General features: G+C 39.5%; 2 protein-coding genes across 2 annotated transcripts; one reads left to right on the top strand and one right to left on the bottom strand.

The window, feature by feature from the left end:
* Positions 1-5,805: 5,805 nt before the first annotated feature.
* LOC126183849 (coatomer subunit zeta-1) lies at positions 5,806-33,979 on the top strand. Its single transcript, XM_049926136.1, has 5 exons — positions 5,806-6,069; positions 11,439-11,684; positions 14,027-14,160; positions 33,261-33,351; positions 33,637-33,979. Exons 1-5 carry the CDS (start codon positions 6,052-6,054, stop codon positions 33,682-33,684), a joined length of 537 nt encoding a protein of 178 aa, XP_049782093.1. The 5' UTR covers positions 5,806-6,051; the 3' UTR covers positions 33,685-33,979.
* A 48,335-nt stretch (positions 33,980-82,314) lies between these two features.
* LOC126184531 (ras-related protein Rab-31) lies at positions 82,315-141,776 on the bottom strand. Its single transcript, XM_049926936.1, has 5 exons — positions 141,607-141,776; positions 121,417-121,544; positions 121,115-121,247; positions 85,952-86,107; positions 82,315-82,891 (listed from the first exon to the last, which is right to left on the bottom strand). Exons 1-5 carry the CDS (start codon positions 141,647-141,649, stop codon positions 82,656-82,658), a joined length of 696 nt encoding a protein of 231 aa, XP_049782893.1. The 5' UTR covers positions 141,650-141,776; the 3' UTR covers positions 82,315-82,655.
* Between the last annotated feature and the right edge of the window lie 2,403 nt (positions 141,777-144,179).

Here is a 144,179-nt window from a genome sequence, read left to right as displayed (position 1 = left end):
TCTTAGGGTTCGCCAAATAACTCTCTAAAAGCCCGTCCACACACAACGATCTGTCTGCGCAAATGTCTGCGCACATCACATCTGCGCAGACAGATCGTTGTGTGTGGACAGAAGATTTGCACAAACCTGAGGTGTGTGCAAACCTGGAAGTTGGAGTTGGAGGTTTGAGCGAAACCTCTCAAATCTGTGGGTTCAAACCGCATCTGCACAGACAAGGTGGAGCGTGTGGACAGGAGATCGCCGCAAATCTGGCCCGAAACAGCTGTTTGCTCAGTCTAGTGTTTGTATTTGTGTTTGTTACACAACTGTACAGACTGATGTAAACACAGTAGGCCTAGCGGAAGAAACGTGTGAAGTGAACAAATTCAAAATTGATAAATGCATTATCGGAAGAACGAAGACGAAAAAGTGTTATAAACGTACAAAAGTAACAGTTTACTCTGATAGCCATGGACGCAATCTTGCAGAAATATTGCGTGCTGAACACAATGTGATAGCGTGTGGATATGTTAAACCAGGGGCTCCTATACAGGAAGTAGCTAAAAACATTGAGCAAGACAGATTACAAAACAAAAATCGGCGCATTGTACTGATTGCGGGCGCAAACGATGTGTATAGGAATGAACTGGCAACTGCAGTCCGCAACCTAAAGAAAATTCTTCATGCTACCGAAAAGGACACAGTGATAGTAACAGGAATACCTCATAGGCATGATCTCATACCTAATTCTTGCGTAAATTTAGAAATTAAAAAAGCAAACAGGCAATTCCAGAAAATCTGTAAAGCCTACTCAAATGCCTATTTTCTCAGTGTGAATTTTCTTCAGAGGTGCAGCTACACAAATCATGGAATGCACCTAAACAGAAGAGGCAAAAGACTGCTCAGTGAAAAAATCAGTGAAACTTTAGACAAACTCAACATGCAAGACGACTTTTTAACTGAAACTGTTATGCCACTGGACTTTCATGCAGAAAGCAATGATGACCAAAACACACATTCAAAGGAGGTGACAGCAGAATTAGCCGCCATCCCAGGCTATCCCAATAGCAAAATCGATGAAAACTCAACACTAGTAGAAGTAAGAGTAACATCAACAAAAATAGATGCAGAAACACCAGCACAACTGCCACCAGTGTCACTAAAAGCAGCAGTACCAGAAACAGCAGACACAGCACCGTCAGCAGCAGCACAATCAACAGAAGCAGTACAGACAACAGGAGCAGCAGCAGTTCCAACATCAGCAGTGGCAGAAAAGTACACAACCTCACATGGAGCAACAATCAGACGGAAGAGAGCGCCTCCCTCCCATCTGCAAGATTTTTTAGTCACAAGCATGATGAAAAAGAAACCTCCAAGATAAGTAACATTAAATCTCTAACAGTGCTTCACCAAAACATTCAGAGTGTAAAAAGCAAAGTGCAACAGCTAGAAGTTGAGTTACAATCCCTAGACAGTCCAGTTATCTGCATCACAGAGCACTGGTGCAAAGTCAATGAAATTCAATACATAAATTTGCCCTCATATGTACTAGCTTGTTCTTATTGCAGAAACTCAATGAAAGGTGGAGGATCATGTATTTTTGTTAAGAGTGGTATTTCATTTAAAGTTAGGAATGATATTATCCTACTAAGTGTAGACAAGCATTTTGAAGTGTCAGCAGTAGAGATACCAGCTGTAGATATGCCCAAAAAACTATTTGTACTATGTGTATACCGTTCTCCCAGTGGTGATTTAGAAACATTCTTTTCAAAACTTATGCAAAGCCTAGAACAAGTGTCATCCCTGAAATGTAACATACTCTTGTGTGGTGACTTAAACATTAACACAGCTAAGGCAGATGAAACCAGTAACACTTTTCTGAATATTCTGAATAGTTTTGGCATGTCCTCTTTAGTTAATTGTGCAACAAGAATAACCAAACACTCAACATCTACCATTGACCATGTAGCTACAGATATAGGTGGGGAAAACTGTGTCATAACTGTCAAAAATCTTGGACTGTCAGATCATTTATGCCAAATCATAAAAGTAAAAGCTTCTGTAGAAAAACCAGTAAACCTCCACATGTTTAAAAGAGTCTACTCAGACGCAGCAATACAAAAATTTTGCTTACAATTAAGACATGAAAGATGGGAAGAAGTATATTCAGAAAATAATGTGAATCAGAAATTCTCCAAATTCATGTCGGAGTTTAAGATAATATTCGAAGAAGCCTTCCCCAAAGCACTAAGTTCTACTGGAACATCCACCAAAAATAAGTGGATTACCACAGGAATTAGAAAATCTGCCCAAACTTTTAAATACCTAAACTCTATAAAAAACAACAACAGTGATCCAGATTTTCTTCATTACTACAGAAACTACAAAAAAATCTATAGGAAGGTGCTCAATGTTGCAAAAAAAGGCCAATGATAGACTAATAAATCTAGCTAAAAATAAAAGTAAAGCTACATGGACTATAGTGAAACAAGAGACAGGAACTGCAACACAAAGGCAAATAAACACCCAAATCAGGAACAAAGAAAACCTAACAAGTACCCCAAAAGAACTAGCAAACTTTGTTAATTCTTACTTTAGTAGTATAGCTACAAAGTTACAGGAAAATTTTTCAAAATCTCATAATCCACGAACACGGGAATATACATCAAATTCAATGGTATTGCTACCCACTACTGAGGAAGAAGTATGTAATGTGGTAAGGAAATTAAAGAGCAAAAATTCAGCAGGTTTAGATGAAATTCCAATGTCTGTGCTGAAAAAATGCATAAATAGTATCAAAGCCCCCCTAACCAATATCATAAATGAATCTTTCAAAGCCGGTTGTTTCCCTGATTATCTGAAACATGCAAAAATTTTACCTCTACACAAAAAAGATGATGTAGAAAACATTGAGAACTACAGGCCAATTGCCCTACTGTCATCATTTTCCAAAATAATAGAGTCCATAATGAAGAACAGACTTATGAGCTATCTAAACAAATACAACCTTCTTTCAAATGACCAATTTGGTTTCAGACCCGGCAGAGATACAGAAATGGCAATAGCACATTTCACTAAAGTGGTTTTAGAAGCACTGGATGAAGGCAACTATGTATCTGGCATATTCCTTGACCTGTCAAAGGCCTTTGATACAGTTGACCACCAGAATCTATTACTTAAGTTAGAAGCACTAGGAGTAAGAGGGGTAATCAACAAATGGTTCCATTCATACCTAAAAAATAGAGTACAGTGGGTAGAGATCTCGCATGTCTCCAGTAGATCAAAGTTCATAGAAAAACACCTGTCAGATCCACAACATATTAATATTGAAGGCCCCTCAGGGAAGTGTGCTGGGTCCGGTGTTGTTCTTGATTTATATAAATGACTTTCCACAATATATCCGACATGGAGAGAAGATATTGTTTGCCGATGACAGCAATATTATAATCACCAGTGAGACATCAGCACAAATGTTGGAAAATTGTAATGAATCACTGAAAGATGTCTACAAATGGTCTACAGAGAATAAAGTGACCTTAAATATTAAGAAAACAAATAGCATACGCTTTAGAATAAACAGAAAAAACAGTCCCCTAAAGTTAAAGCTACATAACACCTCTGTAGACGAAGTGCCCACCACAAAATTCCTAGGGTTGCATATTGACAGCCAGCTTAGGTGGAGTGAACATGTTAAAAAACTCACAAAGAAGATATCTACAACGTGTTACGCACTTAGAGTTCTCTCCTCAGTATGCAGCGATGAATGTCTAAGAACTGTATATTTTAGCTATGTACATTCAGTCATAAGCTATGGGATAATTTTCTGGGGAAATAATGTACTCAACTTACAAACAGTTTTTAAAGTGCAGAAGAGAGCAGTGAGAATTATAACTAAAAGCAGTAAGTGGGCTCACTGCAGAGAACTATTCAAAATACTTGGTATTCTAACTGTTCCCTGTTTATTTATGTTCCACACTATAGTATATATAAAGAAAAATATAGTGAATTATAGTACAAACAGCATTTTACACAGCTATAGCACAAGAACAAGCCACTGCCTTCATCTAGATAGGAGAAATAAGCATAAGACCCAAAAAAGTTTCTTGTATCAGGGTGTAAAATTGTATAACAAGCTGCCACAGGAAATCAAAGAAATTAACAGCATGTACTGTTTCAGAAAAACTCTTAAACTGTGTTTTCAGGAACACTGTTTTTACACAGTAAGTGAATATTTAAATGTTTGAATGTAATTTAAGTGACATAATGACATTGTATTGTATATTCTGTAAATGTATAACAAGCTGCACAGGACATCAAAGAAATTAACAACATGCACTGTTACAGAAAAACCCTTAAACTATATTTTCAGGAACACTGTTTCTAAACAATAAGTGAATATTTAATTGTTTGAATGTAATTTAAGTGATAAATGTCATTGTATTTGTATACTCTGTAAATGCATATAAAAGTGTCAATGTATCTGCAAAAATCACTGTATCCAAACTGACAACATCCATACATTGCAAAATGTCTACGGATGGCTAATCAAATAAATAAAATAAATAAATAAATATTTGTGTGCACAGGGCATTAAAATGGCTGATACTCGTCAGTGTTCTCGAGAGTTTGTCAGTGAATTCATTGAAATATATAGAAACCACCCACGTTTGTGGAAGATTAAAAGTAAAGAATATAGTGACAGAGACAAAAAGAAAAATTGCGAGCAGTTGACGCCTCGGCAAACAGAATTTAAAAAAAAAATTCTTTGCGAACTGTTTACCGAAAAGAGTTATCCAAAGTTCAGAAATCTAGAAGATCTGAAGTAGGAGTAGATCAAGTACACCAGCCAACGTTATGGTATTTTGATCTGCTTGGCTTTCTTAAGGTTCGCCCTTCAAATCTCGCAGTAAATTTACGTGAGAAAACTGCTTTCGCTTTAACAGCCACTGTCTACACCATTTTGACCGCTTTCTCTGTTTCCAGCGGTTGGTCTGAATGTTTTTTGCAACACAAGTTGCGAACACAGACCACAACAGAACTTCCTCCATTTCTATATTTCAAAATAACTGAATTATATTTTTGACGTTTACGGGGAGCGCAGTCCCTTGCCACTGATATTTCTTTTCTACACCGACAGATGGCGGGCGAGTAGTAGATTGGGGTTTGTGTCGTGTGAACACACCACATTTGCAGCGATTTTTTGCATGTACAGACATCTGCGCCGATGTCTGCGCAGACAGATCGTTGCGTGTGGACCGGGCTTAAGATAATTAATATGGCCCACATGCCATCGCTTATGGAGCTACTGTCTTCATCATCTCAGCCGTCCTTTACACCTCTGACATTTCGTTTACATTTTTCCCTTGCAAGGCAAGTTGCTAACACCCTACACAAGAAACGAACTGCTGTCCCAAAATGAGTATAAAAATCCGCTCGCCGCTGATAGGAGCAATTAATACTTTATAAATTTTCAGAAACAAGTAAATAATTAGATAAAGTTGGTTGTAGTAACAGTTTTCTGCAACAGTCTTATGTTCGTTTATAATAAATAAGTATTTAGATATTCTTAGACTGTGCGCTAAAATGTCTCTGAAAATTGAAACATATTTTTTTACAAAAGACTGACTCGCAATAACGAAGAACCTAAATTATTTCACAAATTCAGATTTGGATAAGAGAAGAGAAATTAATCACAGTAATCAGTAAATAATTACACTATTGTTGAAATTTTGTTTCACACTTGGTCAGACGTCGGTTTGACACTTTATCTTAAAAGACAATCGACAGGATCGATATAACTATCTATACAAATGTACCTCTTTGGATTTGTCAAAGCGCTTGACGTTGACAATGTAAATCGTTGCTTTTTTTGTGGACAAATGTGCTGTAGTTTGAAGAAACCTAATATAAGCTACAAGTAAACATACTTTTATGTTGGGAAGTTGCTAGCAGTTCAGCGTTGTCTGGTTTTTACGTTAAGTGTAGTTCGTTATTCATTATATAACACTGTTAGCGTCTTGTTGCTTTCTGTAGCGAACACGACTGACGTGGAACTTTGGGTAATAGAACACCATGGATTGTTCGTACATGGTATGTTTACCTATTTTTTTAAAGTATTTATCAGAATTTTGCAGATGCCGCATGTATGTGAGATGATATTGTTTTTTTTCATCTATGACGTTACTTATTTACATACGCACGACCCGTAGGATTTACTGTAAATGTCGTGCCCTGTTAATTTGTTTGATGCAAAAGAATCCTTTTCATTTGGCGTTTAATTTGTTGTTTCCAAGTACGAACAAAGCATTGTAATTCATTATATATAACTAACAGCGGATCTTCCGTATTTGTGAGGTTATATACCGTAGCAGCTGTTTTTCGTGATATTTTTGGAGCATGGTATGTAATTGCTGTTCTTCACTTGAGCTGAAATTACAGGAAGCTTATCATTATATAAAGAAATAAATAAAATACATGTATTTTTTCGTAGACCAATTAAATGTACAGCCAGTTGCAGAAAATTGTACTGAAATTGTGATTTTCATAGGTTTGCTGTGTTTACTGTACCCTCGCTATACTTACAAAAATTTGTGTTGATGACAAAATCTAAACAGAGAGACTGGCAAACCAGCAGTGATACCATAGTTATAACATTCACAACTGGTTCTGAAAGACATTGAACACTTTGGTGTCACTCTTTACAATGCACTGCCAACTTGCATGAGGGAGTTGGGAGAAGGGAACAGATTTTAGAGCAGAGCTAAGAACATTTCTAGTTGAGCAGTGTTTCTACACTGTAAATGAATATTTTTGTAAGTACTAGACCCTCGTTTACTGTTAAGTACTTTTTAAGCTTTTACCAGACGTTGTGTGTGTCTTTGCACAATAATGTTTCTGGTGTTATTTTTTTCTGTTGCAAACGAAGTACATTAAAACTCCTCAGGGTAGGGACTCAGTTGCAAGAGCTGGACATAATGTGGGAGGTGTCCATGTGTGTATACTTTTCAGAAGTGTAATATTACAGTGTCATATTCTAGTTATATCATTGATTGTACTTCTAGTGCATGCTATTTGCTCCTTGTAGGCACTTTCCTTTCATAACCATGTACTGAGTAAGGTGCTAAGTCATATTAATGCACTGGACTCTCATTCAGGATTGAGGGGATTCTTACATCATCTGGCTTCCTGGGCTAAATTATGTTTCATATTGGACCCCCCACCCCTGCCTCCCTGCTTCTGAAATCATGGTTGTGGTGACAGACTGATCCGTAGTGCAGCATGAGATCTTGGTTAGGTTGGAAGGTGACAGTTCGGCTGTGAGTGGCAAATCCATTGAATTTGAGAGTAGCAAATATGATTGTGGTGACAAATTGACTGGAAAAATGAAAGGGGGATGTGTAACTTTTAATGCATCCTGGATTGGGTTTTTGTCCGAATTTGCTGAAGTTAACACTAACATTACCTAGGTAATTTTTGTTACATGTAGTACCAACAGGTTTATTTTATTCTGATCTCACTGAAAAGACATAGAACTGCTTATACATTATTTTTTGTATACCAGGTAAATATTAAATTATTATAAGGACAAATTCACTTTGTACAATTTTCTCCCTGCACTGTTAATAATTAATTTCAGTCTACTAAATGGAGCAAACAGAATTTGCTGTCTCATTCTGAGACATATTTTTCACGCAACACTGTCCTCTTGCGGTGTTTTACACAGATGTGTTTGCGGCACTGAAAGCAGGTAACAGTTGATTTTTCCAACTTGTTGTACTTGAACTTTTTAGGTGCAGCTTCTTGGTAGAATATCTGGCACCATCCACATGTTCCTAGCTCTGCTGTTTATGGCACAGGTTCCATAGTGCAGCAAGGTGCCGTTGTGTGGTGCTTTCCATTGCCGTTGTTACTGGCTTCTGAGGGTCAATGGAAGCATCAAGAGTCCACCCATGTGCTTTTACCCTGTGTTCGTAGATGATGTATTTGATGGTGCTTTCTGGTGGTGGATGTGGACATGCTGAGTTCAATGTGTAGTATTGGGTTCATTTGAGTTTGGGTTGTCATGCTAACATGGTTTTGAGTTTAGGTAGTTGGTGCGATAATGTGGATGTCTTTCCAGTGCGTTATTAAGGATGTTTCTGTGTTTGGCTTTTTTGTTATGTCTAATTAGTTTGATGTGTGGAAAGAAGTATAAATTTTTTATTCCTTTTTAAAGGTATTGATATGACAGGGAAGTTCATGACTGTGTCATTGTGTTCTGAGATGGGCGATGATACGGTGTCTTGTCATAAAGTTTCTGCAGATGTTCAGTCTTATTGCTGAATATGTTAGATGTCAAGTTTGTGGCAACAACATAGTTTGAGGAGAGTGCCTGCAGCTCAGATCAGCGACATGTGTATGTTGTGTTTTCAGAGTGTGTTAGTGTGTGTGTGGAGGGGGGGGGGGGCTAATTGTTATTGCCGGAGGCATTTGTTGGTAAGTAATTTTTATTTTCGTTTTATTGCATAGTAATTGTAATATTTTGTGTGTTGTATATTTATGGTAGGCCGGTTGTGTTTTAATTTATGTAGTGAATATGGGGTATTTGAGTTGTTGGGGTTTTGGTTCCACTTTCCAGAGTGGTAGGTGTTGATTTTTTGGTGTCAGTAGCTACGGTTGAGTTATCTAGGGCAAGGGCAATGTCCGAGTTCACTTTTTGGGGTAGTAGGTGTTGGTTTTCTGATATGGATAGCTGCGGTTGAGCTATAGAGGCCGAGGGAAATGTCAGATTCCTTTGGTTTTGTTGTAGTGGAATGCTGTAAATTAATTTTTTTATATATATTATTAGTTTTGGTATGGTGGGGTGTTTTTCATTCTTGTATATTTAGCTTGTCCCTACCCTAAATTCCCCTTTGCATACACTGGAAGTAGGCATTTCCACCATATTGATGTCATGGGTCAAATCAGACAGGTGGAATCAGATGCTTCTGTAATGCCGCTTCTGAAGCCTGTACAAATTTCAGGCCCGTTTGTGTACATGAGGCCTTATTATTCGTGTCCACACTTCCCTTTTTGGTGTTATAAAAGAAAAAGATTAGTCTTCTTTGAGTCTTCACTAATCACCCCAGTGATAAGTCAAAAACATCAACAGCAGTCACTTTGCTTTCTCACCTGTGGTAACACTGCGACCTGATTTATTGATGGATATTATTGATCTCTTTACAATATCCATTGGTCCATTTAGATGCTGTTCATTTCCAGACTTTCCTGTATGGACGTCCATGCTGACCACGTATCTAGTTCCGGAATCGGACAGCATTCTAATTAAAATGCCACATTTTTCAGTTTTTTTTTTAGAAGTACTTTGAATGGGCAGTGACCATGGAACAAAGACATATTCCCTGTAGCATGTTGACCCGGGATTCTCTTGTATTCTTATCATCAGGCCTCAACATTTTACTCGGTTCAAAAAATCTGGTTGGGCTAAGTGGTCCTTAGTACACTTGGTGGGCCTGAAGCATAGACCATAAATCTTGGACAGGTATCTTATCATGATTTGAACCCATGATTAGGAAGTGCCAAATATAACAAAATAACTCATTTCATCAGTGTGTTGAATATCTGGTCGAGAAGCCTCTTACAGAGACTTAGTTTTTCTTTGTTGTCTTAGCCTCATTCTGCCCCGCACTATATTTTGTACAGAACACTGATATTATCGAGATGGCTCTATAACATACTCACATCCACTTTTGGCGATGAATTTATAAAAGTTGCTATTAGCATCTGGTAGGTTGGGCTGAACATCATCTTCATTCTCAGGCAGTGTATCTCCATACTATCATCCACTTCATTTTTATCTACATCTGATTCATTCAAGACTTCAAGCACTCCTTCAATAGAACTATAGTGTAAACATTGTCTATTCATGTCACTTGTTCAACAGTACCAGAAACAGTGAAAATAAAAAAAACGGTTTCTTAAAAATATGTTTGAAGACGACAGTGCAAAAGATCATTTAATTTTAAATATTTAAATTTATCTAATACCACATACTCCACAATGACCTGAAATCTATCCCTAGTGTTACTGATGGGTGGGAGGCTTCTAAGGCGTATGAGAATAAAATCAGATAAATGGATTTTAATTAACAAATTCTATAAGCACTCAGTTGTAAATGCAGTAATGGATAACAAGCTTTGATTTCAAGTTCATTTATCAAAAGACGTTGATACAACGTGTAATTATTAAGTCAGTGGGCCTATAAAGCCCCTTCCTTGGCAGTGCCAGGATTAATGCTGGCGTGGTTCCTTTGAGAAGACCACGAATGACTTCTTGCCATCTCGTCACCTGACATTGTAGCGCATGACATAAGAAAAGTATGTAATTGGAGCAGATACCGACAGAGGATCACTCTAGCGAAGATATGGGTTGCAAATGTGCAGGTCCATTGAGAAAGCAACTTTGACAAAGGGCAGATTATTATTATGCAGAGCCTGTGAAAGGCTTGTTAACGACAAAGCTTGCCCAATGTTAACGTGCTGCTGCCGTGAGCATTTATGGAAAGAGTAAGCCAAAGAAACTAATGCTCATCACAAAACATGGGGTTCGGAGGCTTGTTTGCTCTGTAAAGTGGAAAAGATGGTGATTTGTGGCATCTCTGCTGAAAGATCACAATGCTGGTGCACACGCAAGTGTTTTGGAGCACACTGTTCATATACATCATTAAGCATGGAGCTCTGCAGCAGACCACCCCTATGTGATCACATATTGACACAACAACATCGTCATTTAAGGTTGCAGTGACCACGGGGCCACCAGGATTTAACTGTTAATCAATGGAAATGTCGGCTCTTTGGGTGAATCACATTTTGCATCACGAGGGCGATGGTTGTGCGCACAGTCACTCATCGAGATGAACAGCAGCTCGAAATGTGCAATGCGCCATGGGTGCATGCTGGTGGAAGCAGTATTATGCTGTGGGAGACATTCTCCTGCGCTTGCATGGGACCTATGGTAGTAATTGAAGTCACTGACACACAGCTGCGAACCACCTGCATCCCTTCATGCTTGATGCTTTCCCTGATAGTGATGTCATCTTTCATTGCTATAATTGTCTCTATCTTGGAGCCAGAACTGTGTTTGCTATAGTGCTTTGAGGAACATTATAGTGAACTCGCCTTGATGTCTTGGTGATCTATTTCGCTTGATGTACGCAAATCAGTGGCCCATTATTTGAGTGAATTACATAATACGTGTGTAGACATCTAATGCCACATACCTCCACAAACCTACCAGATCCCTGATATGCAGAATCAGTGATGTATTTTGTTCGAAACATGGACAAACAAGCTATTGAGCAGGTGGTTGTAATGTTTTGGCTCATCAGTGTATGTACATATTATTCCAATGTGTTATTTACCTTCTAATTATAATTTTTTTTGTTTTCATATTTTTATTAATCGACACTTCTGATTTTTTAGGAACCGAGCCTGTACACTGTGAAAGGCATTGCAATACTTGACAATGATGGAAATAGGATCCTTGCAAAATACTATGACAAAAATATATTTCCATCTGCGAAAGAGCAAAAAACTTTTGAAAAAAATCTTTTCACCAAAACGCACAGGGCTAATGCAGAAATTATAATGTTGGATGGTTTGACATGTGTGTACAGGTCAAACGTTGATCTTTTTTTCTATGTAATGGGCAGTTCCCAAGAGAATGAGGTGAGTATAACAGGTTGTTTGGTACAGTTCTTCATATATTTCTAAGACAAGTTGATATTACCATATCCTCAGTCCTCTTGCCAATTGTAAGGAAGTGATATAACCAGAGAGATCAGTATAATTTCATGCATACTAAAATTAACTTTAACTTTGTAAACTGAATTTTACAAGATAAAGAAAATGAGTAATGCTGTTTTATTACTCTGGAAACAAAGAAGTTATGTACAATGTCTTTTCTTTCGGATGTGGAACAGTCTTTTGCACTTATTAGTATGAAAGAAACAAATGCAGCATATGAATCAGTGGAAGATGCTTTCAAGTCTTACATGCCTCAGTATAAAATAGGAAACCCAGTGGATATCGTTGTAACTCCGTGAGTGGGCTGTAATTATGTAGAAGTGTGTTGCATGAGAAACGTTGAAGAATTCTTGGAATCATTTCAGGCAATTTTTCACCATCGTCACACTTGTTTTTACAAGAGCTTTCCATGAAATGTTGGCCTTCTGAGTTCCACTACTCTCTCTTCACCTCAAGTCATTAAGCCCTAACTTTGGTTCCATCCTTAAAAACACACAGATAACCCATTGTATCCAGTTGGGCACTGTTTTTTTATCTCTAATCAAGGTTAATTTCGGTCCATGTTTTGTTGCAAACTTTTCACTTCCTATTCTCATTTATTAGATTATGTTGTTTATAATCACTTCAATTAAAAGTTTGTTTTTGTGGGAACTGTGTGTCTCAGGTTTTACTCTATACCTGCCCTACAAAACTCAATAACCAATAATTAATTTTATTACTTATCTATTGTGATGTCTTTCAGCAGCTTTGATCTATCATCAGGTAACAATTAAAATAATTTCTGTTGCCTTCCCTAGAGCACTGCTACTGAACTACTGACAAAATGTCAGTTCACTTTATTGAGCAATTCCTCCAAAATGCCTCAATTTGTAAGAATTAACATGTAATGACCAGCTTAAATATTTTTTAAAATTCTTTCAACATAGTCATGGATGCAGCAGATTTTTTACACTATTTAATTTTATACAAAACTGTTTCAGAATCAAAGTAGATTGAGCGTACAGCCATTGGCAAGATTATGCACAGTTAAAAGTGGTGAATTAACATACAGAGTGTAATAAAAAAAATCATGAAGTAAGACCATACAAATGGAATGAAAACATTAAGAAATAAAAGTATATTACAACTTGAAATATAAAAGAATTGAATCATTTCTCGCTTACAGATATTGTGTTTCACATTTTGTGTGATTTTACTCAATCATTACTTTATTTTTGAATGGAGAAGAGGTTGCTGCAGACAGGTTTTTCTCGCTTGTTGTGGCCAGTGCATAGTCTGAAAAAGCACACAGTGAATTGAAACTAGAAAAGCTTCAGTCCGTGTTCACATCTTGTCTGCCAATGCCACAGGCATTGAATTTCCATGATCGGTGTATCTGTAGGACTTTCTTTGAGAAAGTTATATAGAGTCCAAGTCCATTTATGTTGGAACAATGTAAATAGGGTACGTTTGTACGTATAGTTTGCGGAGATACCGAACCTGCTGATACCACCAGTTCGTTGATGCATCATACTGTGAAATTGGCAGACAAAAACAACTTACAAAAATCAAATATGTGTAAAATACCTATCATAACAAGAATATAGTTGTTATCATAAAATCACATTCATTGGCTTCGACAACTTGCAACCAAACTCACCTTCCAGTCTGACCCATGCCTTGAGCTACACTACATATCAGTCCGTCAAAAACACATTCCAAATAATAGTACAGAAGCAAAAAAATTGTCAGTTTTGTGTGTTATTGTTTGTGAATGGCTTAAAATTATGTGGTCTGCAGATTGAGAAAGATATTTGCTTGCTGCAACACTATAGGAGTTCCTTTGTGTCTGATGTATTGGTGTGCACCATCAGCTGTTTCATTTCATAAAAACATTGCAGTTTGTGAGCCTTCTGCTGACAGATGAGCTACAGTGTTGCTGACTCTCTATGGCCAACTTGATTTTACAAATATTTTAGTTGCAACAGGGTGAGAGATACAGCAAATTGGCTTCAACAGGGCTGCAGTTTATTCCTTAATTGACCTCTCCAAAACTGAGCTAGTTGTCTGACTGTTAATGCATTCTTTATTTTGTGTAACCTAAAACCATAAGACACCGAAAAACATGAATTGAGTAAAATTCTGTTTTGGTAGCATACTTAAATGCATTTTCTGAGTTTCCTTATATATTTGATTACAATTACAAATACTTTTGTATTTCAGTGTACTAACCTTATGCTTTTTTTATCATATACACTGATTCTTGATTTCTTGAATCATTTCAGTTAATTCTTGTGAGTGTACTGAATTGCCTGTATGACGCTGTCAGTCAGATCCTTAGAAAAAATGTGGAAAAACGAGTCGTCCTGGAAAACTTGGATATAGTAATGCTGGCTCTGGATGAAATTTGTGATGGAGGGTAAATATTATTAGAAATATTTGTCTTTAACGTTGTTTCCAGTTCCAGTAATGTTCCGTTTTGACTTTTAAAGATGGTGTTTGAGGTCTAGCATAGTTTTATTTCCCCTGCATGGTGTTGGGGCGCTTTGTCTGGAAATATTGTGATGGTGTGTTCAGAATAATACGAAGTTTCGATACCTTTATGAAACAGTAGGGTATGACATCCAGTGGCGTATTGGATCTGCAGTGCTTATAGTAAAAAACATTCCGTTCTTGAAATTTGGCCCATAACAAGCAGTTGCCCCTATCACAAAACATAAACTCAACTTTGTTGTAACTGCTTAATTTTGTTGGTTCTAATATCTGCCATCTGATATTTGCTTGGGGAGCAATTGACAGGTGACGGGGATTCCTTCAAAACATGAATACACCTGGCATACTCGCAAAACGTCCCACAAACAACTATTTAAGCAACGCTGCATGCTAAAAACTTCTCAGTACATTTCCTCCATTAAAAAGTTTATCACTAGCAATCATTCAGAATTCGGAAAGAAAAGTCCAGTAGGTGAATTAACAAACACAGTGTTAGGACAAAAAATGACTCTCACTTTTACTTATGTAATCATAATTTGGTGTAGAAAGGGCGAAATTGTGCTGCCAAGAATATATTTGTCTTCCTAATTAATTTATTAAGATAAGACACCCCCCCCCCTCTCTCTCTCTCTCTCTCTCTCTCTCTCTCTCTCTCTCTCTCTCTCTCACACACACACACACACACACACACACACACACACACACACACACACACACAAAACTTCGAAATTATTTGTAGAATAGTTAAATGACGGAAGAAAGCCTTGTGCTGCTTGTGGGAGATGCAACAGAATAGTTAAAGGGGGAAAGGTAGCTGACAACTAAGCCATAGGTGGAAAACAATGTGCTAAAAGAAATATTAGCAACTGTGACAGATAGAAGCTGGAAGATGAGAATATCTATGTGGTCTGAAAACACAGAGGATGAGAAAAATGTGCTTGAAGGAGGACCTGACGAAAGTTAGTCGTTGAAATAGCTATATCAGAGAAAAGAATCGATTATTATGGGAAGCTACAACATGGTCAATTTGATGAGGTATGAACATTGACACAATCTTGAATAGGAGCAATAAAAAAAACTTGAAATGGAGACAAGACTCCAAGAATTCTACTTATGAATTGAATATGAAATAAAACTGGAAATATTGTATTTTAATGCAATTATTTTTTGTTCAAAAGTCATCTGGCATAGGGAGTGGAATTAATCCATAGTGAACCATTCTTATGCTTAATTTGAATATCACATAGGAAAAAGTCATATGAAGAAAAGTTAGAATCAATGATAGATATCTAGGTACAGAGTGATTAATCAGTACATAGAATCATAATTTGTGACCTTTTTCTGCACAAAAATATTAGTCGTCTAGGGGGGTGATTGTTACTTCATTGATGATTGAAAAGTAGATGATGTGAAGAAAAATAAACTTTTATGAATAATCTTGTCATGTGGAACATCTACAAACAAATCAAAATCTTTTTGAAGAATTTAAGCATTATAAGCAAGAACTGATCAAAATTTTGGTAACAATACTCTTTTTTTCATGTGATGATGGTACTGAGAAGACTAAGTAAAAAGTTTAAGTTGCCTGGATAGATCAGTCAGTATGAGCATTATCCATAAAATTCAGGGTCAAGTCCCCATCCAGCACACAGTTTTATAGGGAAGTTTCAGAAATGGTGTGCACTCAACTGCAGAGTGAAAGTTTCACTTAGCAAGCAACATAAAGAGCTGTACAGGAAGTGGTTGCCTTGCATAGAGTAAGCAGGGCGGATGTCAGAGTGATGACCAAAAGAATGGACAGCAGGGGAGAAATATAGGAATGTTGCACTAGGAGAAAGCTCTCACCAGGTACAGCTGAAGTAGTTGGCTGTTGTGCATTAGGTTAGAGGGGAGGAAGCTTGGGAAGGCAGGATAAAAAAAAGATAAAGCTGCCCACAACTCAGTGCTGTACTCGACATGATCCTGTTGGAGTAGATATGCCCTGGCTTTCCTCTTACCTTTAAACTGAAATAGCCAGCCCGAAGAGACCTACAGTGTAACATAGACTCTGTTTCAGAGTGCAGCTGGGCATTTTGTACATTAAATGATCATTACAAGAAGTGAAAGAATCAATCACACAGTGACAGAAAAAATCAAAAGTTGTACTAGGGATTGAATCCAGGAGGAAAAAGTATGTGGATCCAGTGGGGATCAAATGCTAGATTTTTTGAGTTGTAGTCTGGTACGTACATACTGAGCCACCAGCAAGTAACAGAATAAAGCTAGATCACCAATAGACGAGAATCCAGATGCTGGTGGTGAGTGAAAAGAATTCTGCCATTACAATCATTCTGGCCACTAGTAACAGCTGCGACATCATTTATCATATCTGCTGCAGTGTTTTATATAGGCATGACCACCAACCAGCTGTTATTCATATGAATGGCTGCCACCAAACTGTGGCCAAAGGAATGTTTTGACTTGTCAGTGACAAAACGTGCTACACAGCATACCATGCAAATCAGAAATGTCAACTTCACAACCCATGCCATATGATTTCCCTCCGGCAACTGTGACAACAGCTTCTGAAAAGTGCTCATAATAAATTTTCCATCCTTGTTTAGCCCATAGTACTGCTGCACTGTGCCTAGCATGAAAGGAGGAATGAATAGGACTATACTCCAATATATACGTAAATATGATAAAGATTGTATTATATCTCGGTGCTGATTGTGTTGTCAGTATTTAACACACACAACTGCAATGTAAATTCTGCATTCACATGTAAGTTAATTAATAAAATGGTACTGCAATTACATGCAGCAAGCAGGCAAAGAATCGTTCGGAATTGAAAAGTTTGCTAATATTGAATTTACACTCTTGCTCTTGGTAAAGTAAAACGTTTGAGTGGGCCATCCACGCTCTTACCTGACAGGCTATTTTGGTAATGTCAGTTGTAAGAAATCATAAGAATTAAACAGCTGATTTGTATAGCTAATGACATAGCAAGATAATTTCATTTAGGTAGTGGACGAAATAATATATTAATTTGTAACATAACAATGTTGATATATCAGATGCAAGAATGAGGTGAAACTTAATTTTCATAGAAAAGTCTTATGTTTGCAGGTGAAAATATGCATAACACACACTAACTAAATTAACCTCAAGTTTTAATTTTCTGTCTTTGTCACATGTTGGGGTTTTCATTACCGATGTATGTAGTTTTTTGGGCTTTTTATGCTAACGAGGGGATGCCACAATGTTGGGATCACGGATTTACTTCAAACTTTGTACACCTTCAGTAGGCCATTACTGCAACATAATTTGCAACTTGTAAGGTGCAATACTCTGGCAATTCCAAGAAAATTGCAAGAGAAGTTTTACTCACCTGTTATATAACTGATGCGAAGGGGCTTTTCGTAAGAAGTTGTGGTGGTCAACCAGTTAGCGTTCATGGTTTGCATGTGGTTTGTGGCTGACGCAACGGTTCTAATCCCACCTACCACTTACTTATTTAATTTTTGGCACATGAGAGGTAATATAATGAAAACACACATGCATTTTCATGAAGTTGTTGTGAATTTCATAATATTTGACTATTTGCTATTTGTAATTCATTTTTTGAGGACGATGGATGGGCTCAGAAAGCCCAAGTCAAACCTTGATAAATAATGATATGAATGACGTTATTCACAATCAGTAATATGATAAGTCACAGTGTGCCAGACCACAAGAGTAATGTACAATTACTTGTCGGGTGTGCTCTCAACATCACATGTTGTAGGATGGTATTTGTCATAGACACATGGAAAACATAAATTGAAACTTCATGCAAATAGAAATGGTAATTTTTTTGTTATATTACCTCTCAAATGTCATATAAATTAAATAATGTGACCAGTGATGGAAAAAAATATAGATTAAAAATGGAAGTGGTAGCAGGGATTCGAACGATTGTGTCACTCAGAAACCACTTGCAAATAGCAAATGCTAACTGCTTGACCACCATGACTCATTACGACCAGCCCCCCCTTGCACAGATACATTAGTTACATAATAGATGCATAAAACTTCTCTTGCACATTATGTTGATTTAATGACCCACTAAAGGTCTAAAAAGCTTTAAATAAACTTGTGATCACAATGTTGTGGCCTCCCCTTGTAAGATTAGTAAATTCATCTGAAACACAGTTTCTTGGTTTCAGTGATGAACTGATACAAATTACTTCATTTAATATATGGACTTGTGATACTGGAAACACTCATTCAAGTTACTCACTTTGTGTGGACAGCTCTACCGTAAATAAATAAATTTAATAATGAGTGCAGGCAGATCATGGCATTTCTAAAATCCTGTTGGACACTTTGTTGAAGTAAACAGAAAACAATCTAAAATGAATTTGTCACCCTCCAGCTTAACCTAGACTATGGGCTACACTACAGATAAGTTTTTCAACCCAAGATAGATTGAAATTTCATTTACCTGGGCTTCACTAACTCATAACCCAAACTGTTGTCTTCCATCCTAACCTAGACCTCCAGTTACACTACAATCAGACCTCAGGCTACACTACAGATCAGCCTATCGCCACATTCTTGCTGCTGCCTTTGAGTCAAAAACATTAATAATATTTGTTCATATATTGTTGTAATATACTGTGTGTATACATCAGTAAGAGCCTATATATGGCCAAAGGAAAAAGTGAAGGGCTCTCCACGCATCATCAGTAATTTGTTTATAGTAGCATAAAGATGTATCTAGTTAACATCCATTAATGGCTACCACAAAATATTCTCCCGTTGGCTGTATCCAAATTCATATGAAAACACGTCACCTACATCAACTCTAAACTGCGAATAGGTGCTACATGTGGAAAGCTCCTTGTAAAGTTTAGCCCTTCTGATTTGTGTTTCATCTATCAAAATGTGGGCTAGTGTAAAGGCTCAGTTGTGGCAAAAAAAATATAACTCTTATTTAGTTTCATAGCTGCAGGGATGATTATAGAGTGAATGAGTTATTATTGGGACAGAGCAATGTTCATTGCTATTGAGGAATGTCATTGAAGATGATTGTTGACACAATTCATTAGTTTGAAAATACGGAGTCCAAATAATTGACTTCCCTGTGATGTGCATTTGCTTATGCAGAGCCAGAAATTTTACTAATAACATGCAGTTAAGTAGTGAATGATAATGAAGGTAAGATTGATATGATGCAGTCAAATAAAACTGCTTCTGTCCTCTTGCTGTGCCAGGAAGTAGTTCAGACGAGTTACTAATAGTTTTAATGTGTCTATGAAAGATTCTTCTGTATGTGTCATAATTAAATTTTTGAAATATGTGATACAGAAGCAGTCAACACAGAATTTTTTTTCCTCATAAATGCAAATACTGGATAAATCACATTGTACCAGTATTTATACACTAGATCTTTCTAAGATTAGTAAATGGGTAATCTAATGTAGGAAACAGATATTAATTATCTGCTCTTATACCATGCCCCCTATCACAATTTATTGGCAGAGATATTAATTGTAGCCTCTGCACTTTTGTCTAATGAACTTCCGTCTCTTACATGGGCTTGTGAAGAGAATGTGAGGAAACTTGGGTCGTTATTGGGCTGCTACTCAGGTTGATCTGCAGTAATGGTTTTCATTACTATTTTTTAATTTTTTGAGAAGTTAAATAAATCTAATATTCTCTATTTAACATTTCATGCAGTTATATGATGAACAGCTGTTACATTTGTATCTGTAGATATCTGGAAAGTGTGGCATTGTGTGGATGATTGAAGATAGTGTTTAAAGACTTCAGTCCCACAACTGCTAACTATAAGTACAATTCAGACTATTAGTACAGCTTTTGCTGTAGTTCAAAATACTCGGTTTAATGTGAAATGTGTAATATAACAAAATGACTGAACGTTTCAGAGCCAGCATTGCTATAATTGACTTATACAACTCTTACGTGAATGATTGGGCTAGTTATTAATTCAGGAAAGAAATAATGTGTACTATTCTGTGACCATTTTGCTCGTAAAATAAAAATTGTGATAAAGATCACTGCTGAAAAATTCCATGTGGCACGTTTTGGCTACAGCGATTATTGCATTTGTCATTTGGTCAAGGCAGTAACCAAAATGTGACATACATAAGTATTATTAATCCTCAAATCATTTATATAAACATTAGTAAACTGATTGTGCCTGTTCCATTAAGAAAAAACTGCATGTATGTAAGAAAAGATAATGCAACATAAGTTATGTTGTTGTAAAGCGTCGTTCTGATATATACTGTGACCTTATTCGGAGTGGTTTTTATCTGTTCTACTATCTTAGTTGCATTCTTAAATTTTCAGATAACATGGGTAAAATATTAAATGTGTTGAAAAAGATGAGTGTAGTTAATTTCACTTAAAGTTGAGTTTCTGTGTATTGCTGATTAATAAAGCCATTGGCACATCTGATTCCAGAAAAATAACATTCTAATCTTGTGCATTATATTTTGATACAGTATATAATGTTTAGCAGGTGCAACAAGTTTGTAGAAACCTTACTTGCACCTGGCTCCACAGAAGTTGTTTTTATTTCTTTAATTACATTTTTGTTTTTTTCATTCTCATACTTACCTTAAATACACACACCAGTGTATAACTGTACCTTATAGGTACAGTGAACTAGCTTTTCAGTTTTCTCAAAAATATAATGTGAGTACATCTTTCACTTGGAATGGAATAATTTTAAGTTTCAGTGGAATCCCAGTTCCAGAGTACTGTACAAAACATCTGGCAGTTGTTACAAAATTAGCTCTGTTGAGATTAAACTTCAAAGTGTTGTTACTCAATAGTCTTATGTAAGGAAATAGTGTAATTTTTAGTTTCCGTGACATGGCACTCCTAATATGATACTGTCACTAGGAAACTGTATGTGAAGTAAACTGTCCAATTTCGATTGTGAATTTGCTAAGTGAAGTAACATTTAATCACTTGAGAGCTGGAAAACCCATTTCGATATCAAAGTTCTGTAAAAGTCACATTTGCAGTTGGTAAACAAAACCCCCAATTTACGAAAATCCTGTGAATATCTTCATTAAGTAAGACAAGCATGTCACATTGCCCAAAGAGAACTAAAAAGGAAACAAGCTCACTCTCAACTTTGGGAATGTTGCAGTGTGAAGAGTTCCAGGACATAAACATAAGTTCACATCATCATACAACTGTCAGATTTCAAACTTTTCTCTTTCTTTAGACCTTACACCAGTGGGAAGTAACCTACTTTATTCCAGCTGGTTGGAGTCAGAACCATAATGGTGGACACTGCAGCTCGCTCACATTTCACAAAATAAAACATATAACTATGCAGATTTCCTTAACATCACAGAACACACACGTTGAAACACGTCCTTTGACACAAAGGAAGGTAAAGTCAGCAAACAGTTGTATTGGGAAAATTAGAACATAGGTACTTGAGTTACAGCGGAAATAAATTTATTGAGGAACATTTGATGAAGTCGGTGAAAATAAAATTACCATATAAATTATTTGAACTGCTTTCAGAGTCTTTGCAGAGGGAAGGCTTTATGGTGATGCGAAACTGTAGTGTTGTCTGTGCCTGATGGATAATGCCGTTCTGAGTCAACAACAGATCAGTGGTGATTCTGAAGTTGTAGCAGGTTCATTAACATTACATCCTCTTGATTTGTGTATAATCCGTTTAATGGCAGTAGCGTTCGTCCATCAACTCTGATGAATAGGCCGGTCAGAAGAAACTAGTCTTGTAGTTAATTAATGTCGGTATTTAAGCCACAACAAATATTTTTGCTATGACAAAATTCTTATTATCAAGTTCACAGATTAGAAAGTGTGTGGAATCACATCAACTAGCAAAATATGAATATGAAGTTTGTCTGTCTTTGCCAGATGGGTGACCTCCACCAACTTGCGGTCTGGCTGTCAACATTCACGGTTTTGTTTGCATGAAAATATTGCTATAAGTGCTTTCACTGTCTTAATCCATTTAAAATGTGCCTACAACAACTTGGCAATATACCTGGGAAGCACACCACTAATTTATCACACCAAGAAAACCTGAGGGATCACATATCATCTTGCAAATAAAAATTATAAAACTCATGCTGTTCAATTCGTACCAGCGAATTCAGCTTAGTGAAGCAGTAATCCCAACTTTCTTGTGTATATGTTGTCGGTATAGCCCGTAGCATTTCAAAGAGCTCGCACCATTTGAATCATTCTAATACATTCTTCATGCAATACAGTCCATACAGTATATGAAAGTTGTGTTTTCTGCAATATATGGCATACTTTATATTCTGACATGGCACAGACCCGCTACTATCTCTGCGTTCAGGCAAACTCGCATGCACCAACAATGTTTGATTCTCTATAAATGTATCGCTCTTTCTGTCCATCTTGTATAGCAGTTCATTATACTTGTCACATTCAGTCAAGTTATCCCAAAGATTTACAAGAAAATTAAGATATTGATGCCCAAAAATAAAACATAACAGTGATTTATTATTTATTTATTTATTGTATTTCATACATGAATGGTTCTTTAATCACAAAAATAACATACGAATAATAAATACTCAGCATAACATAATAAAAGGGTGATGCACAGTTATACCTTTTACTTTAGAATAAAACACATGAACTAGCACAGATGTGTGTAGTGTTCCCGTATTACAGTGATTTGAGAAGAGAAAAAAGTAATACTACTCAGAATTTGCAATGTTTTCTCACAGTGCATATCAAACATGCGAATCTCATGAGATTTTATTGTGTCCTGAGATTCATACGTTGATGGTTTGAATTTAAAGACATGCTGTGTGATGCATTGTGCGTTGGGTAGAACAAATAAAAGAATAGCATGTGGGAGTCAAATTGCACGATTCATCATGTTACTTAAGAACTTTGAATGCTCGTTACAGCTTTTTAACGGGGGTGGGGGGTAGAATACAAAAACCAAAATTCAAATGTTGGTATGTTGACCTATCGATACTTCTGTACTACTGTATAAAGACAATTTGTAGTTTAACATTCTTACCAAAAATCTCAAATGTTCTAGACTTATTTATTTCAAACAATGGAAAATCAGGACTGATTTATTTCAAATTTTTTACACGATACTCTAATACATTTTCTGATAGACATGGGCTACATATTGCTTTAAAATATGTGGTACACAAATGTATATATACATATAAAACACACGAGGGAAGTGTTAGCAAAATGCTCAAAAAGTTCTTCATCGATTTTGTTCAAATTTTTGCACAATATTGTAATAAACACTCAAGCTGACATAGGCTACATACACTGCCAGAAAAAAATTAGTGCACCCTTTTAGAGGTTTCAGATTCACTAGAGATTTAGTGTTGCAGCAGTATGTATCGAGTACATGAAATTATTACATTTACAGATCAATAGCACCTGTGGTTCTGTGGTACCGGGTATTGACCCATGCTGAAACACCCACATTAATACAGGGTGTAGCCTCTGCAGGCGGCAATGCAGGTACTGACTTGGGCATCCAGTCGCTCATACAGATGGTGAATACTATCCTGGGATACATTGTGGCACACCTGCTTGACCTTTTAACAGAGTTCCGTAAGAGTTGTTGGTTGACGAGTCGCACAAGTCAACTCTCATCCTTTCATATCCCACACATGCTCAATTGGAGACAAGTCTGGAGATAGTGCTGGCCAGGGAAGTTGCTGCATGTCTTGCAGAGCACCTTGAGTTTCATGGGCAGTGTGTGGGCAAATGTTATCATGTAGGAGCAACACATCACCTTCTTGTTGCAAGACCAGGTTTAACAACATTCTGCACATGGCGAGTGCTGGTTAGCTTCCCCTCCAGAAACACTAAAGGTGAATGAGAGTTGTAGCTTATCGCACCCCAGACCATAAGGCCTGAGGTGGAGACATTGTGTCTTGGACAAATGCACTCTACGAGAGAGCACTTACCAGGTCTACATCGTACACACAAATGACCATCACTTTTGTGCGGGTGGAATCTGCTTTCACCACTAAGGACCACAGCGTGCCAGTCCACGTTCCAAGTCATTGTCTGAGGGCACCAGTCAAGCCAAGCACATCGATGCTGTGGCGTGAGCTGAAGATTGGCTAGAGGTGTGCGTGCCTGTAGTCCTACTGCTAATATCTGGTATGCAACAGTTTGTGTTCACGTGTACCAAACGTGGTGGCACAGTGGTTAGGACACTGGATTCGCATTCTGGAGGATGATGGTGCACATCCGAACATCCTGATTTAGGTTTTCAGTGATTTCCCTGAATTGTTTGGGCTAACACTAGAATGGTTCCTTCAAAAGAGCATGGCCGATTTCCTTCGCCATTCTTCCCTAATCCAAACTTGTGCTCAGTCTCTAATGGCCTCGTTGTCAGTGAGATGTTAAACACTAGTCTCCTCCTCCTCGTATTGACATATCTGGGCTCGCAAGCCCAGTTAGCTGTGCTGTGGTAGTTGTGCGATCTGCCATTGCTGCCCTTGCAATAAGATGACCCTGAAAGGCATCTGTGCTGCTTGGACATCCCAGAACCTTGTCTACAGGTATGAGAATGTTCATGTGATCACTGATACCAGCATCATTGCACAACTGATGCAGCATATCCAATTTGTGTGACAATTGACTGAAAGGACCATTCTGCCGCATAGAAGGCCATAATTTGACCTCTTTCAAACCGTCAGTTGGCCGTAGGTAACATGAGTGTGTCTCTGGCATGGTTGCCTGCTTGCTTCACACGTCCGCACCACACTGAGCCTTCTGGCTGTGAGCATTCCTTATTAAAGGGTAGATACAGATGGCACTCTCATAGCTATGCCACTACACTACCTGTTGGTGGATGATGTTGAAACCAAACCATTCTCAGTACATTCATGATCCCCCACATGGCATGTGCCATCGTCAGATTAAAATCAGTGTTGTCTTTCCATGTGTACCAATTACTGACTTAACCTGTAGCATTGGACACCTAATCACCCTCAAAATAATTCCCTTAGCACTCCACACGTTTCTACCAGTGGTGCCGCCATCGTTGGAAGCATGCCAAAAAAACCTGTTTCAGAATGGAGTTTTGCTCAGCTTTCATTGTTGTCATAATGTTCTCTTGTCTGACATTGTGTTCCTTCCAATGGCCTCTTGAGTTTGGGGAACAGCTAGAAGTTTCAGGGGGCTGTATCAGGAGCGTAAGGAGCCTGTTGAAGCACAGGAATCTGATTTTTTCATCAGAAAAGTCGAACAAAGTGTGAGGAATGTGCTGGAGCATTGTTGTGATGGAGGTGCCAGGTTCCTGTTGACCGCAAGTGTGTTGTCTTGCACCATACAGCATCATGTAAATGACAAAACATCCCTGTAGTATTCTTCGGTGGTTGGCTCTGTGGTGTGTAAGCATGGTGTACCAAACTGCAGGTTGGCTCTGTGGTGTGTACACATGGTATACCAAACTGCAGGAGTCAAAGAAAGCAGTCAGCATGACTTGGACGTTGCTGTGCACTTGGCAGGCCTTCTTTGGTCTTGGTGACAAGGAATGCTTCCATTGTGATGACTGGGATTTGATTTCCACGTCATACTCATACGCCCGGGACTTGTCACCAGTGAGTATGGTGTTGACGAAGTGAGAGTCACTGTTTGTCGAGTCCAGCATGTCCTGTGATACGTCAGCACAAAGTTTTTTCTGCTCAGCCATCAGCACTTTCTTCACAAATTTTCCCGACACTCTTGTGTGATACCCATAGCACCATCACCGAAAGCTGTAAGCTGCTTGCCACAACTGACACTGTTGGCATGCAGGAAAAAATTCACTCAAGCGAATGAAAGTTGAAGGTTGGTTCATGCATGTGTGCTAGATTCAGATCCATCATATGTTCGCAAAAATAATTAGATACTTTTCTAACAGACCTCATATATGTGTATTTGAAAATTTTACATGATGTGCTAGTAAACATTTGGACAGACATAGGCTGTATATTTTTTTAAATATAAATTTGATATGTAAAGAGGAAACATAGGTAAGCAAAAATCTCAAAAGTTCTTGACCAATTTAATTCAGATGTTTACATGATGCTGTAATATAAATTCAGATGGACATAAGATACATATTTCTTTAATTTATGTGATATATAAATGTAAATATGGTACACAATGGTGAAAAGTTAGCAGAAAAATCAAAAAGTTCTTAACGGATTTACTTGAAATTATTGTGTGATACTCTAATAAACATTTGGACAGTATATTCCCCCCCCCCCCCCCCCCCCCCCATATATGGGGGCAATGTTGGCAATGAGGATCACCCTGTGGCTAAACATGCCTTGGTGCACGGCCAGCACATCTTGGCACAGTGTTACACCGTCCGGGTTATCTGGATACTTCCCACTAACACCAACCTGTCTGAACTCCGGAGATGGGAACTTGCCCTTCAGCATATCCTCTCTTCTCGCTATCCGCCAGGCCTCAATCTCCGCTAATTTCTAATTTCAATCTGCCGCCGCTCATACCTCACCTGTCTTTCAACATCATCTTTGCCTCTGTACTTCCGTCCCGACTGACATCTCTGCCCAAACTCTTTGCCTTTACAAATGTCTGCTTGTGTCTGTGTATATGCGGATGGATATGTGTGTGTGTGCGAGTGTATACCTGTCCTTTTTTCCCCCTAAGGTAAGTCTTTCCGCTCCCGGGATTGGAATGACTCCTTACCCTCTCCCTTAAAACCCATATCCTTTTGTCTTCCCTCTCCTTCCCTCTTTCCTGACGAGGCAACCGTTGGTTGCGAAAGCTAGATTTTTGTGTGTATGTTTGTGTTTGTTTGTGTGTCTATCGACCTGCCAGCGCTTTTGTTTGGTAAGTCTCATCATCTTTCTTTTTAATTAATTTTTCCCACGTGGAATGGTTCCCTCTATTATATATATATATATATATATATATATATATATATATATATATATATATATATAAAAGCAAAGATGATGTGACTTACCAAATGAAAGTGCTGGCAGGTCGACAGACACACAAACATACACACAAAATTCAAGCTTTCGCAACAAACTGTTGCCTCATCAGGAAAGAGGGAAGGAGAGGGAAAGACGAAAGGATGTGGGTTTTAAGGGAGAGGGTAAGGAGTCATTCCAGTCCCGGGAGCGGAAAGACTTACCTTATATATATAACAAGGTTCAGAAACAGAAATAAGTAAATAATCCTGGATCACACCCATATATATATATATATATAATAGAGGGAAACGTTCCACGTGGGAAAAATATATTTAAAAAGAAAGATGATTGGACTTACCAAACAAAAGCGCTGGCAGGTCGATAGACACACAGACAAACACAAACATACACACAAAATCTAGCTTTCGCAACCAATGGTTGCCTCGTCAGGAAAGAGGGAAGGAGAGGGAAAGACAAAAGGATTTGGGTTTTAAGGGAGAGGGTAAGGAGTCATTCCAATCCCGGGAGCGGAAAGACTTACCTTAGGGGGAAAAAAGGAGGGAAAAAAGGACAGGTATACACTCGCACACACACACATATCCATCCTCATATACACAGACACAAGCAGACATTTTTCTGCTTGTGTCTGTGTATATGAGGATGGATATGTGTGTGTGTGCGAGTGTATACCTGTCCTTTTTTCCCTCCTTTTTTCCCCCTAAGGTAAGTCTTTCCGCTCCCGGGATTGGAATGACTCCTTACCCTCTCCCTTAAAACCCAAATCCTTTTGTCTTTCCCTCTCCTTCCCTCTTTCCTGACGAGGCAACCATTGGTTGCGAAAGCTAGATTTTGTGTGTATGTTTGTGTTTGTCTGTGTGTCTATCGACCTGCCAGCGCTTTTGTTTGGTAAGTCTCATCATCTTTCTTTTTAAATATATATATATATATATATATATATATATATATATATATATATATATATATATGGGGGGGGGGGAATGTTGTTAGTAAAAAATCTCAAATTTGTTGCCTGATTTATTTCATATTTTTAAATGATATTCTAATAAACTTTTGGATGAGCATAGGCTATATATTTTTAAAATATTTGTCATATGTAATGGAGAAAAATGTTAGCAAAAATCTTGAAAAGTTGTTGACTGTTTTACTTCAAATTTTTGTAGTTTACTCTATGTATAGTTTTTTAAACAATAATGAACAGATTTTCTGTGCATGCATATAGATTGCTGCCTAACTACAAATGGCTGCCATGAAGTGTCACGAGGACACGAAAAGAAAATAACTTTTTATTCTGCTTTACCTCGGCTTATTACATTGCATGTTGACACAAGGTTCAGAAACAGAAATAAGTAAATAATCCTGGATCACACACATAACAATGTAATTTTTTTTACCTAACTACGTATAAAATGGCAGACGTTGCAGACAGGAATCTGCAGGTGTGCTGAAGTTCTGTCCTCAGTGACCAGAGTTCTACCTGGAAGTAATATAGAGATCACTGATGGGTAATAATTGTGTGAGCTTTTTAAGCCCTTCCATCTGAAGCAGTAAATGTTGCTTTATGTTGAACTGCTAATACATCAATTGACATTTTTTTAGACTACAGTAAGCAGGTTCAGCTGGATGTAGAGTGCAGTAATTATGCAGAGCTAAAGGGGTTTGTGCTAGACAGACTAGCATGAACAGAATCAAGTCCTTGCACCAAGGACGACAGCAATACCAACACCAGCAACAACAGCAATTACTAGTACTGCTGCTGCTGCTGGTGGTGCTGCATAACTTCTGGAGCACATTTTGACATGATCCCTCTGGAATATTCTCCTTCATAAATAATAATTGTAATCACAAAGTACAAGCCATTAATTTTATTTCATCACACACTCAGTATATTTGCAGTTTAGGTCAAAGCATCAGCTGGTATTTCAGATCCCGAGTGTGAAGGGATTTAGATTTTTCACCATTTTAGTAGCAAAGATGGTGCAGTCAAATCACTCTTGCATAATTCAGCTAGTTGATACCAGTTATGTCCACTGATCTCATTTATTTGAGTTGATTTTAAAATTTCAGTCTCAAACAAATGAGTTTGAGCAAAAGTTTGTGTAATTTTTCCCTTGTATTATCAGGAAGAGTGAGATAGAATGATAGTGTAAATTTATAAATTTGTGCTGAGTGATATTGATCTTCACAATCAGTTTAGTCGAGAAAGAGGAACTAAAGCTGTCCTGGAATTAAAAATAAATTGTACTCCACTCAAGATGTAGTGCAGTTTGTGGAGAGGAGTACATATAAATGAATTTTTCACACAGTGAGAATCTGTCTAATTGTGGCAATAAAAGCTCTGAGTTTATTGATATCAGCTTTGTCTAGGTTTTAAATGTATGAAACCAAGAAAACAAATAAGCTTTCCTGTTTGTGTAGACATGCAGCTAATAATTGCTACCATGCATTCTGTAAGTAGTGTTCTGTCTGCACTTTCAGCTTAGGATGTGAATTAGCTGAAGATTCAAAAATAATGGAATGATTGCATGGTAGCATAAAATGGGGAAGTATCGTTTTAAGTGTATTGCAAATAAAGAAAATGCCACATGTGTTTTGCTTTATTGGTAAAGCATCATAAATGGTGATTTTTTAATGTGTGAAGGTAACTAATCTTCCCCCTTTCCTCCTCCCCACTCCTGTAATTTGAAACTAGGGTATTCTTTTATACCTCTGAAAACTTGAGGAATTTGTTTTTACTCTTAAAAATGGCAAAAATATTCCAAGCTTTCAACATAGTAAGAAAGGAACCATACACTACTTGTTTCAGAAATGTCAGACACTAGTCACACACAACTTGAAAATTGATATTATGTGCTGGCACATGGTCTGCTTAAAGATCACTTGCTACATGTCTCCAGTTCCCTGGTAATGGCAGTAGGCACTGTACCACAAGGGGAAACAAGTAATAAAGTAATGCATGAGGACACAGGATGTCTGTGACATACCCTTGCTGCATCAGAGTTCCCAAAATCACTACTAGCCATGACCTGAAGTCATACCCGATGGCTTCCCACTCCATTACTGAAGGAGTAACACCATTGTGCCTCTTCAAAAATTTGGAAGGATAGGACCTCTCCCCAGGTCCCAGCCATACTTGTTGATGATGGTGATCTGGGGTACTATAGAACTGCGATACATCGGTGAACACAATGTGATAGTATTCATCAACAGTCCATGCTTCCTGGTTACACCACTCTAAATGCAGCTGTTTATCTTGTGTTAATGGCAGCCTAAGCTTGAGATGGTAATTCTCTAGTCCGGCTGCCGCTAGTCTCTGACCAATAGTGTAGGATGGCACACTTTGTTCAGCTTTCCCCATAAATCTAGTGTGAAGAATATAATTCTCACTTCCTGAGTTGCGTATTGTTGATTCCCCTGGGGAAGGGCAGTATACCTTGCTAATACAGTGCTGTAAAGATCACAATGTTAAACATTAAAAACAAATAATGTCTCTTTAGTACCTGCACCCAAATATCAAACGGTGATCAGTTGGGTAGAATATGAGATCAGAAGATATCATCAGGCTCAGTAACTTATATTTGAAAGGAACTATACAGAAAACTTTCCTAAGTTAGCAGTGTTCAGTAGCTGTAATTTTAATTATTCTGTTTAGTGATGATCCTTATATATAATGAGGCCATTGCAATACTCTCTCTTCTGCCAGTTTTTCCAATCATATTTCATTCTTGCCTTGGGGAAAACCTAGTCAGAGAGAGAGTTTCCATTGATTAAGTGAGCTTCTGGGACATAATTTTGTGGAAATTTCGCCTGCCTGTGTTGAATATTAGAGAGGTCGTGAAATAAGAACAGTGAAGAGCTGTTAATGTTGTTCACCGTTTTAATTGATAAAATTCTTACACTTTGCATGTAACTAGCTTTTGTACTTAAACTGTGATTTGAAATAAGTTATCCTTGTTCAAAGGGTTTTGGACTTTCAATAATTCGATGTATAGATGATGAAAATTTTGAACTGATTTTAGACAAACAAAGAAATCTCTCCTCCTCCTCCTCCTCCTCCTCCTCAGCAGATTTATAATATGCACTGAAGTTAATATGTTGTATGAAGCAGTTCCCTGTGAATGCTGACATGGTTGTTCAAAGTGGTATGCAAATGAGATTAACTGCTGCTTCAAAATGCCTTCTCATTATCATCACAATCGCTCCATGGGCCCAAACTTCACCAACAGCCTCCTTAGAATGCAAAATTCTAAGCTTTTTTAAAAGTCTATTGAATAAATGCATAATGTCACACCTGTATTTATTGTGTTATACATTGTACAGATTCATGTCTGTTTGCTGAAGGGCACTGGTTGTATAAATTTGTGCTGTGTCATTATGACCAATCATCATCTGAAACATGCTGCAGCGGATGTCCTAAAATTAGAGGCACATAGTTTTTCACACTTATTCTATATCATATTTTTAAAGCAGGTTGAGTGTGGTGATAGTGGTTATATTTAGGACACACATTTGGGAGGAACAAGATTCAAATCCTTTGTGCTTATTCTTATTAAAGGAAGAAGTAGCAGTTGCAGTGCTTGTAGAACATTTCAGCATTCCGAGTGTAGAGTATAAAAACTTTCTTACTTAAAAATTTGTTAATCATGTGTCTCTTTAGTGAAAATACCCACAAACAGCACTGAAGAAATTTTTCCAACAGTGTATGCTTTGTTTACTTTCTAGAACTTCTTGTTGAAACTTATATCTAGTATCCATTTTGAATCTGTTTCTTGCTTCAAAGAATCATCATCAGCACTCTTACCTTTCATTTATTTTTATTATAATGCAACTGTTAACACTAGTGCCAAAAATGACTATAATCTTACTCGCAGTTCCATTATTTTACATGACAGAAGATGTACAATTTTTCTCTAGCTAAAGAGTAAAATTCACCAAAGATTGCTAAAGTCAGAAAAAATAATCAACAAACTTCAGAATTTGGCACAGTTAACATGCAAAATTGAAACTCATTCCTTTGTTGTGTGAAAAGTGTGTTTGTAGAACAGCTAGCAGTATTATGGTTTGGATTAATGTAATGTGCAGTGTTAAATTGTGTTGGAAAATAAGTAGCAAACTGCTGTTTCATCAGTTAAATGTAACAGAGGGCCAAAGTTCGGGAATTCTTTCTCAAGATAGGAGGAAATCCATGTACATATTTCTTGACATAATCCAGTTAAGGGCCTTGGAAATTGTAGAGACCTTAAAATACTACCAACAGAACCCTCTAGGAGTATTGTCTGGTGCTCTAGGTTTGTGTGTAGAAGTGGCCTCTTTGTGTGGAGAAGTATGTCACCAACAGAGAGACTGCTAGAAGATTTTACTAAGAAACTTCTCAACGTCCCAAGAGAGACAATCCAAATATGGCACTGGCACTCTTACTCTGGAAGACATACCTACCCATTGTACCTGGAGGTATGACTTCAAAACTACAGCTGCTTGATGTCATAAACATACCATTCGAAGATAGTCCCCATAAACAGGACTCCAGTTGGCTGTGAAATTATGCACTCACTCCATATGGCAAGTTTAAAGAGCCCTCAGTTAGCCTTGTGTGTGAGTGGTTTCTCTCTTCATCACATTCTACTATCAGAAGGGTCAATGAGTGTCATATCCAGTGCCATGGAAGGTAGTCAGGACAAAAAGTGACAGAAATGCTGATAACAATGAAACAAATACCACTAGCATGAAGTTAAGTGACATCAGTGAAGAATAATTGGAAGACTGGTATTTCTGTGTAACTTATTGGCATTGCTACATAAAAGAATGTGATTAAGAGTGACTAAATTGTGAACTGTATTTGAAAATGGATGATGTGACAGATTTTTTCCTGCTGAGGTGCTCTCTTCCCCCACTCGAGATTAAATATGCAGCTTATATTTGGGCCAATGCAGTAATTTAACATTTTTTTATGTTAATACAACAGTCAGATGGAAGTTTTCATGCTATTATTTTAAGAGCAGCTTCATTTAAATGTTGACATATTTAATGACTGATTTATTTATGTATATTGTTTCAATCTGTACAGGATTATTATGGAAGCAGATCCATCTGCCCTTGTTTCAAGAGTTGCTTTGAGAGTGGATGACATTCCTCTTGGTGATCAGACTGTCTCTCAGGTAAATCTGAATTTTCAATTAAGTTATAAATTACCTTTTTTCTTTATGAGGCAGTGTAAGTGTCAGACAAAGTGGTGTCACTGCCAACTTGTAGGTTCAGTACCGTCAGTCGCTTTGAATTTCTCTTGCCATTTCTGGCTGGTTATTGACACATAATTAGCTCTGATGGAGATTTATTCATTGTTCATGTATAAGAATTGCATACACGGTTGTCTATAATTTTGAGCTATAAATCTGAAGACATATTTCCACTTGTTAAACTGTGCTTTGTATCACTTCTTACAGGTCTTCCAGTCAGCGAAAGAACAGTTCAAATGGCCCATTCTAAAATGATGGAGGCTGACATAGGCTGGCAGAGCCAGTATGAAAAGTGATTAGAGGAAAATTGAAAGTGTACAGGCAGTGGGATTGTGCATTAAAGGATTGACAGTCTATGAAAAGTATATGTTTGTAGAAGTGAGATGGACTTGCTGCAGTGAACAAACATTTGGTGTTTTGTGGATGAAACGTGTAATGTTGAAAGTGTTGGTGCCTTGTAATTGGAGTGACTTGTTGCTCATGTACACTTTTTTTCTGAACAGCCATTCCCTTCCCTGAAAGATCCTTATTAAATAGACATTACCTCAAACATATTTTTTATAGATGTTATCCTCCCCTTGGCCTTCTCACTCAGTGTTTTACTCCAGTTAAGTTTGCAACATTTTATTTTGCATTCATTGTATACCATTCATGTTTTGTTTAATGCCCAGATGTTATGAAGCAATCCCATTCGATAGCTGTAACATTTTATTGTGTGTTTTATGGCATACACCATCCACACTTTCAGTACTTTGGCTACGGCTGCTTTTTTGTGTAATCATATGAGTCAGTTGCCTTATACTTGCTTTCAAGACAGAGTATGTGATGTCCATTTTGATGTGAAATAACTAGTAGTACACAACAGTATTACAGTGCAATGTGAAGCAGCATAGAAGAATTAATCAGATGAAACACATTGAAAAAAGTCAAGTTTGTGTCAACATTTGTGATAAAGAATGTTTGTTATAATAAGAACATTGTTCACCTTTAAGTTCCAGTGGTTGTAGAACAGTTTCGTCAGTGTTGTGTAGATACTAGTGAGAAATTTCCATTCTGAAAATGTGTCTGCAGGGCACCTCATGAAGAATAGCAAAATGTGGGGGAGAAAAGAGATAGACCTTCTATTTTTTATTTCTCTATAGGCAAGATGAAATTTGATTGAAGAAAGTGCGTAATTTGGAAGTATCAGAAGTAAAATTTGGTAATTTCATTTCTTCAATGAAATTATTCCCAGAATATTGTACGGTAGGTGCAAATGATAATGTGTTTGGATTTGTGGTTTATCATTCACTGGTCCTTATGGGAAAAAAGACAAAATACAGATCTAATTTACTGATATACCATTGTGGAAATGTTAGTACCGTACTTTTTCTGTCAGTCATTGTGTAGTACCATACTAAAATAATTGTTTCATTGGATATAAATTACAGTTTTAATTACAGGATGGATAATTAAAAACTATCATCCTCATGATAGACTATGTACCCGATTTTCCTGTTCCATTTGTTGGTGGTAAGAAGGGAAAGAAAAAGATTGTTTGTACCATTTTGTGTAACCCTGAATTACGTTAATTTTAACGTTTGTTATGGTTGCATAAGATTTATGTTGGAAGAGGTAATGTGTTTTTCATTCCACTTTCTGGTCACTGAGCATATGATTAAACTGTATAGGTCTATTTTGTTTGCATTTGTGTTTAGTGTTACCTACCAGTTACTGCTCTTTTAAATGATGATCGTTTGTCCCTATACACAGCTGCATCATGTGTAAAACCCTCAGATAGCTACAAACACAGTCCTATGGGGTCATTTATACATGCTCATGTCTGTACATTCAAGTATCTTGCACATCTGTGAAAAGCATGGCAACACTGTGTGAACCGTGAAGAACTTTATATCCAGGGTTACCACAAGTTCTGGAAATCAGGGCATTTCAAATGTATTAGAGAAATTCGAAAAACTCTCACTCCTCCCCTCAGCTTGCAGTCAGTGCCACCACCACTGCTTGCTGCTAGTTGAGCAGCTGCCGACGAGAGTGGCAGTAGTCTCTGTTAAACCTCACACTGCTGGTGGCTCATGACTGTTGGTACGAATAGGTAGCAACACACGAATGGATTTCTGTGACGGCCGAAAACCTCAGGCATACATGACAGATCGGGCCTACCGATCTGAGAACCATCATTTTCCACTAACTTGGAAGCTCCACGCGTCGGATCTGGTCTTTCCAATCTGCCCACTGGCTGGCCCCATTTGTGTGTGGCGTAAATTGGTGGATTTCTGTGATTTGTCCATGGACCCAGGACTGTGGTGCATGCTCGACAGGCCAGAGGCCACAGGTGACACTTTACAGGTGTTGCGACTGTATCTCGCCACAAGTACATTGTACAGTGCAGCATTTTATGAGTGTTTTATTTATTCTAGTACATGTTCGGACTTCGAAAGTAGTTTATGTGTACGAGAGAAATTATGGATGACGCTAGGAAGAAACTTGTGGTAATTGCCAGTGGTTGTACCTATATAATAATATATGTAACACAGTGGGTAATAGCCTACAGTAATGAACATAGTACAAGCAAAATTTTATTGGTGCTCACTGTAATGTTGGTTTATATAATTCATCCCTGTCCCTTTTTCATTTTTTTTAAGAGGCCTACATTGTTCTGAGCTTATTTCTGAAATTATTGAAGGTACTTTCAAACCATCTTTGAACTACAAGAAAAATTTTGCCACCAAATACTCTTTTTAAATAAAATATCATCAATGCTCTAATGAAATGCATTTACTTTCTGACTTTCTTCCTACATGTAAAAAGAGGTTGTTGCAAAATATATTGATCTTACTTATGGTATGTTGTGTCTGATTTGATCACATCAGGAAACACCATCTACCAACACTATCTTTAAATTTTGTTTGGCACTGTTGTTTCTCATACTGTAGTTGCAAAGATGGTTTTAAAATACCATTAGTTATTGTAAGGCAGCTATGGACAATATGGTCACACAAACAAAGATTTTTTCTGAAATTTCATTTCTGTCTAGAAATGTTTCAATCATTTCTTTTTATGCTCTATTTCTTACATTCTTGTTTTTGTAATGGTCATTCAACAGTTTTCACAAACAAGTTATTTTACATTACATTTGTATAAGTTTTTCGATGTGGTGATTGGTCCAGTCTCTTCATTGTACTTGGAGCAACTAAAATTTGCTGTCACTCATTCAACAATGGCGAATTTCAAGTAAAACCTACACTTCTCAAGTTGTCATGTTAAAGTATTGCTGCTTTTGGCAAAACGAAGTAGTTTGCACAATATCACCTTGCTAACATCTTAATGTAGCAGCAATTGTGACAGAATCCTGAAACAGTGGTTTATTAAATGAGAAACTGAGGACAGTTCAGGTCTAGAGCTTATGAAAAATCACTTTCTTTGTGTAAATATAAATGTTTAATTTCTTCACTTATCTTGTTGCAAAGTCACACTAATTCTCATTCCACCAGCTATCGAAGACTTTAAAAGTTACATCATTCCATTGGATAAGTCTTCAGTTCCTTGTATATTGAGGTAGATGAGAAAGTTCCACATGTTTATCATATGGCAATATACTCTCCTTTTTCTGTGCTATCATTTGCCAAAATCTCGTTTCAGTATGGGCGGAGGGCACAATTTGCACCAAAGTCATATTTCCCCCCCCTCTGTACCACTCGCAGATCATGCAAGGGAAAAATGACTGAATGCCTCAGTATGAGCTCTAATTTTCCTTATCTTTGACTGGTGCAAGGCTCTCTGAAACGCTGGGGGTATTCCCCTTCATAGCGATCACTGTTTGTCCGTCCGTCATGTTTCAACTCATCTTCGAAGATGCACAAGCTTTTGCTTGCTGTGGGAGCATTGAAACAAACAACATTCCTTCGTAAGTCCTGTGGCAGCTCTTGCAGTATTCAGATCGAAGATCATGGTGAAACCAGGCAAGGTGAAATTCAGTGCTGCATGGCTGAATGACCAGAAGTTTGAGGGCATCATAGCCCCCAGGATGTTTTTCACTCTGTGCAACATGGGGAAAATAGTACTTGTCGGCCATGTGGAAGAAGCTAAACACTTCAAGGCAGTTGTGGTGGTCAGGAAGACAGTGGACATTAATCTTTTTCAGCAGTCCTCAATAAATGAAATGCTACAATCATAAAGTGATGCATTAACTCTTAGATGCTGCTTGTGTGACACAACTCCTTGGGTCAGTGAGTGTGAGTGTGTAAAAAGTTAAAGGAAAGATAAAGCACCACTCTAGAGCTGGTATTTGAACCCAGGACCAACATTTGGGGACACGGGTTGAATAAGGCTGTCACCTCTTGTTGCCCCATATTTATGTAGTCCCTCAGTTCAAGGACCGAGCGAGATGGTACAGTGGTTAGCACACTGGAGTTGCATTAGGGAGGACGATGGTTCAGACAGACATTTGGCCATCCTGATTTGGGTTTTCCGTGATTTCCCTAAATCATTTCCTTTGAAAAGGCACAGCTGACTTCCTTCCCTAATCTGATGGGACCGATGACCTTGCTGTTTGGTCCCCTCACCTAAATCAACCAACGAACCCATCTGTCCAAGGGTTTCTTAAACCAGCTGAGAGCCTGTCTTTATTCTCCTTGCTGACCTTAATGGTATTTTATTTTCAATGATTTTGTAGTTTTTATCGTGCCACTTTGATGATACATTATATCATTAAAAGGGTATTCCAATAATGCTTTAAAATGTAAACGAGGAGAACAGGAATGTCAAGTGAGCCGAGAACCTTTGCAAACAAGGTGGCACTTGAAAGTGACAGTCAGACTGTGTTATTTTTGATCTACCTGTGTGCGGCTAGATGTAACCTACCCTTTCCTTTCATAATGCCGAGTTTTGACATTATGGAAAATCGACATTGGTTTTGGAGTGAAGAGGGAGGACCAGCAGTAAATGCCCTGCCAGTCCTATTCCCTGCCATATTTGTTTGTCTTGCTTCCTCATTAGATACAGGGGTTGCTTTCATTAATCCCATTCTTTATTTCAGGTGTGCACTGAAACCCATCTTTTGAAGACTACTGTTCTTCCCCTGATGGGGTGATGGGTGATGTCATTGTCTTATTGGAATATTTGATTGTCTTCACACTGCTGGTAATTCTGGATCATGCTCCGTGTCCTCTAGCAAGATTACATGGGGGTAATAAAGATGATCTCTTGATGCTCGATGAGATGGTGTTGTGAATAGGGGGTCTCGAAGTTGATGGACAGTTTGTCATCCTCCCAGCAAGTCTGTGTCGGCTCCACCACTGCCACTAATGGTGTGTTGGCTAACAGTCGTATTTCAAAGTACCTGATCGAGGATGAAATTACTAGGGCAAAAATATTATGTACTCTGCAGGCCGTTGAAAACTGTGTATCTTTTCCTACTGCAGGCAAGCAGACTGCTTTGTTTCAGGTCATGTTCTCTAATGATGATGTAGCTAGTAATGTGCAGCTTGTGGGGCCCTAGACAACATATGGTATCATGTATGGTTTAACTCTGCACTTAAGGAAAAATTTTCTCGCAGGTTCTGAAAGGGATGTTCAATTTGTAATCACATTCGACAAGAACCTTAACAAGGTGACTGAGTTGCAGCAAATGGGTGTTGTCATCAGATATTGATACAAAGTTAACAAAGAGGTTGAAATGCACTAGTTTGCATCTGCATTTTCGGGCCACACCACTGCTGACAACATGCTGGAGGTTTTAAGAAAGAAACTTCTGACCTGAATCTTACCAACATGCTTAAAGTATCAAAGGATGGGCCAAATGTCAACTGGGCATTCTTGAAGCACTGTTATCATGATCTGAAGAGTATTAATTGGGACTGTGCAGCAACTTTGATTGATATGGAATCTTGTGGTCTCCATACAGTTCACCAGTTTTTCAAGAATGCAGCCTTAAGGAGTAATTGGGGCATTGTATCTTTTCTGAAATTGATTTATAATTAGTTGAAGAATGTTCCTGCACATAGAGCTGATTATAGAAGATTTAATAAGCCCAAAAATCCGCCCTTACCTAAAAAGTCTTGCTTCACGCGCTGAATGGAAAAGCAGATGTGGCCAATCGGCGTGTAAAAATGATCCCCTTACTAAAGACTTACACAGACGAAGTAAGGGAGCACAAGGTTAAAATACTTACAGCTAGTGAATAGTGGTGAAGTACCTCTGAGATCCTCTGCTGCCAACTAAAGATTTTATTATTTATTTTTTTTTCTGGAGCAGGTCACACCCTTTTTGAGGGAATTTCAGTGTGTAGCCCCTAAGGCATCTATCCTGTACTGTGCTTTCTCTTCTATTCATGCTGATGTGATGTGCATATTAGTTAAGTCTGATGTTTTATCTACCACAAAATTGGTATGCGACATGAAACTTGATGAGGCAAGTCTTATTACTGGGAAAGAAAATAAACTTGGGTCATGATGTACGGTCCGAGCAGGAGAAGGTAAAAGTGTCTGCCAAAGATATTTTAGCGTTCAGGACTGAGTGCTGGGACATTGTGATCTGTGCTCAAACTTCCTTCACAAGTCACCTTTGATGTATAGCATTTGTAGATACAGAAGCTTTTGTGATCCAGTTGTGATAAATAGCAGCCCAAGAACTAGCAAGATTGTAGTCCCAAATGCCTTGCAGAATCTGTTCGGGTTTATTTTGTGTTGTCTGTTAGTTTGTTTAGAGTCTTGAATAGTGTTTTGTCACATAGTACTGTTTGGTTGTTGATAACTTTTGGCCCTTTGTGATAGCTTTTTGGATGTGGTACTTTTCTTGTATTGTTAAAAATTTTTACAGGTGGTTACTGAGTTTTAGAATTTGGAGTCGTTTCTTTGCCACTGGGATGATGGTTGTTTTTAATGAAGTGTACTGCAAATGTGCAATGTGTGCTGAACTTTTCACTGCTCTGAAATGTTTTGAGTATCTTATCTTGAAATTTCTACATATCTGTTTGATGTATACTGAATCAGTCTTTATGCAGGTCAGCTGGTATATACCCACTTTGTTAAATTTATCTGTGTTGGTGTTTGGTGGTTTAGTCTTTCCTGCAGTGTGTTGTTTTATATGCCACATTTGTAGCTTGTTTCCTCATGATGTTTCCTATTCTGTGTGTTATTTTGATGTCAAATATCAGGGTGTGCATTGCTTTATTGTTGTTGTGGGTTCATCATCATCATCATCATCATCTGTGCCTTGTTTGTTCTCTGCTGTGTGGTTGTTGCTGGTGTGCTATGATGTGATACTGTTGTGTGTGTTCAGTGTCAGTTGTGTTTTTATTGTATGGTTTAGCATGTCAACAACACTTATTTTTTTAACCTGGCACAATAAATTGTTGTTGACAAACTAAACAATAAAATACAAACACATCTGATCCAGAACACATACAACACACCAGCGACAACCACACAACAGAGAACACACAGGGCACAGAAAATTAATAAACCACAAAAAACACTAGAAACATGGCACACCCTGACATTTTACAACAAAATAACACATAGAATAGGAAGCAACATGAGCAAACTGTAGTGCACACAGAGTACCATGGCCGCTAGATGTGCAAACGGCAGGGCACAGTGGGGAGAGCGATAGTGGTGGGGGCTATAGGCAGGCACTGTAGGAGAAATGCCAAACATTGGAGGGGAAGTGCCATTCTAAACTGAAGCCTACACTTACATTTTTTAAAAATATTGATTGGGGCCCCTTCATGCCCACACTTGCATGGTGACCATTCAAAGAGATCTGTCACTTCTTTGGTTAGTATATAAAAAGAATTCCACTTAAAATGCAGCGATTTATTTTTGCCTGGTTTGTTAACCATTTGTAGCTTTCAGAGAAGTGTCACGAGTGAGGAATTTTGAGTAAAACCTACTCATTTCTCTTTTTGTCATGTTCAAATTTGCTTCTTTTGACAAAACTCAGTGGTGTTTACAGTCTCACCTCACTAACATATTGTGCAGACGCAATTGCGAGGGAATTCTGAAACAGTGGTTTATGAAGTGAGGCACTGAGGAAAAGTAAATTCAGCGTCTTACGAAAAATCGTATCCTCGGTACAAAATAAACGTGTAATTATTTCACTCATGTTGTTCCAAAAACCCTTAGTTTTTCTCATTTCACCAGCTATTGATGGCCCTTAAAATTTATATTGTTTCTTTGGGAAAGTCTGTAGTTTGTGGAATAACATGGTAGACAATGAAGTTTTGCATAATAACCATGTAGCAAAATACTCTCCTCTTTGTTTACTATCATTTGCAAAATCTCATTTCGATAGCTCAAACCACTTACGAAACATGAGGAATGTTGTGGATATTTCTCTCTGACTTTATCGCTGGCGTGGTGCGATCACAAATGAGTGCACTACATCAGATCAAATTTCTCGAGATTGGTGACAGGTAGAGACCTCCATCTAAGTCTAAAGAAAAATTCAATAAATTCCACACGTAGCAACATATTATGTAATATGCACCAAATGCAAAATCATAGCAACCCATATTTTCATTGCAAACTTTTTTGAATTTTGCACAGTGCCTTATATCCACGTCAATATCACAATAACTATGAACATGAACAAAATGATGGGTGTATCATAATGAACCTGACATATAAAGCTACAAGTAAAGCAAAAATGAAAGGTTTTACCAAATAGTTTCTGTAAAGACATTTGAGAAAGATTGCAGTGGATGCGTGTCAGTTCTGTCATTGCCGACCACCATATCCCGTGTGACCTACATAAATGTATCATATAAAACAACACTTTGCAGGAAAGACTAAAAACACCTAACACCACCATAGATAAATTCAACAAAGCAGGTATATATCAGCTAACTTACATAAAGACTGTGATTCGGTATACATCGGACAGACATGTAGAAATTTCAGGATAAGATACTCGAAACATTTCAGAGCAGTGAAAAGTTCAGCACACATTCCACATTTGCAGACCAACTCATTAAAAACAACAACCACCACCCCAGTGGCAAAGAAACAACATCCAAATTCTAAAGCTCAGGAACTATCTGTACCAATTCTTAACAGTATAAGAAAATTACCACATCCAAAAAGCTATCACAAAGGGCCAACAGTTATCAATAACCAAACAGTACTATATAACAAAACACTATTAAAGACCCTAAATGAATTATTGGACAACACAAAATAAAACTGAACATGTTCAAAGTTCACAGTCATCAAACCAAAACCAAAGAGAGAACAAAGTCTGATGTGCATCAGAGACATAAATTTGTGCAGTGAAATGTGTGTCCATGCCACAGCAACATAATAAGATATGATATTTACAGATGAGGAGGAGATGAGTGTACACACTGTCAAAATATGAAACAATCCATGAATAACAAACCACATGAAACTGTTCACAGTGCCTAAGCTTCACAAAACTTTCAACAGTGGCCACAGGTTCAGCTCAACTACACAAAAACATGTTTGGTACATAAAAACAAACTTGTCACAGCCAAGGACTTGCAAAATACTACAACGGTAAGGTAAAAATGGGCATATGCCATGAATTTAACCAACACATACATTTTAAATAAGGGATAACAAACAAAAAATTCAATGCAAATGATTTTCTAACATCACTAATGTTTGCAGATGATATGGATGATGTACTAATTTAGACCTGTGTGATTTTGGTTGGCAACCACATGACACACACAATGTAAAAGAAAAGAAAATGCACATACAATTTAAATGACAACAAAGTCTTATTTATTATATTCGTTAACCTAAAAATAACCTGTATGTATGTAAGTAATTCAGGAAAATAATAAAATAAACCACTGAGGATCCCACAACTGAGGTGAAACACATTCGGGTGATAAAGCAAAAAAAAAAAAAATTGTGTATTTGCAAAAAGGTGGACCATCCTTAATTATTGTGACTGTGATAAAGAATTCATGCGACCTGTTGGTAAGCAAGAATTTTTGGAACTCTGTGCAAACTACAAGAGATGTGTGTCGAGAATCAATCTCTTTTGGAGAGCCCTATTGGATTGTGATACTACTTGTCAATTGTATAGCTTTCTTCAAAAGATTCTCATTCTGAACCATGATCAGGCCTTTGAAGAACAAGGTCTTACCTTTAACAGAGAGAGAGTACGATAAGTCATTGGTAGCCATACGTCAAGTATATGATGGCTTGAAATTGACTGGAAGTGTCTTCAAGATTAATGTTAACAAGAGAATGATTCTGGACTATCATAATGCTCAAGATCAGTATGGTGAGGTTTTAACACAAAAGCAATGTGAAAAAGCCAAGAGAACTAAGTGGAAGAGATTCATCATCCAGCAAGTTAATGAACTGAAGGTCAAAAAGTGTTGGAAACTGAGACGGCCTCTGAACTGAGTGGAATTGACAGAGAGATCGCTTCTCTCACAAAGGAGTTTTGAATACTTTTCATTGATTGATTTTAAGTGTTTGTTTGACTTTTTATTGTTTGGCAAAAGACAGTATTATTTTACAGAGAACAGTCACTAAATATATTCCAGTGCTACTGTTCTTATTTTTGAAGCTTTTCTGTTACGTTATACAACATATTCCTTTTGTGTTTCTTGTCCAATCTGATGTTTTATCTCGCCTGGAAAGTTCTTACATATTGTATGGGAGAAGGAACAAAAAGTTGCTGTTAATTCAGAGTCCGAGTTAATTTGTTAATAAACAAATTTTTTAAATTAAAAAGGCTTTTATTTATACAGATTCCTGTTTACTTAACCTTCAGATCATAAATCCTTTAAAGGATTTGCTGTCCATTCAAAGTTAAAAACATGTTCAGAAATACAGATATACTTACATTTTTTGGTCAACATACATGTTTACTTGCCATTTAGATCTCAAAATTTGTTCAAGAAAAATGCTAAAACTGTGTCTGGAAAGCAGGGCATTTTGTTTTGGAAAACTTGTGGCAACCATGATATCATAGGAATAATCCATGTGAGCTTTGGTGGCTCTGACTCCATTATGTACTTTAGGCATACACAATTGTAGGATGGCATTGTGAACACTTTTAGCTGACATTATGTTGGGGTATCATTCTAAAGGCCCGTCCACACACAACGATCTGTCTGCGCACATCACATCTGCGCAGACAGATCGTTGCGTGTGGACAGAAGATTTGCACAAACCTGAGGTGTGTGCAAACCTGGAAGTTGGAGTTGGAGGTTTGAGCGAAACCTCTCAAATCTGTGGGTTCAAACCGCATCTGCGCAGACAAGTTGGAGTGTGTGGACAGGAGATCGCCGCAAATCTGGCCCGAAACAGCTGTTTGCTCAGTCTAAGTGTTTGTATTTGTGCGCACAGGGCATTAAAATGGCTGATACTCGTCAGTGTTCTCGAGAGTTTGTCAGTGAATTCATTGAAATATATAGAAACCACCCATGTTTGTGGAAGATTAAAAGTAAAGAATATAGTGACAGAGACAAAAAGAAAAATTGCAAGCAGTTGATGCCTCGGCAAACAGAATTAAAAAAAAAAAAAAAAAAAAAAAAAAATCTTTGCGAACTGTTTACCGAAAAGAGTTATCCAAAGTTCAGAAATCTAGAAGATCTGAAGTAGGAGTAGATCAAGTACACCAGCCAACGTTATGGTATTTTGATCTGCTTGGCTTTCTTAAGGTTCGCCCTTCAAATCTCGCAGTAAATTTACGTGAGAAAACTGCTTTTGCTTTAGCAGCCACTGTCTACACCATTTTGACCGCTTTCTCTGTTTCCTGTGGTTGGTCTGAATGTTTTTTGCAACACAAGTTGCGAACACAGACCACAACAGAACTTCCTCCATTTCTATATTTCAAAATAACTGAATTATATTTTTGACGTTTACGGGGAGCGCAGTCCCTTGCCACTGATATTTCTTTTCTACACCGACAGATGGCGGGCGAGTAGTAGATTGGGGTTTGTGTCGTGTGAACACACCACATTTGCAGCGATCTTTTGCATGTACAGATGTCTGCGCAGACAGATCGTTGCGTGTGGACCAGGCTTAATGCTAACCACAATAATCATAAGTCAGCTGTAGAAATGAGAGCTGCCTGTAATGTCATTTCACACCTATGTAAGAGCTTCTAAGAGGTGGGAAATATTTACAAGGTTGACCATGAGCTACAGCTCAATGCATGGTTACCTTGCCCAAAAAGTTCAACCAGCACGTATCTGCGTAGGCCAGAGACTTTGCAGCAGGTTCTTTGGACTCACAACTCTCTTCAGCTTTGAAGTGTATGCTAAGTGACCTACCAAACGGATTTCTATCAAAGACACCTTATGGCAGGACTTCCTGACTGCACTACAGTTGTTTTAGTTCCAGATTTTACACCCTCCAGGACCACAATATTTTACTGAGTCCTTGCTGAATCATCTCTCTTCTTCAAAATTCTAATTAGAGTTACATGGGATGAGAAAGTGGGGTGTACTTGCCACATACAGCTTTCCACAAGCTGTACATTCCAAACAGTAAATGCCTTGGGAAGCAGAACCAGCAATAGCTGATTTTGGGTTTGACAGACCTGGGTTTCCAATCAAGGTCAAACAGTGTGCACTATTCACTCCTGTGTTTTATCTACATTTACATATATGTTTTGCAAACCAGTGTGAAGCGCATGGCAGAAGTGCTTAGCATGGAACCATAGGTAGTTCCATGTCCCATGCCTCATCTGCACTATAAATCGTAATGATGTGGAATGAGTCATTTCACAATTTGTAAATATGGCTACATGCTGTACATTTATAAGGGTTTTAATTACACATGCAGATGTGAGTTAGTAATTCTTTCCCACCACCTTTTACACATTACAATAATAGTAATTCATTTATGGAATAGGGGGAATTGTCAATAAATGGTTCCAGGATTACCATGGAACATAATGGGCCCAGAGCCTGCATGTAGGAAGTTAAGATTTTTTTCAAATGAGCTGGGAAAGTAATAGTTAGAGAACTGTGAATTGCCTGACTAAGAACATTTGTGTTAATTTGGAAGATACATCATCAGACACAACCTGGACGAAGTTAGGGCATCCACACAATGTACAAGTGTGGTACAATGATCAACCTTAAGTTAACTTGGCTGTAAAATAACACAGAAGATTCCATCATAATGCTTAAAGATCTCACAATGGTGCTGTTACCAATGGGATATGCTACTCGTGTCCTAAAAGAGGTAAGGAAAAGTTATCCAGTTAATTAGTGGAATGCATAACATGAGTCTCTCCCACAAAGGCAAATACCTATGGTTGTTGAGAGCTAGGAAGATTTTTTTAAGTTAAATTCAACACAGTATTAGATAAAATTATTTAGATGTGAAACTGAATTACATAAAAAATAGAGGAAATCATTTTGTGAGTTTGTAGACTTTTGTTGGAGGGTTGTAGATTGCATCATGTTGGGAAATGATGTACCCACATGTAGGACATTGTCACTAATGGTTAAAAGTTCAGAACATCATTTAATAACATGATGTGGTTTATAGCTGAAGAACTTTATGGAAACTATTTTGCTGTATAAGTGTATTAGGAGGCTAAAATAGTAACTTGGTTGCTAGTCAGTTGGAAAAAGCTCAAGAACTAAAAGAAAATATATATATGGATAAAGAAGCTAGTGACATTGGGCGAATTTTGTCTGTTGGCATATACAAGCATGTGAGTCAATATTGGAGAATTTTTTTGTACACAGCTAAAAGCTGGATAATTTTGACTTTATTTTGCTATGGCAATCTAAACTAAAAACTAACAGAGACTCGTCCTGGTTTATTGGACAAATCAAAATACATTACAGAACACTCCGCAGAGCAGAACAAGCTAGCTTTAAGAAGAAATCTAACCAAAGTCTAGTTCATGCAGTGTCAAAGACTTCAGCCATTTACTGAGTCCACAAATAGTAAACACATGTAAACCAGTCCATAGTGAGAATCAAACAAACAGACTGACAGGCATGCACTTCCAGTGTTGGCTTCTATGGAGGATTCTGGCGGCCTCAGAGGGTGTTCCTGGTGAAAAGCACCACAGTAATTGACATTAATGTTGCACCAACTACTCAATTTTCTTAGTGACATTGGGTGGTGCCTCTACACTTGAGACAGTTTTTGTCAACAATTCCAAAGGGAGTCTGACAAAGTACTGTTGTGGTATTACAAGGGACTTAAAATTTACTATTGGGTGTACATTTTCATACCTGTTTATCGTATGATGAAGTGTGGAAGTAATCTATGCTTGTAAATCCAATTTTATCTTCATGACCTCTGCAGGGTTAAAACAAAGGGAAGTAAAGAAAATGTGCAGTTTCTGCCCTGAAAGCAAACCCCTGAAATTTTTGAAGCATGCTTTAATGAGACTTACGGCTCCGTTCCTAGTGTGTGTGTCCTGTTGCAAGTTTTCAACACTTCTGTTACTCTCTCATAATTCAGATATGCCTGTGACCATGGCTCCCTCTTTCATATCTCAATATCCTCTTTAATCCAAAATTTTATGAATCCCACACTGTTCAACAGTATTCCAGTGTGATCTTTACAAGTGTTTTGTAGACAAACTGCAGTATCCTACCAAGTTGTTGTCATTTGCTTTACCTACAACTGAGTTCGTGATTATTGCATTTTGTATCTCGCATGTTACTCCAAAGTATTGAGGTGGTATGACTAACTATAGTTTACACATTATTAGTAATTAAAATGCTAGTACATTTATACATATGCACAGTTTAACAATTATCAAAATGTAGATTTAGTTGTTAGTCTCTGTTTCTAACTGATACTTCAGAATAAATTTGTGACTGCGAATATCTAGCCTTCAGCTGTGTTAGGTATAGATATATCACCTGTTATTTCAAATTAATTTCAGATGGCTGTCAATTGTCATTAATATCTTTTTGTCCAAACATGCAAGTAAATGCAACTGATACTTACCAAGATACAACTGGACATTACTATAATTGATGTCCTATAAACTTCCTCATGAATATCATCACCTGCTGCAAAAAGTCTCATATTGTTACTTATACTTTCGACTATACCATTACTGTGCAGTTCATCTGGCCAGCTCTATCCATGTGTATCAAGATATCATGTGTAAAATGTGGTATTGATATAAGTAATTTATTTTACACTATTCTATAGTTTCAACCTTAGATAATTTTCAAGCCCACCTTTATTTGAAATTGACCAAACCTCCTGAATGAAGTATTGTTTGGAATCAATAATATTATTTATCAAGGTTGTGGCGCTCGGGAAGAAGAAATCAGTTAAGAGTGACCGTTGTGTTTTGCATGATTTATGATTTCGGTATCCATGCAGGATGTCATTTTCTTCCAGGTAGGCCATTGTTTCAGTGTAGGCCATTGTTTCAGCTGAAGATCTGTTCTAAAATTGTAACAAACTGATGTGAATGCTATCATACAGTAATTCTATGAGTAAATTCTGCCTTATATTATAAGAAATCACTCAGTCCACAAAGGGCTAGGGTGTCTTCCATTCTAGCTGAAAGATCGATACATTCCCAGCACAGTGGACAGTCTTTCTTTCTGTTCTTTCTTTCTGTTCTAAAATTGTCACAAACTCATGTGAATGCTATCATACAGTAATTCTATGAGTAAATTCTGCCTTATATTATAAGAAATATATGGTTATGCTCAAAAATAAAACTTGGCACCAGGGTTGGAGGGTATATATTACATACAACTGAAATCACTGACAATCCTGTGTGTACTGCAACCCAGTATCTGTAATTGGCTACTCACTACAGAATGAATTGTCACTAATTCTGGAATATGTTGCATGTATGTTTTGGGAACAAAATTACACTGGTATAATTGTGCTATGTAGAGTCAACCATCTCTCAGGATAGAGCCAAATCTGATGGCTCATTGTTGTAACATTTCTATAGTTCATGTTCTTACTGGTTTTGGGAATGCTCAATCAAAAATGACTGTGTATTGGTTTTCATCAGTGGCATAAGAGTAAATTGGTGGTATTATAGAATTTAAATACTGAATAGTATTTCACTGTTCCTCAGTAGCGCCATTTATCAGAACTTGTAATAAACTTATGCATCACTTGTGTTCACTGTGTTTATTAAACTGATGTAGCACCGTAGTTAATTTATCTCAAACATTTCTCTTCTCTACAAATACAGCACAGTTCTCATCTGTGTTGATATGTTCATGTGTTGTGCAAACATGAATTTGCATCTGACACGTACCACTTCCCCACTTGCTACACTTACCAGTTGCCACTTGCCAACTGCACTGAACAATCCATCTGTCTGGCATCACATAAGGCACCAAGTTTATATTATGCTTACTTCCACATAAAGACATTTCAAATGACGCTGGAATTTAGAAAACTGAGCCCCTTATGTCTCATGAAATCACAGATGATCTGCTGAAGGAGGGGATGTTTACCATTTCTCATAAATAAATTCCTCATTGGCAGGCATACTGATTGTTTACAAAGCCACAGAAGTCATTTGACTGTGGGTGAAAGCAAACAGCAATGGTTTCAAAAATTGTTACTCTGCCAGTTCTAAAATGCATGCTATATCTCGGATTTTTGTATGCAACAAGATCTGCAGCTGCTCAAATTCATCTGGAACTATGCCTAGTTTATGGGCATGCAGCAATGAGTAACGGGAAGATTAGGCAATGGTGTAGTGACTTTAAAAGTGGAAATGCAAATGTACATGATGAAGAGCAGAGTGGCAAGCCCAGCACCCAACCAATGAAATTATGCAACAAATATAGTGGCAGAGAGAAGTATTCAAATCTACAGATATGCAGCTTTATGTGTTGAATTAATTGACAGAGAAGGCAGACTTATTTGTTTTTTCATGATTGTGTTGATGTTTTATCATACATTTCAAACATACACACAGTATTTACAGTACTTACACACACAGTACTTATACTTTCGACTATAACATTACTGTGCAGTTCATCTGGCCAGATCTATCCATGCGTATCAAGATATCATGTGTAAAATGTGGTATTGATATAAGTAATTTATTTTACACTATTCTATAGTTTCAACCTTAGATAATTTTCAAGCCCACCTTTATTTGAAATTGACCAAACCTCCTGAATGAAGTATTGTTTGGGATCAATAATATTATTTATCAAGGTTGTGGCGCTCGGGAAGAAGAAATCAGTTAAGAGTGACCGTTGTGTTTTGCATGATTTATGATTTCGGTATCCATGCAGGATGTCATTTTCTTCCAGGTAGGCCATTGTTTCAGTGTAGGCCATTGTTTCAGCTGAAGATCTGTTCTAAAATTGTCACAAACACATGTACTATTCAACATGTGATTTCCTGTAAGAATCTTACATTACCTTATGACACATGTATTCAAACGCGCTCTATGGACAGCAGTAAATGGTGGAAATGTTAACATTTGTACTTTCAGAGCTCCTCATTTGTGCCTGCTGTCATACAATACACAAGCAAGTTATTTTCTGGCATTAAAAGAGTGGTCTTTGATTGTTTTCGTGAAATGTGGGTCAACAATAACATCTGATATGTACTGTGTGATGCTCACCAAAATTGAGTGTGCAGGAAATTATCACACGGAATAATCCTTTTCTATGATAATGCACATTCAAACACTGCTGCCTGTACTGAGGATAAGATTTACCATTTATATGTGAACTTTGTGGCCATCCACCCTACATTCCTCACCTCACACCCAGTGACTATTACCTAATCTTGAACTTGGAAACAATGAGTTAGTGAACTACAGTTTGATGGTGACGAGACATGGAATACCACTGTTGCTAACTGATCACTGCCTGGTCACAATACTTCTGTGCAGAGGGTTGAAGAAGTTTCTGCAACTTTACAAAATGTGCTTCGAAGTCAATGGCAATTGGAAAAGCTACATAGATTTGAACAAAACTTAAACTGCAAATAATAGCTCTTTCCAGAGCATAATTTTTCTTTATCACTGAATGGCCCTTACTTTTTGTATACACCTTATAGCTGCAGAGAAAGCATATACTATCCCCTAATATTATAAATGTTTCAGCATGATATTCATGACTGGGGTCCTGAATTTAGTGTCTGACAGTGTACAGCTCTGATGGTCAAGTTCCACTGCTCTGGGTGAGGGCAAAAGAAAAGCAAATAATACTCTGAGTCAAACACTGGCTCTAGCTTCTTGCATCAGTTAACAATAGACACTTCACACTCTGTAATTAAATAAAAAGAAGAAATAACAGAGTTACATATTTCTTTAAGTAAAATAAATGAATTACTGAGAACCTTTAAAGAGTGTGTATATTCTTTAAAGACATCTACATCATACCCCACAAACCACTTAACAGTGTGCAGCAGAGGGTACTTCTGATTCCACTAACTGACCCCCCCCCCCCCCCCCTTCTGTGTTCCAACTACGAATAGTGTGTGGGAAGAATGATTCTTGGTATGCCGCTCTATTAGCTCTAATTTCTCAAATTTTCTCATTATTATCATTTTGTGAGATATATGAGGAGGAAGTAATATGTCGTCTGACTCTTCCTGGAAAGAGCTCTCTTGAAATTTCAATAATAAACCTCTCCATGATGCACAATGCCTCTCTTGTAATGTCTGTCATTGGAGTATGCTGAGCATCTCAATAATGCTCTTGCACCAACTAAACTATCCTCTGATGAAACGTGCTGCTTTTTGTTAGATCTTCTCTATCTCTTCTATCATTATTACCTGCTAAGGATTCCATATTGATCAACAACACTTAAGAATTGGTTGAACAAGTGCCTTATAAGCCACTTCATTCATGGATGATTTACATTTCTTTAAAATTCTTCTTATGAATATCAGTCTGGCATCTGTTTTTCATACTATTTCTTTCATTTGGCCATTCTACCTAGATATTTTATGGTAGCTACTGTTTCCAGCAGTTTGTCACCATTAGTGTAGTTGAACAGTAGTGGCTTTCTTTTCCTATGTATGCTTAAAATGTTACATTTATTTACATTCAGGGTCAACCGCCAGAGCCTGTACCATTCATCAGTTCTCTGCAGGTCATTCTGCAAATTGATACTGTCTTCTGGCATTGCTACTTTCTTATAGACAAACAGTCTTAAAGAGCTTCTGATCTTTTCTACTAATCGTTAATATACACTGCAAATGGTAATGGTCCTATCACACCTGCTGGGGTACTCCAGAAATTACCTTTACATCTGTCAATTTTGTTCCCTTAAGAGTGAAGTGTTGAGTTCTGTCTTCAAGAAAGTCTTAAATCCACTCACAAATCTGGTCCAATACTCTGTAAGCTTGTATTTTTTCACCAAATGGCAGTACAATATGATGTCAAATGTCTTTCTGAAGTCAAGAAACATGGCATCAACCTGTACACCATTGTCTACAGCACTATGGATCTCATGGAGGAACAGAGTGAACCGAGTTTGGCAACATCTCTGTTTGTAGAATCCATGTTGATTCTCAAAAATATCATAATTCTTGAGCATAAAACATGTTCCAAAATTCTCCAATAGATAGACATCAATGATATAGAACTATAGTTATGTGCAGCTGTCCTACAATCCTTCTTGAAAACAGGAATCATGTGCACTTGTTTCCAGTCGCTACGTACCCCTTGTTGCTCCAGCAATCTATAGTAAACTGCTGCTTGAAGGGGAGTAAGTTCTTTCACATAATCTTTGTAGAATCCTATATGTATCTTTTATCTTTCCATTAGTAAGTGATTATACTTGCTTTTCCATTCCATGATTGCTTATCTCAATATCTGCCATTTTTATGATCATATGATGATTGAAAGGAGGCAGTGTTTTACTATTTTGAAAGATCAAATTCAGTATTTCAGACTTCTCTCTGTTACCTTCCATTTTGGTGCCAATATGGTCACTGAGTGAATGTCTAGAGGATTTTGAACCACTTATTATTTTATGTAAGACCAAAACCACTTAGGGTTTTTACTCATATGGGTTGACAAAATTTTACTTTCTAAGTCATTGAACGCTTCTGTCATTGCTCTCCTTATGTTCATTTTCACTTTGTTCAGCTTTTGATTGTCAGCTAGGTTTTGACTTCTCTTGAATCTGTGATGAAATTCTCTTTGTTTATGTAGCAGTTTCCTAACATGGCTATTAAACCACAGTGGGTCGTTCATATCCCTTAAGGCCTTGCCCAGAACATTCTTGTTTAAGGCATATTAAATGATGCTTTCAAATTTTTCCATTTGTGCTCCACGTCTGTACCCTCAGCATTGAGTATCTGATCCTGATTAGTCAGATATTCTGTAATTTGTATCCTGTGACTCTTGCTAAGCAAAACTATTTTCCTGCCTTTATTAACATTCCCTGTAAAACTTCTAGTCACATTTGCTATCATAGACAACTTTCTGATACTGTTGCAGAGTCATCTGAGCCTCTGGTTTAGACCTTCCACTCTGCTCCAAACCAGAGAACCATGATTGACCCTGGGTATGCACTACAAATAGTAAGCTTAGTTTGCACCCCACTTGTGATACTAGCTGCCTTCACCAAATCAGCCATTCACTGAACGGGACCAAAGATTGCCTCAGAACCCAGATGGCAGGCACAATTTGTGATGTCATGTGCCACTATTTGCAGCCTGTTGCACCCAGTGCAATCGATAGCTGCTGGCACAGCCTCTTCCACATGACAGACAAGACATCGCCCTCCCCCCTCCCCCTGGCAAACATACCGAGTGCACACAGCCAATTTTTCCTGCCCTGCATGCTATTTCCTTGAGGGGTTCCATGATCCGCCTAACATTGGTGCTCCCAATGACTGACTATCATACATGCTCTCTGTGCTTGTCTGGACTGGGCAGGAAAATCAGCCATTGGCCCAACAGGAGATGCATTCTGTGCCTGCTCAGAAGTATTGTCAACACTGGGTAGTACTTCATACCTGCTGTTGCTAAGATGTAAGGAACCAGCTGTGTGGCCCATTTCCACTTTCACCTTCCACCCAGTGACATGCAAATCTGCCTCTGTGTGCCACTCACTCCTGAGTGAAGATGAATTTCTCAGATGCTGCATATCCAAAGATGCAGCAACAACCTGCAGGTCTCATCACTGGCACTGTGATGGCATCACAGCTTTCAGCAGTAGCCAAAACTCTGTTGACCATGGTCAAAGCAGCCTCCAGCTGTTCACAGACAGCAACCAATCCTCCATGTGTCTGCTCACAATGAGCACAGTCTCTACCCATATCGTACTGTGTAAAAAGTCTGAATAAGATCTCAAAAACATGAACAAAACAGTGAGGAGTAACTGAGGAAGTACAAACAGATGCCCACAGAAGAGGAAATCACCCAGCTGTGGTGCTACTGAGGTTGGAATGTATGCAAAATATGAACAAGGAGAATAAATAAACACTAAAAATCTGCTGTGCAGAGTTCTCACTACAGCCTAAGATCTCAAGATCTGCTAGCTCTTAAAATAGAATTAAATTTGTCTGCTGAAAATATATGTACCAACAGTTACTTTTTATGAGAAACTCTGCTAATATAAAAGCTATTGCAGGAAATAGATACAATACATTTACAGTCACTGCACTTTGTCATAACAGCTGGCTGACATCCTTTAAAAAGAAAGTCAATCGATATCAAAGGCAATATCCTGGTCAGGTGCAAAGAAAAAGACCAATTGGAAAGAAATGCAAATCACTGGTGGGTACAATAGTGATTTTCTTGCCCCCCCTCCCCCCACTCCCTCCAGATGAAGCAAAGCTAGACCCACAACTAGATCAGGGATCCACAGACCAATGCCGCATGTGACACAGCATTGAAGTCATGGTGGCCCACCCCTCACCATTTGTTCTTGTCACTTTTTTTACTCGTCTTTCACTCCTTGCCAAAATGGAAAGAGAGGGACCTTGTAGAACTTTTGAGCTGAGCACTGGGACAGGGAATCCCAATTCAGATTAATGACTTGTCTCATGGCATGATATTTTTGAACTTGCAGCCCTTACATAGTCACAGCAAGGGGTTTGCGGCCTGCGGTACTAGCAAGTCTGTACACCTCTGCTTTAGAGGATCAAAGAGCAGATAATGCAGACTAACACACAACAATTTGCTTGCCACAAGTCATCAATGAAATCAGAAAAACGATTGAAATGTTGCATCATTCTTCTTTGTGATAATTCCAGCTGTCACACAGCACATCAAACAATTGATTATGTTACAGATAACAACTTCAAATTAATACCTCATTGCCCATATTCTTCTGATTTATTGTCTAATAGCTTCTTTGTTTTTTAATGTCAAACAACAAATTTATGGACAGCATTTTTTCATCACTTCATGAAGCTGAATAGTTCTTTCAAAAGCATGTTTTTGAGATACCAACACCAAAATGGAAAAAAAATGCTTCCAGAATGAATGGAAACATGTTCAAAAAGGCATAAATTCTGTTTCTACTGTCAACTGATCTGCTCACTGCACTTACTTCATTAGTTGCCATCTTGAACAGTTAACATAAAACAGTCTATTATTGACACTTACTACACAAGAAAACAATAAAAACTTCAACACTGACAGAGCTGTGATGCCAAAATTCCATTTCATTAGGGTAAAACAACTGATACAGTTACATAATATGCGGATATGCACTGATCAGCTAGAAAAATTATGACCACCTACCTAATAACTGGTATGTCCCATTTAGGCACAGATAAAAGTGGCGATGTGTCATGGCATGGAAGCAATGAAGCCTTGGTAGGTTGCTGGAGGGTGTTGGTACCACATCTGCACACACAACTCACCCAATTCCCATAAATTCTGTGAAAATGGGTCATGAGCTCTGATGCCTTGTGTTCAGATCTGGAACTTGCCACTGTGTTCCTTGATCCACATCATCACACTCCTGGCCTTGTGACATGGTGCTTTATCGTTTGAAAAATGCCACAGCTGTTGCAAAATATGATCGTCATGAAGGGATGTATGTGGTCTGCAACCAAGATACTCCTTGGCCATCATGGTGCCTAGCATGAGCTCCACTGTACCCATAGGTGCCCAGGTGAATATGCCCCAGAACATAGTGGAGCCACCGCCAGTTCGTCTCCATCTCTCAGTACTGGTGTCAAAGAGCTGTTCCCCTGGAAAACAATGGATTCATGCCCTCCCATTGGCATGATGAAGAAGGTATTGGGATTCATCAGAGCATGCAACACTGCCACTGCACCAACATCCAGCGCTCATGGTCATGTGCCCATATCAGCAGTAGGTGCCAATGTTGCGATGTTAACATTGTCGCAATCATGGGTCGACGTCTGTGGAAGCCCATCATTAGGAGTGTTCAGTGCACTGTGCCCAGCATTAAAATCTGATGTTAGTTCTGCCACAGCTCACTTACCAATCTGCCCAGCCTATAAGTCTGACATCTGTAATGAGTGGTGGCTGGCCAACCCCACAACATCTGGACGTGGTTTCACTTTGGTTTTTCCATGTGTTGAAGACAGTCACCACAGGACTCTCTGAAAACTTGACAAGTTGTGCAGTTTCCAGAATGCTCATGTGGAGCCTCCAGGCCATCACAGTCTGCCCTCAGTCAAACTCAGATATATTGCACACCTTCCCCATTCTACACACAGACAGCACACGCACTGATACTACATGCACCGTGCTTGTGTCTGAGTAGCTGTTATTCCTCATCAGGTGACACTGCTATCATCTGAATGGGTTTATACCACTAGTACATCAGTGGTCATAATGTTCTGGCTGTTCAGTGTGCCTACTATAACATTTCCTAAACCTACTAGGCAGGTAGCTTATTAACAGTTTCTTTTGAAGAAAGGGCAACCACTGCTGTGCTATTGCTCTTTAAAAATGATAAATATGCACCAACAATGCATAATAAATTTTAACTGTTATTGCTTACAGGAAAGCACATTTCATTAAGTCAAGCAATGTCTGTTAATTTCACTCTGAGGGCCGTTAGTCAGAAATACTAATGCAGTGCTACAGCTCATAACTTATTGTTGAGTAGATACACCAAATAGCTGCTTATAATAAGTAATCTTTATTTACGACAGACTGTTTCAACTTAATCACCATTCTCAAGTATGTCTAGATTGATGTGATGTCTGTATTGCATCATTTGTGGACTGTTTTGTAACTTTCACTGCTTTAATAAGATAATAAATGTTGTCAAACTGCTGTCACATTGTAATTAACATTTAATTTCAAAATCTTGACAACATTTACGATCTTATTAAAGCAGTGACAGTTACAAAACAGTCCACTAACAATGCAGTATGGATATCACATTAATCTAGACGTACTTGAAAATGGCGATTAAGCCGAAACAGTCTATCGTAAATAAAGATTACTTATTATAAGCAGCTATTTGGTGTATCTACTCTAACAATCATGTCATTATCAGACATATATTACACTGCTGGCCCTAAATAAGGAAAAAACTCATAACTTATGTTTCACAGTCTCCTTGATTTTTGTTGCCCACATGCTAGCTGGCAAATAAATTGCTGACATCATCCTGTGTTGTTCAGGTACAGCATTGCCATATCATAGTTTGTTGGTAAGCTGTATCAACACTGCACTGCTACCTCCATGCTGGTTGGGGGTTACTAGTGGAACCCTGCAGAAGTTATGGTTATCCACTATATTTTATCTACTTTCTTCAACATGTTATGTTCTGGCTGTTGGTGCAAGTGGCATAATCTTTTGTATATGATCTTTGCAATGACCTGCACACACAACACCTCTAATGTCATTATTATCAACACTAATTTTTATGAAATTATAAATTCACAGCACTGTCTCCTGTAAATTTCTGGACGGCATAACAGTGGAGATGTGGTGAAGTAGTACTTGTTTCTGCCACCACACTGCAAGTGTTACAGAGCCACATTTGCATTTTCACTGACAAATTTTTCAGAGGTTGTTCAGGAGTACCTCCTGAGTATTTTGGTATAAGGGACCTATGGTCTTTGGTGGCTCATTACAGAGTAAGACTGTAATTACGATTTATTCAGTTTCTTACTGCAATAACATTTTTCTTTTCTTTTCTTTTCTTGTGAAAAGACCTCCACAACAGTGAAAAAGCATGTAATATGCAAACACCAAAATGTACAATTCAAAACAGTGAAATAACCCCAGATGCCAAAGTACTGTGATACAGTAGCTGTTGTTATGGGAACAACTCAAAATATTGTCTATGTACCACTCTTCCACTGCATTCAATGATCCCATATGTGAGGAGCATATCAGCCAACTCTTCATCACTAAACCTATCCATAATGCTATGAATCACTGTTACATAAAACTAACACAACTTGAAAAACAAACCCAAGACAGAACTGAGCAGGCCTACTGAATGCAAGTTTGAGGAACAAGAATAAAGCGAGCATTACTGTTGTCAAAAATAAGTGCTATAAGTGAATGGAACAAGTTTGATTACAAAGAAGACGCAAAGCACACATCATGGACATTTGCATCGTTATGCATTATTTTCAATGCAATACAGATCTGAAGCTAATCTGGGCAAGCAGCCAAACAAAATGCAAGTACTCTATAATGAGCCACTAGAGACTGTAGGGCCCTTATACCAAAATACTCAAATGGTATCTCTGAATGACCTCTGAAAGTTTGTTGGTGGAGTTCTGGTTCGCCCTGTATATTGCCTACAGATGTTGACAGTGAGTTGAAATTGCCTACAAACATTTCAAAATTTTATTTTTGTGAGGGTCCACAGCCTTAACATGTTTTGAGAATGAAAACATGGTCCTAGTAGGCTGTATTCTTTTTATTACCCATGCAATTGGCCAATTTCAATCATGGGTCATTTCCGAGCACATATTTTAAGCTTCTAGCTTCATTTAACATTCTGATACATCACTGGTACAATCAAACGTATTGCAACTCAGACTCCATACATAGCTACTCACTATGGCATGGAATATACTCACAAATAATTGTCACTAATTGTGGCAAATATTGTAAACCTATTCTGGAGGCAAATTACACTCTTCTAACTGCATTGCTCACAGCATAAGCCATTGCACATTATACATAATGTAATTGAATGGATAAAAAAATCTACTCACCAAGTGGGGGCAGGAAAACACACATATAAAAGGTATTACATATGCAAGCTGTTGGAGTCAGTGGCTCATTCTTCTGGCAGAAGGGTTGAAGGAGAAGGAAGAGGGGTGAAGGAAAAGGACTGGCGAGGTTTAGAAAAAAGAGACAGAGTTCAGAAAAGTCACTCAGAACCCCAGGTCAGGAGAGACCTACCAGATGGGTTAAGAAGGAAAGACTGACTGTTGGAGATGGCACCAGGTGAGATTTGGAAACCTGAGAACTTAAAGGTGAAAGAAAGGGTAATATGCAAGGCAGAGCTTACTGCTAAGACATCATGCATGAGTTAATAAGAGTGAAAAGCAAATGTATTATATATAATAGAGGTGGCAGGGGGGACAGTGAAAACAGACAGATCAGAAAATGGAAGATGTAGAAAACTAAAATCGAGTGAAGAAAGGAGTAGTTACTGTGAAGGAATGCTGAGACAGAAGAAATTAATGTAAATTAAGGCTATGTGGGTGGCAAGAATCAAGGATATGTTGTCGCATCAGTTCCTACCTGTGGAGTTCTGACAAACTGGGGAAGAATCCAGGTTAGACATATGGTGAAACAGGCACAAAGGTCATGACTGTCATGTTGTTGTGCATCATCTGCAACAGGATATTGTGTGTTGCCAGTATACACCCTCTGTCTATGCCCATTCATCCTAATTGATAACTTGATAGTAATCATGCCAATGTGAAAGGCCAAACAATGTTTACATAAGAGCTAGTGTGCGATGTGTCATTTCACAGGTGACTCTCCCTTTGATAATACACAAGTATGTTTTCCAGTTGTAGGGCTGGTATAGGTGGTGGTAGGAGGGTGCATAGAGAAGACCTTGCAGTGGGGACAGTCATAGCAGTAGGAATAGGCTAGGGAAATGGGTGCAGAAGGAGCATAGGGTCTATCAAGGATATTGTAGAGATTGGGAGGGTGACAAAAAGCTATTCTAGGTGTGGTGGACAAAATCTCAGACAGAATGGACCTGATTTCAGGGAATGATTTAAGGAAGTCATGGCCTTTTCGAACTGGCTGATTAATAGATTCAAGACCAGGATAATGCAGGGTGACAAGTGGTGTACTCCTACGATGTCTTTTTTTTTTGGAGGAATCAGCAGTACTAGGATTGGATGTGATGGCTCCGGAACTCTGCTTTTGAACTAGGCTGGTGGATAATTATGTCCAGTGAAGGCTTAGGTGATAATGGTGGTCTGCATCTGAACAAATATGTTTGCCTCGAATACCAAAGCTGTATGGGAGGGAATGTTTGACATGGAAAGGATGGAAATTGTCAAAATGTAAGTACTGTTGTTCATTAGTAGGTTTAATGTGGACAGAAGTGTGTTGCTGGCCTTAGGTGAGGATGAGATCAACATCAAGGAAAGTGGCATAGGATTCAGAATAGGATCATGTGAAATTTAATTGAGAGAATGCGTCAGCCTCACCACGAGTCAAATGGCAAAAATGTCATCAATGTATCTAAACCAAACCAGGGGCTGAAGGCTTATGGATCCCAGTAAAGCCCCCTCCAGGTGACCCATGACAAGATTAGCATAGGAAGGAGCCATCCTGGTTACCCAGAGCCATACCCCTGATCTGTTTGTATGTCTGACCCTCAAAGGTGAAGTAACTGTTAAGAATAAAGTTGGTTGAGGTGAGCAGGAAGAATGCAAAGGAGAGCCACCTGTGAAACAACACGTCATGTATCAGCTGTTATGTAAACACAGGTTGGCCTGTTACATCAGCATGACTATCGCCAAATTTCCAGAATAGGTGGGAGACGAGATACTGGCAGAAGTAAAGCTGTGAGTACCGGGTGTGAGTCGTGCTTCGGTAGGTCAGATGGTAGAGCACTTGCCCACGAAAGGCAAAGGTCCTGAGTTCGAGTCTCGGTCGGGCACACAGTTTTAATCTGCCAGGAAGTTTCATATCGCCAAATTATCAGTTAGGATGAGTGGGCATAGGCAGAGGGTTTATACTGACAACACACAATATCCTGTTGCAGATCATGCACTATAACATGACAGTCATGACCTTGGTGCCTATTTCACCATTCGTGCAATCTGGATTCTTCACTCAGACACCAGTTTCTCAGAATTCCGCAGATGGAAAATGATGTTATGACATATCCTTGGTTCTCGCCACCTACCTGGTCTTAATTTATGTTAATTTCTTTGGTCTCAGCATTTCTTCATAGGAACTATTCCTTTCTTCAGACCATGTTAGTTTTCTACATCTTTCATTTTCTGACCTGTCCATTTTTCGCCATTCTCCTCCTACCTCCATCACGTACAATGCAGTTAGCTTTTCACTCTCATGAACTCATGGAGGTAAGAATAGAGGGAGACGCCGTGATGTCACAGCTGTGAAGGTATGTGAAGCCGAGGGTAGCCATCTCAAACCGACCAAAACATTCCTGCTCTAAGCTTGTGCGCATAGGCTTGTTGCTCGCTTTTGGAAGGATTTTGCACTATTACGGTGACTTGTGTGGTGGTTGGATGTACGAATCATTCTGATTGTGATGCAAAATTGAAGGGAATAACATTTCATGTGTAAGTTGTCTCGTTAAGTGTGATTTTACAACTTCATTGTGAACGAATGTGTGCTACATCGGTACTTGTACTAAAGCGTGTTTTTCTCCTGTATGATTTTAGATTTCCTAAAAATGAAAGTCGGAAAGCTCTGTGGGAGAATGCCGTGAGGAGGAAGAATTGGCGTGCGTCTAAATGGAGCACTATATGTTCTCAGCATTTCCGAGAAGAGGACATAGACCGAACTTCCCTTTCAACAGTAAGGCTCCGAGAAAATGCTGTACCATCAGTTTTCCCTACACACCCAAAACATTTGCAAAAGGTATGTTAATTCAAAGAATTAAATTCTTAGTTTTCAAGTTCATGTTTCAGTATAATACGTATGTATCGTCGATAATCGAAGTGTTGAGTAACTCACTTTGTCTTCATCATGTACCAAATTAAAAGCTAACACTACATTAACTGGCGTAAAGTATAGGCCTAAACAGGACACTGTGTAGATTTGCCATTCTATGTACCGTATTTCAGTAAATATTGGTGGTAATGAACAGTGTTTCCCAGTAGTGTAACGTAACTGAAATGTCCCAGTACGTATTACAAACAAGATGCATTTATGGGGCTTTGGAGGGTATAGATAACTTAGTTTTCAGTTTCTATTATTTAGTTTGTGATACACGTTTATTACTGAATTAACAAAATTGTATCATTTACATTGAAGGCTAGCTATTCGTAATATTACATTAAAAACTATTTTTAATCAGAAGAAATGCGGAATTTCACCTTTACGAGATTTTATTTTAAACAAAAACTTTGAAACAACCAATCTGATGACATTACATGCGTATATGGTGCAATTAGCGACTGTAATACACGCAGTGCTATAGCACACTGGCAATGTTTTGGTCAGAGTGTCATGGCAGCGAGCCACGCCCCCATGGCTTCAAAACGTAGTACGGCTGGGATACGTAGCGCCATCTCCCCTTATTCTTACCTCCATACATGAACTCATGCGCAATGTTTTAGCAGTAATCTCTGTCTTGCATATTACCTTTTTTTCCACCTTTAAGCTCTCAGGTTTTCAAATTTTTCCCAGTACAGTCTCCAGCACTCAGTCTTTCCTTCTCATCCCATCCGGTACATCTCCTCTGATCTGGGGTTCTGAGTGACTTTTCTGAACTCTGCCCTTTATTCTACACCTCACCAGTCCTTTTGTTTCACCCCTCTCCCTTCCCCTTCAACCCTTCTGTCAGAAGAAGAAGCCACTGGCTCCAAAAGCTTGCATACATAATAAGTTTTACAAGTGTGTTTTCCTGCACCTTCTTGGCGAGTAGATTTTTTATCTATGCAATTACATTATGTTTTCAAAAACTTATTACTTTCATTGAAATATTTCCCATTATACAGTCAGATATGGTGAGCTTGCTGGTTCATTGTCACATTTCCATAATTAAAGTTTTTATACTTTGTGTGAATGCTTGGATGTATATCACATCAGTGTAATGATTTTCAGTGCCAGTATAGCAGTACTTCATAGACACTGTAGAATTTAACTACTGAATTCTACCTAACTATTTCATGATGTGGCTGATTATTAGAAGTCAGAACTCATTATGAACTTACAAGTCTGTCAGGACTTATACTATTTTATATTTTTATATGTTGTAATACCAGAGGTACAAGTCTCGCATGTTTCTTTCCATTATTAATGAAACACATCTCTGCATTAGGTTTATACGTGCACATTCTGAACTTACACCCAACTTGTACCACTGTCAAACTCAACAATTACTCACCAACAGCACTACATTGCATACTACTGGGCCTACTCTCCCTCCCATAAAAAGAGTATTGTCAATAGCACACTGCCACAACTTTAAATTATGATTATACATGCTTCACAACTCATACTAATGGAGGTTTGCTTGGCTTGGTAGCCTTGTAATGTCATCTATGCAATCCTAGCTTACTGAACACAGCACCTCACCTTATTTTAAGGTCACTTGTGCTTAGTTTGTAGCTGGAAGACACTTTCTTGGGACGAGTCACATTGGTCAGTGTTTAGGTTTATGAGTATCTCACCTACGTTGCTACTCTTCTGGCAATGATCCTGTCATAGTTGTAGGTAGAAAACCTGAAATCTGGCTCTTATGAAGGGAAATGGACAGCAGCCATTCTTTCAGAAATGAAATCAGCTGAATTGGTATGATCAGCCCACAGAGGAGAACATCTAATCAAAAGCTGGGTTATAACTGCCTGCTCACACATGGTTGTCTAATGACTGACCAACACCCTTCCTATGACTTAGGGAATTTCTATACACACCACCACTTCCAGAATTAAAATACAAAAGGTGTGATATTACACCTAAAGCATTAGTAGTTGTTGTGGCAGCTTTGATTCCATGGTATTTCTTACCCTTCCTATTCATTGCTTAACACAGAACATTTTATGAATTAGTTTAATAGTAGTAATTTCTACTGGATACTACCCAATCAGATGCCTTTTGTTATAACCCTTTCATCTAGTTCCTGGTCACAAGTATTCTGTAAATATCCCTGCTGCTCTGTGTTCTTAGACTAATATCAAAAGCCAGAAAACCAGTTCACAAGTAATGGAAATTCATAGTAGGTCACCGAGTGTGGGATCTGGATGTGGAGTGCGCACACCAAACAAATGCAAACCTCCCCCCACCCCCCACAGCATCTGTATACAGAAAGTTTATGAAGTGTTAAGTGTTGCCTAAATATTGCAGCCTCTCCATTGTCCTAGGAGCCTTTTTCAGTGCTCATTGCCTTTAGTCCAGTGTCACAGGTCCTCTCCTTCAGTGAATGGTTCCTTGCATGAGAGTTTTCTAATGTTTTTCAACATTGTATCATCCAATGAGGATCATTATGCAATGTCTTTAATGTGTTTACAGTTTTGTCAATTTTTCTGTTCTATGTACAGCCTTAACACTGTCATCAACTACAGTTATTTTTAAAGAATTTGGTTGGGAAAAATGTGTATTTATCAACTGAGACAGGTGTGTTGACTTTATTTATGATTCCTCCTCTTAATTTATACAGTTTGTTGGAAAGAATATTGGTATTCAATATTCTATCAATGATGAGCTAGTAAGAGATGGAGCACAAGCTCAGATTTTGTATGAGTGGATAAGTAAATCTGCTGTATCCATCCCAGCATTCTCTTTGAGCTATTGTAAGGAAAGCGTAAGAGACCTAACTCTGGATGGCCAGACAAGGACTTTAACAGCTGTTCTCCAGAGTGGGAGTCCATTATCTTAACCATTGTGTTACTTCACATGGTAGGGTTTTGTTGAATTAACAATTTACTTAGACACAACTAGTTTGAGATATAAGCCCCTCTTCAAACAGTGACTTACATTTTCTGAACAAATTACATATTCTTTTCATGCCCAGTTCTTTTTTAAAGGAAGAAAGATTATGGTTTCACATGCCATCAACAATGAGATTATTTCAAATGGAACTTTTACTAGAACAATACAGAATGGTTTCTGCGCAGTCAGCTACTCCATTGTTTTCACACTATATATATATATGAGGGGGGGGGGGGGGGGTGTTTGAGGAAGGACCAACAGATCACGGATCATGAACAACAGTGAAGAGTTTGTCAATAGCAATGGCTACTATCTACTTGTGACAGAAAGTTGAGTCTCTGTCATGGAAGAAATAATGCAGGAAATCAGGGTGATTGAAGTGGGGACAGAAAACAAGCCATCATAGCAATAATCATTTGTCACATTCATTTTAACAGTAATAAATTTTTAGGAAATCTAAATGCTGTGGACAATGAAAACAATGATAGATATCAAATGGAACCCTTCTGCACAAATGCATTTCCACCTGAGTTTGCTGTCACAAAGTAGTAATAATCTAAAAGAATAAAAAGGGTTTCTTCTCCTGTAATGGCACCACTGTCCCCTATGTGAGGAAACAACCAAGCTTGGAACAAGTTCAGTTTAACACAAGTGACTTGGATGTGTATCTGAATTGCCCTGAATTTGCTACAATACATAGTATAGAGGCAGATAGGTACAGAAAAACACTCTGAGACAATCAGAACTACTTATTTGCTTCTGAGCACTGTTAGCAGTAGATAATATTTTCCCACATTGGTAGATGAAGTGGAGTTTCCTACTGCCTGACACCATAGTTACTTCAATAGATGCAATATCAGTTCTCAGTCATTTGGTTGTTTCATTGCATCCCATTTAGTTACATCTTTCTTCCCCATGAAGCTATATTAATTTTTAATTTGATTTTTTTATAGTTTTGTGCAATATTAGATTAGTGTGTAATGCAGATATGCAAATTTCACATTTTCAGAATTTGGTAGTGTGGTCTGAGGTTGTCAGAAGCACCACTTTCATCTAGAGGAAAGGTGGTTTGTGTTTAATATTCTATCAGCGTCACAGTCAACAGAGACTGAGTTCATTCCTATGTACGGCAAGAATGAGAGAAGACACCAGGCCATGTCTTTTTCAAAGAAACCATTTGGCATAAATTATATGAGAAAACTGTGGAAAATCATAACTGGATATCTAGCTGAATGTTTGAGGCCCACTTTTCTGCAGTGAGACCGCAAATAGCTACAAAATGCGTTGATTACAACTTGAAGCCTTCATGCTCCTCTTTAGAATGCAATTGTGTAAATGTGTTTAACCTTTTTCTGCATTTCCCACCTTGTGCTAGGTGATAAAGTTCACAGGCAATTGGATGTTTGTGCATGTGCAACCATGTTTTTAAAAATAAGAATGCAACATGCCCGAAAAATGTGTTTCCCCTATTAACAGTTCTACTGGGTAAATTGAAAGCAAGTAACCACACATTAGAAACATTTCTCAGTTGCAGCTCTCTCTTTCAGTGTCCCTAAAGACACTTAACCTCAGTGATGTAAATCAAACTGAAATGAACAATTTCTCCCAAGCTTCCCATGTATACACTTCAAAATTCCAATATGTTGCAGTCTGGTATGTAATCCTGTAGTCACTATAATTTAGTAATATTCTATGTATGTATAGTGCAACAATAATGCCTTTTGTACTGTTCACACATTGTGTCATGATGGCATATCAAATAATATAATTAAATTGCAACTTCATTCTCTATTACTCTAATGTCCCCCATGAACCACGTACCTGGCTGAGGTGGGGTGGCCCTTGCATGCTTCAACAATACTCAACAAAACCCATACTGTACATGGAACCACAAAACAGGAGTATCTGTGGAGGGGCCAAACAAACACGTGGTTACTGAAGAGGGGCAGCAGCCTCTTCAGTAGTTGTAAAGGCAACAGTGTGGATTTGGCCTTGCAGCATTAGCCAATATGGCTTTGTTGAGCTGGTTCTGTAAACAGCTGTAAGCAAGGGGAAACTACAGCCATGATTTTTCCCGAGGACATGCAGCTCTACCTGTATGGTTTAATGATGGCATCTTCTTCGATGAAGTATTCTGGAGTTAAATAGTCCCCCATTATGATAACCGAGTAGGGACTACTAAAGAGAATGTTGTCATCAAGAGAGAAAATACTGGCATTTTACAGGTTGGAGTGTAGAATATTAGCTCCCTTAATCAGGTAAGTATGCTAGAGAATTTAAAAAGGAAAACTGATAGGTAGAAGTTAGATACTGTGAGAATTAGTGAAGTGTGGTGGCAGGTAAGCTACTATGAACAATCAGGTAAGTATGCTAGAGAATTTAAAAAGGAAAACTGATAGGTAGAAGTTAGATACTGTGAGAATTAGTGAAGTGTGGTGGCAGGTAAGCTACTATGAACAGCCTAGTGAATGCATTACTACAATCATGATAGACACAAAGCCAATGCCCAGCACAGTAGTAAAGTTTATATACCAGCTAGCTCTACAGATGATGAAGAGATTGAAAGAAGGTTTGATGATGTAAAAGAAATTATTCAGATAATTAAGGGGAAAAAATTTAGTAGGAATGGGTGACTGGAATTTGATATTAGGAAAAGAAAGAGAAAGAAAATAGTAGAGCATGGACTGTGGAAAAGGAATGAAAGTGGAAGCTGCCTGGTAGAATTTTGCACAAAGCTTAATTTGATCATTGCTAATATTTGATTTAAAATCATGAAAGGAAGTGGCATACAGGAAAGAGACCCACAGGAGTTTTTCAAATAATGTACACCATGATAAGACAGAGATTTCAAAATCAGATTTTAAATTCTAAAATATTTCCAGAGGCAGACAGTTATTAAGGCAACATTGGACCTTCAGTCCTGACAACTGTTTGGAACAATTAGAGATACCTCTGCCATTTCAAAACAAATGGGTTATTTTAGGGCAATTGAAGACAGTAAATTTGAGTGACATGGATCAATATACCTAAGTAAAGATATTTCTCCAATGTGCAAAGCCCAAAAATGTTAGCCTCAAAACACAAACCATCCTTAACAACATTTTCATACCGAGTACTCAGAAAACTACTATTGTTATTTTTACAATTATTATTGGTAGCACACTCTTTAGTGGTTTCTCATTATCTTAATTGTGACAATACTTTGACAAGCTTTAGAATGTTCTGTGCTTTCAGAACTGATTGGAAGCTACTCCATTCCCTATTTGTGTTTTGATTACCCAACATTTTGTTCATCAGAGTTATATACTGAGACGATTATTTCATTTTAAAAGCATTTCTCTTACAGAATGTCATTTTTAACAATTAACCAAGCTACACAAACTATCACCTGTAACCAGTCTAATTAGAAATTTGTGAATTTATTGTATAGACTAATTCCACTAAACCCTTGATCTTTCTATCATGTAACAGTGTGGTACAGTTAGCTGAGAAAAGCTGTTTTACCTTTTTTACCTATCCTTTTGACAGTTTTTACATTCTTTTATATTACTTTATTTTAATTTTGTGTTGCTTCCCTGTGCCAAACAGGAAAGTGGTTGGACAATTTATGATGGCACAGTTTCTTCATGCTACTGAGAAGCCCAGAGCACAATCGTCTGTTGTGCCAATACTGGTGCACAACCACCATCCATGGCTGCATAGTTCATATTGTTGCCACCCCCATCTGATTCTTATCCTTCTGTTGTCATCAATGCTATTCTTCTCCCTAAGAAGGGTAGTTTATGCTAAACCCTTCTGGCTGTACCAGTTCTGCTGTCTCATCTTTACACCCAAAATTTTAGTGTATCACTCCTCACTTGCTGCAGTGTCCGGTTAGTACGCTTGTCTTGTAGTCTTGCTGTTGAACTCCTTTAATAAAAAAGCCACTAAACTTACTATTTTGAATTGTGTTTACCTTGGGATCTATTTGCACTGTCTTTTAATGTTAAAACCAAAACTGCCCCCTCATATAGGGAAATTTACTTATTCTTCATAAGTTATTTTATTATAGCTGTACTTAACCACTATTATTTTAGAGTATAAGTTCCTGGCATTCTAATGCCATTAATCACCACCTTGTACCCAGCAATTAGAATTTTTTCTATTATTCTGAATGGAGATGTGCCATGTAGCATAAGAAAAGATTTTGTACTTCTTTATTTCACACAGGTTGACATAGATAAGGTTTCCATGTGTTTTATGATACACTATCTCTTCAACTTGCTAACTGAATTCTGCATGTTACTGAAATTGTATTAGTATTTTGTACCCTGTGGAACTTCGTGAAACTGCTAGCTGTAAATAATAGATGGAGGATGTAACAAGATTTTACTGTGTTAATCTTTTTCAAATGTATTTAACCCAGTTCTAATCCAAGCCAGGTGTCAAAAGATTTGCAGAAGGCTGATTTATTGTGTCTGTCACCTAAATACATTGATTATCATAGAATTAAGTATTCTGTTGTGTTAATAATCCATTTTATATTTTGGCATAATGTGGGAATGAGATTAATATTTGCCAGACAGCACAATCAACTATACACTTCTAAGGGCATCTGCAAATATCTTTAAAGATCATGCTGATTAAGATCCATCAGCACCTACTCTTACTACATCAAGTTTAGCACTGTAACCATAAACTATTAAGAGAAATTTTTTTGATTCATCTACATTCATTGCATTATTTTACTGTAATCATTATTTTACAATCCTATGCTGATTTCAATTGCTATGAACAATCTGATTTACTTAGCATATTACATCACTGCACAAAATTTGAATATTTAATATTTTGCTATTTACATATTTGATGAAATATGATAAACATGATTACACGTAAGTCATCTCTCACACTAAATGAAAACAACTGTAAAAGATCACTCCCAGAGCATTAAGCCCCCACAACAGTCACACCCTCACTATCCTGGATGTTATGGAAGAGGGAAGGATTGTACAGGGCACCGAGCTAGTTAGGGTTATCACGTGTAATTTATTGCAAATTTATTCAGACTTTAAAATTTTCTTTCATGCATGTAGCTGCAACCACACTACAGGCTTGAAACATAGTATTAGTTCTCGCAGAGCCTATGTGACCAACAGGCCTGTCCCTTCAGGACACAAGTGGTTCTTTCTGGTAAAAGCCATTGACCGGGTATCCTTCTAGCCCTCTGCTGGATGCACTAAAGGTGCCAATGCCACTGATCAGCCAATGGGAGGCCTGAAAAAGCTGTCATGTGGTTGCTACTGGCTGCCTTCTGGGGAGCAGAATGCAGTCACTTTGCTCTCTTGTGGTCCAGCTTCCAGACAGAGCACAAGTCCTCAGTTTCTTTCCGGCTTTCTGACAGAGCAGACGGCCTCGTGCCATCTGCCTCCGTCCCTGCTGTCACTGACCAGCCACCAATTAGTTCAAATGAACCAGTTTTCTCTCTCCTATTTCCGTACTTTGCAAACATCCAGACTGGTGGACGCCTCTACAGTCCAGCCTGGATGAGCCCTCATGTGCTCTGTAAGTTTCAGAATATACCACAAGTTTATTTTAATCATCTGTTTTCACATCAAACCAAACTTCCTTCAGGCACTCACAACCCATCCATCTCCCATCCTTGATACAGGCCACCTCCATGTTGAGTGTCGTCTGTACACTCCATTTGAATGTTGCAGTGACAATGACATGACAACATGATCAGAATATCCAAGGATTTACTGGCCCCACCATACAAAGGAGCAATGACTGGATTTGGATCCAGGAAGCTATTGTCCACTCAGGAACAGGAGGTGGTGGTTTTGTGAGGAGTAGAGAATAGCGAATGTTCAGCACAGTCTACAATCACATTGTAGTCAGTCAGTGGCTGGCTATGATTAGATCATTTGTTCATTTCCTCTCTTCAGCAATTATTTAACATTTGTGGTTTCCATACATCTCATGTACAAATAATTGTGAGCACACACTTAAGGTGGGAAGTTTATTTCCATGTGTACTTTTATGTGAACTTAATAAGCATTCTCTCAGCATGAAGTGATAGTTTCAGGGCCATTATTTTTCACAATATACACATAACTGGCATAGTGGATAGCATTGGAAGTACCATGAGGCTTTTTGCCATTATACACAAAGGTGCAATGCTAGAAAACTGTAATGAAATTGAGAGAGACCAGCAGAAAATCAATATTTGGTGCACGGATTGACAGTTGAGCTTAACACAAACAAATGTAATGTATTGTACATAAATAGGCAGAAATACCAATTATTGTATGATTACACAATTGCAGGACAATCACTGGAATCCACCTTAATATCTATGGCTATGTGTACTGAGCAATTTAAATGGAACAACTACATAAAACTAATTGCAGGTAAGGCAGTTTCCATGTTGGGATCCATTCAAAGAATCCTCAGGAAGCATAATACACTCAAAACAGATGGTTTACAAAACCCTCTTCAACCAATTCTTGAATCTTGCATTTCAGTCTGTGATTCATAGCAGATAGGATTAGTGGAGGAAATAGATGCAGAGAATGAGTGTTCAATAAGTAATGCAACACAGTTTAATTTCAGTTTTAAAAAATGCAGAATTTGTTCTCCGTCTTACAACCTTCCAGATCAAAATGGTAAGGGACAACAGTAATTATGAAATTTGCTTTTATAAAAAGACCAATTATGCAAGGAGAAATAACTTTTTATTTCCTTCAAGTGGAGGACAAACAATAAGATATTAGAACATACATCCACTAACATGCAACAATATTCACCAACAGTTTTTCAGTTAAATATTATTCATTAACCTCAGTCACATAAAAAAGTATAAAATACAAATTATGTTTAGTGTATTTAACATTTGTACTGTTATAAATTCTATAATATAGTGTGAATATCTATTCAAAAACTCTTCACTAGTGGATGGCCAAAGCCTTGAGTATTATACATTTCACTTATTAAAAACACAAAAATATTACACTGGACTAAATGTTATACAGATTCTTCAACCTCGAAAACAAGGACTTTTTCAGTCTCTGAGACTGCAGCTTTCTTTACATTCTTTTTCCTAAACTACTGTATGAAAATATATAGTAGCTCTGTACCTTACAATTCACAAAATTACAAATGTGAGCCAGAGCCTTCAAATAGTTATTTTTTAATTACTATAACATTTGACAGTAATAGCTTTCTCTAACTTCAGATCTGACACCTGTAAATAGGCATTAAGTCTCATAAATCACATCAGTTACATGCTATGGTAGTTGCTAACATTAAAAAAACTACAGTGACATCCTACCTAACAGGAGTCAACTTTCAGTTTCCAGTCACAGCAAATGGAAGCTATTAAGAAACAGTATACAACTAGACCAGCAAGCATGTTGTTAAATCTTGTGCTGAAAATAGCTGATGCCTTTTCCCCCCTACCGGCTACGATTTGCTTTACATCAGTGACCTTTGTCCGATCTATGAGAGCATCCCAGTAGTAATTTCTCAGTGAAAGATCCGAAACATAAAATGTTTGGGAAATATACGGGTATGTGGTACTTGAGCAGCAGCAAAGAGACTGTACACCACACAAAAACATTTAAACCTTTTGAACAACTGAGACAAAATATGATTACAGTATCTAAAAATGAATTTAATTGAATAATAATGGCCTATGTGAAAAGTCCACACACACACACACACACACACACACACAAAACTGGTGTAACAACAAAATAAAAAGTCCACAGGAGCTAACATCATGCATTAACTCACAGTAAAACTAATAACTTGCAACATGTTGTCTATGTAACATGTAAGTATAAACCACAAGCAAACAAAATGGTTTTTTTAATATTTTTTGGCTTATTTACCAGTAACTCAATTGTAAATTTTATTTATTTACAGATAAATGTGCAATCCCAGCCACAAGATTTAACAACTACCAGCTGCCAAATATGTCTTGCCATCTTAATCATTCAACAGCCATTACAGTGTTTGCTAACAGTAGACAGTGTTAAAAATATCTGCAATTTAAATTACATACACTGAACTGTTATAAAGTGGTCCATTTGCGTATTTACTAACACGCATTTGCATTGGCCGAGAAACAATGAAACAGCTGCCCAAAGTAGTTTTGCACTATGTCATTCACATTTTGTTTGAATTCCTACAATGCATCCTGGGTTAAAATAAAAAACCTGAGCTGAAGATCAACAAATACAAGGTACAAGTTTCTTCAAACAACTGACTTTTTCGAATGACTTTACATAGAGCTAGTCTCAGACACTGTACATACTACACCTGTCACACAAAAACAAAGACATACCATTTAAAGGAAAACGAGTGCTAAGACTTCACTCATCAAGAGAGACATGCAAGATAAACTACACAATTTATTTCTATATCGATCTACAAACAATTTTCATAAAAAAGATAAATTATTCATAGAAGTTCTGACTGTTACAAAAACCAGCAACAAAGGGAATGAGATACACTAAAACAAATTATAACTTAATTTCTCAGATTTCTTTAAAAGTTTCTTGCTGTAGCATATACTTGCCCAGTATTACATTTAATTCGCCCACAACAGTTTACGTTCACCAACAATAATTCTCCTTATATATAATGCTATATTATAGTGTAACAGCCACAAAATGAGAAGAATTAAAAATTCAAAAAACGATATTAGATAAAAACACTTTTAATACTGCACTCTCTGAATTATTTAGGACAACAAATAAGTCACAAAATACCTACTACAGTATAAGGAAATCTTAGGTGGAATGTAACTGACAATGGAAAAGTACCACTTATCTGGAAGACAGTGCTCACCGGGAGATACAAATGCAAGTAATGATCACTGCCAAAGCTTCAGATTTCAATTCTTTTCAAGACCAGGAAGTTTAAACCTGTAAATGTACTCCCACTCCTGAAAATGATAAATTACATGTTCCAGTCTAAGCCAACAAGGGTGGAAGTTGGGACAAGTAAAAGGAGAAAGGGAGGTATGCTGGAGTGTGAGAAGTTACTTAGAATTACCACATAAAGAAGAGAAAGCAGGGTGAGACAGGAATAAAGAGGCAGCTGGCAATAGGAGGGGAAGAAAGTGGCACTTTTAAACACACATACAGAAAGAGAACCACACGAAAAACATGAACAAAACAGTGAATGGAAAGAGGTCTAAGGATGAGAGGAAGTGGTATCAGTCAGAATGTAAACAATAAAAGATTATGAAAAAGGACTAAAATTATGTAGAGCTTACAGCAAGATCAAAAAGTGGAATCTGTAAAGTAAAATAATGCAGTATAGGAGCAAGGATACAGGAGTGGAAAGAGCAGCCAGCAAGGAACTGGTGAAGGTTCAAACCTAGGAGAATTTTAAACTCACATGACGCAATGTAGAGACAATCATCTCCCAATAATAACCCCCCCACCCCTCCCAATTAACTTAGTAGCTCCTACAACACTATCAACAAAACACAAAAAGTTATCTACAATGAAGTACCACAATAGACTTTAACAGCTTCATCATGTCTCCTCAACAGAGATTTGACCAATTCTTTTTGTGTTAAGGACAGAGTTGTATCTAAGACAATGGGTACTAGTCACAAACCTCTTTTTTCTGTGTCATCCTGCCACACAGCCAGTTTAACAGTGTCATCAACACTTAAAATCACCACTGCTTAGTACCTTGGATCATGTAAGTACTATACCAGCAAGTAACCCTGAAGTAAAATGTTTATCCCTTCCCACACAAGTCCTGTGACTGGTACATTTAATTATTACAACATCATCAACAGGACTGTGCCAAATTCTGTAGCAATGATGCCTAATATCTGCAAAACAAACTACTTGTCACAATTAGGTCAAGTATAACAACAATTTCTTGACTCAATACAGAATCTTTCCAACAGCAGTTCCTCTACACTGCACAAATGCACAGTGTCTGTCCTGCGTGTCTCAAATCAGCAAGCCACCCACACTTAAATTCTGCTTTGTTGCCATGTAGGATAATGATGCACTAACAAGGCTTAACCACAATTGGGGATCAAAGCGGAAGGGTTACCTCACTGAAGCAACTAAAACCTGATCTGTGAATATTGGCTAGTAAAAAAAAATACTTAAAATTGTTGTCAACAAACGCCCCCCCCCCCCTTTTCTCATAACTTTTGATCCATTCACAACATAAATTTCTCAACACCTTTGTCACACAGCAACAGTACACAGTGGTTATACATGGTCCAGACACATTAATGTGACCGCCACCTATTTTTGATGTCAATATGCTGTAACCACTCACAGACAGCAGGTGGCAGCACTAGCAGTGGAGGGTACATAAAGTGCATGAGGGGGAGGGGGGAGGGGGGGGGGGAGACAGGAAACAGTGCAGCTGTTGTCGTAATGCCAAAATGGAACAATTTATCTGATGTCCAATGGGGCATGATCCTTGGCTGACAGTCCAAGGGTGGAAGCATTTCCGAAATAGCTACGTTTGTAAACTGTTCACATGCCACTGTGGTTAAAGAATACCATGTATGGCAAAATGGCTCTATCGAAAACTGGTGCCAATGCAACTGTGGTGCACCATGGGCCATAGCTGATGGGGTGAAAAGACAGCTGCAGAAATGTGTATGGGCAAATAGACAGGCAACTGTTGAACAACTGACCACCCAGGCGAAACAAGGGGCTGCCAATAGTGTCTCCTCAATGGCCATTACGCGAACACTGCTGTATATGGGCCTCCACAACAGGCACCTGGCTCATGCATCCATGCTGACTGCTCTTTGTCAGCCATTATGGCTGGAATTTGCATGCTAATACTTCAACTGGACATCCACTAAGTGGTGACAAGTGGCCTTTTCAGACTAATCAAATCAGGCTGATGGCCGATGGTATGAATGGCATGAAACGTCTGAAAGCAAAGGGTCCAGGCTGGAGAAGGGAGTGTTATGATCTGGGAAATGTTTCTGTGGCATTCCCTGAATGATCTTGTCATTCCAGAGGGCACAAGGAAGCAACACACACATGCTTCTATCTTTGGGGACCATGTCCACCCTTACATGCAGTTTGCTTTCCCTCGGCACAATGCCATCTACCAGCAGGTCAATGCAGCATGTCACACTGCTTTCAGTTTATATGCATGGTTTGAAGAGCAGCAGGATGAGTTTACCATACTCCTCTGGCCACCAAACAATCCAGAACTGAACCCAATTGTGAAACTGTGGGACATCTTAATCAGGCTGTTCGTGCCAGAGATCCTCAACTCAGAAACCTAATGCAGTTAGCCACACCATTTGAGTCAGTATCTTCCAGAATCTCCATGACTCCTCATGCACATTTCGCTGTGATCTATGCTGCAAAAGGTAGTTATTCAGGCTTTTGACAGGTGGTCACATTAATGAGACTGGACAGCGTAATTAAACTTTCACTACTTGAGCTGTTGTAGTTGGAAAACTATTTAGCATGTGATTACCAAACTTTATAGGAATGACTGCACTGCAGGAATTGTGTTGATGGCAGATTCAGTGTCACAACTTGCCATTAGGTGCTGGTACTGGTACTATGGTGAAGCAGGGTTGAAACACAAGCATCAGCTGCAGTCAGTCAATGTGGGTCTGACAAGACAAGCAGGGCTTTACTCATAAAACAGTTTTACTGAAACAGCAGCAATAGCACTGCTGCACTTTACAAGTATAAATGCATTGAAGGAATACAGAGAGGTCCTCTTTCCGCACAGGGATTGAAGATCACCACTCAGAAGTTCGAATTAACTAGCGGTTTGGGAATTGCCGCTGGGAGGGGCCAAAGGCAAATTCAACCATAAATTGTTGAAGTTAACTGTTGCCATGGCTGAGAATGCTGGACACAATCTTATCTTCAAGAAGTGCAAGAGCTGTGCCACGACAGCTGCACATTCTTAGGTCCACTGCTCAGAAGGTGCTATGAACAATTATAAAATGGTATCTCTAGTGCTGTTCCATACTTTTGTGAATATCTACTGTCATCACAAAGAGCAATGTTTGTCACCTGGAATGTACACATGGTAGGTAATGAACAGATGTTACCACTTCATGTGAAAATTGTGTGTTTCATTCAATGGTTTATTCATGAATTCTTTTCCACATGTCTTTACAAATGCTTCCACAAAATTTCATTGCCCTACCATCACTCAGTTTTCATGGAAGGCCCTCCCAAATGGCAAAAGCTGAATTATAACCATCCTATACATCTAAACTGGTAAGCAGAAAGAATGGCCAAAATAAGTTATTGTATGAATACCTTAAAAGTGTGATACCATTTTATGTAATTAGTGTGAGGCAAAAGTGAACCTTACTTACAGTATTATTATTGTGTGTGTGTGTGTGTGTGTGTGTGTGTGTGTGTGTGTGTGTGTGTACAGGAGAGGTGGGGAGGGACAGGAGATGGGGGTGGGGGGAGGGAGAGAGGGGGGGAGAGAGAGAGAGAGAGAGAGAGAGAGAGAGAGAGAGAGAGAGAGAGAGAGAGAGAGAGAGAGAGAGAGAGAGCTTACTATGTTTCTCCCATTGGGACTGACAGCGTAAGTCAGTACATCCCAGGTGTAAATATGGAAACCTTTTTGTGTTGTCTCTGAACTGAAAACATTTTACAGGGTAACAATGAAATAGTTATTTTTTCACAACCAATACTGTTAATGTCATACTTTGATCTGTTTGTGTTCCACATACAAATAACAGTGTTATACTAGGAATACATCGAATAGTGTCAGAGAATAGTGACAAAGCAAGTGAAGGCAAGAATATAAAATGTCTATCATGGCATGTAAGACTCTTGAAAAGAAATAAAACCAGTGTTGGTACACAGTCAATCAAAACATCACTTGTTGAGTTTAAAGGAAATATTTCAGCACACAGTGCTATATATATAATGCCAGGAAACAGAAATTGAGAATGGAACATAACTAAAAACAAATATGAAAGGAAAGAATACAGAATCATTTAAAATCAGCTTTTTCCAATCAAAGCAATCACCAAAGATATCTCCGGCTGACTTGCTGTTTAGACCTATTAAAGAAAATAATGGGACAGTTGACACAGTGTGGCAAACATTACGAAGGTTGAAAAGTATTAAATATATAACATCCACTAGTATTAGTGCAACTGCCTCGAACCACATGTATGACAAAGTGTCGTACCTGGCTACTTACTATAACTATTGATGTGTTCACATAATTATGATAGGATTTTTTATTGTTATAGATTACGTAATTGAAGGTTCTTGTAACATTGTTAAGTGTGGCTCAGTGGGCAAGTACCAGACTACAAATTAGAAGTTCCAGAGGTTGATCCTCAGTTGGTGTTGGGTCCCACTCCCACCCCCATATCTACCCAGAATTCGCAAATGTGAATAATTCCAAGTTTTACTGTGGTCTGGAGACAACATTAATTTGCAAATCACCCTAAAACTAACTTTTTAAGTCAGTTCAAATTTTGGAAGAAGACAAGGGCATACCACTTCCAATTGGACCAAACACTGTAAAGCAATGCAGTGTTGAGGAGGAGGAGGAGGAGGAGGAGGAGGAGGAGGAGATTAGTGTTTAATGTCCCGTCACCAGCAAGGCCATTAGAGACGGAGCACCAGGTCTGATTAGGGAAGGATGGGGAAGGAAATCGGCCGTGCCCTTTCAAAGGATCCATCCTGGCAGTTGCCTGAAATGATTTAGGGAAATCACGGAAAACCTAAATCAGGACGGCCGGACGCGGGATTGAACCATCGTCGTCCTGAATGCGAGTCCAGTGTTGCAGTGTTGAAACTAACCTTCAAGTTGTTGGAAGTTTTACTTATGACTGTATTTCAGTTTTTCATTATTTGTTATTGTGTCAGGTCTGAAGATGGGCTTCAATGAGAACCAGTAACCAGTTTCTAAATGGAAGACAGTAGTGGCAGTTAAAACGTATATAATATTTCTTTAAATTGCAGTTATCTTCTTATGATAAAATCTTTTTTCTAAAAATATAACTGTATTTTGTAAAGGTGGGTCTCCATTAACGTATTTTATTTCTATAATGAAACTCTGCCAATCTCAAATGGGACTGACACTACGAATATCTAGCAACTTTTCTACCTATATGTGTAGTTTCTATAAAAATATAAGAACAAATCCTGATCAGAAAGTGAAAGAACACTGGCACTGGAAAATTTCCCAGGGACACAACTAATTGAATGTTCTGACCAGTTACATAATGTATGATTCTGTAAAGATTTTTTGCATGTTACTTTAAAATGGAGAATACACTGATATGTTCTGTTGCCTTAGTAGTAACTAGTGGTTCACAATGTGGTCAAAACAGTGAAAGTCATGTTTCTCAAAAATATCACAGATTCTGAGCAAGGCTTTATATAACAGTCGCAAACAAATGGTCATACTTATGACTATATCTTTTAGTATTCTTTCCCTACACAATTCAACATTTTTAGCAATATTCTTACAGGAAAAACATGACTGTGATGAAAGTCACAAATAACAGTAGTGGCCAAAAAGTTAAAATATGATGATATGATCACTCACTCACCCAGAAGTGCTTCATTCTAACATTCATCACACACACACACACACACACACACACACACAAATCTGCCAGGTTACTCAGAGAGGAACAGTGGAGACTGAACTCCATGAATGCCACACGAGCTAATAAAAGCAAAGACTACAATCTACAACACACAAAATACAAATGTCCAAATATGCACTTTCAGACTCAGATGAATTTAATCATTATACTGCACCACTCTAACCCTTTTCCATGGCCAATACTTACAACTACAAAATGTGTAACCAATGTGCCAACTGAAAAAGCAGAGACAACTGAATATTTCTCTTCAAAAATGCTGCAACATGAAGTCAGTCCTTACACAATGAGCATATAGCATCATAAAGCAGCTGAAAAAGATCAGGTTAAGTTGCAATACCAGCTAACATAAAAGTGAAGAAATATGGTCAAGCTGCTGAAGTCCCTCTGGAATAGGTTAGTGTTCAATAATTGTCTCCTACCATAGCATTAGAAAAATGATGGTATGATGGTAATTTCACACTCTGTTTCTATATTACTCAGGCAATGAATCAAACAATGATTCATGAAATTGTGAAACACAACAATAGCTGTGTCTTTACAATTCTAAGCTGAATATTTAATTGGTAACTACTTTAAATACTAAAATCAAGTTTCACTTCTGCATGGAGATTTATTCTTAGCATATCAGTCTGGACTGGTTCTTATCATTGGCGTAACAAGGAAGACCAGAATACGAATAATCACTGCATATCTAACTTCAACCATCATGCATTAAGGTGTCTGATGACATTTGGTTTGTGGGGTGCTCAACAGTGCGGTTATCAGCACCCATACATATCCCTAATCTTTTCACAGTCCAGCCTCACCATTTTCCCAAATGATGATTAACACACAAACACACAGTCCCTGGGAGGAGAAAATTCCTGACCCAGCCGAGAATCAAACCTGGGACTCTGAGATCCAGAGGCAGCAATGCTAGCCACTAGACTATGAGCTGTGGACATCATACATTAAGATCAAACTGCATTATAATGACCATCACAACTTCACTTGGCAAGAAAGGGTTATTACCAAAATACGTCCCCAGTAACTATGACTGTTAACAGAGTATATAAGGATTTTTTCAGTATCTGGGTGGAATAATGATTTACACAATTTGTTGCTACCATAAAACACAGGCAAGGATAAAAAATATGTAACTAAACTGTCACATAAATCAAGGACATCTCCTAGTACAACTACACAATATTAGCTTCTTTGAGAATCACCTCTGGTGTACAGCTAAGAAATAAGGTTTACTATTTCAACAATAAAACATAATAATGTTAACATGAAATGCATGATGAAAAAGAATTAACAAAACAGTGTTTAATGATAGATATCCATATGCCAAAACTGAAATGCTAAATTTGAAGTCTTTGGTGTTACTGTAAATACCTCATAATTTAAGAAAACTTTGTAAGCAATGTTATGTTATCTGACATAATGTAAAGCATGCATTATCTCTCTTAATCTGTATATCGAAAGAGATTCAACAATCAACTGTCTTTCTTGACTATCTGGTAGACTTCACACTGTTGAATAGGAAACACTACCAAAATGGAGACATTAGCTGGAATGTTCTCCCTAAGAGACTTTAAAACAAAAACTGAAGGGAAAGGAAAGTTTGTGTGTTATCCCAGACATTTACAGTTGTCACAGGATGTGCAAACATTTCTTTCATATATTTACGTTACCTATATACCTTATTGATTCAATTACATTTGATTCCATTACCCCAATATATACGCTTACACATTTCGATATATTATTCTTAAACACTGTTCAAAGAATGATCATCAACTGACCAATGGAATTCAGCAACCAATTACCTTACATATCACAAATATAGCTGCCAAGTTTATTTAATAATATATGAGGAGAAAAAAAAAGAAAAGAAAAAAAAAGTTTGATAGTTGTTTACAAGAGGCACTGAAACATTATGTGATGATAAAAGCCCACTCTCAAATAACAGGTCTGTTTCTGCAAACAGGAAAACTGAAGAGTTCAAATAATAACATCACAGGCAGTAAGAATTCAAAGTATGTCATTTTGTCAGAAACAGCTATGATCCCTTTTTTGTAATATCTATAAAAAAATCTGGCACTAGTTTTATCATCATAAGACTTCTTGTTAATGTTTAAAGACTGATCAAAACAGCAATCGGGCAAATGTTCACTCTATGTATGTAGTAACAATCTAGTAATCTCATAAAATAGTCATAAAAAAGCATTTTAAATGCAGTATTTCTTAAATTTTATAAAAAATATTGTTTCAAACAGCATTTTCAATACTGAATCTTCAAAAGTTCATAAAATATTATGAACACTAAATTAAACATCAGAACCCAAATTTTCATCTACTTCAACAATATACTGGTACAGTATGTACCACCACCACACACTGCACAGTATCTTGTGGAATACAAGTGTAAATGTAAATTCATGTACACATGAATAATTCTCCTTCCCTATTGATCATTGTGTCACTATACGAAATACCTGTCATGGGGATAATTATATTCACAGTAATATAATTATGCCATTCAATATTTACTCCAATCATTAACCAACATACTTGTAATGTTTTTTGCTTCACAGTTTTCACTAATATTTCGTACTTGTGAAATGTTAGGGTAACCATGTGGAATCAGTCATTTTGATTACAATAAAATGCAACATGACTGAAGCCATTCAACAACAGAAAGGAGAACGTTCTACTTCAGCTTGTGCTGGTACAAAAGGCACATCTGTATGAACTACCGGTTGAGTAACAGTTGGTGGTGAAGGTGGAGAAGCAGGATCATGAAAAACATTGGTCCGTGGGCTCATTCTTTCTGAGGAGTCGTACACTCTGAGGCTGGAACATGAGGAGTCTTCACAAAGACGTATGAGACCCACTGCCGTATTCAAAAATACTTCCTCAATACCTGAAACAAACAACAAAAATCTTCCTCAAAAATGTACGTACAGTATATTAAAAGTGTACACGAGAACTGAACCCTATTCATCTCCATTAAATTTCCTTCGAAATTTAATGTGCAAGAATAGTACACCACAATGTGTAATACTTTCTGACGTTAAAATGAACAATAGTGTGGACATGTACTTAATTCTTTTTCTGTAAACATTTTATATTTAGCCCCATTTTATAAAGAGTGTAATGCATCAAACATTACACTGTGCATCAAATATATTTTAAGCTTTTTTCCAAAATTAACAATTCTGTTGGTCTTAAAATGCAAAGTAACTATAAATATTTACAAGTTGCACTGTTCTTAAAAGATGACAGTTTGAAATTTAAAAAAATACTTTCATTTAGTATATACAGCAATGAAATTTTCATTTTAAGTAATTACAGTTATACACATTTCATCTTTTGTCCCAGAGTCAAAATAATGACAATTTCTCAATTCCTCAAACATTCCTCAGCAAAGAAGTTAAACACAGAAGTCAGGAAGTAAACGTTTTCTGTTGAACCTACAAGAAATATTTTGGCACGCATGTCATTTACCAAGGCAAAAATGGGCACTTCAGGTCATTTGTGAAATCTGCAGGTGTACTACTGAGGCATGATGCAGAGTAGCATAAAAAAAGTTGAGTCTCTCTCACATCTAGTGTGAACAAGTAAATCACTTTAAAAATTAATATTTTATGTCATCAGTGTGCCTCACCACCATTAAGGGAAGGAAATGTGTTTCTGACTAACCTGGTCTTCCATTAACTTGAAGGATTGCTGCACATATTAACAAGGTTCCTGTGCCATACACTACAAAACATGATGCCTTACAGTGAAATGTGATGAGAACACTGATCACAACCACTTTTATAAGGGCACACAGAATGTAACATTTCACTTTCAAAAACAACTTAATATAAGATCCAATATTAAATAAATGAAATGAGGAGGTATTAACATTGAGATACCGAGGGTGATGGACGAAAGTGATGCGATATCCAAGAGAATGATGCACCAGAAAGACGCTCACTTATTCACCCTGTGCTACTGACAATGTTGGGCAACTATATGGAGAAAGTGTCCCCAATAATACAAGCAATTGATAACATTTAAAATTGGTGAAAGAGCTTAGAAACTGTTCTACATAATGGGAGAAGTATACAGCTATTCTAACTTTTCATTCATCACAACTAAAAAAAGATTATAGAATCATCATCATCATCATCATCATCATCATCATCATCATCATCATCATCATCATCATCATTATTTCTCAAAGGACAGCAGGTATGGAACGAACTCTTGAATGGCCAACCCAAGACAAGCTTATAGTTTAACGAAATTTGAAGTTTAGCTACTTGTATATTAGGAGAAATTCTTGTTCCCCTTTCTACATATGAAAATAACATTCATTAAGCAATTTGTGAACGCTTTTTATTCTTTGTCAAACTTTAAATAGCCAGTTAAGCAGACACAATCTCTGTTAGCTCACTATAAATGTGTCTTGATCGCAATATAAAAGAAACATTTAGATAACATCTCCAGTTGAATAATTATCTCTATATTATAGTTTGTAATGCAAGTGGTATCATAAAGCACACTGCAAGACATAACCAATAATGTTTCTTGCTAGTAGAAAGTTGTCAAGTATTTCACAATGTGATCACTGCATTACTACCATGACAGACAGCCATCATAAGACTGATCATTGTGTGTCCCTGCAGCACTTTTTCAAATACACAGTCTGATTTATTGCTGTGAGATAGCAAATAATTTAATAGAATTTCTTTGTGTACCTACACTGACAGATTTCCATCCTTTCATGGAAGTACACAAAGTCTGTTTTATGTCAAAAGTGTGTTATAGCTTACTGATTAACAAAGTTTTGGGTTGGCTCATGTGGTAGTTAATTTTCATATACAAACAAACACAAAAATGTTTAAAATCACAATGTCTGCTGGAAACAAACCAGAAATGGAAAAAAAAAAAAAAAAAAAACCACACGCACATAACAGAATAATATGAAAAACTATGTACTTTTAATCTCATTTTTTCTCATTTCTAAGAGAACCAGTCCTGAGGATACTGTACAAGTATAATGACATAAGGTTGAACATTGACTTTCACTTAACTGCAGACATGTTCAATAGTTCTGTGCTCAACTACCTTAGCCTGGGCATATGAAGTTATATTGCAAAAGCATGGAGTTATTTGTGTATCTGAAGTACTAACTGAAAGTTTTTAGAAGATGGATAGTACCTATAAACTGACAATGATGGCACAAGTGTTACAACTGTCTGATATCACACCACAACAGTGTAAGCTCAAAAACTGCATGCCTGATACCTATGCATGAGATCTAATAAGACTTTCTCAGTCTTAAAAGTGCTAACAACATTATAAATTCTATGTATGCATTGAGAGAGACTCTGCCATGGGACATTAAAAAGCTAAGAAAGCAATCCATGAACAATTAACTACGTATTGTACCATATGTCACTGTCCTCCCTCACTTCCCTTTGAAGCAATGTAGTTGATAGTTTAAACAATTTGATTAGCAATATTAATAATTATGAGTTATTTTACAAACAAACTTAACAAACTTAAAATTCTTTAATGTGTGTTCTCAGCGGCAGATGGTGGGTAGCAGTGTATATTCTTTTTATGCAAACCAAAATTTTCAGGAATGTCTTATGTGACTATGAAATATTTTATTAAAATTTTATTGTGAAATTTTGAAGGGACAAATAGAAATTTGTGGAAAATTCTCAACATGTATATTTCTCAACATGCAACTCACATTTTGAGCTAGAAAATTTAAAACTGCAGTTTTGTACTTTTCCTACATTATTGCACAAAAATTTTAAAAATTAGAAGAATCATGTATTACAATTAATAGAATATAAGAAAGCATTGCCAATTTCAAGAATTATTACTGTAAATTAAGATATTTCAATAAATTTGGGCAGCTTATTTATAATTATTTGGATTACAAGTAATTTAATGTAGTGAAAATTTTACAAAATATTACCTTCATCCTGTAAAGCAGATGACTCAAAGTACCGTGCACCTATAGACTCTGCATATGCTGAGGCCTCTTCTTTAGATACCTTCCTCCCATCTGACAGATCAATTTTGTTTCCAACAACACTCAACACCATTGGTTCATCAACATTCCTCTGCAATTCTAGACACAGAATGGGCAAATTTTGGCCAATTTTCATAAACCACAAAAAAATTACTATTAAAGTTTGTACATATTCTGTGGATATATGCTGAGATTTTGTTGCTGACATGTGGAATGATATAAGTAATTACAAATTCAGTATTTGACAGACAACAACAATAATCATAACTTTTCTTATCATCCATATTAGAATAGTACATATAAAAAGAAAACACTATTTTGGAGACTGTCATTAACCTAATAATTATCATTGTTGCACAGAAATGAACACAAGTGTTTTAGAAAATCATGATATGACAATAATTGTATGACCCTTCTTTATTAAACTACCAGTTTAGGTCAAGAACACACCATCCTCATGATTTAAGAATAATATCAATTACAGGTCATACAACCAAGCATGATCAATTTTATCTTGGTCACCATTATACCATAACTGCACCAAAATTACAGAATGCATGAAAGTACGCAATTTATACATGAGGAAATATGTTGTCAGGGCGAAGCACATGGGTTGGACATTATAGACTAGCATGGAGGACTGAAGCAAACCAGTCTTCATTCTGGAAACAACAACCACCACCACCACCACCACCACCACCACCACCACCACCACCACCTTCCAAAAGGCACCACCACCTTCCAAAAGGCATGTTCGGAATAAAGCAAATCCAATGATGAGAAAGTGAGCACATCTTGGGAGTTGAAAAGGGTAGAGGATGATGACAGAAGCAAGTGATATAAATATGCAAACTGCAGCCAATGTAAGTCAACTGAACAATGCTTTTGCACTAATTAATGTAGCATGAAATAAGGTGATCAGAAGCCAGAAACAGGAGACATCTGTGATAAAAGATAGTATTCTGAACAAACGGTAACCACAGTCTTGAAAATAGGTACACACTTCTTCACACGTCAGCAGCTGAAATGCTTCTGCCGAGATACAGGTGTAACAGAAATGTCAATCCAAAAGTGTTCCTAAGAGGTCTCTAGGCATATTTTTTTACTGAAGGAATCAATGAGGAATAGAGGATGATGGTAATTTGGAAATTTTAGACAGTGAATAATGCACACGGTTGGCAGTCTTACAAATAATACAGTGTACCAAGATTTTAAGGAGAAGTCCTCAGGAACAAACTGGAGCATTTCATGCAAACAGCTGTAACACTTAAAATATTTCATGGAAAGTATGAAGCACATTCAAGGCTGACTTTGACCACCTAATTCCTCAAACTTACTCATTCTTGCAGGTCATCTAGTCTTAAAGATGTCTGGTCAAGATTGGTGCAATGCTATAATGTTACATTTTCTGGCTTATGCACTCCAAGGCAAACATAATGGTACATGAAGATTTGTCTGCAATAATGACCACAATGGTCACTGTAAAAGGGAGATGTGCAGAGACAAAACAAGCAATTTCAGACAAAGTATAAAGTCTGACAGAGACAGTACCAGTATAGGAATGATCCGTCTCAGAATATGACAAAATTTGTTAATGATTAAATGGCCAATAGAACAGAACACAATGCCAGAATGTTTGTATTGTTTTATGTTAATAGAAAGTATCAAGAAATTGAGAAAATCACAGAGAAATAGCAATAAAATGAATTAGAAGGTGGGAATGAATTTAAATATGAAGGTTCGAATAAATGTAAATATAAAAATGTGATATGGTAATGTAAACTCCTTAGTGGAATACAAATAATGAAAGGAGTAAAGTTACTTTTATGGTGGCAGCTTGCTGCTGGAACATCACATCCCACTGCTGCTGAGAGCCCTGTTACATTTACACTTAAGCCTCGCCATTGTAACATCACTGCTCAATAATCACACAGGCATCTCGCTTCGCACTGGGAAGCTTTACCCTGCAGCAATTCATGTTATTTGTTGAGTGGATTACATGAAGTGTGTGAAGCAAAAAACCATGCTCTATGAATCATCTGATGAGAACAGTAGTGGTTCATTCATGCCAAAAATGTGGTCATTGAAATGAGAAAAAAGAATGGGCATGGATGCACTCTAAATGTAGACCATCCACAGTAGCGAGCAGTTACTTCAGTAGTTCTAACAACAATTCAAAAATTATCCAGATCACTTTTTCAGACAGTTATGAATGTCTCAACATATTTTCCAGTTTATTTGAATTATTATTGAGCCAGAATAGTTTTAGATATGAAGATTCAATCCCAGCATTATTAACACCAGTCCTGTATAAGAGAAATTCATAAACCTACCCCTCCTGAGGTAGCATTTTGTCCATTCTTATCCACATCTACTTCATATACTCCATCTGACACATGTAAATTTTTGTGCTGATATTCTAATGAAAAAAAGAAAACAACAAGTAAGGAGAAACAGAGGAACAAATTTCCAAACATTATTACAGCTAATGAAGAGGTTATGATGATCCATATGCCTTTGGTCCCAGATAGCTTTCCATCCACAAATGGCCGAAATGTGTGCCTCTTTATAATCATCACTTGTAAATCTCAAAACATTACTGTCCTCATATAGTGGTTTCATTTGTACGATGCTGGGAAAACAGTCAATCTACAAAGGAGACTGCCTATAAAACACTCATGTGACCCATCCTAAATATAGCTCAAGTGTGTGGGATCCATACCAAATAAGACTATTGGCAGAGACTGAAAGTAAACAATGAAGAGCAGTAACACTGGTCCCATGTTTGATAATGAGAAATCAACATCAAAATGCATAAAAACCTGATGCATAAAAACTATCTATCAAAAGAGCACTTACAACATTTCAAGTATCACTATTAAATGAAGAATCTAGGAGTTACTACAGCTCCTTACCTATTGATCTCACACTGTTCGTGAAGGTATGATTAATCTAATTACAGCTTGCATAATGATATTTAAGAAGTCTTTTTCCCATGCTCCATTCCTTATATATGGTCCAATGCCATGCACGTCACAGTCGTTTGTGGTGTTTAGGTGTAGACTGAGATGTAGATGTATGCTTTCCAAGAATCAGTGTGATGAGAAACAGTGAAACACAGCACTGCCAGAGTAATCGTGGAACAGCCGAGCACAGCTTAACGCTTTATGAGACGTAGTGATGGTCACAGTGTGAAACACAAACCAGTTTGACATAATCATGTGGTGATAACCATGGCAAGCAGCGATACGTGCAGTTAAGGTTCAGTATTTTTTTTTTTTTTTTTTTTTATCATCATTGCAACCCAATGCCGGCGAGCATTGATGTGGCAGCATAAACACATCCTGAAGGTAAAACTCGCAATACGGTCAAGGCGTTGAGTCATCAAGAGGGATATGAACAAAACTGATAACATTCCCAAGCTTTCCGACAAACTAAATCATCGTCTGAGCCTAGACCACAACCGTGTGTGTGTGTGTGTGTGTGTGTGTGTGTGTGTGTGTGTGTGTGTGTGTGGGGCAGCTCTACTGTTAGGGGTTGGTGCAAAAGCAGACATTTGCAAAAAGAAAAGCACCGATTTTCAAATGTAAAGATGACAAAAGGACATGGTCACAGGATTTGGTTCTTTGGCAGGTAGCTGAGAATGCACAACTTGATATAATGAAAGAATATCTTCTGAGAAAGACATTCTTGGTGAGCATGTGTGGCCTTTTTGCGTAAAATGCAGAGGGCAGAATACAACATCTATGAAAGTTGTTTTAAAATAATTCTATTGGTGAAAAGAAAAACATCAGTTGGTCAATCAAATACATGGACAAGCCCATACAAACCTTTGGGGAACACTAGAAGAGAGATCGTCCTAGGGTAGAGCTTTAGTCCAAGACTACAGAGTAGAGACAGCAGACACTTCACTGCTAAACTTCACAATAAATACTTCAATACTAGCCTTGATGGGACAGCTTGGAGGCCGCTAATGCTGGAAGTTCATTCCTGCCTGGACCACAAGCAAACATGCCACTGACCACAAACCTGTTGCCTGCTAACATGTTCTTGTCCCAAGTATGCAGCTTCTCAAGTCCTCATCACCTGCTTACCGAACACACCACCTGGTAATGACAAACACTGTTGCATTTCTGTTATACCAATGTTCTGTTTGCTTCTTAGTAACTATAAGTAAAAAATACCCTGGGAGATTTTAATTGACAATGAATATTTTGTTATTTTATTATTTCATTAGTAGTGGTGCAAAGACAATTATTTTGCAAGACTGATTTGGAAAGAGTAACTGAGCGTAACAGTCATGGTCCAAAATGTCTTTTCTTTGTGAAAATAAATGTGTGTTAGAATCTGTTTATAAATCTGTTTACATTCCTACAGCTGGCATACCAAATCTCTTTATTTATTATTATTCTGCGGTAGTGATGGTTGGTGGTTGTTTGGGGAAGGAGACCAGACAGCGTGGTCATCGGTCTCATCGAATTAGGGAAGGAGGGGGAAGGAAGTCGGCCGTGCCCTTTCAGAGGAACCATCCTGGCATTTGCCTGGAGTGATTTAGGGAAATCACGGAAAACCTAAATCAGGATGGCCGGACGCGGGATTGAACCATCGTCTTCCCAAATGCGAGTCCAGTGTCTAACCACTGCGCCACCTCGCTCAGTATTATTCTGCAAATGCAACAACAGAAAATGTAGGAAGGAATAACAAGAATATCACAAAAGGAGGGATTGCTACTCATCACACAGCATATTAGTTTAGATTAGATTCAGTTTCCGTTCCATAGACACAGAAATTAGAGAATCCTCGTGGATGTAGAACAAGTCAGAAAGTATAATACAAAAAAATATAAAACATTTAAATATAATACTCACTTCCCTAATGATTTGTCAGGAGATTGTCAAATTATGTGAATACATTACAGCAAACTGGAACAGCTAATATTTACAGAATTAATCCAATGTGAGAATGAAACCTAGTAATGTAACTTTTAATAAATTTACTATACACAAAATACCTAATCTTGTCTGTTGTAACCAAGTGCTGTCAAAACTGAAATCTAATAGACATTTTTACTTAAGCTAGTCTAACAGTCCTCATCAAGATATCCTTCTATAGAGAGGAAGGAGTTGCCTATCAAAAAGTCTTTCAAACTCTAAACTGTGCTTTATCTGATACCAATTTCTTAATGGTTGCTGGCAATTTATTGAAAATGTGTGTTCCTGAATATTGGATCCTTTTTGGAAAAGACAAGTAATTTTAGGTCATTATGTAGATTGTTCTTATTCCTAGTATTAATACTATGTTTTGAGCTATTGGTTGGAAATAGTTGGATATGTTAAATCACAGACAGGCACAACGAAATGACTACTAAAACACATTAGCTTTCTGATCACAATTTAACATGTTAAATAGTCTTTTTGTAGTGTCTGTCTGCAGCTCAAAACATCCTCTATATGGTGAGTAGCAATCTATCCTTTTCACAATAGTCTGCAAATGCCTTATTCAAGTGCATCTACATGATAATTAACAAATTAACAACCTTAACCTCAAAAAAAAAAACCACCACTATACAAATGGAGTCTAATGTGGAGCCTAAGTAATCAGTCACTACAAGTTTTTTGTACTGACACACACATAGATTATTCTACTCACAGACGCTCCCTTAAATGAAAGCACCCCTTTACTACACACGACATCAGGTTCCAGTTTCTTTTCAAATCAATACTTATCTGTTATTACTTCATAAGTTAAAACAGGGCTTACTTGTGAAGACCTCAGCCCCACATAGATCTGCATATTTCTTCAAAATGCTCAGTCCTGTGATAAGTTGTGAGCTCAGATTTATTAAAATATTCTGGGATATTACCTGTAGCCAGATGAATTTCTTCTTGAAACACAATGTTCGTCCCTGCCTGCAGATGACAACTCTAAGAAGAGTTTTAGCTTTTTTGAAGGTCTGACGCACACACTGTTTCCTTGTGCTACAGCACCAAGGCATGGCATCACATGCTTTGAAAACTTGAGTGCAGTTAGCCACTATCAGTTGTTGTCATCCAGTATTGCTGTCACCCCCACCCCATGGTGGAAGACTGGTACCCATTTCTCCAGCACTGGGATCCAGATACTGTGTAGTGTCAAACCCTCCTCATTCAGATTAAAGTTACTGAAGTGTTCGGTAATCTCTATGACCTCCCTGTGTAGCTTTTTATAGTATCTGCTTATGACTGTCAGGACCTAAATCTTATCAAATTGAACCCACTGGTCTTCTGGCTACAAAGCATGTTCTGCAACAGCTAATCTGTCAATTTCTCCCCACCTATAATTGTCCTTGTGCTCTTCCTGTTATTTTTTGACCATTTTTTTAGTAGTATCCACAAACATGTATCTACAACTACACAGTATCCCATAAATTCCTGCTTATTACAGTGGTTTGCAAGCATCCATGGCCAACATTAGGTGTTCCTGTATCTGTCAAGTGAGTCTGAAGATTACAGTGATGATATATATCATCAGCATCTTGTATGTGGTCAGTTATATCTTTAATGAACAGCAGGAAAACCAAAGGCTCTGCAGACACCTGTACATCATTATGATCTTGTTGTGACTGTTTTAATTCTCTTTTTATCCCAGCAGACAAACACCCATTCTTCAGCAACACATTGGTCAGATATTCCAACTCCACATCTAGCAGCTCTGGTTCACATATGTACCTGGATGCCACCTAATGTTTTGATAACACCTCCCATCTGCTGTGGGTGGCGACTTTAATCTCTGTGTAGGTCACACCTGTGTGCAGCAATATACCATGTGGCCAAAGCTACCATTATCTTTCTTGAAGATTAGCACATCATGGAAATGTAATTTGCTGTATGCCATCTCCTCCTCCACACTGAACTGAATCTTTGGATTAATCTCACTGAGATGTACACTCTTTGACATAAAACTCGACTGGCGGCCGGCCGCTTCAGAGGCTAAGTCCACGCCGATCGCGCCATGGGACAAATAAACTGGCCAACTCGCTAATTTTCTAAGTCTGGTTATCTGCACAATCTGGCAACACTGTAGACTGCGGCACTTCCTGGAGGAAAATTTATCCCATGATAGAGAAACCATAGCCTGATTACGCCTGTGGTCTAGCGGTAGCGTCTGTTGTTTCTATTGAATATGTCAGTGGATCGGGAGCAGCTGGCATGAAATATTTTTATAGCCTCTTTTGTCCGAATGCTGAAGACGTGAATGTAATGGTAGCGCAGATTCAATTTATTTCGCTTTCTGACACACCGATATCAAAATTTTATCCAGTAACCATTTTGCTGCAGATTTCCTGCAGACTGTCCTCCTCTGGACGTCGTATGCGGCAACGCTCTTACATTCCAGTGTTGTTATTTTCTAGATTTTCGGATAATACCTGCAAAATGTTGTTCATTTTGTTTCAAAATATGGAACTATTACGAAATTGTTAACAAATGTGATGCAGTGTATCTTTTCACAATTGAATTTAACTGTTAATATTAACTGTTCCGTTGTTTGTATTGCTTCTGTAATACATATACACACGGTGTTAAGGAAAGTGGTATTCCATACTTTGTGAGTCGGCAGTATGGACTAAAACAAGACAAAGTGCATATTGTAAGAGCTACATGCACTTCTTCAGTACAAGAGAAGTGTTTTAAGTAGAACAACAGATGTGTTTCACAGTGGTAAAGGTGAAGAAATGCTCATTCCTCTTAAGATATTCATTCCAGACTGATTGCTCTTGTTTACTGGATATGTTTATCTTGTTTCTGTCCATCCTATCAGCTCTCGAAATATGGACTACTTGTTTTTAATACCCTATATTCGAAGCATATATGTAGACAAAGGACGTCATCACTTACTCATTTCCAGACGTTACATTCCTATTTTATTCCATTTGTATCGATTATTGGGCTGTAATGTATTCAAAAATTGGAACTAATCAACTCAATCCAGGCTAGTTTTTATAATAGTAAAATTACACCTTCCATTTCGAACCATTCCTAAATAAATGAAGGAATTATTTCTCTATCGGCCGACCAGAGTGGCCGAGCGGTTCTAGGCGCTACAGTCTGGGAACCGCGCGACCGCTACGGTCGCAGGTTCGAACCCTGCCTCGGGCATGGCTGGGTGTGTTGTACTTAGGTTAGTTAGGTTTAAGTGGTTCTAAGTTCTAGGGGACTGATGACCTCAGATGTTAAGTCCCATAGTGCTCAGAGCCATTTGAACCATTTTTGATCAACGCTACAGGAGAAGTGAGATACATAAAGTTGACAGTGTGAGGACAGACATGCTGGCACAACTCTGCAACTACACAGTGTTACCATATAAAATGGTGCTGCGGAATCGAAAGTGCAGGACGGACTTTGCCACAGTAGCAGAGAGCTGTGAATTTCGGACCATGACCGTGGGTTACCCTTGGGTCAGCTGCTGGTTAGAGTGTTGCAACTGTAAATGGAAGGCTTTGTTTAATAGTCTTGTGCTGATGCTGTCTGAATAAATTATGCCATTGGATAAAAAGCGGTTTCGTTTTGAGACCTAACCCAAGAGGTGGGGAGGCACAGTGGTCTGCTTCAGGAATTCCAAGCAATATAACTCAGAAAACAACGCAGGAAGGATTCAAACTACTTCTTTCATGCAGAGACATGCATTTGGAATCTGTTCATCGTTACGGGGTCAAACAAGAGGGTAACATTACTGAAACAGTGATCAGGCTACTTAGTATGTAATAGAACATATAGATTTCAAGAAGGAAACTATGAAGACGCAGACTTCCTCGTTATCAATATGTGCGGCATATCTTTCGTGTTAACGAAAGTAAATTCCCGCTTTACCTCTTCTTACGTGTCAAATGAAATGAATGCCATGAGGAATAGAATATTTGTTGACTGCGTCTCTTCTTGCTTCCATCCTTACCAACATATTTCTTCATTCTCGTGGTAATCATGACATTGTATATGTTGCAGCAAAAGATTGCACGTGGACACATTTGACATCGAGGTGCAAAGCGTTTGATATCTTGCATTATGTTCAATTCAAATGAGCTTCCAATGTATTTTTACTTCGTTTGTATTTTTGGATGATTATAATGTTACGGAAAATAATCTCACATGCTTTATGCTGAATGAGAAACATTGAATCATCCATTTTGCTTTCCCTACGTTGAAATGATATAATGTCGGCGTCAACAGCTTTCTTCCATGCCGGAAGTTGAAATTTGTATCATTCTGGATTAATGATAATTGAATGTCTCAAATGTATACATAGCCTACAAGGCAACGTCAGAAACTGTAAGGGGAGAACGCCGCATAAAAACCAAACGTGCACGCGCGTCTCCACTCTGAAGAGCCGTATTGGACAATCACGACAAGCATTTCGCTAAAGAGCTGCCTCGCAAGAGAGCTGAGAATTGGCAGCGACGTAGCAAGTATTTGTCAACAATGTGATAATGCATTTACTTCCGGGTGTAGGTCGGCATTACCTCGCTAAATTCACTTGACATTTGTTTTCCACATCGAAGACTCATACGATATAATCCACTGTAAGATGAGACACTATGAAAGTATATTTAATTTCTGGACTCCAAGAACGGCGTTCTTCACGTAAGTAACACCTGTTTGTGTGTTTAAGGTTGCGTTTTGAGGCTCAGGCAACATCGCAGCGACCACAGTCCACCTGTTGCCGCCAGTGTGTCGTTAGCTCAGAGGTTTCCTTGTCGGTTGCCGTGCTCATACTATATGACATAGCAGTTCCAATATCGGTGGAAGCCGCCGAATACAACCTTTTATTTTCCATTTTAATTAATGGAGTTGCTAGTAAAAATTCCTTGAACGAAATCTGAAGAATGCCTTTAAACATCAATCTTCGTCCGATTATGTTAATACCATGGATGTCTGCTTTCCAAATGCCAAGGTGCTTCACTGTAAAATAGATCCTGAAAAGATTCAAACCGACTGTCAACGATATACATTTGAGCTTTGTTCGTCATATACACTCCTGGAAATGGAAAAAAGAACACATTGACACCGGTGTGTCAGACCCACCATACTTGCTCCGGACACTGCGAGAGGGCTGTACAAGCAATGATCACACGCACGGCACAGTGGACACACCAGGAACCGCGGTGTTGGCCGTCGAATGGCGCTAGCTGCGCAGCATTTGTGCACCGCCGCCGTCAGTGTCAGCCAGTTTGCCGTGGCATACGGAGCTCCATCGCAGTCTTTAACACTGGTAGCATGCCGCGACAGCATGGACGTGAACCGTATGTGCAGTTGACGGACTTTGAGCGAGGGCGTATAGTGGGCATGCGGGAGGCCGGGTGGACGTACCGCCGAATTGCTCAACACGTGGGGCGTGAGGTCTCCACAGTACATCGATGTTGTCGCCAGTGGTCGGCGGAAGGTGCACGTGCCCGTCGACCTGGGACCGGACCGCAGCGACGCACGGATGCACGCCAAAACCGTAGGATCCTACGCAGTGCCGTAGGGGACCGCACCGCCACTTCCCAGCAAATTAGGGACACTGTTGCTCCTGGGGTATCGGCGAGGACCATTCGCAACCGTCTCCATGAAGCTGGGCTACGGTCCCGCACACCGTTAGGCCGTCTTCCGCTCACGCCCCAACATCGTGCAGCCCACCTCCAGTGGTGTCGCGACAGGCGTGAATGGAGGGACGAATGGAGACATGTCGTCTTCAGCGATGAGAGTCGCTTCTGCCTTGGTGCCAATGATGGTCGTATGCGTGTTTGGTGCCGTGCAGGTGAGCGCCACAATCAGGACTGCATACGACCGAGGCACACAGGGCCAACACCCGGCATCATGGTGTCGGGAGCGATCTCCTACACTGGCCGTACACCACTGGTGATCGTCGAGGGGACACTGAATAGTGCACGGTACATCCAAACCGTCATCGAACCCATCGTTCTACCATTCCTAGACCGGCAAGTTCCCTTGCTGTTCCAACAGGACAATGCACGTCTGCATGTATCCCGTGCCACCCAACGTGCTCTAGAAGGTGTAGGTCAACTACCCTGGCCAGCAAGATCTCCGGATCTGTCCCCCATTGAGCATGTTTGGGACTGGATGAAGCGTCGTCTCACGCGGTCTGCACGTCCAGCACGAACGCTGGTCCAACTGAGGCGCCAGGTGGAAATGGCATGGCAAGCCGTTCTACAGGACTACATCCAGCATCTCTACGATCGTCTCCATGGGAGAATAGCAGCCTGCATTGCTGCGAAAGGTGGATATACACTGTACTAGTGCCGACATTGTGCATGCTCTGTTGCCTGTGTCTATGTGCCTGTGGTTCTGTCAGTGTGATCATGTGATGTATCCGACCCCAGGAATGTGTCAATAAAGTTTCCCCTTCCTGGGACAATGAATTCACGGTGTTCTTATTTCAATTTCCAGGAGTGTAGGTCTAACATGTCAGGAGGTTGTTTATGAAGTGCACATGTTGATTAATATAGTTCCTCTCTTCTAAATTTTTGCAATAGCATTTAACTGTAGACGTTTTCTGACACCGGCGTTAGCAATCCCTTTCCGCTCTCTGAAACCTCCAAAACGATAAATTTTTCTGGTTTAAATCTGATGATCTTAACTATCACTTTCGATCAAGGTTGAATACTTCATGAATCCATACATGGAACTCCAAATGTGCAGTGTTCCTGCCCTGCTACAGAGCATACATTGCAAGGTATTCACACAGTTTATCGCACAGACTTACCATAAGGAATGAAACAAGAACTGTAATACACTTTACACCAAGGACGCTCACTCTGGCTTGACGAAAACATCCGAACATTGACCAAAAGTTGCACAAATAATTGACTTTGAAAGGAAAAGAAATGAGGTATGAAGCATTTATAAATTCGTCGATTGTAGTGAAGTGGTTTAATTTCATCCCAGTCTATAAAATTAATTTCGAGCCATACTCAACTCTTGCCAATTAATGTAATATAATGCCCGCCTACTAATCACGGCGTGTCTCCGTTGCTTTTGAGCGTGAATGGAAATCGTAGAAATTTTCTGTGGAGCAACATTTAATAATAAAGCATTTTAAATCATCAAAAGTGATGAGCGGTAGCAGGCGCTTTCGATAAAGAACGGGGGAGTGCATCGCCGCTGCTGTCACCACGGCAGCTGCCGGTAGCCAGCAAATGGATCCTGGAGCGTTGCCGCATACGGCGTCCAGGAGGAGGACAGTCTGCAGGAAATCTGCAGCAAAATGGTTACTGGATAAAATTTTGATATCGGTGTGTCAGAATGCGAAATAGATTGAATCTGCGCTACCATTACATTCACGTCTTCAGCATTCAGACAGAAGAGGCTATAAAAATATTTCATGCCAGCTCCTCCCGATCCACTGACATTGTGAACAGAAACAACGGACATTACCGCTAGACCACAGGCATAATCAGTCTATGGTTTCTCTATCATGGGATAAGTTTTCCTCCAGGAAGTGCCACAGTCTACAGTGTTGCCAGATTGTGCAGATAACCAGACTTAAGAGAATTAGCGAGTTAGCCAGTTTATTTGTCCCATGGTGCGATCGGCGTGGACTTAGCCTCTGAAGCGGCCGGCCGCCGGTCGAGTTTTATGTCAAAGAGTGTACGTGAAAATGACCTAGCCATGTCTCCACAACACAAACTTATCATCCATGTAATGGAATCATGTATTCAGTTTCTTGTTGGCAGTTACTAATGCTTGTTGTTTTTGTTGTTGTTGACGATGATGGATTATTATTATTATTATTATTATTATTATTATTATTATTATTATCTTTTTGACTTTTTTTTTCTCAGACTTAAGTCTGGTTAAAGATGGAACGTGACGCGGACCTCGGTCAAGCGTGACTTCCTTGTAACTGTATGGTATATGTTATATTGCATTTAGGAACTTTCGGGTAATTGAACATGTATCAATAATTACAGATTTTTGTAGTTGTATATATATGTTTGGATGTAGCTGTATTGCATTGATGTACTGGTGAATATTGTGAGGTATGACTCCTGTAGTTGATAGTATAATTGGGATAATGTCGACTTTATCCTGATGCCACATGTCCTTGACTTCCTCAGCCAGCTGGATGTATTTTTCAATTTTTTCTCCTGTTTTCTTCTGTATATTTGTTGTGTTGGGTATGGATATTTCAATTAGTTGTGTTAATTTCTTCTTTTTATTGGTGAGTATGATGTCAGGTTTGTTATGTGTTGTTGTTTTATCTGTTATAATCGTTCTGTTCCAGTATAATTTGTATTCATCATTCTCCAGTACATTTTGTGGTGCATACTTGTATGTGGGAACGTGTTGTTTTATTAGTTTATGTTTTATGGCAAGTTGTTGATGTATTATTTTTGCTACATTGTCATGTCTTCTGGGGTATTCTGTATTTGCTAGTATTGTACATCCGCTTGTTATGTGATCTACTGTTTCTATTTGTTGTTTGCAAAGTCTGCATTTATCTGTTGTGGTATTGGGATCTTTAATAATATGCTTGCTGTAATATCTGGTGTTTATTGTTTGATCCTGTATTGCGATCATGAATCCTTCCGTCTCACTGTATATATTGCTGTTTCTTACCCATGTGTTGGATGCGTCTTGATCTATGTGTGGCTGTGTTAGATGATACGGGTGCTTGCCGTGTAGTGTTTTCTTTTTCCAATTTACTTTCTCTGTATCTGTTGATGTTATGTGATCTAAAGGGTTGTAGAAGTGGTTATGAAATTGCAATGGTGTAGCTGATGTATTTATATGAGTGATTGCTTTGTGTATTTTGCTAGTTTCTGCTCGTTCTAGAAAGAATTTTCTTAAATTGTCTACCTGTCCATAATGTAGGTTTTTTATATCTATAAATCCCCTTCCACCTTCCTTTCTGCTTAATGTGAATCTTTCTGTTGCTGAATGTATGTGATGTATTCTATATTTGTGGCATTGTGATCGTGTAAGTGTATTGAGTGCTTCTAGGTCTGTGTCACTCCATTTCACTACTCCAAATGAGTAGGTCAATACTGGTATAGCATAAGTATTTATAGCTTTTGTCTTGTTTCTTGCTGTCAATTCTGTTTTCAGTATTTTTGTTAGTCTTTGTTTATATTTTTCTTTTAGTTCTTCTTTAATATTTGTATTATCTATTCCTATTTTTTGTCTGTATCCTAGATATTTATAGGCATCTGTTTTTTCCATCGCTTCTATGCAGTCGCTGTGGTTATCCAATATGTAATCTTCTTGTTTAGTGTGTTTGCCCTTGACTATGCTATTTTTCTTACATTTGTCTGTTCCAAAAGACATATTTATATCATTGCTGAATACTTCTGTTATCTTTAGTAATTGGTTGAGTTGTTGATTTGTTGCTGCCAGTAGTTTTAGATCATCCATGTATAGCAAATGTGTGATTTTGTGTGGGTATGTTCCAGTAATATTGTATCCATAATTTGTATTATTTAGCATGTTGGATAGTGGGTTCAGAGCAAGACAGAACCAGAAAGGACTTAATGAGTCTCCTTGGTATATTCCACGCTTAATCTGTATTGGCTGTGATGTGATGTTATCTGAATTTGTTTGGATATTAAGTGTGGTTTTCCAATTTTTCATTACTGTGTTTAGAAACTGTATCAATTTAGGATCTACTTTGTATATTTCCAAAATCTGTAGTAACCATGAGTGGGGTACACTATCAAAGGCTTTTTGGTAATCAATGTATGCGTAGTGTAGGGACCTTTGTTTAGTTTTAGCTTGATATGTCACCTCTGTATCTATTATCAGTTGCTCTTTACATCCTCGTGCTCCTTTGCAGCAGCCTTTTTGTTCTTCATTTATAATTTTGTTCTGTGTTGTATGTGTCATTAATTTCTGTGTGATGACTGAAGTTAATATTTTGTATATTGTTGGTAGGCATGTTATGGGGCGATATTTAGCTGGGTTTGCTGTGTCTGCTTGATCTTTAGGTTTCAGATAGGTTATTCCATGTGCAAGTGTATCAGGGAATGTGTATGGGTCTGCAACGTAACTGTTAAATAATTTAGTTAGATGTGAATATGTTGAGGTGAACTTCTTTAGCCAGTAATTTGCTATTTTATCATTTCCAGGGGCTTTCCAATTGTGTGTAGAATTAATTGCTCGGGTGACTTCATGTTGCAAAATTATCACTTCAGGCATTTGTGGTATCATCTTGTATGTGTCTGTTTCTGCTTGTATCCACCGTGCATGCCTGTTATGTTGTACCGGGTTTGACCATATGCTGCTCCAGAAGTGTTCCATGTCCGTTATGTTTGGTGGATTGTCTATTTTAATGTGTGTGTTATCCATTGTTTGGTAAAATCTCTTTTGGTTTGTGTTGAATGTTTGGTTATTATTATTATTATTATTATTATTATTATTATTATTATTATTATTATTAAGGGTTTAAAGGGACAAAACTACTTGGTTATCAGTCACTTGATCCACAGGAAAATAACAGAGGAAGATGTTAAATGAGAAATGTCACCATACTTGAAAATATGCATGACAATAGCTTTTGCAGGAGAGTTAAAAGTGAGATAACATCTAGGCAGCTAAAACTCTAGCTGGTCACTGAAGGAGCCACCAAGAAGGGTCATTGGGGTGAGACACTAAAACGGGGGTGAGCAAATGCAGACATGCAGACAGTACAGACTATGGAGCAAACTGAAGGCTTGAAATAAAAAAGGCTGAAGTGTCAAAATGTGAAACTGTAAATTTTTGTGTGAAATAGGAGCTACATGACAAGCCCAGCAATGTATAAAAGGCCCAAATTGCCACAAATGAAAATGTAGTAACAAATATAATCAACAGATGGCATACAGTTTAACAGCTACTGCTTTTAACATATGAAAGGCTCTACATAAACTTACTCCTGTGTTAGATAAAATGGTGGAGGCAGCAGACATTTACAACAGCTGGACTGGAAAGAAATGACGAATTAAAGGAGAAGGTACTGTGGCAGCAATGAGGAAAATCTGAAAAATGGAGGGAACGAATACATAAGTTCACGTAATAAATGTATTCCTGCAAAAGCTTGTCCAGCTCGGGAGGTAAGTATCATTATTGAATGCTAACCTACACCATAACTGAACAAACTGTTTATTCGTAAGTTACCAAATGTATTGTTCCAGAAAATGTAAAAGACATGATACAGCAAATGAAGCCATTTATCATCAGTAATATGAATGCCTCTCACTTCTTAGATTTCAAGAAAGCATCAGAATGTAATACAAAAACGACAAATCTAAGTATATCCAAAGTACAGTGGCTATGGTTATACAAACCTAAACCTTATGGAGTTAAAACCAGGAGAAGCTTGAGTGAAATTGACACCTGGGAAGGTATCACTATTTTGAGAGAAGTTGTACGAGTACAGGGCATCAAGAAACTGCAACTACCTGCTCTGGATGTCACAAGCCACATCTGTGATTACTCTCAACTTGTTGAAGGTTATCATAGCCTGCAATCCCATATCCAGGGTTTTCGAAAAATGATGTCACAACTGCAACCATAAGTCTGTGCCCAGTACTCTAAGTTCAAGTTCATCTCTTGAGGTTACTTCTTATGCTAATTTGCCACAGAGTCCATTTCCTGGAATACTGACATAGCTCAGTATCTAGAAGAATGTAACTGTTTTACTGTCGATGAGGTGGTCCACCAATAGGTCTTGGATGTTAGTCACCAAATGGTTTTTTGAGTAGCACAGAAATGGGAATGGTCCAATCTGACATGTTGAAACATGCCATGAAATTTTTTATACAGGAAGAAGACATCAAAATAATGACCCTGTCAAAATTTTAGCTGCTAAGATGCCCTGCAAGGTTTTTTTTATGTTGAAAACTTCCAAATTCATAGCTGCCCAGGTGACTGATTACGCAGAGTCGTGTACAGTTCTCCATATTTTGCACAGGGAATTTCAGTTTTCATTGATAGTTTCTCTGAAACAGTAGTTACTGTTCACTCACATGTGCAATGCATTTAATATACATAATAATTACGAGTTGCTTCTGCAGTAGCAGAAGTGTTAACAATGAAGACTAAACTGAGTTAATATTCATTGTGTTTAACACTTAATGTTAAGCATTGTGGAAACCCGGATTTTCTTCGTAAAATATGACCGTGAACCATATAAATGGAAAAAAAAAGACTTGCATGAAGTAAAAAATACATGTCAAAATGAAAAACTGCAAACTGTTGGGGAAAAAATAAAAATATCCAAAAAACCTACAGTATATGTTGGCCACAAAGTCCCGTTACTCCTATTAACACTCCAACATCAACCCTTAAACTTAGATAAATAACAGGCGCAACAGTTCTCAGAGGAGTTTTCTTGAGATATGAACTATGTAGAGCTGTTCTTGTGAGACAATGCACCATTACCAATGCATATCTACAAGACTGGCCATCTGAAATAAACACCGCTGATTTAAAGTGTCCTTAGGCCTAGGTAAGCAGATTCAAGAAATCTCACATATGGTATAGGAAGTCGCAAAACAATGAAGTTTACATCAAGTAAAACTGTAGAGGACATTCCATTCATCTTTCGATAATGTGAAGATGAAGCTTGCTGTTATCCCCATATTTGTTGTGTTTTAACACCGATCAGGCAGGTTTTGTAAAAGAGCTGCGAGCAAATCTTACTTTATCATTTTGATGTGAAAAAAGACAGAGCCTATTGTGTGATCGTTGAATGCTATGACATATTCATACACGACAATGACAGTGATAACTGTGAGTGAATTACTGTAGACGTAGCTTCATATCTGTCTTCAGGGACCTCAAGACATATTAGGAGCAAAAATAAAAAAAAGACTGTTTAGTGACGAAAGTATTATAAACAGCCTATCAAAATCTTGACAAATAGGAAATAATAATTTTTAACATTTTATTCAAAACTGTTTCTAAGAAGCTGCAGAAATTTATTCATTGCTTTTGTTGGACTCTTGGCCTGGACATAACGATACCTCTGTCCTTCAGGATGCCAAAATGACTGATTATTTTTGTCGGATTCCACCCAGAACAACCAATGTGACTCTATATAAGGATTTCTTTTGACTGTGGAAAGTATTTTTAAGGAAACTGTCTGACAATATGATTTCCGAATACTCAACATTATTTGAGGTTTATCAAGATGACATTATCTTTAAATTTCTGTCATTTGCGTTGGTACATTTTACCAACTGCTTAACATATGCTTGTTATACAGCACAATAAGCAGATAAATGGCGAGGACCATTTCTTGATCCATCACAATTCTGTCTAAATAAAATTAGTAGTTACTGTGATGTACCTGAAAGTATTAATATTTCTTTTGTCAGGTGTGCCTGGTGTAAGGAAAATGTTTTCATTATTCAAATGACAATTCACTTTATTGTGATTACTATGGGGAATAAACAAGGAACTGTTTCATTGTTACTAAAATATACATCATACAAAAATGATCATAAGAACTGTGCTACAAGAATTGTTATAAAATGATTTGTGTGTAAGAAATATGTCATTTCAATAAATTAAAGTGAACTGATAGAAGTTGCCTGTAATGTAACATCAAACACTGCCTCAATTTATTTTCCTCTGCTAGTCACTTTTGTAAGAATTACATATGCAACAGTTAAGATGTCAATACGGCTCCCTCTTATTTAAAACATTAATGATATGTGCCATTTTTGAACGATTTGGGTGCTTCAAATTCACTTGTGTCAGTCCAGATACTATGTTCTCATCATGGTTGATCACACACTAGGCAGGAAGGGCTGAACAAACCACTGTCATAAGTGGTTCCTTGTGGAACAAAAATGAGTAACTTCAACAATTTTTAAAAACTTCTTGCAGTATGTTTTAGCAGCTAAAATTTTGCCAGTGCATTTCTTTCATTGTATTCCACATAGAAAATTTCAGGGCGGGTTTCGAAATATCAGGTTGGACGATTACCTCATGAGCTATGCCTTGTCAGCAGCTCATCGAATTGCTACAAACCAGGGAGTCTTGTGGTGGGAGTTTTAAAGTGCTGCAGAGCAACCAAACTCTGTAGTGTATACACTGCATGCACTTGGCAGAGAACACTTCTTACAGCCCCTTGCATGTGCAAAAGCAAATCCGACCCTGTCACTGACTTTCAATCCATTCATGTAGATACATGTTGAATTTGAGTAATCAGAACAGGCATATTTAAATGGTGAGATCAGCATTTTTCTAGGGCCATGAAAGAGGTCCATCTGACACACAGAACAGGGTACACACCACAAGGAGTGCTGAGAGGGAACACTACGAATCCAGAAAAGAGTGGGCAATTATGGGTCCTAGCATAGAGCTTCTAACCATACCCTATCTGCCAACACATTTTTGGGAAACTAGTAAGCAGTCTGAATTGTTGGTTGTGCAACAAGGTATGAACAACCATGACAGGTAGGCATTGACAGATTGTGACCACATAGTTCTCCAAACATTGCTAGCATCGAATCCTCAATGGTGGGACATTAGCTTTCCCCAATAGATTGTCAACATGGCTTGTACGGAAAGCCCCATTTGCCAACCACAAACCACTGCACTGTACAGGGTATAACATGCTCAGTACTGATGGAGCTGCCAACCCGTAAGCAATGCAGCTGTAGCCCAGGCAGGATAAAGTCCAGAGCCATGTGGAAGAACCATGTGGTCTGTGCTACATGCTATTGTATGCCTTCTGCAAGGCAAAGAACACAGCAAGCAGATGTTCGCGATGTGTGAAAGCATTGTGCTCTGGAGATTATAGATGAATCAATTGGTCTGTGGGGGAGCAGAGTGTCCTAAAGACATTATGAAATTGCAATAAGGCCCTCTGGTTTCCAGGCATGAACACAGTCACTGGTTGACCATCCTTTTGAATAATCTACACAGTCCATTCCTTAGAGAGACAGGTTGATGATTAGTCAGGATCTGAGGGTCTTTTTCCTGGTTTCAGAATAGGGATAATAATACTCTCCTGCCATTGAGGAGGGGGTGGGGGGAGGGGGGGAATCCCCTTCCTGCAAAATTAGACTGCAAAATTGAAGGATGTGTTTTATGCTGTTGTTGCTAATGTGTTTAAGAATTTGATAATGTACTTTATTGGGTCCAGAGGCTGTGTTGACACATACTGCTAAGGTGATATGGAACTTCCATCCAGTAATGAAACATTATATGCTTGAAGGCCATGTGCACAGGACAATAAGTAGTTTTGCTCTGCTAGAAACTTCCAGAAGTTAGGATGGTAGTTACTGCACGAGGACACTTTGGCAAAGTGTGCCACCAAACATTCAACAATGATTATGGGATCTGTAGAAATGTTGCCATTGAGAGAGATGCCAGGAATGACTGGGTACAATGGGTGGCCAAAAATGTGGAGGCATTTAGTCTATATCTGAGATGATGGGTGTGCTTTTGTATTAAAAACCATGCCTGCACCCAAAGTCTCTTGAATGCTATTAAATGTTCTGCAGAAGGTTGTCACTTCATTGCCCTTCGATGCTCTCCGATAGCTGCAGTTATTTCTTCATACATTATGGCACAGGTTACTGGCAGGATAGAACAGGGTACCATAGGTTCTGCAGGATGCATAATTGTGTCAATAGTATTTTGTACCACTCCTTCGATATCCATTGGTCATGGGTCTGAGTAATAGTAAAGTGGTCACTGTTGCAGACATCACCACAGGTGGACCATTGAATGAAGGGTGAAGATGCTAGGGCTGCAGACAGTAAGATCTATGGCTCGGTATGTTCCATGGACTGTACTGAAATGTACTGCAGTGCCATTGTTAAGTAGGCAGACCTCCAGTTCTGAAATTAATTGCTTTATTACTTGGCACCTGCTAGATGTGGTTTCACTGCCCCACAGAGGACTGTGAGCACTGAAGTCCTCCAGTAGGAAGAAAGATCGAGGCAGCTGTTCTACCAACTCCACCAACTCGTGATAGGGTCTAGATCTGTCTGGGGGTAAACAGATATTACAGACTGTTAACCTAACTGACAGGCAGACACAAACAGCCACAGCTTCACAGTGGTCAGCAGCACCTGCTCACTAATAGTGTGAGCGTATGAGCGTGCAGACTCCTCCAGGTGCTTTCTACGCATAAACGTGATTTTCACTGTAGGGTCTGTAGCTGAAAATCATAGGGTGTTGGATTTCTAAGACCCGTGTTTCCTAAAGTGTCACACCAACTGCACAGTAAATAGCCATTAATTGACAGAGTTCATCCAGGTTCCATTGAAGGAATATCAGACAGGGATCTGAGAAAGCAGCCAACAGTAAATTGAAGCAGGCATTACTTTGATGCTGACTCATGTTCCATCAGAATGTGGGAGTCTTCACTTTTGACTTATCCTTGCCCCTGTGAGGTTTCTATGTCTATGAGGATTTTCCTGTCTTGACTTCTGAGACAGATGAGAACAGCTGTTTTGTACACCCACACAGCCTCAGGTTCCATCAACCACTGGTTGGTGATAGACTACTGGTCTGTTTTGTGCGGAGAGGGAGGCACCTTGACAGGTGCCCTGATGATGTCAGAGGAGGATAAGGCATCTTCTGCTGCACTAATGGGGTTGTTACCACTGCTGTTGTGGGTTTAGGGGTAGTGGGAGCTAATGTCCCCTACCCTAACTGAAAAATGGGAACTGACATGTGGCTAGGGACATGAATTGTAGTTTGAGATCTTGTCAGGTGTGGATTTTGGCATAATACTTGCAAAGTTAGACATCATACTGATCAGATGGAGTCATTCAAACTTTTTCTTACCATCTTGGCAAGACAGCAATCAAGTCTCTCATATTCCTGGAATTTCTTCTTGCTCTTTAAGACTGAACATGTTGGCGAATGAGGAAGGATTTGTTCTCAAGTGCAGCCCTCATACATTACCTTCCACTTGCCCCAAAAGTAGCCTCATTGGTGCAATGGGAGGACGTGTGTCCAAACCTCTGGCACCTAAAACATCTCATAGCAGGAGGAAAATAAGGCCTGACATCAACCTATACACCATGACCTTAACTTTGTCAGGCAAAACATTTCCATCAAAGGCTAGGAAGGAAGCTCGTGTATCCACCCTACCATCCTTAGGTACTCTCTGGATGTGACTAATAAAATGACCTCCACACAATTCTGGAGTGTCAGATCCCAATGGAGGATGATAACTTGAATCCTGTGGAGTTTGTTATGAGGAAAGATAGTAACTAGTGTTTCACTGAGCTTGTCACAGACTTGAAGTGCTGCCTGTGATTGGTTAGCATTCAATGTTGCGTCAACAAAGATCCATTTTTTGGCTTTTTCTATTACAGCATCTTCTCCAATCCAATTCTCAATATTTTCAATGAGAAAACAGTACTTTGTTGTTGCAAAATACTGTTTGAGAGTTCTGGAGCATACCAAGAACTAGGCAAACTGTCCACCCCCATTACTCCTTGCCTGACTTCCATCCCATAGTGTGGCCAAAGACAGAAACACCATGAGGCTGTAAGTCCCTGGATTAAAATCTTTCTTGGATCAGTTTCATTGTCGATCATTCATCCTGATGCCACAAACTCTGATCTGATGCACTCCCCACAGGTGCCACTCAGCCACGGAACTTAAAGTTCCAGTGGCCTGATTAGACAGGCACCTAATTCTTGACACACATGGTGAGGTTATAGCTCAGCTATCAATTCCTGCACTGTCAGAGTGCTACAATTTTGAGGGTACAGGATGACTCTAGATGATAGATTGGCTACTATGCTGCATTTTGGGTGCAAAAATACAACCAATACACTCAATAGGAAGTGCAGAAGATCACAGCGCACAGTGGACAGATTATGCATTACATAAGGAGTCCTTCCTTAAATGCCCCACACTTCTGAGAAATTTTGAAAGGTGGAATTCAAACACTAAAATGGGGCCATAAGTAATCATGAACAAAAGTTGAAGGAAGGATTGTGAAATGAGCTAAAACTGATGTGTGTCATAATAAAGGCCAAGAAATCAACAAGAAAGTTTCACTACATACAAGACTCCTTTTAGTTGTCTCTTAAGACAGGCAAGAGATAACCACAGATCTATTCCGGCATCCGAACATCACAAGGGTGCCTAATGCTTGTTCTTTGACTTTTTCCATAAAGCAATTTGCTATCACCTGGCTTAAGGTGGCTCCCCTTAGCCACGCTATCCATATGTTCACTTGAAGCACATGGTCGTGAGACAATATTTAAATAGTTCTGCAATATCAGAAGGAAAAAAATCCAATTCAACTGTTCGAACACCTCATTAAGCACTGAGTTTAAGTAAAAAAATTCATCTGACCACAACATAACTGCCTGAAATATATTAATGAGTGTGAAGTTTCTGGATGTGAAAGTTTACACATTAAAAGCTGTGAGCTGTACATGCATGTATAGTAGAGTCAGCTAAAGAAGGCCCCTGAGAGTTGCAGTGGACTCGGCACAGCTGCTTCGCCTGTCTACCTCAACCAACCACCTAACACTATTCTGTATACACAAGGTTTGTTACGTACGACACCTGTGACTGAGAGGCATGATAATTAATTTAGAGAGATCCGCTTTAGTAGTTGTAATATTTATTCAAACCATGACTGGATCCAGGATTTTAAAATCCCATCTTCAGGCATATGAAATTACAGTAATTGGTAACACATAACATGCAGTCGGGCCAGCCAGTGCAAGAGCTCCAGTCATTGCATGTTGGCAGAAACTGTCCACTGTCGGGCAGCTGCATGGTAGGAATGCCAACCACTACTGTGTGGAGGGCTACACAGGAGATCTGGAAATGCATTGTGGTGCAGGCGCCAACAGTGTGTAATGGTGCAGAAGCCACTGACTGGCCTGACTGCGCATTATGTGTTACCACATACTGTAATTCCATACAACTGAAGATGGAATATTAAAATCTCAAAACTGGTCATGGTTTGAAAAAATATTACTATAACTGAAGCGGATCTCTCTAACTTAATTATTTTGTACACATCTCTGTGGAAATGCCTCAGTGTAGTTGCTGCTCTATAGGTGACTATTGTTTTCACCAAGTCATTTATGCTTCACAGCTGAAAGCATTACGAGCTGCCAAGGGTTCATCTCTCTCTGACTGTAATGTAGTCACATCTCGCATATATCTCCCCTTCGTAAGGCATGCGCACACTCTTCTTTTTCCTGGGCATTATTCCATATCTTCATTGGGTTAGCATGTTAACTGTTTGGATTTGGCAATGTTAGGGCCAGAGGGTGGCTAGGTGTCCTTGCTGTTAATCTACTGGGCACAGTCAATCGGGGACTGGAATGCCTTCTCGAATCCCAAAAGCTGCACACTAAGATGCATAGCTATTCGGGCAGATAAGCATATGCACAGTATTACGAGGGTGAGTCAAATGAAAACCTTAAATATTGTTTTAAATATTATTTATTGTGCAGAAGTGGTACAAAGCTATATCACTTTTCAACATAATCTCCACCACACTCAATGCAAGTCCTCCACCACTTACCAAGTGCATAAATTCCTTTAGAAAAAAATTCTTTTGGTAGTCCGCGCAACCACTCAAGCACCGTGTGGTGTACCTCTTCATCAGAACAGAACTACTTTCCTCCCATTGTGCCTTTGAGTGGTCCAAACATATGGAAATCACTTGGGGGCAAGGTCTGGTGAGTATGGTGGATGAGAAAGACACTCAAAATGCAGGTCTGTGATTGTTGCAAAAGGACACCTGCTGACAGCAATCCACGTCGCTTTGGTTTGATTGCAGGCCGCAGATGATTTGTTTAGGAGAACTGTGTATGATGCACTGGTGACAGTGGTCCCTCTAGGCATGTAATGCTCCAAAATGATGCCTTTCTCATCCCAAAAGAGAGTAAACATAACCTTCCCTGCTGATGGTTCTGTTCGGAACTTCTTTGGTTTTGGTGACGAGGATTTGCGCCATTCCTTGTTCACTCTCTTCGTTTCCAGTTGGTAGAAGTGAACCCAGGTTTTGACCCCAGTAATGATTCTTGCAAGAAAGCCATCACCTTCTCGTTCAAAGTGCTGAAGAAGTTCTTCACAAGCATCAACATGTCATTCTCTCATTTCAGGAGTCAGCTGCTGTGGCATCCATCTTGCAGATACTTTGTGAAACTGGAGCACATCATGCACTATGTGGTGTGTCCCATGACTAATCTGCCCCATGACTAATCTGTAAACATGCTGCAATGTTATTCAGTGTCACTTAGCAGTTTTCCTTCACTGTGGCTTCAACTGCTGCAATGTTCTGTGGAGTCACAACTCGTTGTGCCTGACCTGGACGAGGAGCATCTTCCACTGAAGTCACACCATTTGTAACTTCCTACTCCATTCGTAGACTTGCTGCTGTGACAAACATCCATCACCGTGCTGACCCTTCATTCATTGATAAATTTCAATAGGTTTCGCACCTTCACTATGCAAAAACTGAATAACAGAATGCCATTCTTCCCTGGTGCAAGTCACAAGTGGGGCGGCCATGTTTATACTGATACTGCGATGGTATGTGTGCATCTGCACTATGCTGCCACCTACAGGCCATTCTGCACGCTGTTTGTAGCATGCTTGCCAACTTACATGATAACAGCGCAAAATTTTGATTTTTTATTACAAATTTAAGGTTTTCATTTGACTCACCCTTGATGTTATCCTTCTAGTGGCTGCAGCAAAGGGAGCTCACAGTTTGATCCTGATTGACCCCTTTCTCATCCGATTATGTCAAAGTAAATACAAATCATTGACAAGTGTCGGTACCAGAAGTTCTGATTCCACCCTTCTGCTGTGACTCATGACATCACTGGAAGGTGGATTGGTTGGTTGGTTGGTTGGTTGGTTTGTTTAGAAAGGGGGGGATTCCTTGACTTGCGCCATAGGGTGGTGGGGTTTCGGGTTCCGCTAAATAGGTCATGTGTCCACTACACACAGGAGGCGGCTACACGGGTAGCAGGGACACGTGGCATGGACTGTTTTTTAGGTAAGACAGTCTTGGGAAAGATCAAAAAGAGCTCCAGACGGTATTGTAGTCGTAAATTGTCGTAGCTGTGTTGGAGAAGTACCAGAGCTTCAAACACTGATAGAAAGCACTAAAGCTGAAATCATTACAGGAACAGAAAGCTGGCTAAAGCCAGAGATAAATTCTGCTGAAATTTTTTTAGACACAAACTGTGTTCAGAAAGGATAGATTAAATAAAGTAGGTGGTGGTGTGTTTGTGTGTGTCTGTTGGTAGTAGTTTATCTTGTAATGAATTTGAAATGAATAGTTCCTGCGAATTACTATGGGTAGAGGTTATACTCAACAGCCGTACCAGAGTAATAATTGGCTCCTTCTACTGACACCGACTCAGATGATATAATAGCTGAACACTTCAAAGAAAACTTGAATCTCATTACAAATAAGTACCCCACTCATACAGTCATAATTGGTGGAGACTTCAATCTACCCTCGATTTGTTGACAACAATACATGTTCAAAGCCGGTGGTAGATGGAAAACATCTTTCGAAACTGTACCAAATGCTTCCTCTGAGAATTGCTTTGAACAATTAGTTCATGGGCCCACACAAATTGTAAATGGTTGCGAAAGCACACTTGACCTCTTAGCCACAAAGAATCCTGATCTAATAGAGAGCATCATGACGGATACAGGGATTAGTGAACACAAGGTCATTGTAATGAGGCTCAAATCCATATCAACCAAAACAACTGAAAAATAAATGCAAAATATATCTATTTAAAACAGCAGATAAAAATTCACCTGATGCCTTCCTAAGAGAGAGTCTCCATTTCTTCCAAGCTAATTATGTAAGTGTAGACCAGATATGGTTCAAGTGCAGTATCAACAGCAGTAGATAGATTCGTACCACATAAGTTAATAAGAGATGGGACTGATCCACCATGGTACACAAAACACGTCAGAACACTGTTGCAGAAGCAACGAAAAAAAGCATGTAACATTCAGAAGAACGCAAAATCCCCAAGACTGGCTAAGTTTCACGGATGCTCAAAATTTAGAGCGGACGTCAATGCGAGATGCTTTTAATAGTTTCCACAATGAAACATTGTCTCAAAATATGGTAGAAAACTCAAAGAGATTCTGGTCGTATGTAAAGTACACCAGTGGCAAAAAACAGTCAATACAGCCACTGCGCGATAGCGATGGAAATGTTACCGATGACGGTGCCACTAAAGTTAAATACAGTTTTCTGTAATTCCTTCACGAAAGAAATTTTACTTGCGGTCGTCGCACGGTGGTGCTGGCAGCAGTCCTCATACGCAGAGGTGTGTTGGTGCATGTCAGAGTACAGTGCAGCGAGTAAGTGCGCAGACATTTTCAGACGTGCTAACGGTGACTGTGTGTTGAAAATGGCTCAAAGAACACATATTGATGACATTATGAGGGGTAGAATACTAGAGCAACTGGAGGCTGGTCAAACACAGCAGTTCGTAGCATGGGGTCTCCGTGTACCACAAAGTGTGATCTCAAGATTATGGCAAAGATTCCAGCAGACAGGAAACGTGTCCAGGCGCTACAGTACGGGACGTCCACAGTGTACAACACCACGAGAAGACCGATATCTCACCACCAGTGTCTGCAGACGGCCACAGAGTACTGCAGATAGCCTTGCTCAGGACCTTACCGCAGCCACTGGAACAGTTGTTTCCAGACACACAGTCTACAGACAACAGACCAGACATTGTTCATTCGCCCTGCATTCCGCTGACCCCTGGTCACAGGAGAGCCCGTCAAGCCTGGTGTCAAGAACACGGTAGATAGTCATTGGAACAGTGGTCCCAGGTTATGTTCACGGACAAGTCCAGGTATAGTCTGAACAGATTCTTGACGAGTTTTCATGTGGCGTGAACCAGGAACCAGATGCCAAATCCTTAATGTCCTTGAAAGGGACCTGTATGGAGGTCGTGGTTTGATGGTGTGGGGTGAGATTTTGATTGGTGCACATACACCCCTGCATGTTTTTGACAGAGGAACTGTAACAGGTCAGATGTGTCGGGACGTCATTTTGCACCAATATGTCCGCCTTTCCAGGAGTGCAGTGGGTCCCACCTTCCTCCTGATGGATGATAACACATGGCCCCGGTGAGCTGCCATCATGAAAGAGTACCTTGATACAGAAGATATCAGGTCGAATGGAGTGGCCCGCCTATTCTCCAGACCTAAACACTATCGAGCACGTCTGGGATGCTCTCGGTCAACTTATCGCTGCACGTCTTCAAACCCCTAAGACACTTCAGGAGCTCCGACAGGCACTGGTGCAAGAATGGGAGGCTATACCCCAGCAGCTGCTCGACCACCTCATCTAGAGTATGCCAACAAGTTGTGCGGCCTGTGTATGTGTGCATGATGATCATATCCCATATCGATGTCGGGGTACATGTGCAGAAAACAGTGGCGTTTTGTAGCCCACATGTTTCGGGATAGTTTTCTTAACTTATCACCAATACCGTGGACTTACAGATCTGTGTCATGTGTGTTCCCTATGTGCCTATGCTATCCGCACCAGTTTTGTGTAGTGCCATGTTGCATGGCACCACATTCTGCAATTATCCTTAATTTTTGAGCATGAGTGCAGATTTCCAGAAGGCTTTTGATACTGTTCCTCACAAGCGACTATTAATCAAATTGCGTGCGTATGGAGTATCGTCTCAGTTGTGTGACTGGATTCATGATTTCCTCTCAGAGAGGTCATAATTCGTAGTGATAGACAGTAAATCATCGAATAGAACAGAAGTGATATCTGGCATTCTGCAAGGTAGAGTCATAGGCCCTCTGCTGTTCCTCATTTATATAAATGATCTAGGTGATAATCTGAGCAGCCCCCTTAGATTGTTTCCAGATGATGCAGTAATTTACTGTCTACTAAAATCATCAGACCATCAATTACAATTACAAAATGATCTAGAGAGAATTTCTGTATCGTGCAAAAAATGGCAACTGGCACTAAACAAAGAAAAGTGCAAGGTCATCCACATGGGTACTAAAAGAAATCCAACAAATTTTGGGTATACGATAAATCACATAAATCTAAGGGCTGTCAATAAGACTAAATACCTAGGAATTACAATTATGAGCAACTTAAATTGGAAAGACCACATAGATAATATTGTGGGGAAGGCGAAACAAAGACTGTGCTTTGTTGGCAAAACACTTAGAAGATGTGACAAACCCACTAAAGAGACAGCCTACATTACACTTGTCTGTCCTCTGCTGGAATATTGCTGAGTGGTATGGGATCCTTACGGGGTGGGACTGACTGAGGACGTCGAAAAAGTGCAAAGAAGGGCAGCTCGCTTCGTGTTATTGCGCAATAGGGGTGAGAGTGTCACTGACACGATACGCGAGTTGGGTGGCAGTCACTGAAACAATGGTGGTTTTCTTTGCGGCGAGATCTATTTACAAAATTTCTATCACCAACTTTCTCTTCTGAATGCGAAAATATTTTGTTGACACCCACCTACGTAGGGAGAAATGATCATCATAATAAAATAAGAGAAATCAGAGCTTGAAGGGAAAGATTTAGGTGTTCCTTTTTCCCATGCACCATTGGAGAGTGGAATGGTAGAGAAGTAGTATGAAAATGGTTCGATAAGCCATTTGCCAGGCACTTAAGTGTGAACCGCAGTGTAACCATGTAGATGTAGACCAAACTGTGAGGTCATCGGTCCCTTGTTCCCAGTAGAACAATTACCTAAGGGAAAGAAGAAAACAAAGAAGATGTACGGCACAATAACAGGAGAAAGGGAGAACCAGAAGAATGACAGAAGGACAACAAACACTACAATGGACAAAACAGGTCAAGAAAACCAGAGAGAGATGCAAGAAACAGGGAGAGGAAATTACTATGGCTGGCCGACCATAAGAATAAAAAAAAGGAGAAGCCAGCCATTATGTAACACGTTAAAACCTTAAAACCTCCACCCTAAAAGCCCTTGGGTGGAGGACACAGAGGGACAAAGGGCATGAGCTGAAACTCACATCAAATGATAAAAACCCACCCCCACAAACAAAACGCGAAATTAAAGCTGCTGTTGAGGCATTGTCACCCAACACTGAAGGTAGGGTGCTGGGAAAGTTAAAAGTCCACCGCAGAGCGGCTTAAAGTGGGCAGTCCAGCCAGAGCTGGACGACTGTCATTTGGGAGCCACAGCAACACTGAGGTGGGTCCTCACGACGGTGGAGGTAACCGTGTGTGAGCCACATATAGCCGATGCGGAGTCGACAAAGGACAACTGTTTCCCTGCGAGAACCCTGAAGGGAAGACTTCTACACATTCACAGTCTCCTTCATGACACACAGTTTGTTGTGCATACTGTTATGCCACTCCATCTCCCAAAGCAGAAAAACCATGCGGCATAAGACAGAATGTAGGTCAGTTTCAGAGATGCCCATCTCCAGGAGAGGTTTCTGCGTAGCCTGTTTGGCCAGCCTGTCAGCAAGTTTGTTGCCTGGGATTCCAACGTGTCCTGGGATCCACACAAACACCACTGAACGACTGCACCATTTCAGGGCAGAGATGGACTCCTGGATGTTTGCTACCAAAGGATGGCAAGGGTAGCACTGGTCGACAGCTTGCAAGCTGCTAAGGGAGTCAGAACAGTGTGATTGTGGTGGTGGAGGTGGCAGCAGTGGCGGGAGGCACAGAAGGTGACAAAAGGTTATTTGGTATGTGAATATGTAATACTCATTGTAAAGTCTAATGCTCTGTCTTAAAATGATTTACTACAATCAGAGTTAGCTCATGTTTTCCTTGTGCCATCCTTATTTTGTAAATTAGTTGATGCAGATGCAGATGTCAGTACATTGATAGTTGGCTTCTAGGACCTCACTGGTGGTTGCACATATTTATTTCACACCAGTTGATATGGGATATGGTGTGATACAACTGCTAGTAAGACCCGTCCCCCAAGAGCATGTGAACAAACAGATTTACTGAGGCAAATAAACATTATGTATCTCCAGATGCATTGGCCACTACCTGCCCTACACTGCTAATCATACCTAATTCCAATTTTTTGTTCTGTTTGACCAATACAGTGACGAGTATGATCTCCACACTGAACAATTTATACATCTCCTCTGTTGAAAAGTGTGGTTTTATTGCTAAAGTGTAGCGTTCATGTGCAGCTTATATTCTGTTTGGAAATATTTTTTCATGTCTGTTTTATGAAAAATTTGAGAAATTTTGTTCATATCATGCACAAATACGACAATAATGAATTTTGTAGCATGTACATTTTATATATCTTTGAGAATGTTCAGATGTGTCACACACCGTAGTTCACCGAAATAATTTGCCAAACAATGCTTCTGATGTATTTTTAGGTATATGCATGTGGTGGTGATGGTTTCTAGACCAAAACTTGTTATCTGGAAACAAATATTCATTACAACAGGCTCTGGTGATTTTGCAACATTGTTTCTTAATTGATGAGTTACATATTGTGCATTGCTTCACTTGTGTTAATGTTCACATTCACTTATTATAATTTTAAGATGTCTCACAATTTACAGCAATTGTTATGATTGAAAACAAAGAAATTTCAACACAATAATTAAAAATAAATTTAATCGAAATGAAGAAACAGCATGTGTAAGACTGGTGTTTCAGAAGCAACTGCTGAAAGAAGCTGGACAGTCTCAATGACAGATTAGATTAGATTAACTTTCATTCCAATTGATCCGTAATGAGGAGGACCTCCAGGATGTAGAGCATGTCAGAAAACAATAATACATGACAAATATTTACAACTAAAACAAATACGCTAATGTATCTTCCACTGGTCCCAAGTGGAATGATCGTCCGTCTCTCTCTCTCTCTCTCTCTCTCTCTCTCTCTCTTTCTTTTTAATGAACACTATATGAAAGGATCATTTTACAACACTCATTTACTAAGATTGCATTAACGCACTGAACTTTAATTTTTAAAAATGTTGGTTGTTAAGCTTTTCATGGCTGCTGGCAAATTATTGAAAATGTGTGTTCCTGAATAATGCACACCTTTTTGTACAAGAGTAAGTGACTTTAAATCCTTCTGAAGATTATTCTTCTTTCTAGTATTGATACCATGAACTGAGCCGATAAACTTTAGCCTGTCTTGATGAATTACCCCAAAAAATAATACCATATGACATTATACAGTGAAAGTAAGCATGGTATGCCAACTTTTTCATTTCAGTATCCCCTATGTCTGACAGAATTCACATTGCAAATAGAAATATGTTTAGATGCTTCAGCAGGTCTGTGGTGTGCTCCTCCCAGTTGAATTTATTATCAAGTTGTAATCCCAAGAATTTAACACTGTCCACTACTTCTATCTGCTTGTTGTCATACGTTAGACACATACTCGTGGGACACCCCTTACGAGTTCTGAACTGCATGTAGTGTGTTTTTTCAAAGTTTAGTGACAAAGAATTAGCTAGGAACCAGTGATTAATGTCCACAAATATTTTATTACTCAATCTTTCCAAGACTACACTTGATTTGCTATTTATTGCAGTGTTTGTATTTAAAAAAAAAACTTGGCATCTGGTAATGTTACTGATGAAAAGTCACTGATATACACAAGAAAAGGTAAGGGCCCTAAGATGGAACCTTGTAGGACCCCCACATGTAATTAGTTCCCAGTTGGATGATTTGGATGATGCCTGATAGTTTAATACAGGTCTCTTTCCTAATAACATCCTTTGTTTCCTACCAGAGATATAAGATTTGAAACATTTTGCTGCATTTCCTGTTACACCATAATATTCTAATTTACTTAAAAGGATATTGTGATTTACACAGTCAAATGCCTTTGACAGACCGCAAAATATACCAGTTGCCTGCAATTTTTTGTCTAATGAATTAAGTACATTTTCACTGTAAGTGTAGATAGCCTTCTCAATTTCACAACTCTCTAGGAATCCTAACTGTGACTTTGACAGTATGTTATTTGTGATAATATGGTTATAAAGCTGACTGTACATTACCTTTTCTAAAATTTTTGAGAATGCTGGCAAAAGTGAAATTGGATAGAAATTTGATGCTATATCTTTATCTCCCTTCTTAAACAGTGGCTTAACTTCAGTGTATTTCAACCATTCAGGAAATATTCCACTGATAAATGACTGGTTACACAGATAGCTTAATATGTCACTTAACACAGAATCACATTTGTTAATTAACTTTGCTGATATTTCATCATACCTATTAGATGTTTTTGATTTTAAAGATTTTATGATGGACATTACTTCTGCTGGGGTAGTGAGGGTCAAAGTCATATTATGAAAGTTACTTGAAATGTCTGGTCTGAGGTATCCCAAGGCAGCATATACAGAACCTGACAATCCCATCTTTTCAATAACAATTATGAAATGTTTGTTAAAATGTTCTGCAACACTATACGCACCTGTCACCAATATATCATTTATTCTTAATGCAATTTGCCCCTCTTCATGTCTGGTTCTAGCAGTCTCCTCCTTCACTATATCCCATATTGTCTTTGTTATCTGATATGACTTATCTTCTCAATCTAATATATTTGCTTTGATATCCGTATTAGAGTCTTTAATAGTTTGCAGTATTTCTTGGAATGTGCTATAGCATCAACATCAGAACTGTTTCAGATTGACAGACACAGTTTTCTTTTTGTTTTACCAAATACCTCTATTCCTTGAGTAATTCATGGCTTCTTTGTGTTCGAATAAGGTAAGCACTTTATTAGCAAAAGTGTTATATTTTCCATTTATGCCATGAGCACTGTAACCATCACTCCAGTGAATGTCTCTGAGGAGTGTCCTAAAATAATCAATTTTTGGCTTATTGATTACCCTCTTGAGTTCAGATTTAACAGATTTTATACCATTTTCAGCATTAACATTTAATAGAAGGAACTGCATGTCATGGTCTGAGAGGCCATTGACTATTGGTTTTGTAATCTAATTTTGTTCATTGGACTTTTCTATAAAGATATTATCAATGGCTGTTTGTCAGCAACTGGCTGCCCTAGTTGGGAACTTTACAGTGGGAATTAAGTTGAATGATAGTGTTACTCACTCAGATAAGTTCTTATTGGGAGAGTCTTTAAGGAAATCTACACTGAAGTCACCAGCAACCACTATTTCTTTGTTTCTGGTTGTTAAATGGGCCAGTACAGCTTCAAGGTGGTTTATGAACAGATTTAAGTTACTTGCAAGTGCTCAATATACACTTAATGTTATGAAGGATTTTTTATGAAATTCTACTTCTGTTGCACGTGCTTCCATATGCTGTTCTAGGCAAAACTTATCTTTCTATGTTCTTAAATTTATGACAGTTACTGATGAATGTGGCAACTCTTCCTTTCTCCATTTCTGCTCTACAAAAGTGAGATGCTAACCTAAATCCTGTACCACTTAAAAGTTCTATACCAGTGGTCACATGATGTACAGAGAGGCAGATGTCAGCTGGGTTTGAGGACTAATTCATCTATGCAGATAATTAATTCATTAATTTTATTTCTCAGTCCTCAAATATGTTGATGCAATAAAGATAGCTGACATTTCACATTGACAGTTAAAATTGGGTAGTGTTGAAATTTATGCTGATTGTTGAAAATTCTCAACCACCACCTGTTTATGCTGATGTAATAAGCCAGAATTATGTTTTTTGGTTTCTTTCTCAAACTGAAGGTTTGTCTCAATCCTAACCTCTCTTAAAACTTTGTTTTCTTCCTGTCCTCCCTACCCCAAAAGAGTGTCTTTTCTGAACCCTATAACCACTAGCATTTTATCACTCATGACAGTGCCTCCCCCCTTCAACTTTCCTGCTATTTTCCAAGCCAGTTTACTCTTTAATTATGAGGTCTGTATGAGTACTGACAGGTGTTTATCAAAACAGAAGCAAAACTCCTTTCATGAGCAAAATTTGGACAATGATGGTATTAAATGTACATAGCTTGGTAGGTTGAAGACATTCAAAGTCAGTTCGTATAAGGGTGTGCACTGCCATGCTGATATATTGGCACTGCGTGCAAAGTTAATTCAGTGAGATCCACATATCCTGCTGCTCAAATTTTGTGATGTGAAGTATGCATATATTATAGTTAAATGCATATTTTCTATTATATTGTTTAAATTACCTTTCACCCATGATTTGACAGACAAGAAAGAGTCATATTGTGTGATGTCAAACACAAGGAGGGCAGCATTCGCATTGCGGTAGTACATGGGTGCCATGGATCTGAATCTCTCTTGACCAGCAGTGTCCCAAACCTTGACAGAGTGGGAAACAAATTTGTAATTAAATTAAGAAAGTAAAACTTTTAGCAGCTGTGAAAGGTTTAAAATCTGCAAAAATGTTTGTGGAGTATTTGTTGTGTCTCAATACATTTGGAAAACTGAGAAAAGAAGATGTATGCATTGTTGAATTTTAAATAAATACCTGCAGCTTTACTCTTGTATCTTCAATATTTATTTTGCATGTGAAGAACGATGCTCCAATTGTTGGGCTGATATGATGGCTGAACATTTTACCAATATATCTGACAACCATACTAGTCTTACCTACACCTGGAACATAAAAATATATTATTACATTACTGTGCAATTAAGGTGCTTGGCAAAGCTGTTATTGGTACCCTTGGCAAAATATTTTTGAGGTTAATCCATTCTCCACCCATCTCTCACAGTAATAAAGCAAATTTAAAAAAAAAAAAATGATAGAAAAAATTCAGTTGTTCTATCTAAAATTGGCTTGAGTAAGGTTCTGGAACTGCTAAAATATTTTAAAATGACCATGTGGCTAATATTAATGGCAAATAAAGAATAAGCTAGGCATCCTGAGACAACATTAAAATTTCCTAGCACATTACAGGCAATGGACAGGACAAAAAATTAAAAACAAATCACGTTTATATCAATGTCGTGTAAAAAAGAGAACACGTCTAGCAGTAAATCATAAGTTTTCTCTGGCCAAGATTTAATATATAGGTTATTAAAATGTTTAATATGGAAGTCCATATGATCTATGTATCAGACACTGGTTTGTCTTCTTGCTGGATATGGAACTCTTATGCTATAGTAAAAATCTCTATTGGAAAGCATGTTAAAATAACTTCATGTCAACAGCTGGAAGAAGGAACACCAAAACTGGTTAAGTTTTCCTGAGGATCACTTGGTCAGTAAGCAATAGTGTCAGGCAGGCAGCATACTGGCTTTCACTGGAGCCTTCAACACTACTTTGCCATCTCACAACCAGACTGTCACCTTTCCACCAAACCTACACCTCAGCTACACAGAAAAGTTTGTCTCACTACAGATCATGATTCCGTATTCACATTTGTTGGCTTTGCCAACTCAAAACCAACCTGTTATCTTTCAGAAACCAACCTGTTATCTTTCAGGCTAACCCAGACATAGGCTATGCTACAAATCAAACTGTCACCAAAATCTATGGCCTAAAAAAAATAATCTAGATGCAAAATAAAAATATTTTCACTGTTCTGTTCTCTGTCTGTCTGTCTGTCTGTCTGTCTAGGTATGGCATCACATCATTGTTATGTTATGAGTCGAAAGCTTATGTCCGGTATTCGTAGGCTCAGTTCAAATGCAAATTGTGAATCTCACGGCAAATGATGGATCACTGTACTCAGTAGCAAGTGTGTGCACAGAGCTGATGCTAAATGCTCATCCAGCCAACTTAATGTTTAGACTTCGCTAGGACACTGTTGTCCTCTGCCGGCTGCGCATTGGCCACACCTGGATGATGGCGTTCTGCAGTTGACCATCTTGCTACTTTGTCTACCCATGTCATGAACGGTTTTCTGTGGAAATCACAGACTGTGGCTGTTTTTCAATTTGGAGAAGGCCGCACAGTGGTTGGCCGACCATAGAAATAAAAAAGGAAAAGCCAGCCATCAAGAAACACACTAAAAACCCCAGTCTAAAATTGTAGGCCAAAGGCCAGACTCAACACACAAAAAGGATAAACACTTAGATCAAGCAATAACCCCCCCCCCCCCCCCCCGTACAAATTAAACTCAAACTCAGAACTAAATCTGCCATCGCAACGTCCTCTGATAAAAGTGCAGGAAGCGAATCAGGCAGTGCAAATGTCTGCCTGAGCGGAGTTAAATGTGGGCAGTCCAACAAAATGTGGACCACAGTCAAAGCTGGCCGCAGCGACATAAAGGTGGGTCCTCGGGGCACAATAAATAGCTGTACATCATCCACTCGAAATCCACACTGTGCATTCATGAGTAAATGGCGAGATTTGAGCCACCACATCGGCCGGGCATGAATCATATGTTCCACCATCTTGCAAACAAAGCAGGTAAGAGAGATGGGGCAGTAGCTAGAAGGAAGGTTTTTGTCCTTACCGGACTTAGGCATGGGTATGACTGTGGCTTCATGCCAGTATCCAGGAGATGTGCGCTCAGCCCAGATGCAGTTGTATGCATTAAGCAGAAAGTGCTTGCCTGCAAGAGAGAGGTGCTGCAACATCTGAATGTGGATAGCATCTGGCCCTGGGGTGGAGGACCAGGATGAACTGAGAGCATGATCTAGCTCCCTCATAGTGAAGGCGGCATTGTAGCACTCACGATTCAGAGAAGAGAAGGGTATCACCCAAGCCTCCTCCACTCATTTCCTATGTATACAGACAGGGTGATAGTGGGAAGGAATCTAAACTTCCGCAAAATGGCGGCCCAAGGTGTTGGAGATAGCAACAGGATCCACGATGACATCGGCACCTACTGTCAGGCCGGAAATGGGGGAATGGATCTTGGTTGTTGGACTCCACCGACCAACTGCACAAGCACGCCAATGCTTGTGTGGATACTCCTGCTACTGTGACCTGTAGTAGCGACTCTGCACTGGCTGTCCCTCAGGGGACACTGAGTTGACACCTACATCTCTTCCTCCTCATGACTGTCCTCCAATGGAACATTTGCGGCCTTCGGTCCTACAAAGAGGATTTATGGCTGCTTCTAGCATCCCATCGTCCCCTTGTACTTTGCCTTCAGGAAACGAAATTGTGGCCTCAAGACTGCTTTGAGCTTCCACATTACTTACTGATTCATTTTGACCTTCCCCTGAGGTCGAGAGACCCGTATGGAGGAGCGCCATGCACCGGTAGTCTCCTTGATGGCTGCTGATATTTTAAGAATATGGTGAGAAAATTGCAACTCACTTTTGATATGATTGCCACACCTACAGGATCTGACACACTGTATGTCCTATGGTCTGTTAGCCATAGGTCATGAAGAAAAGACAGTGCTTGGTTTGTTTCAGTTCCAAATGTGTTTCATGCAACCACAGCTTGATTATGGACATACGGTTCAGCGAAGTCAGGTCGGCATCCCATCTCATGGGGGCAGCATGCTGCTTATACGGGATGACCTTCATAGTCAACCCATCTCCGCGACTACCTGTTTTGTTTGTTGGGTGAAGGAAGGGCATGCCATTCTTCACCCCAGGTGCGAAGTATCTCCTGCTGCAAAACTGCCCTGAGGTCACTCTCTGAAAGGCCAATCTCCAAGGCTGGTGCACTGACAGCCTGTTTGGCCAGCGTGTCAACACGTTCATTTCCCGGGATGCTTACATGACCCGGGGTCCACACAAAGACCACAAAGCGGCCACAACGGGCAAGAGTATGGAGGGACCCCTGGATAGCCATCACCAGACGAGAGCGAGTGAAACACTGGTCGATAGCTTGTAAGCCACTCAGGGAATCAATACAGATAACGAAGGACTCACCTGAGCAGGAGCGTATATACTCTACGGCGCGAGAGATGGCGACCAGCTCGGCAGTGAAAACACTGTAGCCAGCCGGCAATGAGTTGTTCATAATGATTCCCCAGAGTAAGAGCATAACCAACATGACCAGCAACCATCAAACCGCAAGTATAGACAATGTCAGAGCCTTGAAACGCGGCAAGGATTGATAGAAAGCAGTGGCGGAGGGCCTCAGGAGGGACCGAGTCCTTCGGGCTCTGGGCCAAATCAAGCCGAAGGCATGGGCGGGGCGCACACCACAGGGGTATACACAGAGGGGCCCAGAAAAGAAGTGGAAGATGGAAAACCTCAAGCCCAGAGAGAAGGGCTCAGACGCAAACTGCGATTGTACACCCTGACCGGGGCTGCAATTCCAGAAGATGGACAACCAACTGAGCGAACAGGAGACGATAACTGGGATGCCTGGGCAAGCTACAAACATGTGTAGCATAAGTGGCCAGTAATCGTTGGCGCCAGAAACGCAATGGAAAGACACCTGCCTCCACAAGTATGCTGTTGACAGGGCTTGTCCGGAAAACTCTAGTGGCGAAACAGATCCCGCTGTGAAGGATGGGGTCCAGCAACCACAATGCGGAAGGGGATGCCGAACCATAAGCCAGGCGCCCATAATCTACATGGGACTGAATTAACACCCGATACGACTGTAGAAGGGTAGACCGATCAGCACCCGAGCTGGTGTGACTCAAGCAACGAAGAGCATTAAGATGCCGCGAGCACGTTTGTTTAAGCTGCCGAATATGAGGCAGCCAAGTCAACCAGGTATCAAAAACCAATCCCAAAAACCAATGTGTCTCCACCACAGCAAGAGGTTCACCATCAAGATAAAGCCTCGGTTCAGGGTGAACAGTGCGTCACCGGCAGAAATGCGTAACACAGGTTTTGGCAGCCGAAAACTGGAAGCCATGCGCAACAGCCGAAGACTGCGCCTTTTGTATGCCTTCAGCATGTCAAAAAAGACGGCAACCAGATGCTGACGGTGGGCAAAGGCCATACAGATGACAGACTCCAGGCACGCCAGACTATTGGTGGCGGAGCGGCCCTTACGGAACCCACCCTAAGATGGAGCCAGAAGGCCCCAAGACTCAAGTAGCCAACTCAACCTCCAGCTCACCATGCATTTGAGCAACTTGCAAAGAACGTTGGTGAGGCTAATGGGGTGGTAGCTGTCCACATCCAGTGGGTTCTTGCCAGGTTTCAACACGAGGATTACGATGCTTTCCCACTATTGCGACGGGAACTCAACCCAGATATGGTTGAAAAGGTCTAGGAGGCGTCACTGGCAGTCCACCGAGAGGTGTTTGAGCATCTGATAGTGGATGCGATCTGGCCTGGGAGCCGTACCAGGGCAAGCGGCTACGGCACTTTGGAATTCTCACTCACTGAATGGAGCATTGTACGATTCAGGGTGGCGCATGTGAAATGAAAGGCTCCAACGTTCCAACCGCACTTTCAGGTAGCGGAAGGCCAGTGGGTAATTCGCAGAAGCGGAGCTATGAGCAAAATACTCCCCTAAGTGGTTTGCAATTGTATCGGAGTCAGTACAGACTGCTCCATTCAGTGAAAGCACAGGTACACTGACGGGGGTCCAATAGCCATAGAGTCGCCTAATCTTGGCCCAAATCTGTGATGGAGAGGTATGGAGGCCAATGGTGGAGACATACCTTTCCCAGCACTCCTGCTAGCATTGGCGAATGAGGCGGTGGGCTTGCGCACAAAGCCGTTTAAAGGCAATGAGGTGTTTCAATGAGGGATGCCGCTTGTGATACTGGAGAGCCCGCCTGCGATCTTTATTTGCCTCAGTGATCTCGGACGACCACCACGGCACAGTCCTCCGCCGAGGGGACACAGAAGAACAGGGATTGGCAGATTCTGTGGCAGTAATGATACCGGTCGTGACCGAGTGAACCACCGCATCAATGGCATCATTGGAAAGAGGCTCAATAGTGGCAATGGAGGTAAACAAGTCCCAGTCAGCCTTATTCTTAGCCCATCTGCATGGGCGCCCAGGAGAGTGACGCCGTGGAAGTTACAGAAAGATCAGAAAGTGGTCACTACCGCCCAAGTTGTCATGCACACTCCATTGGATAGATGGTAATAGGTTAGGGCTGCAGATCGAAAGGTCGATGGCTGAGTACGTGCCATGTGCCACACTGAAATGTGTGAAGGCACCATTATTTAAAAGAGAAAGGTCGAGCTGGGCCAATACTTGCTCAACGATGCTGCCTTAGCCTATTGCCAGTGATCCACCCCACAAAACAAGTGGCGGCAATTGGGCTATCAGTGCAGCCAGGACATGCTGCGGGACGTCACCGTCCAGTGGAAGATAGAGACTGCAGACAGTAACAGCCTGAGGCGTCCACACCTGAACAGCGACAGCCTCTAAAGGTGTGTGTACAGGGACAGACTCGCTGTAAAGGGAGTGAAGGACGTAGATGCAGAGGCCACCAGATACCCTCTCATAAGCTGCCCGGTTCCTATAATAACCCTGATAGCCATGGAGGGTGGGGGTTCCCATCGCCAGAAACCAAGTTTCCTAAAGAGCAATGCAGAGGAAAGGGTGATGGAAAAACCACTGCAGTTCCACTGGAGAATGACAGTGTCCATGACCGAGAAAGGCGTGAAGGGACTGAGGAGGCAGATTATGCTGCTGGGTCACCTGCTGCCACCGATTGAGTACTTGTGCAAGTGACATCCATTGTGTCAGAGTCCGGCAAGATCTAGGTACTCAGCAGACGCCAGAATCTCTACCTCACCCTCAAACGCAGAGCTTCTGGTTGCGGTAGGGTAGGTGCCACCGCAAGTTCCTTCGTCTTAGAGGTCTTCTTCTTGGACTTTTCTCGCTGCTCCTTGGGTTTCACTGGCTGGAAGGGCTTCACTGGTTCAGTTTCCGGAACGGAAGAGGATCACGAAGCCCTACAACCAGCTTCTTGTGGGCACTTATGCCACTGCCGAGCGACATCCTGGAAATCTGGGAAGGAAGGGAGGGACCCAAGGGATCCCTTGCAAGCGAGAGGATCTGAAGAATTTCGACGCTTCTCCGGCTTAGAAGCGAAGACAGACGTCACTGATGGGTGAGGGGCGGGAGGGGGGGGGGGCCCTCGTGAGCCAACTGGAATTCGCTGAACTGAGGGGGCTATCACAGTTGTCGTAGCGGCAGTTGTCATTCGCACAGGATGGAGCTGTTCATATTTCCTCTTAGCCTCAGTATAGGTCTGTCAGTCCAGGGTCTTATATTCCATGATTTTCCACTCTTTCTGTAAGATCCTGCAGTCTGGCGAGCAAGGTGAATGATGGTCTCCGCAGTTTACACAGATGGGAGGCGGGGCACATAGAGTATTGGGATGTGATCGGCATCCGCAATCTTGACATGTGAGGCTGGAAGTACAGCGGGAAGACATATTGTGAAACTTCCAGCACTTAAAGCACCACATTGGGGGAGGGATATAGCGCTTGACATCACAGCGGTAGACCATCACCTTGACCTTCTCTGGTAATGTATCACCCTCAAAGACCAAGATGAAGGCACCAGTAGCAATCTGATTATCCTTCGTACCCCGATGAACACGCTGGACGTAATGAACACCTCGATGTTTTAATTGGCGCACAGCTCGTCATCAGACTGAAAAAGGAGGTCCCTATGGAAAACAATACCCTGGACCAGATTTAAACTCTTATGGGGTGTGATGGTAACTGAAACACCTCCCAACTTGTCACAAGCAAGTAACCTTCGTGACTGGGCAGAGGACACCGTTTTTATTAATACTAACCCAGAGCGCATTTTGGACAAGCCTTCCACCACCCCAAACTTGTTCTCTAAATGCTCTACGAAGAATTCAGGCTTTGTTTACATGAAAGACTCCCCGTCAGCTCTCGTACAAACTAGGAACCGGGGCGAATAAGTGTCACTGCCATCCTAAACCTTACACTCCTCCCACAGAGTGGCCAGGGAGGGAAAAGATTTGGGATCGTATTTCTGAGCGTTGAATTGAGCCCAAGAACACTCAGAGAATGCTGGCGGATGGCCACCAGCAAGAGATGCTGTACTACGCTTCATTGCAGGTCATCTGCCCTGATGCCACCCACTCCAACCAAGGGCCCTCCCCACAGGCGCCACCCAGCCTCAGCAACGGCCACCTGGCAGGATGGCCATTGCCGGGAGTCCCGATGCCCCACGGAGATAGGCGTCTACTCCTTGGCATACATGGGGAGTTAACAGTGCAGGTATCAGCAGAGCGATCCCTGTGTTGTCAGGGGGCTACAACCAACAGGGTACATGGCGGCCTCACCACAACGAACTGGCTACTGTGCTCGATATTAGGTGCAAGGAAGTCTATGGTTGTCTCCGCAAAAAGCAACACTGCAAAGTGCATGGTGGAAATCGCACCCAGGAATGTATCCTCGACCAAGAGATAGAGAACGAGCAGGATGGCAATGCGACGACGACAAAGCTGGCTAAAGGTCTCAATGCACGATGGACACAATGCACCATGTAAGGTGCCCTTCCCCAATTGGCTCGCTCTTCAGAAGAATTTGGACATATGGAGGTCAAACCTGAGAGGGGACCATCACGTATAGGCCGAAACATTTGAGACTCCTTTTAGTTGCCTCTTACGACAGGCAAGAATACCGCGGGCCTATTCCCACTTCCAAACCTGCAGGGGGCTCCGCCAAGGGACTGGGACACGACGTGGCAATGAGGAATGGAACTTTCTGCAGCAGTAGGGATAGCGTTTGTGAGATAGTCCACCTGGTCATCACAACTGAGGAAATCTTGTTCTGCAAAGGTTGCCAGGCAGGAGTAAAGCTGCCAGTCAGCCTTAGTAAGCTACCATTTGGGCATGCATGGGGACGGGGTACGAGTTAGCAGACAGAAAGCACACGGAAAATGGTCGCTTAAGTAGGCATCAGAAAGAATGGACGACTCAAGACGATGGTCAAGCTGAGCAGTGCAAAAGGATAGGTCCAAATGGGAATAGGTGTGTGAGGAGTCAGAAAGGAAAGTGGGTGCACCAGTTTTAAGGCAGAAGAGGTTGAGTTGGTTTAGAATGTCAGCCAAGAGGGCACCTCTCTGGCAGGTCCTGGGAGAACCCCAAAGGGGATGATGCACATTAAAGTCACCGAGTAGCAAAAACAGTGGAGGTAGCTGCCCAATAAGCAGAAGTAAGTCAGCCGTGGTGACATCGAAGGACGGGGGTACATAAATGGCACAGAAGGAAAAAGTCAGGTGGGGAAGGAAGAGGCGAATGGCAACAGCTTGAAGACAGGTAGTCACGGAGATGGGTTGACTATGAAGGTCATCCCGTATGAGCAGCATGTTGCCCCCATGAGATGGGATGCCGACCTCAGGGGAAGGTCAAAATGAATCAGTAAGTAATGTGGAAGCTCAAAGCAGTCTTGAGGCCACAATTTCGTTTCCTGAAGGCAAAGTACAAGGGGACGATGGGATGCTAGAAGCAGCCATAAATCCTCTTTGTGGGACCGAAGGCCGCAAACGTTCCATTGGAGGACAGTCATGAGGAGGAAGAGATGTAGGTGTCAACTCAGTGTCCCCTGAGGGACAGCCAGTGCAGAGTCGCTACTACAGGTCACAGTAGCAGGAGTATCCACACAAGCATTGGCGTGCTTGTGCAGTCGGTCGGTGGAGTCCAACAACGAAAAACAGTTGGTGGTGCGCACCGGCGAGACAGAGGCCGGCCAGGCTAAGCGACCACGTGGCGACACCGTCGAGCAGGAACTTCAAGTTGGTGAAGGGAAAGACCGTTTGTCTTTAGCGGGCTTCTTCAAGCCCTTCTGGGTAGAGGAAGACTTGGGTGGTGTTTGGCTGGAGGGACAGAGGAAGTCTTCTCGGGAGTAATTCTTCTGGCCTTTCCTGCCTGCCAGTTGTGTAGTGGGTAGCTTCACCCCTTGAGGCGAGAGTTTGACAGTTTGTTGCACAGTGGGACGGGGGGATGGTGATGCCACCTTGACACGAGACGACTTCACAATCTCAGAGCCAAATTTGAGGTCACATGTCTGCGTACCCATGTCCCTCATGGAGCAAGAGGTAACAAGATTTGAACTATAAGTGGCAGACGGGAGAACACAGGGTTTGTGATTAGCCAGTACCTTGCAAGCTACTGGTTAAGGCACTTTTTCCTTTCCCAGAATCTCTTTAACAACTCGCTCATCTAGATACATGGGGCAATCCTGGGAGGAACAGCGTGGGTGCCATTGCAGTTGATACAATGGGGAGGCGGCAGCAGACATTGCCCTCATGTGCATACCTGCCACAGGTTACACATTTGCGTGGGTGTCAACAAGACGCTCTAGTGTGATTGAACCGATGACAAAGGTAACAGCACATCAGATTCAGAGTGTACGGCCAGACTGTGATGATTTGGTAGCCTGCTTTAATCTTGGACAGCAGCACCACCCTGTCACAGGTGAGGAAAAGAGTGCAGGTGAGCACCAAGGAGGAATCGACCTTTTACATGAGACGAACGACAGTGACACCCTGATCAGAGAGGTAGGGTTGTGTTTCAGCCTCGCTTAGACCGTCAAACAGCCTGGTGTAAATTACACCACAGGAAGAATTCAAAGTTCTATGTGCCTCGACACAAACAGGGTAGCCGTAGAGAAGTGAGGCAGCAAGTAGTAGATGTGCTTGAGCATCAGAAGTCGTCTCCGAAATCAAAGTGCCATTCTGTAAATGAGAGTAGGATTTCACAGGGCCAGAAATGGCATCAACACCTTTCTGAATAAGAAAGGACTGAGAGTACTTCACGTGCCGAAGGACTGGCCGTCTTCAGTACATGATACCACAAGGAACCGTGGTGCAGTGGGAAGCGTCTTCAAGTTGGTAGCCTCATTATGTATTCGTTTCATCGACATTGATGGAGAGGATGAGTGACTCATCACGAGGAAATCCCCCACGATTGCCAGCATCTCCAACGGCATGCTCCATCCAACTGGGGGTCCCCTATACAAGGGGGCACACCCACCTTACGCAATTGTTCACACCTCCAGATCACCTGACAAAGGGACCAATGGGCAATCTGGGAAGGTTACAGCTCAGGCAATCACCCCTCCCTGGGCCTGGTCTGTACCAGAGGGTATATGCGAACGCTACCTGTTGACCAGGGGCTGGGAATTACGTGTTACCCAGTTACCTTTTTCATGTTAGACAAGTGGTTCAGGAGAGCACAGCGAGGAAGAAGAAAAAATAGGATCCTCAAACACCGAAGCGGAGGAATGAGAGGAGAAGGGAAACAAAGAAAGGAAAAAAAGAAAGTTGAGACTGTTTGCAAGTCAGCAACAGAATGCAGAACATTCCCAATAATATCCCAGACACGTTCCCCAAGGGAGGGGAAAAAGAATAGCAAGAAGATAGACATGCAGCACGGAAGGGAAAAAGGGCTACAATGGATGGGGCCCTGTGGTAGCCAAGCACGAACTTGCCAAATAGTGGCAAATCCCTGGGAGGAGATGACTATGTTGTGCAAGAGGCACGTGGAACAGTGGGTGCAACTGCGACCACATTCAACAGGACCGCAAGGCATGCAATCTCTCACTCCACAGTGACATGGTAACTGCATGGGGTGGTTCCTTCACCCAGTGACCAGTATGTTGCGTACATTGACACATGAACATTGGCACCATTGTTTGCAAATGTGCTGAGGACAAATGGACTGGGCTCTCAAGGAGTGACGTCCCATGTCCTCGGATGAGAGCATATTCAGTCTGAGTAGTGATTCTGCATATATCTTCATATTGCAAGAAGTGTGAACACTTAATACACCCAGGAACATTGTTTTGTTGGTGCAGGTGTTATGGTGAGGGGAAGCATAATGTTGCATGGGCATACTGACAGCCAAATCTTTGAACATGTGCATCTTTTCAGGGTCACATTTAGGCCTGACTTCATTTTTGTGGCTGGTCAGCCCAATTTACTGACTTAAATCCCACTGAGCATGTTTGTATGCATTGGGAGATATGTTATAGCACGTCCATATGCACCAATGTCCATCCAGCAGTTGTCAACCTGTCAACCATGTTGATGGAGGAATGGAATGCCCTGCCACAAGAACTCCTTGCCAACTTTGTGGTCAACATGGTAGCATGAAGCAGACCATGTGCTGCTACCTGTAGTGGACTCACACCCTATTAAGAACCATGTCTTGCCTCATCACTTAAGTGTAGTTACCTTTATTTTTTAATGAAAGGGTCATTTATATTCATCTCATTGCGTATTTCTTTCAGTTTCTGTAATATACTGAAGCAGTTCTTTCTGTGTAAGTCCAAGTTTCACAGAGCTATGTTACTCTGTTACTTGGCAGAGACAACATGCAAAAGTTACTTTTGTTCACAAGTTTTGCACACCAGTGTACTTTCCCAATACATCTCGGTCCCTCAATAGGATTTCTTCTGACTGTTCAACTGTGGTACATTTTGTTGTACCCAGTCATAAGTGTAGCCAAATTTCCTTAACTTTGTTTCTGGCATTTCTGCAAATGTAGAGGCTAAAGTGGAGCAAGAACTAATCCCTGCTGATGACTGGAGAAACGTTGCCGGGTCAGACGAGTCTCATTTCAAATTGTATCGAGCAGATGGACATGTATGGGTATGGAGACAACCTCACAAATTGATGGACACTGCATGTCAGCAGGGGACTGTTCAAGTTGGTGGAGGCTCTGTAATGGGGTAGGGCGTGTGCAGTTGGAGTGATATGGGACCCCTGAAACATCTAGATATGACTGAGAGGTGATACGTAAGTTAGCATCCTGTCTGATCACCTGCATCCATTCATGTCCATTGTGTATTCCGTCCAACTTGGGCAATGCAACATCCAAAACAACCAGAATTGCTACAGAGTGGCTCCAGGACCATACTTCTGAGTTTAAAAACTTCCACTGGCTACCAAACTCCCCAGACACGAACATTATTGAGCATATCTGGGATGTCTTGCAACATGCTGTTCAGAAGACATCTCCACCCCCTTGTACTCGTATGGATTTATTGACAACCCTGCTGGATTCATGGTGTCAGTTCCTGACAGCACTAATTCACACAATAGTGAAGTCCATGCCACATTGTGTTGAGGCTCTTCTGTGTGCTCGCGGGGGCCCTACACGATATTAGGCAGCTGCACCTTTAGCTCTTCAGTGTAATTTTCTTTCATTGTAAAGCACTTTTGTAACACTGCACTAGCATCCTTTTGGATATATGATAATTTAGGGCACACAACTGCTTTGTTATTAGAGCCCTCGCTGAATGTGGCTTATGTAGTCTGTGAATTGATGAAAGAAGCCTTCCCTTACAAATAGTGTTACTGTGGTAGGGTACCACAGAAATACATTAGTAATTTTTTGAATAGTATGTTATAATTTGAATCTTGGGGGAAGAGAGGGAGGGAGGGGGATGAGAGAAAGAGTACTACATGAAATAAAGATTAACTGGATAAAAGCACTGTAGCTTTCCACAGACATGTGGCAGGCTGACTGCCAGTATGAAAAAAAAAAAAAAAAATAGTAAGGAGTGAGCCCCAATGATATGGGAATAAGGCGGAAGACAGGAAGCCTATCAACAGATCTGCGACCATGATGCACTGACACAAACATTGTTTGTCTAGATTATATCTTATTTCTTCAAATGGATTACATGCTTCAGCAGACTGCCATCATCAGGTCTGTCGTAAAAAACAAAAAAACACAGAATAAACATTATTTCGCATATCACTAAAAAGAAGATGTACTCACTAACTGATGAGAGAAACTTACAGTATAAGTTAAGAGACATACATACCAAAAACTTTCAAAAAATCGGTACATCATATTACATAAAACAGAAAATGATAAGAGTACAGGCACACATTTGCCATAACAAAGTCATAGGTGGCACTCTTAACACATAAAAGTGCACTATATTTTATTACAAGATTAACAGGCTAAAACATAAGTAAAATACAAATTACATTAAATATGTATTTTACATTTGATTTTACATACTTATTAAACAATAAGTAACACATTAATATGGATAAATTCATAGACACAAAACTTTAAACATTAGTTTACATAAGGATTACACGAATATGAGACAGCTTTACTATGAAAAGGCATAAAACATTTGTCATACAAAATGAAACAAAATAAGAGACATTAAAAGCACGGAGGGGAAAGCAAACACATTTTAACAAGGAAAGTTGTATTTAGTAGACAGTGTCAAAATAAAATTAAGGGTGAAAAAAGGAAACTAACCGTTACCTACTCTTGCGAGTAGCGCCTCAATTTGACTCAAGGGCTCAGTGCAGTACAGAAGTACAGATATTTTGTTTTGTACGAAAAACGTTTTATTTCTTTATTGTAAAGGTGTCTCATGTTATCTAATCCATACATAAATTCATTTGTTAACTTTTTACAAAGTCTAAGTACATGTATACGAATTAATCTATACGGATGTATTATTTATTGTTTACTGAAGTTTGGAAACACGAACTTAAAATATATTTTGATGAAAATTGTATTTTACTTCTGTTTGAGCGTCTTATATTCAAATTATAGTGCACTTTCCCTGTGTTACAAACACAATGTACAGTTTAATATCTCATCTGTGACATCATTACCACCAGCATGTTCTTATACAGCATGTTCTTATACCTGGTATGACAGTGTACTACTAGACGTAATACAATTTTTCAGTGTGCATATGTCATGTATGTACATTGCAAGTGTCTTTCATCAGTCAGTGAGTATAGCTTCTTTCTTATAATATGTGAAGTAATGTGGGGTCGACAGAAGCGTCCGATCCCATGCGCCGGCTTTGACCCGTGACGTACAGTTGTTGTGTGTGACATCATGACGGCGCGGAGTTTGGCTTGTGAGTGTGGCGTGTTTGTAGATGTCGTGTTGTGGTTAGTTGTGCTCTCTGGTGGTATGTTCAAGGCTTTCGTTTGTGTGGTGTAATGGGCTCAATTTGCTTTTGCTCAGTATCCAGAATTGTTCGAGTGTCGGCTGTGTTTGTAGTGGAATTCGTTTCAGTGAGTTAACGATTTTGTGTGAAGGTTAATTTAGTGTCATTCACTGTACATCGTGTGGTAATTTTAATAAAATTAATCGGTTGTTGGTTTTGTTCAGGAATGGATATGGCGGATAAAATTAACAGTACGCAGGTCAAGGGAAGTGTTTGATCCCAATGTGTGGCTGTGTGATATTGGTATCGGGAGATGTTTTTGTGCTATATAGGCCAAGGGAAGTGTTAGATCCTAATTTATGGGATCGGGAGCTGCCGTTGAGCTATATAGGTCAAGGGAAGTGTCCGATTCCAGATGATACTGTGTTTAGTGGTATTTGGGGAGTTTTGTGATTTCGGTTTTTTTCGTCGTTTTGTATGGGGGTGGGTGTCTAAAATTTGTTTATATTTAGTTTGCCCCCACCCAAAAACATCCCATTTTCTCGCACTTGTCCTGTTAGTGTCATTAGGCTTTTTGTGGAAAGTGTGTGTGTTTGTTTTTCAATGTATTTTCGTCCTCCTAATGCGTACGTACCGACTTCATATGCGCCATGTTGGAATCGTCGTTTATGGTCATTTCCGCCATATTTGTGACGTCATGGGTCAAAGCAGACGGGCGGGATCAGACGCTTCCGTATTTCCGTAATGTGTATCCCATGTTTATTCCCTTTTGTCTTACGACATACCTGATGATGGCAGTCTGCCGAAATATGTTAACCATTTGAAGAATTAAAGTGCAATCCACACATAGAATTCTTATGTATGCGAGAGTAAGTCATGTTTCCCCATCAAATTTTAAAACCTGTGGTATATTCACCCAACTGTTGCTCAAAATAGAGCGCATATCTCCAGGCAAACCATTGAATATACTCAGGTCAGTATACAAACAACTATGTTACAATACAGTGTCTTCATGATGTAGGAAATAGTCATGTGTGAAAGGGTTACGATTCCTATGAGGCTAAACTAAAGAAAATTATCTTAATTTGTCTGAATGATTGGATGGAAACATGCCACTGTTGAGTGGTCAGTTTATACATACATTCAAAGTTTATTTTACTTGATTTGAGCCACTCTTTTTCACGTAACTATGACTGTCCTCTTGCCAGTGACAAACAGCTGCAAGCAGACCTAGAACCATAAAACCCTGACCTCATTTAACAGTGATCTAACATACCTCAATAGAAACAAGCTGTTTATTTTGAATTAACTGAAGTGTTTGATACCACTTCAACTCAACTAAACTAAACTGTCAACTATTAGTGCAAGATAGACCTCACGCTGCATTACAGATCAGTATGCCACATAACCTACATTCCAAAAAGTAATATAGATGGAAAAGAATTATTGTTAGTGTACACACGATGTCATATGTCACCTGATTATGTTATGAGACGAAGCTGACATCTGTTGTCAGCAGGTTCAGCTGATCCTTTATTATTGTATACTGTTTTTTTTGACAAAATGTTCCGTCTAACCCTATATTAAACAGAGAGAGAAAAAGTGTTACACGTTTACATGCTTCCATCTACAGGGTGCCCTCCACAATGCACCTCATGCTGGCTTGTGGAGTATCTACGCAGATGTACATAATGTACATCTGTAACATGTGCAGTGAACTTACTGATACCAGACATGAACAGATATAACGATGCAGTGAATGACATTGTACATGCACAGAGCCAAAACAGAATACTTTAAATATTTATTTTGCTTCCTTAGGCACTAATTTTTGGAAATGTAGGGATTGGGACACTGATCTCTCACACAGACTGAAATATAGGTTAGAATGAAATAATGCAGTCTGGTTGTGAATTAGTGAAGCCAACAAATGTGATTTCTTGTTGCAGCACATATTTTGTGCATATTGTATTTAAGTGAGCGATTTATGACTGCTAATTTCATGATATCAAATCAAAGCATATGCATGGTGTCAGCAAGGTCAATATTTCCCTTGTAATCTAGTCAGGATAAGTTAAAAAAATTTTAAAAATATAAAATAATTGTGCAATCAGGTCCGCACATAGAGCATTAACTGTAACAGTAATTTTTCAGCTACTGAATGTGTGACACCTATACACATTATCAAGTAGAAGAGAAGGGACTGGAATTGATCAACAATTCAGAATTATGATCTAAATTCATTTCAGGATGAGGATATACAGTCCTGAGCTTAGGGGACTGAAAACCACGAATAAGTGACAACAGGTAGCATCCCACTGACTGCAATAGCAAAAAGGGTGCATATAAAAACCAATCCATTATTTATTCTCATCTCTTGTACACACTGATTACTGATAGGCACTCCAACACAAACGTGGTTTTTTATGAATCCAATGATGAATATGTAATGACAAACTGAGTGACTCCACTGAGCATTTACGGAGCAAAAATACAGTGTGGCAGCTACTGGACACACAAACTTCAGTAACTTATTGGGAGGGCTGCAGGAGGAGAGGTCTCTCTGTTGCATGATGTGTCTAATTTCAAATCTAAAACTAGAGCCTTTACACACAGTAAAATCTCTCTTCGGTTATTTATAAAGGTGGCCTGATTATATAAGGACTACATGTATTCCTCTTCCAGCTAAATCGAGTTATATCCCTAAGTAAATAAGGAACTGACCTACTCAGCAAATGAAACAATCTTAAAATTTAGTATCCCAAAAGTGACATATGATAAACACACACTTTGGAGTGGTCTTCCTGCAAAACAAAACTGTGTCCATGGGAAATGACACATTTTGAGCTAGACTAGAGCATCACGCCAATATCTGATTCCACAAGTTAGACATGGTTGGGGTATGAAGTTTAGCAGACATATTTTCTTGTTCCAGTTTTTGCTGTGTGTGTGTGTCAGGAGGGTTTGGGGGCGGCACGTCAGCACAATCAGTATTCACATCGTTAGTATCCAGTGGTGATAAAACATTTCTTCTTTGTACCCTTAAATATCCTCATGCTCACCTGAATGATACCCCTTACTCTTATAAATGTAAAATTGTTATCACCACAAAGGTTGCCTCAGAAGCAAAAGTGCTTTACTAGGTGTGGTCCACTTTGAAGTGATCTTTGCCTTATTCAATGATCTTTTGGGTATACATACAGAACAAGAATATTTCATCGCCTGAAATTTCATGTGTCAATCATACAGTAATCTTTGAGGTGAGGCACCTTGAGGACAGCTGTATGGTCAACAGCCAAAAATTGCAAGATGAAATGTTACTGTCCTGGATGCACACCCAAAAGATTATAGAATATTCTATAAAGGCAGACCTAGAGTTTACTGTGGATTTCAAACCATGATGCCACTTGGCATTTTTAACATTATAAATCATTGCCTAAGATGAAAAAGCTATACTAGACACAAAAAAATAGAAAAAATCCAAAAAAGGACTGGAGACCCAATCCTGTATGTTTGGATTTTTAATCTGACACTTACCCACCAACCCATACCCATTTGGTCCATAAATTAAAAAAATGGTCTCAAAAGCTCAGAATTATTCTCTCTGTTTTGTTTATGTTATTACTTCTACAGCATCAATGAAATTAGAGCAGATGATCAGCATCTCTTTGCGTTTCCCTATTTTCTCCAGGAATTTCTGCATTAGAGCCAATTCAATGTCATACATGTGAATGTACGCAATAAAAAAACTGAAGACACTGTATGAGAAGTTACAAAGCAGCAGAGGGATGTGGAAAAGTTTGCTTACTGTCATCTCACTCTGACCAGTTATAGCCCTAATTTTTTTTTTTTTTTTTTTTTTTTTTTTTTTTTTTTTTTAATGAAGCTTGGGATGACACACTAACCTGTAAGTCACACTGGAAGTTGACAGTTTTTGAGTTGATAAGACAATAAATGTGTCATGGCAAACTATTTTCTATACATTCCACATTCTGTACTTTATGTCCCTGCTGTAAAACACCCTATTTTCCAACCACTGGCCAATAAGTTCTGTTTCATGGCATTAATAACAATGTCCCTGTCCAAAACCCTCATATTTCCATGGAGGCTCCAATATTTTTGATACTTAAAATATGTGTTATTACATAGCATTACAGTTATAATGAAGATGCAGAGCTGTTAACAGTGTCACTTAGCATAACTGACAGGTTGCATGATATTGTTCACTACTTGCTCAAAAATGCATTTCCTTACTTGGATCTGTGAATCTGTACTAATAAAATAATATTTACCTAAAAATAAAGACAACTTTAACAGTGTAATCTTGGTACAACAGGTAAAATAAACCAGGGCTTGTAAAGTTGCCAGCTAAAATAGTGGTTACATGCCTGGCTACTAATTTCTGTGCCTGTTACATCAAGAATTATTATACATTCTTCCTGAACAGTGGTGCTGCATGCTTTGATTTTAAACAACCTATCAATAGTGGCATGAATAATCATGAATTGTATAAACAATGGCACTAATAGCACTATCAACATAGGTCTTGGCATAAGGAACGATAGCATATTGTAAGGGATGGTCTCCAAACTTGGCACATATATTTCACACAGAACAGGAAGACAGGACCTGTCAGCTCCCCTAGTATATGCACTAACATAGCTCAACCTGTTTGTTGTTATCCTTAGATTCCTCAGGTGAGAGTCATAGGCACCAGTCATGAAGGAAGGAAGATCAGGTTGGTTGGTTGGTTGGTTCGGGGAAGGAGACTAGACAGCGAGGTCATCGGTCTCATCGGATTAGGGAAGGACGGGGAAGGAAGTCGGCCGTGCCCTTTGAAAGGAACCATCCCGGCATTTGCCTGGAGCGATTTAGGGAAATCACGGAAAACCTAAATCAGGATGGCCGGACGCGGGATTGAACCGCCGTCCTCCCGAATGCGAGTCCAGTGTCTAACCACTGCGCCACCTCGCTCGGTGGAAGATCACGACTCAACATCTCATTGACATTAATAGAGACTGAGCACCAGCTCTTAATGGTTCAAGGATGTGGAAGGAAATCGTCCACGCCCCTTCAAGGGAACTATCCTGGCATTCTACTGGAGTGATTTAGGGAACTCACGAAAAACCTAGATGCCCATATGCAGCTTTGAACCATTGTCCTCCTGAATATGACACGTTTGTCCCAATAAGTGTGCCACCTCTCTCAGTACTTTTCACTGATTACACCCAGAAGCTTACAAAATTCTCCCAGTTGGGAAGTGTGCCCCTCAGTCCATATGGAGTTTGGATAAAAAGCCAAATGAACTTATATACTTCCTGTACACATAGCTATCACATTAAAACTGAAATCTTGTACAACAGGAAATAATAATAGCTGGCATAGTATTTAGCTTTGTTGGCAGTTACATCACACCATTAGTTCTCCACAATGCCACAGAAAAAGTGGGGACAATTCGCATGTCATGAGCAACTGAAAGAAACGAAACACACAAAGTACAGTGTACTGGAAGATCAGCAAAAGAAAATATCTACGAAATCCTAAAAGATGAAGAAGCGAGATGAGGGAATACTATCAAATTGTTGCTCTCAAGGTTAGTTCTATGAATCTCAATCTACGTGCAAACAGTAGTTACGTCAAAATGTGGTGCGATTTGATGGTTACTGTATCAACAAACGCACGAACAATGAAATGTCTCAGATTTACATATGGTAAATTTAACAATCAGTTCCATGTATTCTTATAGTGGCCAAGGTACAGTTTAATTGCAACAAGTATTTCTAATTTCTAACCACGAAGAAACGAGTCATCTATTAGTAGCTGTGCAGTAAGTTAACATATGTCGCGGGTAATACGAATATCAGGGACTTCGAGAAAATTCCAAAGACATTTCAGGCATTAATGCTCTTATCCCACTGTCTTACATAAGCACAAGGCTATATCATGTTACCTTGAGCGCCCAAAACAACGATTTTCGCCTCGATGGTTTTCATTTTGGAAAGCTGACACACTGCCCTTCAACCTCTGGTTATTGTTAATTGATAACAGCTGTACAACGCAATTACATTTTGACATACACAACAAATTTGACATACGGGCACAGTCTTGCCGCTACTGGTAAACAAGTCAATGTCAAAGTTGCTAGTTGATTCGCATCAACGATAATCCATGAGCCAGCGATAATAATTCACAATGGTGGCATCGATGTTATTAGAATTGTAACCTCCTTGTGTGAGACAGCGATGTGAGATACATTTCGGGGCAGACTAGCATCGGGTATTCGGATTACTAGCATAGCATGTGAGTTTGGTCGTGCATAAACCGATAGGTCTCTCTGGGGTCAGTATGCCCACAGCATGTGCCTTTATATCGCGAGAGGTACCGTGGCTCACTCCTTTCAAATATATGCTTTGGTTTGCTTGAAGATATCGATAGATGTCTCTGTTGTCAAGGTATCGTCGTGACTCATCCTAGCAGACGAAATAAAGCATCATTACCCTACGCAGAAGAAAATCGCCCTGCACACTTTAGCCAAAAGGGCTCACAGAATAAGCGATAAGAAACGTGTGAAGGGTGAACTACAGAACCTCAAGTCCATTTTTGGTGCTGATGGTTATGGACTGAAACTAGCACATAAAACAATGGCGAAGAATGAAGGCTATAGGGGAGAGCAGAAGGAAGCACAAAACATCGCTCTATTACCATATGTTCAAGATGTCACTGAACGGGTCGACAAAATTCTCCACTGAGCAGGCATCAAGCCGATTTTCCGAAGCAGCAGCAGAATAAGAGATTCCCTTCACACAACAAAAGATGCAGTTACCAAACTACATGCTGCTGGAGTTTACGAAATCAGGTGCGAATGCGGATTAATGCACGTAGGCGAGAAGGGAGGACCCATTAGCACATGGATATCTGAACACGAAAGATATATCCAACTATGATAAGACACCAAGTCAGTGGTGGCAGAACACCAGGATTAGTATGGCAAACAGATTGATTTTGGCGAAGCTTGTGTGCTGGTGAAACAACCTCTTACTTTCAGGGGGAAGGTTAGAGAGGCAATAGAAATAGCCAGGCGATCCGCTAACATGAACAGAGAAGGCGAGTATCGACTTCCGACGTGTTGGGTGCCAACAATAACAGCATTATGGGACGACAGCTCACGTGAAGCAATACACACAGGAGCTCGGGAGACAGCAGCGGCGGCGGAAGGTACATAGAGTACTGGCGCACTTCAGCCGGCGCTAGACTGCAGAAAAACGCCACGTGACAACTGCTGCCTGGTTGCCCACTCATCAATTTCCATTAATCACAAGTAGTAATGCAAATACCAATCAAAACGTCGGGTCTCTACCAATGAGAAGAAATAATAAAAACACCAATAAAGAACTTCTAATATCCTTTTCGTTCATCTTTAACAGATAAAACCCACGTCTGCAGGTATATAAGAAACGAAATTTTCTCATTCAGCATCTCGAAGACTGGATCCCCTCGCTTCCAAGTCGGAGGATTACACTGTCTGGGCTACACTCAGAGTGGAATCGATGCATTTGGAAGAACCCATTGCCCCTGCTGCTACCGTCTGTGCGCCGGCCGCTACTGCTATTTGTTTGTACACCTTCGCCGCTGCCGCCCCCAGCCAGCCAGCCAGCCAGCCGTCAGTCCATACATCAGCCCGTCCATCAGCCATTGCCACTGCAGCCCTGTGCTCGCTGCCGCCTGCCCTCTGGTGCTTGCCACCACCACCACTCCCAGCCAAGGATACCGGGTCACCCCTGTTACCATCATTGTACAGCTGCTGTCCGGAGGGAATCGCCAGACTGTCTTCACCATCTGTCGGGGGTGGGGGGGCTGCCACTCTGCCCTGTTCGAGTCGCCGCTGCCCCCCACCCCCTCGCTGAGGGCTGCCTCATCGTCGCACCTGCTGCTGCCGTCATCGCCATAGTCTTCTGTCCCCGCCACTGACCTTGCTGCTGCCCCCGTTACTCATCCCTGCCCCTGTCACCGTTGCAGTCACCATCACCACCATCACTATCTTCACCCCTCCCCCCACTTGCTCACTACCACCATGGCCCACCCTACCACCTTCACCATTTTCACCTCCCCCTCAGCTGCTGCAACCACCATCACATGGAGCTCATCAGCCCGTTCTCCCTTCCCTCGCAGTCTGCCCTACTCCTGTGCCGTTTTCAGCTGTCACCTCTCTCGACTCTCCTTCACCCTTAGCTGTCACCATCTTCAGAATTTCTACCACTCACTACACCACTTACTTCAGCCGCCCAGCCAGCACGGATCTCAGCCTGCCACGCCACAGTTTCTGCCACACCCATGCCCCCACCTGCTGCATCACCTGCCTCTCAGGGTGTACCTGCCCCCCAACACCTCCCCTTCCAACCCATCCCCCAGCCCCCTTCCCAACGTTTCCTGTCCAAGAAACCTACTAAACGCCCTAATGTTGACCCTGTCCTCATCCTCTCCACAAAAAAAAAACCCTGATCCCCACGACACACCCACCCCCAT

The sequence above is a fragment of the Schistocerca cancellata genome, chromosome 4 (assembly GCF_023864275.1).
Source record: "Schistocerca cancellata isolate TAMUIC-IGC-003103 chromosome 4, iqSchCanc2.1, whole genome shotgun sequence".
In the NCBI taxonomy this organism is placed as follows: domain Eukaryota; kingdom Metazoa; phylum Arthropoda; class Insecta; order Orthoptera; family Acrididae; genus Schistocerca; species Schistocerca cancellata.
The sequence above is the reverse complement of the archived record's forward strand: the minus strand, read 5'-3'. Positions and strand labels throughout refer to the sequence as shown.

Bases quoted from the DNA above. Each gene is read 5' to 3' on its own strand.
- LOC126183849 (XM_049926136.1), top strand. The intron at 11,685-14,026 runs GTGAGTATAACA...GAATCATTTCAG, and splicing joins GCAGTTCCCAAGAGAATGAG to TTAATTCTTGTGAGTGTACT. The intron at 33,352-33,636 runs GTAAATCTGAAT...CACTTCTTACAG, and splicing joins GTGATCAGACTGTCTCTCAG to GTCTTCCAGTCAGCGAAAGA.
- LOC126184531 (XM_049926936.1), bottom strand. From the start codon at position 141,649: ATGAAAACCATCGAGGCGAAAATCGTTGTTTTGGGCGCTCAAG. The intron at 121,545-141,606 runs GTAACATGATAT...TTTATGTTCCAG, and splicing joins CGTTGTTTTGGGCGCTCAAG to GTGTAGGTAAGACTAGTATG. The intron at 121,248-121,416 runs GTATTTATTTAA...CACTCTGTCAAG, and splicing joins ATACAAGAGTAAAGCTGCAG to GTTTGGGACACTGCTGGTCA.